We start from the raw sequence: 144,179 nt of genomic DNA, 5'->3' as shown, positions 1-144,179 counted from the left end.
AGCTTGCAACCTATCGGGCTTACACGAAATAATTGGCTTGCTACGCGCCTGAAAGCAGTAAAATTGAAAACCATTGGTGCGTCAAGTTGTTCATATAAGGCTGTAGGCGTTATTCCCGGGTGCCCCGGTTTCCCAACATTTCTTCAAACAACAAAATCAGCCAGGCGTAGAACAATAGAAGGATTAGTATGGGCACACACTTGGTAGGGGGTGTCAGGTTGGACTGCTTAATATGCCTCAAACCGAAATGTGTTCACCAAACTTGATGTATATCTATCAAAGACATGTTAGAAGGTATTACTTTACAAGAAAGCTTAACAACACAGCTTTATGCAAAGTCACGAAAAGGAATTGTCAAATGCATTCATATTTAGGTGAAATGCATCTTTTTTCAAAGAGTTAAATAGTCCTATTTTCGAACATGCCGAAATAAACCAATAACAGTGATTTAGATGTCCAAAAGAAAGGTTGAAGTAAAATTATGGGATATGTTTGATGTGATTGATGTTGAATGATGATACATTGTCATAAATGTAATAAACAACTACTTAACAGTCCACTCCGTTTTGTTATGTTTGAGTCACCATCTCCAAACTGTCACCCCTAAAATAAATGTGAGTGTGTCCCACAGTTCTTAATCCTCTAATCCCTCCGTTTACTTAAGTTTCCAAATGTTGGGAAACAGGGACACTTTTAAAAAATACTGAAAAATACTCCTGGGTAACCGTAAATCCCTTGTTAAATCCTTAATTTAAAGGTCACATGCAACGTAAAACACAACTGCAGATTCTGATACCTTTAATGCTTTCATAAACTAGAACCTCATAAACTATTTGTCTCTGGAATCATCTGTAAGTATGGACTTAAAGAAACAAATCATCAAAAATGCAAATTCAACTTATAAAGTTGAAAAATAACCCGATGAAAAAAAAAGCGCGAAATCGTAGTTCAAACGATTCGCTAATTTTCCCCCAGCGCTTGGGGGAATTCAAGTGGTTTCAACAGCTGGGCTGCGCTCATAGCACGTGCGCAGTGAAATAGGTTCGCGCAGCTTGGAAGCGGGTTGTCCGGTGAATACTCGGTGAAGGCTTTGGTGTGGGCTATTTTTCTAATGTTTTGTTGATGTTTCACAGTCGCGAGCTTTTTATATGTTATGACAGTAAATTAACTGTTTATATAATTTCATTTGTCTATTTCACCACACGTTCTTCTTACCGAGTCACTTTCTCAGTTCGATACTTTAAAAGCAATGTCATAATTTAGCGTTGACAGAATTTCTAACTGTGATATAGATATGTCGTTGTCACAGACAAAACGCAATGCCTGTTTTATTGACACCTATGTGTCTGCCTGCCTGTCTGCTAATGACCATATTCAATACACAACTTCGATCACTGACCACATGCAATTTGAACTTAACACCAATCAGGCTATACACCATAAACAAAACGCATTGATTTATGGCCCGAGTTCGGTCTCTGTCACATTATGTAATTACACAGACAGGCAGGTGTGATACTTGTACACATGACATGTTATGATGTCTGTTGATTGCAAAATCTTATACACAAAAAAATGAGCATGTATTTACAAAATCCAACATCTCTATATATACACACACAATGAGCCGTGAGGGCATCGGCAAATGAATCAGCCGTTACACTTGAGTGCACACCCACCCGCTCTGACTGGGTTCGGTATCCCGGCTGCTTCGTTTGGAGGGAAGTAAACCCAAGTACAAAATATTGCACTTTTGATTTGCGATTGTACGCTTATATGTTTTTTCATAATCAGCAATGTATATTATATGTCATGAATAAGTGATTATTGTGTTTTAATTATGTTTGATTTTTTGGTTGCATGTGACCTTTAAGTTTCCAAATGCTGGGAAACAGGGACTCATTTAAAAAATACTGAAAAATACTCCTGGGTATCCGTTAATCCCATATTAAATCCTACTACATTCAGGGAGCGGGCACATTGAGGTTAAACCGTTGTAAGACATATGTCGCAAGCTCTCGACCAATGAAATGGACATACACGGATCCAACCGACAGCTCAGCTCAAACCGATTTTAACACCTGTGATTACAACTTACACGTCGCCAAGACCAGCGCAATTGCCCTTGTTTGCATGTCTGTGTGCATTAGACCGTAAATGTCTTTTCAAATTTCAATAATTTTATACGTCACTATAGCAGGACGTTAACCTGCATTTAGCCCATTGAAATCATATAACATTACATACCAGTTATCTCCCTTTGCCAACCAACACAAGGAGAACAATTGTGTAAATCTCATTTTGCAAAATTGTTTATGTCTTGAAAATGTCATCTTTAAAACATTGTTTTGGTCTGTCTTATAATTCCACATCGATTTAGGCTTTCCTTTTCTTCTTCTGAAGCGTCTACGATTTATATTAACGCTTCGTCACTTTAATCCATCTTGTCCAGTGACGAGTGAGAATGTCGCCAAATACGAGTTGAATGCGACTTAAAAGTTCAACAAAGTACAGCCGTTTTTATTCATATCGCTACTACAAGTGGTATGCAGCAAGTTGTTTGTCCAAGGAAAATGCACCTTTCAAATAAGTAATATGTTTTCGTGGGGTGGATTGCAAGGGTGCACCTGAAAGTTTATTAAATCATAAGCGGATCTAGGTGAAAATGAACACTCTCACCCCCAACCCCTTTTCAAAAGGCTGTGTCTGTATCTGTCCAGGTTTGTTTTTATTAAAAGTAAATATCTGGTAGACTAGGTTACAAGTGTAGGCATGTATGTAATGGACCACTGAACACAGACGGTGATAGGACAGACAGGGTATTTTCACTCCCCTGCTCGTTGCCGTGCACAGTCCGACAGCTCGGTTGTTTTCATCAGGACGTACTTTGTGTTCAACATTAACTGCTGTGGTAGCCGGTTGCTGTTTATACCGAGGTAACAGATTACCAAGTCAGTTATCATTTACACCATTTATCATCATTGTAAATGGCAGTTTATGTGTTATATTTTAAATCTGCCATCTACATCTAATTATAGAATTGGAGTTATTGCTAAGCTCTTATGATCTAAATTCAGGTCAATGAAACTTGGCTGTAAAATGTGTGCCCGCCCGATCAAAATGGAATCTTTTGACTAGTTCATTGTCATCGTACAAAAGTTAAAACGTCCTTACGTTCTCGAAAATGTGTGAGGTGACGACTGCGTTGCCTAGCGGACGCCATTTTGTTGAGTTAAGAAAATTCTTAGGTAGACTTATGAGTCCTCTAGCTGTGATGACTCCTAACATTTGCTCACCCTGAGAGTACTCTTAAGAGTAAAGAGGCTTTATAACTAGGTCTGAAAATATTACCAAACTTAAGAGAAACTCTCACAAAATTCTCAGTAATTTCTACACTTAGGAGTAACTTTTAATTCTTAGAATTTTTATAAATACGACCCCTGATATGTTGAAACAGGCTGGTAAGTGAACTTTCTTCTCTTTTAATGACGTTTTCAGACTGCTTCTTGGTACGCTGCAGGGGGACAAATGTCCCCGTAATGACATATTCCCCTGTAGTTGTAAGAGTTCCAAAAAAGATGTCGTAGTTTGTGGATGTTTCCCTTTTTTTTAATGAGTGAGTTTGGTTTTACGCCGCTTTTAGCAATATTCCAGCAATATCACGACAGGGGACACCAGAAATGGGCTTCACACATTGTACCCATGTGGGGAATCGACCCCGTGTTTTGGGCGTGACGAGCAAACGCTTGCACCACTATGCTACCACACTTCCCCTTCTTCAATGACCAGTTCGGGATGAAAAAGTTGTTTTGGTTTTTTTCGCCTGTTGAATTCGATCTACTTTCTATTACTCCAAAAACATTTGTCATTTTTTTATCAATGATATGCAGTCGTACATTATCTCATTTATGACATGTCTGTTTTCTGAGATTTGAACCAGAAAGACCTTGGTTCGTTGGTCTGGATCAAAATCACTAACCTTACCGAAAAGAAACTCACTGCCTTCCCAACACAAGATAGATGTATCATTTATGTTTAGATTGCACATTCAGTATAGACAGTACTTTCCATGAAATCTAGTGCACTGTTTTTGTCGATTTTCTTCTTGATCATGAATACAGACATGTTATTCAGTAATAGGCCACTGGCCCAAAATACATTTATAGATATAGATTTTGCATGAAGTTGCATAGAGCATATAATTATTAACATCAGGTCTAAAAAATATACCACGGCTACCAAATTACTCGATACGTTCCATAAGCTGATTAATAAAGGTAATAAACAATTGAGGGCTGAGGATGCAACCCTGTCTAGTACCTATACTACAATCAAAATAACTTGAATGACATGTTCTGACACAAGCCGACAACCTACCATACATTGATACAAGAATGTTATGGAATTTACCACAAACAGCTTTTTTCAGACTTGTCAGAAGAATTTTGTGATTAACTGTATCAAAGGCTTTTGAAAAAATGCATAGTCAGACATTAAAACCTTCCTTTCTTCTTACATGAAAATATCTGTATCATAGCTTGAAGGGAGAAAATATGATCAGTAGTAGAATAATTAGTCCTGAATCCTGCCTGTATGAAGAATACTCTTCTCCTCACACCAAACCTTTAACCTACTATTGAGAATGGAAGTGAATATTTTACAGAGAGAATCAATAAGAGAGATACCTCTATAATTATTGGAGTTACTTTTTACACCAGATTTGTAAAAGGTGCAAATAATGCTTTTACCCCAAGACACAGGAAAAATACCATCTTGAAAGATCTTGTTATGCAAAACTGTTCAATAATTGCTGATAAGAGTCTTAGAAGCTTTAATAAAGTCAATTGCAATACCATCTGTTCCAGGGGACATATTTTTTGTCAGTTTATCAATGTGAAGTAAGACTTCATTTTTTATTGTCACAATTTAATGTTTTTAGCTCTTCGTTCTTGAAAATGTCTGAATTGATATCATAGTCGATGGGCACAATGTGTTACATTATCAGAGTTCTCAGTTAGAAGCCCTGAGTTCTCAGTTAGAAGCCCTGAGTAGTGATTGAACCAGTCTTCACTGCTTATATCATTCGTAGTGTCACATTTTGAGGTTGAACCGGATTGCTTTAATGTTTTCCGAAATTCCTTTGGGTTGTCTCTTGCTGCAGTAAGTTTCTCTTTTTGTGCATCAAAGTATGCTCTTCGTTTGCTATTGAAAGTCTTCTTAAACGATTTACGCAGTGTTTCATGAATCACAATATCCAGGTCACTGTCTCCGTGATCTCTTAATGCTTTATATTTCACATTTTCAATTGTTCAAGTTCTTGGTCTCACCATGAGGGTTGAGGTTTGAAATTGATATCATGGTAACCTGAAAATAACTACTTATTGTGCACTGCAGCTCGTTGATACAGATCAGTGAAAACATTTAATGAATCTTCAATTTTGGTGTCTATACAGTGATGTAATTTGCTGCATAGGCTTCCAAACAATTCTTGGAATTTAGAGATAAATAATGCACAGTGTTCTCCACTCCACACATACTTAGTCCATATCATTGTATTATCTTCTGTTGAATTGCTAGTTGGAGAATTTAATGGTACAGTTGGCTGTACTGCACCAGTGAGTGAGTTTAGTTTTACCTCGCACTCAGCAATATTCCAGCTATATGGCGGCGGTCTGTAAATAATCGAGTCTGGACCAGACAATCCAGTGATCAACAGCATGAGCATCGACCTGCGTAATTGGGAACCGATTACAATGTACTGCACCAATCATTGGGTAGCTGGATATTCAGAGATCAGTACATAGGGAAATGATCAGACACATCATGAATCCTTTTATATAGTACTAGGGTAGGGTCTATATACCTATATGTCTTTCTAACGCTGTTTCTAAGCGTGACACGCCCCTGTGCATGAGCTCGACGACCACCATTTTCATCATGAAAGGTTTCTGTACCAGATATAATGCACACAAAAGATAATCATACAGCGTGACTGTACGTCCAAGTCCCAAAACTGTTTGTGCAACACGGTTGGTTGAACATGTCCACGTCATGATAAGGCATGCTTTTGGTATTACATGACTATAATTATACTGTAAAGACATTATCTCTTATATTTTCCAAAAACATAATAGATATCTGTCAGAATGCACGCTTTCTTTTAATTGTGTAACCGAAACAATATCCACGAGGTCACTTGGTAAAACTCACAAGCGTGAATTTGTAACTGGTGCGTGAACTCATGAGACACCGTCACCACGCCCAAATCAAAACACCTTTTGAAATCCCTAGCTAGGTTCTGAGTGCTCACAACCTCCGAGTATGAGTCACGGGGCGCTTGTCGACATCCTGAGTTATGATAATTACCAAAGTGTTAACCCAAGTAAAACTTAATATGATGTAATCCCTTCTAGTTGTGGAATAAATCGTGTATATCCGTCAGTGAGTCGTCTCAGGACATTCATTGTAAATTACAGGAGCTCCCGATAACAGATCTAGCATACTTTCTTGGGTGACTAGGCACGAACCGAGCAAAACTCTTGGTGCACGTGTTGCTTGTATACTCTTCAAAAACAGTAGGGGAACTTCATTTTTAATTTACGATTGAAAAAATTGGGAGATATATCGGTGTCAATCAATGTTGATATGATAATAATGAATGTATTTAGGGTGCATCACCACTTGCACTTCCTTATGACCATAGTTGTTTGTACATTACAGTAATCGCTCTTGAAAGATGATTGGTATATGGCGTGAAATTAGCATGTGTACGATTTTCATCTCAAACAAAACAAAAATGGAGAGAAACAAACACTAACAACTGTGGGATGAAAGATGATTGTCAAAATTAATGGATTACAGTGATTTTTCGACCTTCTTGAAAACTGTCACAATCAAAAATGACACCCCATGCACGTGTATGGGGCTACTGCGCGTGTATCCCTTGCGTTGTATTTAGGGGTGGTGATAAAGAGAAATGGCGGTGTCTTCATAAGATGTGTGTCTTTGAAAAGTTTGTTAACGCTTACACTTCCTATCCAGATTGAAAGTTCAGATTCCCCTACTTCTTTTAAAGAATATATTATGCCCAAGGGCATTTGATAGGCACATACATACAGTTCAGAGGTTGCCAGGAAGCTTCAGTGCCATAAGAGACCACCATTACTTAATCTCCACGTCCGGTGGTATCACTTTCGAAATGACAAACTTCAAAAAATATTCTTCATGAAGGATATCAGATTACACTGTGCACAAACAATGTCAATAATATTAAGTATGTCCAATATATGTCAAACGTATAGAACTCAAGAGATGTGTTGCATGCCAGACAAACATGCCCAATGCCATTTCGTTTTGACACTGCCATGTTTGGGATATGTATGTAATGGTGTCATTTTCAAACACTACTGCAACAGTTGAGGCATAGTCGATTCTATTTCCAAATATTTTAAGACCAGTTAATTCAAACCTGAAATAACTATGCATTCCTATGAATTTATGAATAAACCTATAAATACCTACACATTCCTATGGAATTATGAATAAAACTTTGATAACTATACATTCCTATGAATTTATGAATAAACCTATAAAAACCTACACATTCCTATGGAATTATGAATAAAACTTTGATAACTACACATTCCTATGAATTTATGAATAAACCTATAAAAACTACACGTTCCTATGAAATTATGAATAGACCTATAATAACTATACATTCCTATGAATTTATGAATAAACCTATAATAACTATACATTCCCATGAATTTATGAATAAACCTATAAAAACTACACATTCCTATGAAATTATGAATAAAGCTATAAAACCTACACATTCTTATAAAATTATGAATAAACCTATAAAAACCTACACATTCTTATGAAATTATGAATAAACCTATAATACGTACACATTTCTATGAAATTATGAATAAACCTATAATACGTAGACATTCCTATGGAATTATGAATAAACCTATAATAACTATACACTCCTATGAATTTATGAATAAACCTATAATACGTACACATTCCTATGAAATTATGAATAAACCTGCAATAAACACAGATTTTATGAAAGTTCTGTTTTGTTTAACTCTAACAACAGCTGGTATGGTTTTCATTGATATACCTTGTGATCCTCAGGTTGGAGGCTTTCTTGTTAATTAGATGATAAATCCCAGTATTTTGTTTCCGTTTGCATAAAACTGCATTTTTAAGTTTCACTTTTAATGAAAGTTGCAAAGTATGTCCTAAGGGGATTCCGATGGTTCTTTAGGACTTTGGGAGAAGATTAGGCCATTCTTGGTCAACGAGTACAGAAAACTCCCTGTGTAGAATACCACCGGTCGCCTGTCGCCGAATTCAGATTACCATCGTATCATACCAGATCTGCTGGGTGAAGAGAGGCAGTTTTGAACAAACTCACTTGCCTAAGGTGAGACCACATGTATCACATGTGCTTCGTTGTGGGGCGGGACTGAGACCCCAGCAACTCTTAGGAGTCAGACCGCCTCCGTGGTGTAGTGGTTAGAGCGTCTGCCCGGAGAGCGGAGGGTCGCGGGTTCGATCCCCGACCGCGTCATACCAAAAAGACGTTAAAATATGGTACTTGTTGGTCCCTGCCTGGCGCTCGGCATTAATGGGTACAACAAGGACTGGTCGGCTCGGAGTCAGTATAATGTGTCTGAGTGGGGTATTCATGCTTCACTGCGGCTTGGTATCTCAGTGAGTTAGCACTATAAAACCAGCTGAAGTCTGGGCTAGTACAAGCAGCCGCACATACACATACACACACATGCACGTCGTCATATGAGCGAAATATTCTCAAGCACGACGTTAAACCCAATTTCACCTCACCTCACCTTAGGAGTCAAGTTGCCTAACACGGTCACCCATCAAAGACTCTCCGCGCCCAACGTTGCTTAACTTCAACTGATTGTGACAGCACCACACATCTCTACTTTAACGTTTCGCGAACACCTGGTGTTCTCACTGACCCATTCATTTAATATTCACCGTTAGTATGGCTTTAGGGGGCTGTGGATAGCCTAGTGGTTAAAGCGTTCGCTCGTCACGCCGAAAATCTGGGTTCGATTCCCCACATGGCTACAATGTGTGAAGCCCATTTCTGGTCTCCCCCTCAGTGATATTGCTGGAATGTTGCTAAAAGCGGCGTTAAACCAAAACTCACTCACTCACTTATTTTAATCAAGGTAAGAGACCATCAGTTTTGTGGGGGATCATTTTGAGGCAGCCTGACAGAAGTGAGTCGATAAACAATTGGGTGTTAGATCGTCGTGTAAGTGTGGCCGACCTGGTATTGGTAGACCAGCAATGACTGGGTCGAAAAATACAAAGTGCATTCCTGGAATGGCGTGTCTACGTCCATCGGAGCAATATCCATTATATCGACGTATTGGTATTAAAGGTTATTTTGGTTTCGCAAAATGTACATTTGCAATTAAGGCTGGAATTGCACTACCGTGATCTAAACAATAAGGTATTCGACAGTTCCCAACTTATAAAGAAGATTAATGTTATTAGGTATGCTTTAGCTGATATTATGTTCTTCCAACACAGTGTTAGAGCACCATTGGCGCGGTGGGTAGCTTAGAAACTAAAACGTTCAGTAATCACGCCAAAGGCCCGGGTTCGATTCCCCACATGGGTACAAGGAAGACCATTTCTGCTGATATTGCTAAAAAGTAAAAGTAAACTCACTCACTTCTAGCACCATTGACGTTGGAATTTGTGTTGAAATGTTCAAAAACTAACGGTGGCATATTACCAAAAGACAATGAGTCATTAGTAGCGACAACCTGTGCTTTGAAAGGAGTGCCTTCAATTATACTATACATGTACATAATAGATTTAAGAAATTCAGCATGTCCTGCGATGGATTTTCTTTTCTGTTTAGATGTATATATTTTATGTTTATTTTAGGAACAGATTAATTGCTTTGGAAAAAAAACAACCCAAGAAATAGTCATGGGCATATAATATGTCTACTGACCAAGAATTGATCATGTCATCGTATCCCAATTGCGTAGATCAGTACTCATGCTTTTGATCACTGGATTGTCTGGTCCAGACTCGATTGTTTTCAGACCGCCGCCACATAGCTGGAATATTGCTGATTGCTGCGTAAAACTAAATTCATTTACTCAATCGCTCACATGACTGCTTATGAATCAACAGATTCTGTTTTTGTCTCGTATCAGTTGTGAATTATCACCAGATTGGGGCTTTACTGTACCCATGTGAGGAATCAAAAACGGGTCTTCGGGGTGACGAGCGAACGCTTTAACCATCATGCTGCACCATCACCTCTCGGAGTTGCCAGATTTCAAAGATAAGGAAGACTTTACACGATTCAAGTTTGCACTTGCTATGGCAGCCATGATCCTTTCATACACATTTCATGGCTATTGTGCCTTCTACCCCCAATGTTACAGCAGATAATCAAGATTGTGTTGTGATCAGATCACGTCGTTTATAATTACCGTACTTGAATAAAATACAACCATTAAAGAGTTTGTTATGCGGGATGTGTCTGTTCACGGGATATAAACTTGACTTTAGGACATGACTTGAATTTTGTTATGTGATTTTGTGCATAAATCTATGAACGAATCAATCAGGGTTGAAATTAAAGTTCTTGGCTTTCTGTTGTGGGTGTTCATGGATGCCAGGGTTTAACGTAACGTCACACAGTTCCATTCGTCCTTTATCCACCCGTATACAGCAAAGCCCCTTCATTCTGGAAACTCCCCTTTCTGGACTATTGAGTGAGTGAGTTAAGATTTAAAGTCACATCGGTAATATTTCAGCCATATCGTGACTTCTGGACTATTGCGTTTTTATGAGTGAGTGAGTGTACTTTTACGCACTCAGCAATACTCCAGCTATATGGCAGCGGTTTGTAAATATTCGAGTCTGGACCAGACAATCCAGTGATCAACAGCATGAGAATCGATCTACGCAATTGGGATACGATGACATGTATCAACCAAGTCAGCGAGCCTGAACCCCCGATCCCGTTAGACGCCTCTTACGACAAGCATGGTTATTACGTTTTAGAACGACATTGATGCGAACGTGTAACCTGCTGCTATAAACAATTTTTACCTGTATTTAATGGTAATGACATCATCTGGTTTAAAGAGGTTTCACTATACTCACTCAAAGCACTTATGTTACAATATATGCCCAGCATACATGTTACAACATAAGCAATAACTGCTTCACGTTTACGGCAAGATATAGTTAACTTATAGTCCACACTGCTTCACGTTTACGGCAAGATATAGTTAACTTATAGTCCACACTGCTTCACGTTAGGGCATGGTATAGTTAACTTATAGTCCACACTGCTTCACGTTTACGGCAAGATACAGTTAACTTATAGTCCACACTGCTTCACGTTTACGGCAAGATATAGTTAACTTATAGTCCACACTGCTTCACGTTTACGGCAAGATTTACCACACTGCTTCACGTTTACGGCAAGATACAGTTAACTTAGTCCACACTGCTTCACGTTAAGGCATGGTATAGTTAACTTATAGTCCACACTGCTTCACGTTTACGGCAAGATACAGTTAACTTATAGTCCACACTGCTTCACGTTTACGGCAAGATATAGTTAACTTATAGTCCACACTGCTTCACGTTTACGGCAAGATATAGTTAACTTATAGTCCACACTGCTTCACGTTAAGGCATGGTATAGTTAACTTATAGTCCACACTGCTTCACGTTTACGGCAAGATATAGTTAACTTATAGTCCACACTGCTTCACGTTTACGGCAAGATATAGTTAACTTATAGTCCACACTGCGAGCAATTAGTTTTTAAAAATCGTAGTAATTTGTTGGTCTTCATGCAGCAAAGTGTACATTCGTGCCAGATGTATCTATATGTATTGAGTGAGTGAGTGAGTGAGTGAGTCTAGTTTTACGCCGCTTTTAGCAATTTTCTAGCAATATCACGGCGGGGGACACCAGAAATGGGCTTCACACATTGTACCCATATGGGAATCGAACCCGGGTCTTGGGCGTGACGGGTGAACGCTTTAACCACTAGGCTACCCCGCCACCCCTGTGTGTATTGCATGTTGGCAGTTTGTGATTGATTGTATGACTTTAAATGATTTCAAATGCACTCAAACCGCTAATCGATGTTCTATCATTTTGCAAGATGCAGTGATGACTATCCTCAAGGCAGCTACACTCTCGGTACTCTTCATCATACAGTTTGAGTCGGTTCCTTGTCAGCAGACTCAGAATGTAAGCAGTTCAAGTAAGTGCCAGATGTTCTTAAATACCATTATCAGTATGCCAGCTTGGGTACCAAGTCCGCATTGTCTGTGAGGTGAGGTGAAATTTGGGTTTAACGTCGCGCTGGAGAATATTTCGCTCATATGACGACGTGCATGCGTATGTGTATGTGCGGCTGCTTGTACTAGCCCAGACTGAAGCTGGTTTTATAGTGCTAGCCCACTGAGATACCATGCCGCAGTGAAGCATGAATACCCCACTCAGACACATTATACTAACTCCGAGCCGACCAGTCCTTGTTGTACCCATTAATGCCGAGCGCCAGGCAGGGACCAACAAGTACCACATTTTAACGTCTTTTGGTATGACGCGGTCGGGGATCGAACCCGCGACCTTCCGCTCTCCGGTCAGACGCTCTAACCACTACACCACTACACCATTGTTTGTAGAGTAGTGACTATAAGGTGGCAGTTAGCGGCTTCTAGCCCAATTCTATATTGTGTTGCTTATTGTTAGTTTGACATCTTACATTCTCTCTAACCTATTGTTCAATATAATATGTGATAATCTAGTTTTACAGGATGTTATGCCGTTTAAATACATTTGTTAATAAGGTATAAATTTCTCTTGTCACGGTGTGGCTTAAATATTGTCGATTCGACATCACTCACTCACTCACTCACTCGTGTAGTAGCCTGTTGTTCTTAGGCTGTTGTTCATCAATGGCCCACGTATATTCGTGTGTGTACTATTGGGAATATTTGGGAATATTTTTATTTCACAGTAAATATCCTATTTTCGACTCTTATGACTAAATGCACGTTTTGATTGTTGAACAGATCATAGCCAGGTTCTGATTCTTGGAGCCGGGATATCAGGCTTGTCGGCGGCGAAGACCCTGGTTGAAAGAAACATCAGTAACTTCCGGATTCTGGAAGGTTCGAATAGAATTGGAGGGAGAATAAAATCCGTCACATTTGGTGGCCAGACTGTAGAGGAGGGAGCGAACTGGGTGATAGGCAGAGAAGGCACCCCTCTGTGGGATGTCGTCCATAAGTACAACGTGTCGGGGAAAAAGTCAAATTGGGACAGTGTTTTAATCAGAAACTCCCGCGGAGAAGATGTCACCGACACAGAAGGGGAGGACGCATGGACCAAGTTAGAATCAGCACAAGTGACCTTGTCCGAGATCTTCAAAAGATTTGAGGACAACAAAACGGTGGACATGTCACTTCGAGCCTGTCTGGACATCGGAAGATGGTCCCCCAAAACGCCCGTGGAAAAGGTTGTAGAGATATTTGACTACGATTTTGAATATGGAGGAACACCTGGAGTGACTTCCTGCAATAGTGTCGGGATAAATGATGAGCCTGTCAAAGATCTGTACTATGTTATGGACGAAAGAGGTTTTGAGTTCATACTTAAGACAATTGCTAAAGATGCATTATTACCCAATGATCAGCGATTACACCTGAATGAAGTCGTCACAGACATCACCTATAACGACACCACTGTGGTAGTGACCACCCAGAACGGCAACATCTTCACGGCAGACGTTGTCATAGTTACTTTCAGTATTGGAGTCCTGAAAAGTGGTTCTGTCACCTTCAACCCTCCACTCCCAGACTGGAAGATCGACAATCTGTACCGAGTCATGTCAGAAAACTATCTTAGCGTGTATCTCAAATTTCCGAACACCTCATCTAGGTTCTGGGACGACACTGAATACATCCTGTACGCTGATGACAGACGGGGCGTCTTTCCAGTCTGGCAGAACCTAGAGGCTGAAGGACTGTTTCCCAATGGAACCAATATTCTCCAGATGGTGACACAAGGGGAAGATGCGGACAGAGTGTCGGATATGAATGATACAGAAATCACAGCTGAGGTGATGGCCATCCTTCGGCGTGTCTACACCAACGTTGTCGACCCGGAAGATGTATTCATCACCAACTGGAAGACTAACCCGTTATACAGGGGATCCTTCTGCAACATGGAGGCACCGGCTCTCAACTCTGTGATCTTTGAAGCTATACGAGCTCCTGTGGGCAACGTCTTCTTTGCTGGGGAAGCTTTTGACCCGAAATTCGCCTGTTATACAACCGGGGCTGCGAGGAGTGGAATCTACACTGCTGATAAGGTGGTTACGCATCTTGCTGATGAGGGGGTTACGCATCTTGCTGATGATGGTGTTACGCATCCCTCTTCTTGTCCATCTGGAATGAAACGGGCTAATGCCAAATCAATCATTGGTTTACTCTTACTGTTTGTAATAACAAGCATATAGTCGGTATATCGAGAAGTGCATCTGGGCGCAGTCCAATTCCTTTAAAATATGCAAGTTAATGTCTTGTGTTCTGGCAAGATATGAGAAATGTCGGCTGCATGCAATATATGTTTGTAACTTGTGCTGCTTTACAGGGGACATTAACAGGAATTTAAACAAATTGGACAAAGGTGTGAGGATTTTCTCATTTGAAAGCATTGTTAAAGGTTCACCTGTATGTATATGTAAAAACGTTTTAGGTGTTAAATATCCCAAACGTGATGATTTATGGTGAATGTGGCCGTTTACAACTCTATTTAGAAGCACAGATAAAAGCTATCAAATACTGGGTAAAGCTCTTGGATATGCCTGCATCAAGATTCCCAAAGAAATGCTATAATATGATGTGTTTGTTTGACACTAACGAAAAATGAAATTGGATAACGAACGTTTACTTAATCCTCGTGGTTTTAGTTATATTTTTGTCACAAAAGATTATTTGCCCAAGATCGTTGTATAATGCCATATCACAAAGGAGATAAAAGATATGTACATTCAGTCATGGCTGACTGACTGAGGTTAGTTTTACGCCGCCTTTAGCAATATTCCAGCAACATCACGGCGGGGGACACCTGAAATGGGCTTCACACATTGTACCCATGTGGGGATTCGAACCCGGGTCTTCAGTGTCACGAGCGGACGCTTTAACCACTAGGCTACCCCACCGCCCATTCAGTCATGGCATTCATCTTTAGTAGTCGCCCAAATCCACCTTTTACATTACTTATATAAATCTACCGCCACGATATCAATTTCAGAAAATGTTTCGTTTCATTATTCAGATTTACATGTTGTTCACGTGATCTTATGATCGAGAAGGGTAGAAATCATAATATTCAAAGAGAAATAGGATCGTGTAAATTTGGTACAATAAATGTAATTGAGAATGAGTTCCGCATTTTGCTGGTATGTCCTTACTACATAGATTTAAGGACACAATATCTACCACAATAATACCATACATATCCTTATACCTGTAATTTGATTTGTTAATGAACACTATTGACACAAATAATATTCTCAAACTTGGTATGTATATCCACCCTATATAGAATACATATGGTAAAAAGAAAACACCATGTACAAACATTGTGATTGTATTAGTGTTGGGAATTGGTTAAAATCTCATAATTGATGATTGATTCATTACAATCGATCAATCATCGAAAAGAATTGGTTAGCGTCATTTATGAAATTTGTTAATGTACACAAAAATTAGGGAAAAAACATGTAGTTCTTTTGGGTTTTTGGGGGGCAAAATTTCACATCTTTAAAGGATGACTAGTATGTTAGGAACATAAATTTCTTAGAGTCTTTAAGATAACTTCAATCATGACTTGGAACGAGCTTGTAGTGCTTATGGAATGTAACAGACAAAACCAACCTAGTGAAAAATACTGTTAATGAAAACGTGTTCCAGAATTGTTTGTGTTCGATTATGAGAAAACAGGATCGATTGCTTGGTCGTTTAGTCAGTGCGACCAATCTTCGATTATTTCAATTAATCGGACCACCACTAGATTGTATGCCATTACTGTTATCTGACTTTGTACCATAGGACTGGAACTGGAATACGTGAGTGAGTGAGTATGGTTTTACACCGCTTTTAGCAATATTCCAACAATATCACGGCCTGGGACACCAGAAATGGGCTTCACACATTGTACCATGGTTGGGAATTGTACTCGGTCTTCAGCATGACAACCACAAGACTACCCCACTGCACAGGATAGACGGGAAGCAGTTTCCATGGTTACATCCACTGTATTCCTATCCATGGTGCTATACACATGGGGGTAAAACCTTCCTTTAATAACACCTGGTGGTCCTCACAAACAATGAGTGAGTGAGTGAGTTTGGTTTTACACAGCTTTTCAGCTGGTCCAATATTCCAGCAATATCACGGTGGGGGACACCAGAAATGGGCTTCACAATAACACCTGGTAGTACCCATGTGGGGAATCGAACCAATGGCCTTCGACATAAAGTGGGCAAACGCTTTAAATCGAACCTTGGCCACATGCAACCAAAACATCAAACAAAAAATAAAACACAATTATCACACATTCATGACATATAATATACATTGCTGATTATGAAAAAAACCAAAAAAACAAGATTATAAGCAATCGCAAATCAAAAGTGCAATATTTTGTACTTGGGTTTACTTCCCTCGAAAAAAAGCAGCCGGGATACCGAACCCAGTCAGAGCGGGTGGGTGTGCACTCAAGTGTAACGAAGGCTTTCACTGGCTGGTTCATTTGCCGATGCCCTCACGGCTCATTGTGTGTGTGTATCACTGTATATAGAGATGTTGGGTTTTGAAAATACACACTCATTTTTGTGTATAACATGTGTCATTACATAATGTGTCATGAGACCATACCTGAGTCTGTGTCATTACATAATGTGACAGAGACCGAATATAACTCAATGCGTTTATTGTATATATCGTATATCACAGTTAGAAATTCTGTCAATGCTAAATAATGACATTGCTTTTTAGCTTTGACAACGTATCGATACTGAGAAATGTGAATCGGTATTGAACTGAGAAAGTGACTCGGTAAGAACGTGTGGTGAAATAGACAAATGAAATTATATAAACAGTTAAATCGGTATTCTACTGTCATAACATATAAAAAGCTCGCGCCTGTGAAATATCAACAAAACATTAGAAAAATAGCTCACATCAATGCCTTCACCGAGTATTCACCGCCAGCGAAGGTTTTCCGTCTTGAAATGTCGAACGCCTCACTGGTTGACACATAGCTGAGTAGATCTAGATCCTAACAAGATTCTTTTATGTAATGAGTAGATTATTTACTATTTGTTTTGATTAGACTACTACTGCTCACGACCTTATAATCCGGACATCCCGCTTCCAAGCTGCGCGAACCTAATTCACTGCGCATGCGCTATGAGCGCAGCACAGCTGTTGAAACCACTTTTCACCCCAAGCGCTGGGGTGAAGTAAGTAAATCGTTTGAACTCCGATTTCGCGGGGGGTTTTCATCGGGTTATTTTTCAACTTTGTAAGTTGAATTTGCATTTTTGATGATTTGTATCTGTAAGTCCATACCGAAAGGTATCAGAATCTGCAAAGTTGTGTTTTACGTTGCATGTGACAGGCTACCCCACCGCCCTGGCCCACAACAAGCTAAATGGAAGTTAAAATACACAACATGCAGAACACAAATACCAACATTGATATTTATTTGGACATCATGATATTACTGTACAGGAAAAACAATTAGTACATCATCAATGTGCAGAGGTTAGGTTCACAAAGCTCTCACACAGGACAAGTAACATCTAACAAAGAGCATCATGAACAATACATCATGTACAATAAACAGGAGCCACTACAAATCACCCATATAGTACACCAATTTCAAACAAACCTTTTTAGACCTCAGTAATTAGTTCCTATAAATTAAATTTGTTATTCGTATGAATTAAAAATCTTTTGATACAAGACTGAGTTCTCGTGGTCAGTATATGTTTTTAATGTTATTAATGCCATTTGTTTTAAAATTTGTATTATTTAAAGGGAACAGTTTTACATTTTTTACAGTTTTACATTTTCACAGACCTTGACAATTAGGATAGGACAATCAGGTGACAAGCCTTACAAATGACACTTAATCTAAAACAAATATTTCCTTTCAAGTTAAACACATACCAGATTGCGTTATCAATATCAGGTACGGTACATCCTTACCTTGATGTCCCTGCTAGGCAATGATCAAATGATATAATTAATAAACTACATCATACTTTTCCGAAATGGGATTTGTTATATGATAATTACCAAGGCTGTGCAATATAACCGGTTTACAGGTAATTACCGGTTCAGACATGAAAACGATACGTATTGCGATACGCTGATCAAAAACCGGTATTTTGACTTGCATTCAGAAACCCTGGTAACACTCGGAAATCTTTGGATATTTCCTTTTTTCATTTGTGCCAAATATTATTCACATTTTTATTTTTAATCATGATTAAAAGTTGTTATTAAAGCTTAATCAAGCATAGTGATTTTGCTGTGTATTTGCTCTATAAATCAAGCATTACCTCGATTATAAGTAGTTTTTTGTTTAAAAATACTTCATGCAATATATTGCAATACATATCGCAATACATGCTTTCGCATCGCAATATATCGCAATATGAAAATTCTCTGCAATACCCACCCCTAATAATTACACCATAAGAAATCAACTATTTGATTACAATCAATCACTGGAATATCCCAACCGAAATTCACTTCTAACTGAGCAACATACATGAAAGCAACTGATTAATGATTATATGTTATGTACACCACTGCACTGTGTATAGGGAGGGAGTTGTGTTGGAGGAAACCTACAGAGATCACATAACTGTTTTATACCACGTAGCCTTTCATTGGTATCAACAGCCTAATCACATTGGCAACTGGAAATAATTCAATAAACTAAATCATTGAAACAAATATACAATTTGTAATCATATTCATGTATACTATTACTAAAACAAGATATTGGTGTATCACTAAAGCAAAAGAAACAGAAAGAAGCTAATACAATATTTTTCCAAATATACTATTGTTTTACCAATGGTTTTGTTTTTATGTTTGGTATATTTCTTCCTTGCTATGCTCGGTATTTATGTGAGTGAGTGAGTTTGGTTTTACGCCGCTTTTAGCAATATTCCAGCAATATCACGGCAGGGGACACCAGAAATGAGCTTCACACATTGTGCCCATGTGGGGAATCGAACCCGGGTCTTCAGCATGACGAGTGAACGCTTTAACCATCAGGCTACCCCACAACCCCTCGGTATTTATGAATAATAGTAGTACTGAACAGATATGTATGTATTTTCTGGGTATCTTATTCAAACAGCCTGTATACAACCCTTGTTACCTAGTAGTGATCTTATTACTTTACATGTCTATTCATGAGGTTAGTAAAGATACAAAGCCATTGGGGCTGCAACAATTTACTCTGGTAACATCATAATATTTTGTGCCAGAACATCAGCAGAATATGATCAAGTTATGTAACGATGCAAAAGAACACACATGTAAATGAAACGTAAGCCTGTGTGAGGTCGATTCAGTTTGGTTTTACGCTGGTTAGACCAGTATTCCAGTTATATCAGAATGTGTCAGTTTAATATGGGATTAAAGCTTGCAAAATTAAGAAACATAATTGAGGCAAATTGTGATTCGAACCCATTATTATAGGTTCTTGGACAGCAAAGGGAAGCAACTCCGCTGGGCTAATTACCATGGTATGAGAAAAAAGAGCCCTACAAACTAAAAACATATTTCCTAAAAGTATGTGCAAGAATTATCAAGCTACCATCAGCTCTACTCAAGCTTAATAAACATGTTTAAGTTGGGTCAAGCATGGCTTGATAGCATAACATAACACAAGTCTTGAGTTTCAATTTGTAGTAATTCTGTGTAAGCAAGTTTGGTTGGCGCTGTATATAGTATTTCAGCTACAATGACAGCTTGATGAGAAAAAAGCCAAAATTAATGTCTTGGACATTTACCACTTAAGTATTCAACCAATGATCCTATGCATTTCATTGTGTATTTATGTGTGCGTTTAGCTTTACACGCTTACCTGGGTATCACGCCACTGGGTATCCACGCCAATGGCCACTGGGTATCACCACCAGGTATCCCCACCACCGCCACTGGGTATCACCAAGTACCACTGGGTATCACGCCACTGGGTATCACGCCACTGGGTATCACGCCACTGGGTATCGCCACTGGGTATCACGCCACCGGGTATCACGCCACTGGGTATCACGCCATTCGCGCCACTGGGTGTCCGCGCCACTGGGTATCACGCCACTGGGTATCACGCCACTGGGTATCCACGCCACCGTGTATCACGCCACTGGGTATCACGCCATACCGTGTATCGTCCGCCACTAAGGTATCGCCACTTATCAAAGCCGCTTTAAGGTATAACCGCTTTAAGCAATATTAGACCAATAACGGTGAGTGACACCAGATATGGGCTTTCGCACATTGAACCCATGTGGGGGGAATCGAACCTGGGTCTTTAGCATGGCGAATGAAAGCTTTAACCACTAGGCTCCCCACCACCACTGGGTATCCATACCACTGGGTGTCGCCACTGGGTATCGCGCCACCACCGGGTATCGCCACTGGGTATCACGCCACTGGGTATCACGCCACTGGGTATCCACTGGGTATCACACTGGGTATCCGCCACTGGGTATCACGCCACTGGGTATCCGCCACTGGGTATCCGCCACTGGGTATCACCACTGGGTATCCGCCACCGGGTATCCACTGGGTATCACTGGGTATCCAGCCACTGGGTATCCGCGCTGGGTATCACTGGGTATCAACGCTACGGGTATCGCCACTGGGTATCATACCACTGGGTATCATCATGCGCCACTGGGTATCATGCCACCCGGTATCATGCCACTGGGTATCCACCGCCACTGGGTATCACGCCACTGGGTATCACGCCACTGGGTATCACGCCACTGGGTATCACGCCACTGGGTATCACGCCACTGGGTATCACGCCACTGGGTATCACGCCACTGGGTATCACGCCACCGGGTATCACGCCACTGGGTATCACGCCACCGGGTATCACGCCACTGCCACGCCACTGGGTATCACGCCACCGGGTATCACACGCCACTGGGTATCACGCACCGGGTATCACGCCACTGGGTATCACGCCACCGGGTATCACGCCACCGTGTATTGTACGAGTCCTCTGTATGGTATAATGACCTTCATCATCAATCCTCTCAGTCACAAAGTATATTGTTGCAGCACTTTAAAAGTGTGTTAATCAGGTGATCATTTTATGATATATACAGGCCAATGGATGTTTTCAATGCTTTTGATTAAACTCTAATACTCATTAACTAAGTAGACAAGGAAAGCAGGAAATATGCATACATGTATTTACAATCTAGAGACATCTAGATAACATCACATCATCTTGAAATCGTTCACAAAGAGTCAAGCTTTCCGATGACACCAGAAGGAAATCCATCATGAAACAAATAGCAAAGAAATGAAAAAAGAAACAGGACCTGTTGAACATTTGGACAAATAGTATTCCCATATGGAATATCCTCTAAGAAGAGCAAATTACTTTCGAAGTATGAAGTCTTTAAGCTGAAAATTATATTAAAACAAGATGTCTCCTTTTGAGTTTAACTTTCTGGATTAAGATAAACAATGCTTCTTATTAATATAGAGTTTATATTAATCATATTTGTTGTCTTTCCAATCCTTTTTTGTGCAGGGAAAAAAATATTAACATACTGCTGCACATACCCATATGACTGACAAATACTGAAAAGAACAGAGTATTTATATGTCTTGTACTTCATAAGCCTTTCCACAAACCCTTAAGTTCTTCCAGACAGTGCTACAAACAGACTTACAATCAAAAGTACACATCCAGTACTCGATATGAATTTCCACCAAAATCTGAAATACGTGACTCAAAAAGGTTTTTAGGGCCACCTGATTCTCTCATATTACCAGAGTTAATCTGTCATTGGCATGATAGAAAAAGACATCACCATAGTAATAATTATGTAAGAAATGGTGACCCTTAACTACTTCTAGGTAGTATAGAAATATCAGAGAACTACAGGAAATGTGTGACTCTTCCATTCCTTATCGACAAGGATGCCATAACAGTTGACAGCAATGCTGGGAAGCCTTACAGCAAACGAGCTCTGTGATGAGCATGAAGGCGTGAGGGCTTGTGACAAAACAACAGATATCATTGTGATTTCTTGTGTCGTGTGACAGGAATTCCATTATGACATATTTCAGTCACATGATACTTTGGGTATTCAGCTATTTAGAATAGATCAAAGGCTATCTTTAAATCCTGCCTCAGCATATCTGATATTGATGCTCAACGTTTGGTGGTTTCATTCATTTACATACATTCTCAAGTTACCATGGGAACATGTCATGAGTTCCGGTTAGCATTTTACTGCTCCTTAAGGCAAAGGATTTATTAAGGGTGATGTAAAAATACCATAAACAAATCAGTAAATGACAATCAACAAATTCCATTCACAGTATGACTCAAAATAGAAATATGCAAATATATGCATGTTCGGTGTTCAAAATTATACAGGGTTCTGGAGTGCTTGACGTTTGCTCATACAGACTGTGAAGGGACTTCCAAATTGTTTGTCTTTAATAGGCAATGACAACAACACACAACTTACATGTTTGAGTTTAAACAATGCTTGCTCATGCAAAAATTTCAACATTGAAAAGTTCTTCTTTACCTATCAATCATACACCGATAAAGCGTAACGATAAGGAGACATGGAGATTATGTCCCCTGAGGCTGAAGATATCATCTGCATGGAAAAAAGAACAGGGATTTCAGATAACTGTAACCCTTGAAAGACTGATAGCACAATTTGTGTTTTCTAACTTACGTGAACTATTCGGGACATTGATTGGTCCCGAAGGCGAACCTCATGTTATGGTCATACAGAATGTTTAAAGTATGTTACGTGTCTCAAGTTAGTCGGAATTCATTGACAACAGTGAGTTGATGGTTGCATCCTTGTTGCCGCGGTTCGCCTCAAACACCGATTTCACCACCTCTTCTTCCATATTTGGGAACATGTCCTTGACCTGTTGGAGGTCCTGTTCCGTGTACAAAGGTCCTTGTGGTTGTTGCGGCTGCTGCTGCTGCTGCACCATCTGCTGTGGGTACACCATCCCCGGCTGCACGCCCGGTTGCATCCCAGGGGCAACTCCGACAACTGTAGGAAAGAAAGAGTTCTGTAGCTCATGAAACGTAATGTGCCTGGGTTCTGATCCACAAAGCGTTCGTAACGTTACGACCTGACGTATCTCTGTAGTTTATCATAGTCTTACGAATGTTGTAGCGCTAAGACTGTTTTGTGGATTGAGACCCTGGTTTGCTGCACATACAGCACTAAGTGCAAACTCAAGTACAAAACCATATTACATTATCTTATGTCACCTTGTTTTGTGTATAGGTGTCCATGTTCTCTATATTGTTGTCAAGAATTCTAAAACTTACAGGCAAAACACAGTTCACCCAACACAATTCTGGGTTCAGCCCCTAGTCCAAAGAAGACTTTACTTCTTCTGGTCTAGTGAGACCAGCCAACACTAAAGTACTGTCAGAAATAGAAAAAAACTGTTTTTAGGCTGTTACTCTGTATCCCTAAAATTTACACAATTGCAAATAGCATATGTCGAAATAACCCACTTCGGCCTAACTGGGCGTTCAACGGGATGCGTAATACGATATCCACAAAAGCATGTTTACTTGTAAAATCGGGCAAAACTTAGAAAAAATACGAATAGCTGCTGAAAACAATAGATCAGACTACAGATGGCAATTAGGTCGCTCAGCCAGGTATGACGACGGACCGTTCACCTGGCATGAAATGCACGTGCTGCCTACAGGCACAAGAGGTCATCTCAAAGATATTTTGTGCTTTGTCATGTGTGTTGACTATGTCTCATCTATTGATTAACATCTTACGTGTCTTTCTTTCATATAGTTTATGTTGAGATATGTAAAAGAGTATGATACCGAAAACCATAGAAGCGCGATCATTAGTATATAGGTGGCATGACCACCGAAGATCGACAGGACTGGATATTATTGGTAAATTGTTATGGCGTGCGGTGTACCTCCCCAGTATAATTGCCCTAAAGGATTATCTTATCTTAGCTGATATCTCCTCTATCCCCAAGCCCGACCCCAGGTTTTGCTTTTGAGACGGCCCCTCCTATTGGTTTCTTTTTATAGTGACAGTGAGACTGCATGGTAGCTACATCCTTAATAGTTTCGACATAAAAGTTATTATTTTTTACGTCAGCTATCGTTTATAATGAATCTACGTCTAATTTCAAATTGGGCATTTAAAAAGTATCCTTTGTAATACAATATCGTCGGACACTAATTTGCATAAAGCCATGGTCTGTTCCAAATAAGTCTTTTTGGACTTAAAAAAACCCGCATTGCTAATTTCTGCACTAATGTCCCCTCAGTAAAGTCCTTTTTCTCAGTTTCCTATCTCTCTACAACCGAGACTGTAGTCAGGCCGAACTTAGTTTAACAGATATTTCACACTTTCACATATCAACTACATAAATTGTAGAGATAAATGAGAAAATACAGTTTTTCTATTTCCGACAGTACTATAGTTCATATGCTAAGACTGAGAGTAATATAGGAATACAAGAGTACATATCCCGGGTCTCGTTCCACAAAGCGATCTTAGCATACAACTTAAGTCAGGTTAAAGTACAGGAGTTAAGCGGCCTTCACACGGCAAACTAAAGTTTGACAACACAAGTTGTCAACCTCGAGTATGAGAGTGTGAACATTCCAACAACTCTCCACCAACACCAATTTCAGAGTTATCAACTGTTGTCGAGAAATAGGATCGGTCTCTATTCTCACCAACTTTTCCATCCAACTTTCGGTGTTGTCAAACTCGAGTTTGACGTGTGAAGTGTTGTCAAACTCTTGTTGTTTTTCAGAAACAACCAATCGCAGTGAAAGAAATTGTCACGTGATGTGACGATGCGTTCAAATGACACGAAAGTTTGACATGTGTTTGATGTGTGAAAACGCGAGTTTGACAACTTTAAAAATCTTAACAACATGTGTTGTCAAACTTTAGTTTGCTCTGTGAAGGCCGCTTTACAGTCACTTCAATGCTGAGATCACTTGGTGGAATCTGCCCTGACCAGTTCACACCATTTCAATCTAGTGGCAACTTCATCGTGTGTTTAGCTGCAGAAGATATAGGGAATACATAACACACCCCATCATCATACAAAGATTGTCCTCACTTTCCACAATCACATTGCAAAGAATTAACTAGAAAGTGTTTTACTCGTAAAAACAGATGTCTCCCCCTTCCTCCAATTCAACGTTGAGACCTCAAACATATCATTTCATTCCTTCAATTTCAAAGTCTCTAAGCATGAAAATACATATTATTGATAGTATGTTATGTTTGTAAAGTCTTCATTTAATATTTTTATATTCAATTGAACTTAATTGCTTATCAACAAATCAACAACTCCACAGTTACATTTTACAAAACATTCAGAATTCTAAATGCTTCTATTTCGAAATGCATGAATGAATCTGTTGTTTTATAGTCTTCAAAATGACCAAGTCCAAATTTGTTGCCATCAAAACAAAAAAAAAAAAAAAATTGAAAGAAAAGTTCAAACTCACAAAAAAGGCACATCTACATCATATGGAGAGGCAGTATACCAAATTTGGTGAAGATGGGTCAATTAGTTTCAAATTAGTTTTATGCTCTAGAAACGAACTTTACCCTTCAAAGAGTGGTCCAAATTGTTGCCATGAAAACAGAAAATGGGAAAATAAAATCAAACCCCAAAAGGCACATCTAATGATATGGAGGGCCAAATTTGGTGAAGATTGTTCAAAGTAGTTTTAGAGTTATGTTCAAAGTACACAGCCGCCAATGCCAAAGCTGGCGGAACTTAAGTAGAGTTGTACATTATTAGTAACTGTGCCTCCACGAAATACAGAATGTACAAGGGTCGCACAGTTCCCTACACCCTTTGAAAACAATGTGTGACGAATTTATTAGCCTTAAGATCTCTTTATTTAGCTTATCTTTAAAAGCCTACATTTCCAATCTTCGGCAGAATGAGATGCAAAACATTTCGCCATGATTTTTCCTGAACGGTAATAAAGGGAAATAACTCAGGATGCCTTAGTTTAAGATAAAAACTGGAAAGTGTTTTTACTCGTAAAAACAGATGTCTCCCCCTTTCCCCAATTCAACGTTGAGACCTCGAACAATTGATTTGATTCCTTCAATTTCAAAATCTCTACCTTCAAAAAGACCAAGTCCAAATTTGTTGCCATCGAAAGCGGAAAAAAATAAAATTGAAAGAAATGTTCAAACCCCCAACGGCACATCTACATGATACGGAGGGGCAGTATAGCAAATTTGGTGAAGATGGGTCAAGTTGTTTCTGAATTTTGCTCCGGAAACAAACTTTACCCTTCAAAAAGACAATGTCCAAATTGTTGCTATGAAAATAGAAAAAAATATAATTGAAAAGAACCTCAAACCCCAAAAAGGCACATCTATATGATATGGAGAAGCAGTACGGTATACCAAATTTGGTAAATATTGTCCAAGTAGTTATAGAGTTATGTTCCGGAAACAATGGGAACACTGACGCCAACACTGACACCAACACCAACGCTGACGCCAACGGAAACTCAACCAAAAACAATATGTCTCCCGACCCTTCGGGGGGAGACATAATGATTGAATTTAAGGTTTGTTAAGTGGTAAGTGAAGTACAGAAACATTATTTTTTTATATTTTTGTTGACACAAATAAATAAGAAATTATAGCAGTTCGTACGGTTCGTACGCCCTGGCAAATCTGCCTACATGGTTTCATATGCTTTGGCTATTGACCAATCAGAATTCGCAAAAAATATTCTTAAGGGTAATAAAGTCCCGTACACCCTTTCAAAACAGTGTGATGAATTTATTACCCTTAAGATCTCTTTATTTAGCTTATCTTAAAAAACCAACCTCCGGCAGAATGACACACAAAACGTTTCGCCATGATTTTTCCTGAAAAGGGAGATGACTCATGATGGCTTAGTTTATGATAAAATTATCAAATTTTAGGTTTTTGTTAAACGACAAGTGAAATACAGAATCATTTTTTTTAATATGTTCTTTTACACAAACAAATGAGAAATTATGGCAACAATTTTATTACTCTGTTTATATTCATAATTGTATACACCAACTCGAAAATGTCAAAGCAATCAGCTGTTAGGCAGCCACATTGCAACTAAGGTCAAGGTCATTTGAACAATCAATCTAGTGTGTCATGTGACAGATTTGACGGGACTGAATTGCAAATCCGCCTTCCTGGTTTCGAATGCTTTGGCTATTGACCAATCAGAATTCGACAAATTTATCTTGAGGGTAGTTAACTGTCATACTTGATGCTATTGACTACTCTACATGTAGATGACTACTCTATGCGGTACTGTTACTGTGGTACTCACCAACCGGCTGCACTGCTGGATAGTACATAGGCATCATGGCGGGGACTGGCTGGAACGCTGGTGTCGTGTACGTGAAGGATGATGCTGGCATGTCCGCTGCAGCCTGGATGACAAACAGTCTCAGAGTGAATGAGCTTTGAGTTGAAAGGTGAGTGGGAAGGTGAGTTAGTGAGTGGGTTTAAGTGAGTGGGTTTGAGTGAGTGAGTGAAGCGAGCGAGCAGGAATGGTTCGTTGCCGCTTTCAGCAATATTCCAGCTGTATGGTGGCAGTCTGTAAATAATCAAGTGTGGCCAGACAATCTAGTGATCAACAGCATGAGCATTGATCTGCGCAGATTGGATATGATGACAAGTGTCAGCAAAGTCAGCGAGCTTGACCATCCGATCCTGTTAGTCAGCTCTTACGACAAGAAAGGGTTGCTGAAGACTCATTCTAACTCGGATCTTCATGTGTATGCTTTGAATAGTATTCCAGTAAGTATGTTTAGGTACCTAATATGGAGCTTAAGTATGTTGCTGCATTCATAAATGCAAAGAGGTTTCGCACTTTTTTTAAATACATTTAAGCCTCCATAAACACAAAAAACTACCAAAGTCTATACTTACATAACTGACACAATTTCTATGTTCACAGACACATCTTGAAATTTTATTGTCAAGTCCATGAACCATGTTGAAGTTACTTACTGTGAAGCTCATCACAAGGTTGACCATTCCCTCCTTCTCATCTCCTTGGCGACCACTCAGAGGATACCAATCATCTGAAGTATCACCATTCAGGGCTGACGCTGGGATAGTGACGTGGGCCCATGCAATCCGGTCATCCACTGTGAAGGACCTCTGTTGAAAAACACAAACCATGCATTCTTTGGGGTTTTTTGGTTTGATTTTTTTTGGTTGTATAACTCCGCACTCAGCAATATTCCAGCTATATGACCGCCGTCTGTAAATAATCGAATTTGGACCAGACAATCCAGTGATCAACAGCATCAAGCATCAATCTACACAATTGGGATATGATGATATGTGTCAACCAAGTCAGTGAGTCTGACCACCCGATCCCGTTAGTCGCCTCTTACGAAAAGCATGGGTTGCTGAAGACCAATTCTAACCCGGATCTTCATGGGGCGGTTTTTGGCCACAGTTTAACATATTGTCTTGGAGGATATAAAAGCCAAAAGGAATATTCAAAATAAGAACATTGTTTGTCAAAGATGAAATCCTGAAAATCATTAGGTGTAAAATAATAAGCTTTGAATTTTTCACTTTGAAGGAAGGGCACATATTAACACAATAAAGTAGTGAAATTCTATAATTGTGCCGATTAACTTTGAACACATTGAAGCATTACTACATGTGCCAAATGAAATAGGATCAGGATTGACTCTAGTTTTACTTAGCAACATCACGAGAAATGGGCCAGTACCCATGTGGGAGATGATCCATCCCCAAGTCAGCATCCCTAAGAGAAGTGTCAGGATAAATTCCCAAACTGGATCTTCAAGATTTGAAGATCATGTTTGTAGACTTACATATAATGTGATAGCTTGTAAATATGCCATTTTAACTGAAATCATTCTTAACATTCATGTTCAAAGAGCAACTACAAAATTGTCTTACCTCATCAAAGATTTCGATGTACATGGAATCCACCCCGTTTGGGAGATACCTAAACACAGAGCAACAGAGTCATCACTGAGGACCTGAATCCTTGTACAACCAAGGAAAGATAACTCTAAGCTGATCATGAGGCCAGGAGGCACATGAGGATTGAGTCAAACATGCAGGTTTGTGATCAGATGTTGAAGTGTCCACAGGTCAACAATGATGGAATCTAACATCTCTACATACAGTAAAACCCTCATTAACCTGGACAGTTACACTCCAAGTCTAATTGTCCACATTAACAAATCTTGAAATTAAACAAGGAGATACCATTAAATGTAGCATAACGTCCAATGACAGCAGTCATCTGAATAAGTACTGTCTGATTTGTCAGTTTCCAATCTAAGTAGGTTTCTATGGGATGTATTTTATAGATCGAAATGGTATAAAATATTATATCAAACTGCAAACAAATGGGTGTCACTGACCAGTGGACTTCTTAACAACTGTACCAGTGTTCACTTCAACATACAATGTAGTAAACAATCAACATTACAACAAGGTTGCGGTAAGGTATACCAAATACCTGTCATGATGCACTCATAAATGTAAGTGCTACGTTACCATGGCTACATAGGCTCTTAGAGACAAACTAGTGGTTGATGCTTGTAGCAACATTCCATGCCATTGGATACGATGACATTCCTATCCAGGTAAACTTAAACACTGCTTCTGGTCAATATTCACCCTTAAAGTATTTTTTATTGACAACGCATTGTATCCATCCAATAGCGTCATCTCATTGGCTGAGGGTAATTAGGCCATAAACATACCCATCATCAACCAGAGGCGATTGTGGGTTGAAACCTTTGATTGACCAATCAAAACGCAGTTTCTCCAAACTTATGGTAGAATGGGAAGATATACATCTGAGAGAAATGAAACATTAAATTCATGGTAACAATAACTGTCTCCTGCCACTGTAAACACAAATTGAAAATAAAATCAAACCCCAAAAGGCACATCTACATGATATGGAGAGGCAGTATACCAAATTTGGTGAAGATTGTTCAAGTAGTTTTAGAGTTATGTTCCGGAAACAATGGAACGGCCGACACAGACGCCAATGCCAAAGCTGACGGAAACTTGACACAAAGTAGAGTTGTACATTATTAGTAACTGTGCCTCACGAAATACAGAATGTACAAGGGTCGCACAGTCCCTTACACCCTTTGAAAACAATGTGTGACGAATTTATTACCCTTAAGATCTCTTTATTTAGCTTATCCTTAAAAGCCTACATTTTCAATCTTCGGCAGAATGAGATGCAAAACATTTCGCCATGATTTTTCCTGAACGGTAATAAAGGGAAATAACTCAGGATGCCTTAGTTTAAGATAAAAACTGGAAAGTGTTTTTACTGTAGTAAAACAGATGTCTCCCCCTTCCCCAATTCAACGTTGAGACCTCGAACAATTGATTTGATTCCTTCAATTTCAAAATCTCTACCTTCAAAAAGACCAAGTCCAAATTTGTTGCCATCGAAACGGAAAAAAATAAAATTGAAAGAAATGTTCAAACCCCCAACGGCACATCTACATGATACGGAGGGGCAGTATAGCAAATTTGGTGAAGATGGGTCAAGTAGTTTCTGAATTTTGCTCCGGAAACAAACTTTACCCTTCAAAAAGACAATGTCCAAATTGTTGCTATGAAAATAGAAAAAAATATAATTGAAAAGAACCTCAAACCCCAAAAAGGCACATCTATATGATATGGAGAAGCAGTACCGGTATACCAAATTTGGTAAATATTGTCCAAGTAGTTATAGAGTTATGTTCCGGAAATAATGGGAACGCTGACGCCAACACTGACACCTACACCAACACTGACGCCAACGGAAACTCAACCAAAAACAATATGTCTCCCGACCCTTCGGGGGGAGACATAATGATTGAATTTAAGGTTTGTTAAGTGGTAAGTGAAGTACAGAAACATTATTTTTTTAAATTTTTGTTGACACAAATAAATAAGAAATTATAGCGGTTCGTACGGTTCGCACGCCCTGGCAAATCTGCCTACATGGTTTCATATGCTTTGGCTATTGATGAATCAGAATTCACCAAAACATTTCTTACGGGTAATAAAGTCCCGTACACCCTTTCAAAACAGTGTGACGAATATATACCCTAAGATCTCTTTATTTAGCTTATCTTAAAAAACCAACCTCCGGCAGAATGACACACAAAACGTTTCGCCATGATTTTTCCTGAAAAGGGAGATGACTCATGATGGCTTAGTTTATGATAAAATTATCAAATTTTAGGTTTTGTTAAACGACAAGTGAAATACAGAATCATTTTTTTAATATGTTCTTTTACACAAACAAATGAGAAATTATGGCAACAATTTTATTACTCTGTTTATATTCATAATTGTATACGCCAACTCGAAAATGTCAAAGCAATCAGCTGTTAGGCAGCCACATTGCAACTAAGGTCAAGGTCATTTGAACAATCAATCTAGTGTGTCACGTGACAGATTTGACGGGACTGAATTGCAAATCTGGTTTCGTTTTCTTTGGCTATTGACCAATCAGAATTCGACAAATTTATCTTGAGGGTAGTTAACTGTCATACTTGATGCTATTGACTACTCTACATGTAGATGACTACTCTATGCGGTACTGTTATTGTGGTACTCACCAACCGGCTGCACTGCTGGATAGTACATAGGCATCATGGCGGGGACTGGCTGGAACGCTGGTGTCGTGTACGTGAAGGATGATGCTGGCATGTCCGCTGCAGCCTGGATGACAAACAGTCTCAGAGTGAATGAGCTTTGAGTTGAAAGGTGAGTGGGAAGGTGAGTTAGTGAGTGGGTTTAAGTGAGTGGGTTTGAGTGAGTGAGTGAGTGAGCGAGCGAGCAGGAATGGTTCGTTGCCGCTTTCAGCAATATTCCAGCTGTATGGTGGCAGTCTGTAAATAATCAAGTGTGGCCAGACAATCTAGTGATCAACAGCATGAGCATTGTTCTGCGCAGATGGGATATGATGACAAGTGTCAGCAAAGTCAGCGAGCTTGACCATCCGATCCTGTTAGTCAGCTCTTACGACAAGAAAGGGTTACTGAAGACTCATTCTAACTCGGATCTTCATGTGTATGCTTTGAATAGTATTCCAGTAAGTATGTTTAGGTACCTAATATGGAGCTTAAGTATGTTGCTGCATTCATAAATGCAAAGAGGTTTCGCACTTTTTTTAAATACATTTAAGCCTCCATAAACACAAAAAAACTACCAAAGTCTATACTTACATAACTGACACAATTTCTATGTTCACAGACACATCTTGAAATTTTATTGTCAAGTCCATGAACCATGTTGAAGTTACTTACTGTGAAGCTCATCACAAGGTTGACCATTCCCTCCTTCTCATCTCCTTGGCGACCACTCAGAGGATACCAATCATCTGAAGTATCACCATTCAGGGCTGACGCTGGGATAGTGACGTGGGCCCATGCAATCCGGTCATCCACTGTGAAGGACCTCTGTTGAAAAACACAAACCATGCATTCTTTGGGGTTTTTTGGTTTGATTTTTTTTGGTTGTATAACTCCGCACTCAGCAATATTCCAGCTATATGACCGCCGTCTGTAAATAATCGAATTTGGACCAGACAATCCAGTGATCAACAGCATCAAGCATCAATCTACACAATTGGGATATGATGATATGTGTCAACCAAGTCAGTGAGTCTGACCACCCGATCCCGTTAGTCGCCTCTTACGAAAAGCATGGGTTGCTGAAGACCAATTCTAACCCGGATCTTCATGGGGCGGGTTTTTTGGCCACAGTTTAACATATTGTCTTGGAGGATATAAAAGCCAAAAAGGAATACTCAAAATAAGAACATTGTTTGTCAAAGATGAAATCCTGAAAATCATTCGTGTAAAATAATAAGCTTTGAATTTTTTTACTTTGAGGGAAGGGCACATATTAACACAATAAAGTAGTGAAATTCTATAATTGTGCCGATTAACTTTGAACACATTGAAGCATTACTACATGTGCCAAATGAAATAGGATCAGGATTGATCTAGACTTACACAGAGGCCAGTATCCATCCCTTAGCTACCCCAAGTCAGCAGAAAGTGTCAGGATAAATTCCCAAACTGGATCTTCAAGATTTGAAGATCATGTTTGTAGACTTACATATAATGTGATAGCTTGTAAATATGCCATTTTAACTGAAATCATTCTTAACATTCATGTTCAAAGAGCAACTACAAAATTGTCTTACCTCATCAAAGATTTCGATGTACATGGAATCCACCCCGTTTGGGAGATACCTAAACACAGAGCAACAGAGTCATCACTGAGGACCTGAATCCTTGTACAACCAAGGAAAGATAACTCTAAGCTGATCATGAGGCCAGGAGGCACATGAGGATTGAGTCAAACATGCAGGTTTGTGATCAGATGTTGAAGTGTCCACAGGTCAACAATGATAGAATCTAACATCTCTACATACAGTAAAACCTCATTAACCTGGACAGTTACACTCCAAGTCTAATTGTCCACATTAACAAATCTTGAAATTAAACAAGGAGATACCATTAAACGTAGCATAACGTCAATGACAGCAGTCATCTGAATAAGTACTGTCTGATTTGTCAGTTTCCAATCTAAGTAGGTTTCGTGGGATGTATTTTATAGATCGAAATGGTATAAAATATTATATCAAACTGCAAACAAATGGGTGTCACTGACCAGTGGACTTCTTAACAACTGTACCAGTGTTCACTTCAACATACAATGTAGTAAACAATCAACATTACAACAAGGTTGCGGTAAGGTATACCAAATACCTGTCATGATGCACTCATAAATGTAAGTGCTACGTTACCATGGCTACATAGGCTCTTAGAGACAAACTAGTGGTTGATGCTTGTAGCAACATTCCATGCCATTGGATACGATGACATTCCTATCCAGGTAAACTTAAACACTGCTTCTGGTCAATATTCACCCTTAAAGTATTTTTTATTGACAACGCATTGTATCCATCCAATAGCGTCATCTCATTGGCTGAGGGTAATTAGGCCATAAACATACCCATCATCAACCAGAGGCGATTGTGGGTTGAAACCTTTGATTGACCAATCAAAACGCAGTATTTTCCAAATTTATGGCAGAATGGGAAGATATACATCTGAGAGAAAGGAAACATTAAATTCATGTTAACAATAACTGTCTCTGCCACTGTAAACACAAAACAAGCTCCTTACGTCTGCACAGTCTTGTTCCATCTTGGATTCTTGGCGCCATTACAAGCTGTGGGTGTCTCAAACACAGTGTGCCCCAGTCTGATTCTGCAGTAGGGGTCCATCTTGGTCAGACCATAGTTCTTAGCCAACTTGGCCTGAAGGTCAAACAAACCATGTAGTAAGAGTGGAATCAGGAACTGAATATTTTACCAACAAATTTGCTCTGCTGATGCATGTCTTTGTGGATATATTATGATGTTATGGAACGTCCACAACAAAAGACTTAATATTACCAGTGTATAAGACATAGCCCATCCCACCGTCCTTGATGGTCTATTTTTGTGAAGGATGGTCTATTAAATAAGTAAAGCTGTCCTTAGGTCGGGGGAAATATTTGAAAAAGTATTTACTTAACTTGGTTTTAACTTCGTATTATCTATATTTTCATCGTATTATCTATGTTTTATTTTAGGACTGGCTTTGTTTGTTCAGGACTGGTCACTCTTTTGGACAGCCAGTCCTTGGACAGGCCATATTTCAAAACTATTTTATACACTGATAATACGCAGTGTGTATATTCTTTGAGAGGCTCACAACTTATCAGTCAACAGTCATCGTCTGTCCGAGCCACACCTACCTGGACAACAGTGATGCTAAGTCTGCCAGCAATGTTGGTGGGCATCATCCCCACCCCGGCTTGCTGCTGGGCCTGTAGGATCTGGGCTATCCTCTCATCTTCCATCATCTGCGTGGGTTGCCCCGAGATACGCAGGAAGTCATTGGGGAGCTCCCCCACCATCACCTGCAGCAGATGAACCAAAGTGATTCAAATATTTAAAAACATAATATCTATGCTGGCAGCTCCAGATGAGGTGTGCAAGAGAAAGCACACATTCAACCCTGCCAATCCCAATTTTCAGACACCTTTCATGTCAATCTGTGTCCGTCGCAAGAAGTACTTTTGCTTATTTTGAGGCTGGTAGTGTGCATCCTTGACCCTTTCCCATGTCACCCTCTATGTTTACTTGAATACATCAGTGATACTTATCTATCTGGGGATTTTCATCCCAAAAGCAACCTCTTTTTGAACCTCAATATATATCAATATCACATTTGGTGGCACAACACAAGAGAATCAAATTCATCTGGTAAACTAAAGATTAGGAATCTTATTTTGGGACAAACACTCTTTGAGCAGTTTGATTGGCATTTAGAAGTTGGTGACTAATGAGAAAGTAAGAAAGTTTACGGATAACAACTTCCTTTATTATATATGATGCGACGTTTAATCCATACCGTTGTCAAGCAAAAACTCTTGCTTGACAACGGTATAAGAATCCATACTGAAACGTCGCATCATATATAATAAAGAAGTTGTTATCCATAAACTTTCTTACTTTCTCACTCTTTGAGCAATAGGCTGTGAATTCTGTCTCAGACCACGAAATAATATGACGATAAGGAACTTGAGACAAAGAGTAGCGTATCAATTATTCAAACACAACAATGATACAAGTGAAATATTGTCAAGTATGACATTACAATTTAGGAAGAAAAGAGACATAAACACCATCAGGAGGTTTAATGGGATAACCATAAATAAGACATGAAGTAAACAGACAAATAATGCTTTCAGAGGTAGAGGTAAGCTGGGTAAATTATGCAAATATTTATGTGAAAACTCAATTCCTATTAAGTACAAGTATGCTTGTATTTTCGGAAATACTCAATAAATGTGATCTTACATGCGTACACACAAAAATGTCAAATCTTAGCTTGCGTACCAGTGGATAGAAAAAATAACTGAGGTATACTCAGAGGTTCTATTTCAGGACATGAACTTGGCAACTTGCAGCATTTCTTATTGTTTCTCATATTACACATCAAATATAAATAACATACAATAACATTTAAACCTTACTATATTTGTAAAATTAATGGAAAATGGCAAAGTACCCAAATGAGTTTGAGCGAGGTGAGTACAATTTATTGGTTACTCAAAGGACTGACTGAGTTTGGTTTTACGCCGCTTTTAGCAACATCACGGCGGGGGACACAGAAATGGGCTGCACACATTTTGACCCATGTGGGGATTCGAACCCGGGTCTTCAGCGTGACGAGCCAACGCTTTAACCATTAGGCTACCCCACCGCCCCGGTTACTGAAAGGAAATTTAGGATACCCAATTGAGATGAACACAAGTGAGTACATAACTCAATGACCCCAAAAGTTATCTGTAGAAATGTGCTTTGTTGTTGTATTCAAACTAACATTTTATCGACTTTGTTTCTTCTGTAAGGGTTAGTATAAACAAGAGTCATCAGAAGATGACATATCCCCCCGGCCCCCACATCTTTGAAAGAACAAATCATCTGACAGTTACTTAAAGTCCAGCTTGATTTTAGACTAAGTGCAAATCGTTTCCATGGAAATAATGAAAAAAATAAATGACAAAAATCTGCAAATAGCAAAAGGCACCACTTTGGGATCTGCCTCACATATCTGTCAAGTTTTGCTGAAAGATATTAAGAAGTTTTCGCGTTGTGCTCCGGAAACAAAACCCATCCCTTCCTTTTTGAGACTAAGTTTGAATCATTTCCATGGAAACCGAGAAAATAATAAATCACAAATATCTGCAAATAGCAAAAGGCATCACTTCAATATCTGCCTCACATATCTGCCAAGTTTTGTTGAAAGATATAGAGAGGTTTTTGAGTTGTGCTCCGGAAACGAAGCCCACCCCTCACTTTTGGGATTAAGTCCGAATCGTTTCCATGGAAACCGGGAAAAATAAAAATGCCAAAAATCTGCAAATAGCAAAAGGCACAACTTTAGGATCTGTTTGATATATCTATCAAGTTTTGTTGAAAAATATTATACAGTTTTTGAGTTGTGCTCCGGAAACGAAAGCAATCCTTACTTTTTGAGACTAAGTCCAAAATGTTTCCATGGAAACCAAGAAAAATAAAAATGCCCAAAATCGGCAAATAGCAAAAGGCACCACTTAAGGTTCTGTTTCATACATCTACCAAGTTTTGTTGAAAAATATTGAACGGTTCTTGAGTTATGCTCCGGAAACGAAGCCCACCCCTCACTTTTGGGACTAAGTCCGAATCGTTTCCATGGAAACCGGAAAAATAAAAATGCCAAAATCTGCAAATAGCAAAAGGCACCACTTAAGGTTCTGTTTGATATATCTACCAAGTCTTGTTGAAAAATATTGAACGGTTCTTGAGTTATGCTCTGGAAACGAAGCCCACCCCTCACTTTTGGGACTAAGTCCGAATCGTTTCCATGGAAACCGGGAAAAATAAAAATGCCAAAAATCTGCAAATAGCAAAAGGCACAACTTTAGGATCTGTTTGATATATCTACCAAGTTTGGTTGAAAAATATTGAATGGTTCTTGAGTTATGCTCCGGAAACGAAAGCAATCCTTACTTTTTTAGACTAAGTTCAAAATGTTTCCATGGAAACCGGGAAAAATAAAAATGCCAAAAATCTGTGAAATGCAAAAGGCACCACTTAAGGTTCTGTTTCATACATCTACCAAGTTTTGTTGAAAAATATTGAACGGTTCTTGAGTTATGCTCCGGAAACGAAGCCCACCCTTCTTTAAGACTAAGTCCAAAACGTTTCCATGGAAACCGAGAAAAATAAAAATGACAATTATCTGTAAATAGCAAAAGGCACCACCTTAGGTTATGTTTGACATATCTACCAATTTTGGTTAAAAAATATCGAACGGTCTTTGAGTTATGGTCCGGAAACAAAATGATTGCGGACGGGCGGACGGACGGACGAGGAGGCGACGACCATATCCCACCGCATTATATGCCGGTGGGATAAAAACCAACCATTTTGTTTAACCATCAATGAAGGTTCTGCAAAGCACCACAGCTGGCTGAAAATTTGTCATGCTGCAAACTGTTGCCAAAATACAGATGCAGGGTTGTAATGTTCAACAATACATCGAAACATGGCAACACTCATGACTTCCAAAGGGCATGTCATCAATGTGTGATGTCCCTTCAGACAACCATGTTCAGTTGGTGCATACAGAATTGACACATGACAACATGATCAATCACATCAACAGCTCTGTTTGTTGGACAACTATGTAATGTTTGGTATGACAAAAAGTATTAATCAGACATTCTAACAAATAGAGTGCCGTTATTTTCAGCAAATAAACTAACATAATATCCACACCACTTTATATGTAGCAGACTTAATTTCTGACTCTTTTTCAGCGCACATTTTTACTGTAACTCCCATGGACGTATAGTCCAGGTGTGATGTCACACAGACATTGTAAATACTCAGACAATTGTTTTATAATTTTTGTCTTTTATAGGTGTGTGAGATATTTTACAGTTTTTCATTTGATTAGCAAGATAACTACGAACATTTCTTCAGCATTCTGAAAGCCAATAATACGATGATACAAACACTGTAATGCAAAAACACTGGCATCAAGGTATACAAGCGTGTCGGGTAAATCCGCGTGTCCGGTAATTCTGCGCAGCTGCAATAGCGTACTTCCGTATCGAAGGTAAATTCGTCTGCTACCACATTTACGCTTGAAATCGGGACATTTCTACAACGGACTGGCTATTAATCACTAAAGGTAAGTAAATAACAGTAATTGAAAGATAAAATGACAGTTTTATGAAAATTTGTTTTCTTCAGACTTATAAACCTTTTTCTTCATTATTCATAATTGGATTTAATATGAAACACTCTTCCTTACATTGATGAAGTGACTTTTGAAAATAATCTGGCTCTAATACGCTTCCATACTTCGGATCTCCAGCTGGATGTTATGCGCATCAATTGCTGCGCAGAATTACCGGACAGCAAACAATGTCGTCAGAACGCCAGTAAGGTCAACGGTATGGCATAATGCAACGTTAGAATCTTATAGTCGTCAATACTTTTAGATAAGTATGATGCATACCAGAATGTTTAGTCACGTAAACCACTAAAAATAAGAGACGTTAGTTGCCGTGTTGCGATCGATGTGCTTAGGTGCGCGGAATTAGCGGACGGCATTGTATACTGTCAATAACGAGGTCTCACACTGTCCAGGATACAAACACATGTAATGACAATTATTAACAAATAACCAATGACTATTACAATTTTAAGCTTTGTTTAACAGTGTTACTGAGTAGTAGTGAGTAATGACATTTGCCTAAATCATAGACTAGTTAAACAGTTCATCCATAAAACTGCAGCATTGCAAAGAGAAAATATACTTTGATAATGGAGATTAGATCACAAATCATGAACATGATAAAGCGAGTGTCATTTTAGATAATGTACGACGATGTATTGCGCCACTGCGCACTGTCAACATATTTTACTGTATTATCAAGTTAGTTGTAACATTCAGAAAACCATCAATGCAATAAAATAGTATACAAGTTGAAAAGTTGGGTAAACAAATTAGATAAAATTAAAACATCACGAGGCAACACGGAAATAGAACGTTTTCGTTCATAGTATCGCATGAAACGCAAATCAGGTGTTGTAGTTCGGTTTACCAATGCATTCAAAAAGAAAAGAAGTTAAAATAATTATTGTTTAACAAATGTTAACTTCATAATAAGCACCTGATTTCGTCGATTTGTTGAAGCCGACATCTTGTTTTGCGAATGATGATACACTGTCATGTGAGGAGGGAGGTAACTCTGTTATTGATTATTCATTGCGTACCACCAATATTTGTCTCCGACGGTACCTGTTTGTCTACAAATTACCCCTACGCCATTTTACGATCGTTTATATTTGAAAAACAGGCGGATAGTTGTTTGGTGTTATTACTTGTTTTTCATTCGTTTTAGATACAGCAGCAGATCATAAATGTTTCAATTATTATTTTTTCCAATGATTAAAGAAAAAAGAGACAATACACTGAAGGGGTGTTTTGGTTAACGAGACGCAAAACTGTTATCAAATACATGGCTTAGTATCAATTCTTTCGCCTTCCAACCTCCTTTAATTCATTCACGAAACTATATGTTTAATTAAGCATTTATTTGCGTCAGTGACTCCGATGAAAACTATCTTAAACTTGTTTAGTCATATACGCACAGTACAAAGCAGAGTAGGCCTATAATATCTATATCAAATATGTCTTTTATCTTTTCAGTAAGGACGCTGACTATATCGACCTTCTGTATGAAATGAACATACGTAAAAGTAATAGAGATGTGTTTGTTTTCTTCATTTACTTTTCATAAATATGAACCAGAACCAAATAAAATCGGATTGATCTAAATGTGACGTTATTAGTTTATGATCATGTGGAACAGACATGATATATTAATTCATGTGACCCGTAAAGATCCAAGTTAGAATTGAACGTCAGTAACCCATGTTTGTCGTAAGATGCGATTAACGGGATTGGGTGGTCAGACTCATTGCCCTGGTTGACACGTCATCGTATCCCAATTGCGTAGATCGATGCTCATGCTGCGTAGATCGATGCTCATGCTGTTGATCACTGGATTGGCTGGCCCAGACTCGAGTATTTACAGACCCCCGCCATATAGCCGGAATATTGCTGAGTGTGACGTTTAAAACAAACAAACCAACGAAATTAATGTATGTTCTTGATATTGAAGTGTTCTTGGCTGTTCCGGAATGACCGTGCGATGACCCGGTAAGGTCAACGGCCTGGGATATCTTGCTATCTCTGGTCGAAGTTCATCAGTTCGGCTTGGTCCCATGAATAAAGTGAACATATCTCACCTGTGTTGTACTTTCATGATTTCATCCATTCGATAAAACAATCCGAATTGTACCTGCTCGACGCCTTGCCAGTCCTGTCAATGTGAGGCTGACATGACAGTGTGTCTGTACCGTCCGTGGTCTCATGTCAGACAAAGTGCTATTACAGAGATGTAACATGTAATGTTGATTTATGGTTGTGCAGTGTGCAGACTTGGTCTCGTCGCTATATGGCTGAAACAACGCAGATGCGACGTAAAAATACCACTCAACTATTGGTGTGCCTTACATTGGCAGATCAAAGTGTGTGTGTGTGCGCGCGTGTGGTGTTTATTGCAGGGTGTTCGCCCCCTCCCCTTTTTGAAAATGACTAAAGACCAAGTTGAACTGAATGTTTTGCATTGGCGGAGCCGGGGGTTGGTCTCTCTCTCTCTCTCTCTCTCTCTCTCTCTCTCTTTCTCTCTCTCTCTCTCTCTCTCTCTCTCTCTCTCTCTCTCTCTCTCTCTCTCACTCACTCACTCACACACACACACACACACACACACACACACACACACACACACACACACACACACACACACACACACACACACACACACACACACACACACACACACACACACACTTTGATAATTCCTGGATCCGCCTGTGCCTTAACTAACGATCACATAAGATGACGATTTGGAGATTTTATGTGCGCTTTTTGACATTGTGCGTCGCAGACGGGAAATGACAGCCAAGGAATGAGTGAGGGTTTACGCCACTTTTAGGATTATTCCAGCAATATCACGTCTCTAGACACCAGAAATGGGCTTCACACATTGTACCCACATGACAGCCAGGAAGTAGAGAGCGTACATATGTACATGTGAGAACAACAAAGTGATAAGATAACAATGGAGGAAATATAGCTGCGAGCAGCGATGTAGGGCTCCTTGGATTTACTTCTTTGGAGCCTTTTGCATCTCTCACATATCTCATGAATGTAGTAATGGTATTAGTTAATATGAATCATATCACTGCTAGTCGAATGCTCTTCGACTGGAAGTACTGGGAGGTCATTAAGTTTCGATAAACTCATCACAAAACCTATTTTCGTACATTAAATAATATCACTTAGGTATCATGAATATCAAAACAGAAGAACCCTTTGTTCAAACAGTCAGAGAAACAAAAAAATTTTGTGGCCTCAACTATATAATTTGAAAGGTTCACTGTGACTGACATTATGTGAATCTAAATGTACGTCACATGTAGCTGACAAGTCGTGATGACTCGATTATTTACAGACCGCGGACATACAGCTTGAATATTGCTGAGTGTGGCGTAAAACTAAACTCACTCACACTCACGCTCACGCAAGTGAACTTGTGATTACACAGCAGTTAAGGCACTTCAGTAGTTTTGCATCAGTATCCATTACACTGTTACACTCGATCTGTTGCAACTGAATTCGTTAATCGAGAGCAGGTATATATACTGGAAATACACCTAAACTCGATACAGGTCACCTATGAAGTTTTAAAATCCATGCAAACAGCACCGAATTGTTAGCAAAAGCGTATTACTCTTCGGGCATTGCAAAGTCGGCGCCTGGTCGTTGTTGAACGATTTTACTAGCGCTTACTTCAGCTAGACCAGAGTTTCCCCCCTTAGACCACAGCTACAACTTTTACCCTGACCCGGAACGCTCAATCATTGACAATCTTTAAATACTGCCTAAAGACATAACCCTTACAAAAGATTGAATTACAATGAAGGAATAGCACCTGTACTGCAGTGTATTTTAATTTTGTGTAGCGCTAGCTCTCGTCATTGTCAATTGAAATTTACATCGTCTCCAATATCTGCACGTGGACTACGCTTTGCAGTGGTAGTCTCTTTATAGGAGATATCGTCCTTGCGCCTTCCTTCAGACTGTCGCATGCTTTGCACGGGTAATCTGCCGTGCCGTAAATGTCGATGACACTTATGACACATTCGGCAATGTATCCCTGAGCCGTCGGTGATATAAAGAAGTCCCTATTTCGTTAAATCTGCCCAAACTTTGGGTTTTTGAATGTAAGCATTATTTATGATGACTGGTACGTTGTTGGAAGACTTTTTGCGTGACGTTTCGCGTGTTCTGCCTGGAGTTGAGGGTCAGTTTGTTTGGCACTCTTTTGCTTTCATTTGGGGCACGTCTCAAACAGTTTTTTTCCCTTTTAGCTTCCATACGTTTTATCCACATGGATAATGTTGAACAGATGTTTTTGATCAGTAAATTTTATGGCGCTCTTCAAAGTTTGAAAGCCGTAGCGCTTGCAGGGTCTTTTGACATAGGACCAAGAACAGAAAATGTTCAACAACCAAAGGCAACTTCAGAACAAGCGTTTAAAGTGTTGTATGTGGTAAGTTTCGTTTGGCACAAAATAGCAAAGTAGCCCGTGAAAGTTTTTGAAGACAACTTTTGCCCAAAAGTAGCGTCCAATATGGCGGCCATCATATAAACATAGGCACATTTGACGATGCTACTGTGTAGAAACATGCATAGAAACAAAGTATGCAACGTTTGAAAGCCGTAGCCCTTGTAGTTTTAGTGCAGCACATTTTGGGAGGTATGCAGTCAGGATTTTGCTGAAAAACATCAACAAAAACTTCAATCCCAAATAGCGTCCAAACGGTGCATTTTAGCGACTTGAGCCGTCCAGGCGAAATTGTAGGCATTTTGATTGCGCATCTGCTCAAGAACTTTGGCACACATTGGAACATTAGTTTTGGAGATATTTGAATTTGAAATTGAAATTTTTGAATTAATTTTGAATTATCTGCCCTTTGCTATTGGGCCTACAGCCTAGAGATTTTAAAGCGCGATATCTACACCTCGGTGGGCATCTGGGTGATTTTTGTCAAGGCATTCTGTCCAGCGGTGCTCTCTGTAGCTCTGTTACAAAATACGGCGGAAGAATAAATAATAATAATAATAATAATAAAAACACGAACGACTACAATAGGTCTCCTGCCTAAAGGCAAAGGAGCCCTAAATAGACATAAGGAGATTCCAATCAGCCATGAACTGTGACCGGGGCACATATCTGCGTAGCGAAGTGGAGTTACTGAGTTAATCATCAGTGCCAGTATCTATCGAGCTCACTACCTAATCATTTTTACCATGGCGTAATAATACTCATAATATCAATCCATGGTGTGTCTGGACCAGACTGAATATTTCACAGGCAGCCGTTATACAGCTTTATATACTTCCATGTACTGTTTTATCAGTGCATAATCGACACAAAATCTTATGTTATCTATTTAATCAGTAACCCAGCAACAGGTAATACAACAAACACTAAAAGATGCAGGTCCAGAGACACAATCAGCCACTTCATACATCACCAAATCATATTGAGTTGGGTCCTCTATCCACCAGTGTGTAAATGTAGGGGACACTCTGGTAGCTTGGAATCCCATTAATCACTCTTAGTCAATCTGTGAGTAACCTGTATGTATATTCGAGTGATCCAGTGCTTCAAGTTGTAGTCGGCAGTGTCAGTCAGGTTAGTTAGTGAGTGCGTTTTGTTTTACGCTACTCTTAGCAATATTCCAGCAATATCACTGTGGGGACATCAGAAACGGGCCTCACACATTGTACCTCTGTGGGGAATCAAACCCATGAAGAGCCAGCGCATTAACCACTAACCGCTTTAAACAACCCCTTGGGTTAGTGGGATCCGGTAGTAACTTGGAATCCCCTTATAGTAAAGTGTATCCAGGTGTATCCTAGAGAGACCAAGAGTTTCACGTTTTTGTCATCAGTGTGTTCCAGTAAATGGAAATTGTGAAAACTCATAGCTTTTGTCATTTTTACTTGTTTAAGACATACTTCGCAAATATTCCAAGTATATGACAGTTGTCTGTTAATATTTGTTTCTGAACCAGACAATCCAGTGACTGACATCATGAGCACTGATCGTCACAAATGGGATATGATAACATGCATCAACCATGCCAGGAGTAGAGGATACTCAAGTTAGTTAGTCGGATCTTAAGCACCCTATTCACCAATATTCCAGTCAGTTTGGTAAATATGCTTTTAAATTATTCCAATATGGACGAGACAATCTAGTGATTGATAAAACAAGCTAAACCTTACACATTGTTTGATAACATGGGAAAAATAACCACAATCTTTGTTATTTTGAATGGACAAAACTGTCATTTTATGACTACATAGAAATGATTGTATGAAAACCGAAAATACTGAATTTTTGCCTTGCATTATGGTATAGGGAACCGAAGGCAAAATACAGCGGTTCTACTAATACCGCAGTATAACATTTCACCCCTAATGATTACCAGTTGGATCATTAGCTTAACTATAGCTCCGTTATTTTTAAATGAAACCCAGGCCTTTCCAAGCACAGGCAACCATTCTGACTACTGGGCTACTCCACAAGGGCAAAAGAGACACAAGAATCAGGAGCAATGATAAATAAGAAGTTTTATTAAATAAAACGCTGAATAAATAATGCAATGAGAAGCAAACAATGCTTAATCGTTCTACAGATACACATTAGCAAATGTGAAAACAATACATTATGCTGTCAGTAAACCAGTGTAAAATATATGTCAACTTACACAGGTGTACAATCATCCAGTGCATCTTGGACATGCAAGGAAATGTCACTTCAAAAATAGCATTGTGTATACACAAATAATCATAACATTTGAGAAAAAGTGACACTTGTGGAGGTTTAAGGCCGATTGAAATCTGCATAAGATAACACAATTTGGACAAAACTGTATTCCATGTTTAATGGCAACCTCATCATTTCTACCACTCCCATAATAAATAAGAAAAGAAAACTGTAATCTTAAAAGTGCTATTATTTCATACTGCTTTAGTGGGCATACTCGTGAACTACAGTTAAAGAAATATTTAACAAAATTAAAATTTTAGCAGTATTCCAGCAATATCACCGCGGGGGACCCCAGTAATGGGCTTCACACATTGTACCCATGTGGGGAATCGAACCCAGGTCTTTGGCATGACAAGCCAACGCTTTAACAACTAGGCTGCCCCACCGCCCCAAATGTAATGGAGATGTATGGTGGTGACGAAAGTAGTAGGATCCACAATCTTTCATGAATTCAACCACTGAAGGCATTTAGTACCTTAGATAAATAAAATCTGGAAGAATATTAAATATTTGTTTGTCAAAAACAAAGAACGCACTGTACTGTTCACTTTGCCAGTGTGCAACTACTGTATATTGTAGCCACAATGTTGCAACTGTTTTAACAAGAACATTTCCAAACAGGCTGAAATAAACAAAATCTGAAAACATCATCACAATTGTCAAGGACATCATACCAGTAAAAATATATTAACTTTGGATTCAAGCTTAAATGCAGATGATGAAATTTCATGCTCCTCAGGAAGATTCTCATAGCATACCAGTTGATTCCTTACTAATAAATATTAAATAAGCACCTTTTATGAAACATAATTGTAGATATACATAAATTATTAACAAAGTTGGTTTGGGAAATGCAATATTTGCTTAAACAAGTAGAGCACTATATCACAGGACTCTGGTTTGATTCTGTCATGATAATGCTCATCTGGTATATATCACCAACAACTTTATTGTAAGTGTAATTTTACTTTTTTTTTTTAATTTCTACCCACTCAACCTACGAAAAAGGTTAGTGATGCATTTGTGTAAATATATCAAATACATAAATTGCAATCAACCTCACCAAAAAAAGCTACAGCCACTGTTGGGCTACTGTTTCCTGATTGGCTGTATTGAGTGAGTGAGTTAGTTTTCATGCCGCTTTTAGCAATATTCCAGCAATATCACGTCGGGGGACACCAGAAATGGGCTCCACACATTGTACCCATGTGGGCAATCAAACCCGGGTCTTCAGCGTGACGAGCAAATGCTACCCCACCGCCCTGATTGGCTGTAAATTGACTGGACAGGACTGTGTTGCTTCACTTCCCCGAAGAATGCTGCTAATTTTGTATAATGTTTATGACTAAATAATCACTCTGTGAATAAATGACTTCAAACATATATTGCTTTTAAGGAATTATAAACATAAAATGTGGTTTGGACTCCTTGTATCCACAAAATGCAATTTTCAAATATACTATGAACTAAATTCAGTAATGTACAGCATCAGACATTTCATAATGACCCAACACCAAACATCACAGATTTACTCATTGCACTAAACTACAATCTCCATGACTAGAAATTGGCCTAAGATCTTTAAATGATGTCCCTGTATATATAATCTCACTTGACAAAATATTGTTGTTACCACAGTAACAAAATAAACATATTATTAACAAGGCTCTGTATTTAACATATCGCAGTAACATCCATGTGAGGGTATCAAGTATATGCAATCAAGTCAAGCAAATCATAAGGCTACCTGACTACTCCAATAACAGTCTCAAAAATAGTTTTGTTTTAATCTCAAAAAGCTAGCTTGACCTGACATTATATAAGGCTGGATTCAAAGCCATAAGAGACTGACTGGATCACACATGCTCACAACCATTATACTTATATACCTAGGCATAATCTTCATCTAAAGAAGGGAAGTATGGATGCCAACTTTTTATTATGAGGAACACAACATTACAGAATATACCCATACTCCTTCATAAAAATTGATTGAAATGTGAACCTTATATTTGGTGTTCCTTCTAAAAAGGAAATTAACACCCATAAATTCTCTCCTTTATGTTATCACCTCCAAATGCTACTCAAAAGCATGATTACGATGTCTAAATAGGTATACACTGTATATCCAGTTATTTATCGATAAATAAGCAATTTATACAGGCACATTACACTTGTTAAACTAAAACTCTTCAACAAAACATTCACAAGACAAAAGATGGGAGTCCAGGAGAAGGTAGAGTTTAGTTGATATATCGTGGCAAAACAGTCCATCTCAGCCTATGGCTTATCTGTCTCAAGGCCTCATGTTTGGTTTAGTTGGTATCTGAGACTGACAAAAAAAAGACTCTGAAATTGGCCAAAAAAGAAATAATACTTTTGAAATGTTTTTTGGGGGGTACGGTGGTTTACCATGTTTTCAGTGAAGTGAAATGTAAAAAACCCAGAACATACTAGATTTTATTGCAAGGTTTAAGAAACAGTGTATAAGATTTAACAAATGGAATAATATGTAAAAATATCTTTCTTTTAAGAAAAAGACAAATAATCAATTTGCATTGCAAATTACAACTAGATTTTCATGGAATAGTTTACTGCTAAATGCAATCATTCCTAATGACAGCCATGAACAGGTTTATTCAGTCACAGCAAAGGAGTTGTAGACACTTTGGCTGAACTGTGACAATATTGTACCTAATATTCCATATCACACACTATATATAATGCAGGGTCACATTCGACTAGGCCATTGTTAGTGCTAATATGATTGCAAGTATCTTACTGCAACATAGACTTACGACAGTCATAGTGGTACGATTGCTGTGAGGTAAAAGATGACTGCCTCAGCAGCCAAATACATCCTCACAAAGAACTGCTTGATATGTGAAGCTTGTTTGTAATGCATCCTTTAACCATATGATGCCATTTACCATTACAACTACAAAGGCACTATTTTTCACTAGATGAAAGGTGTGGCTTACACCCCTCTAAATCAATGGACACTTCAACATGTTCAAGAAGGAACGAACTTGGTGAGAAAGGCATGGGGGTGGCACTATTGCAGGTATGGCCGACAAGATACATGGCATATATAATTATGAGGTAGCATTCTACTCTACACATAAATGTGTATTGCTAGGCTACTTAGTACTTTACAGGGATCAATGCCAATGTGCCTCGGTAGACAACAACCAGAGTTTGTAGGGGGTCTTCAATATACTGGATAGAGCTGGCTAAAAAGGTCGAAAATCAGATAAATTATATGACGGGTAGATTTCCGCCCTTCTGATTGGCCCACTTGGTCACATGACAGCTTTGATGCTAAGCGATGTCAACCTCGTCACGTCGCGTGAGGTTGATATAACAATCCAAGCACCTCCCGTGGCTAAAAATAGATTTGGGCTATTCCAGCTGTGAACTCCGCACTGCGTGCGTTACGCTAGATAAGGAAGCGATAGGCATTGCTTTGTCCCTGTGACTGTGTTGGTTTATGTCCCATCTGTATCAAAATGGCAGACGACCCGACACCACGAAGATTCATGACTGTGTCAGTATTCAGTACTTTTGTCATATAATAAAACAATTATTGACTTCAGTTCGGTTGATCCAATGATTTATCAACCTTGGACATGTGATACTCACCTCGGCTACGCCTCAGTGACTATCACATGTCCAAGGTCGATAAATCATTGGATCAACATCACTAGAAGTCAATAATTGTATAATATCACTTATCAGAAAAATTATTTATGATTACCGACATAAAAATTGTGCATTCGATAATATTGTACATAAACCTTTGTGAAATATAGTTTTAATTTACTCATGCAACGCATTAAGTTAGGTTTTTAATCACGGACTGCTTCAGGACACTGTTTTGTTTGTCATCCATGCATAAACATATCACCTCTCACCAGTGGAGTGTAATGTTGAATTCTTAAAGATATTTTGCTTGAACTTACATCTGCCATATTTCTTGCTATTTAGTAAGCGATTATCAATCCTGTTTGCCTATATTGATAGCCAACCCTAACATAATAACCCTTATTTCACATGAGTTAAAAATATTAATGTTGAAACTTCCAGTTAGACAAATGTATGAAATAAGTCTCTAAAACAACATAAATACCAACCATAAGTTCCCATCCTGTTTACTTATTCAAACCTTTTGCTGTTTCTACGTTAAACTTCCCTAGGCACAATGGCAATGGTACAATAGAACCCTGTATGTTACCATCGTTACACAGGTTGCAATGCATACATCGTATATATCATGGATTAATGATATCCCTCAACCTTATGTGTCTACGTGAACTTTGTTGTACATTCATAAACATTAATAAATAATTTAGCTTGAAGCATAAATCAGAAATGATGTAATATCTTTGACATTGTTTTCAGGCTTCTTTTTATATAAATGGAAAGTGCTCAATCTAATCAAACTTTTTCTTGGGGACATGCATGTTTGAATATATTAACCAAGTTTCAGCATTAATAACAAATCTGTGTAAATATAATTCTCTGTGTAAAAGTGTAAAACTTTTCAAAACATATGTAAATTGGTAAAATTGTTTCCAGAATGATCAACTTCGAGCGAATGAACACTGTGAAGTACCTGACACAGAATACACCCATGCAAATATGTCATCAGTGTTTCAAACCTTTTGTACATAACATCCAAAATTTGTGATTTTCATTTTGTAGATACTTGTCACTTAGTATCACCGTCCAACAAGTGTGGTCCCATATCTTGTATTTTCACGAAGAGCTTCCCATCAAGGGTTCCATCAATTAGGTACGGAGAATCATCCTGCATCAGTTTGTCCAAGTCGATGATGTTTTCCATGGCGAGGGTCGATGATTCCTTCCCAAACAGATGGCTCATGTTGAAGGTGTAGGCAATGTACCTTACAGAATTCTTTCGGCCATAAAGCACCAGTGTGACATCAGTCTTTAAAGTAGTTTGGTCAGAAAACTTTCGACACAGTTTGAACGTTGTGGCATCGCTCTGACGATTCATGTACGTGCCATATAAGGTGATGGTATTGTAGAAACCACGAGGGAAAAAGTAGGCAGTGAATTCGGTGCAAGAACCTTGGGATTGACTGGAGGGCATGTAGTGGGTTGGGACGTGACATTCAACTGTGACGCGGCTGTTTATCTTGCTGATGCCTGGGTAATTCTCAAGCAAAAATGGAAAACATAGGTGGTATTCCTTACTGTAATAGTTCCTGAACTGCTCTCGATTTTCACAAACATCTCCACAATCCATCATCAGAGAATGGTGACGATAGGCTTGATTTAGCTTCTCTGCAAAATGTTCTGTGTACTTCGAACACAAAGGTGACGATTCAATTGTTAATAGATTTTTAGGCAAGATCATGTTAAATCTCAAAAGGGGCAAGATGTCTTTAAGATTCTCTGCAAGTGAATCACGGTTTTCTTCACAGGTCAGCCATTTCTCGACTTTGTTCCACAAATGGATCTCACTCAGTACCACAAGATCCGAGCTGCTAAGGAACTCAACAAGCTCAGTCTTAGTCATTTCATGCCAGTCGGGGGCATCAAGAATAACATCAAAATTGGACAGGATGAATTTCTGACAGATCTCTTTCAGTTTTTCCTGTCCCGTCATTTTGGCATACTGGTACCATGTTAGTGTTCGGTTTGTGTCGGGAGACTCAACAATGTGTCGCATCATATATTCGATACAGGACTCGCGCAGGGTAGTGATGCTGTATTTGTCTGCCAGTAAAAGGATGGGTAGAACTGTATCCGTCGACACCTGGACTGAGCCACTGTAGAGATATCTGAAAAAGACCCAGATCAATGAAAACAGAACAGTAAGAATAAAAATAAATTAAATGAAAATCATTTTCCAAAATATGAAACAGTGGGAGAGAGACGGTAAGAGAGGATGTCACTTACTTTGAACAAAAAATTTAGGCGTGGGGTGTGGGGTGTGTTGTCATTCACTTTGTACATGCTTCTCCATAAAAAGCATCATTAGCCATAAATTATTAACGGACCCTAAATGTGGTGTCAACATTTTAGGAATAAGTGTTTGAAGTTTCAGCTTTGTTGGTCCAGTCAGTAGATGGTACAAGGATTTACAACATGCAAAACACAAAAGATGCAGAATGGAAATAGATAAGATTAACATGGAAAACCACCCTCTTGCCTGTGAGTATCCTGCCTTACCTAATACAGTAATATTCTGGTAAGATCAGTTGTTTGGTAATAAACATATAAACCACTAATTTGGAATGAGCCATAGACTAGGACAGGAGACTGAACTAATGATGCCTAGACTGTATTGCTAACATGTGAACATATACTGGACAGAGAACTAGAACCTACTTGAGGAATATCCCGAACACTGGAGCACACTCGGGGTCTTCTGTCAGGTCTATCTCTGGCTCCTGAGATTCCACCCAACGCCTCTGGTTCAACATGGCTCTGAAAGTACAAGCAAACATTTAATCTGATGTTTGGATCTGAACAGAAACTGCAACACAAAAGCAACCTTCAGAAATGACTGAATTACACAGGTGTTCGAACTGAAAGGAACACTTTGTTATATACAGCAGAGTTAAATAAGTCTATTTTATGGCCTCCACAAGAGAAATCAGCAATTACCCCGAAAATATAATCTTTAGGGCTCTTGCTTTCACTGTAAACAGACACCATCTTTGGGGTTTGTAATAAAAAACAACCTGGCATCAAAGTACACGTCACTGACTGGGCCCAAGCATCATATAAGGAACTTTTCATATGGTGCTAAGACTTGGGGATATATGGCGCTTAGACCCTGTTAGTGACAATTTGTACCTTGATGCCAGTTTTTTTTGCATTACAATCCCCTGTGATGGTGTCTGTTTATACTGACTGTCTGAGTATGGTTTTACTCCGCTTTTAGCAATATTCCAGCAATATCACGGCGGGGGACACCAGAAATGGGCTTCACACGTTGTACCCATGTGGGGAATCGAACCCGGGCCTTCGGCGTGACGAGCGAACGCTTTAACCACTAGACTACCCCACGGCCCCCTATTTATACTGAGTGAGTGAGTGAGTTTAGTTTTACGCGGCACTCAGCAATATTCCAGCTATATGGCGGCGGTCTGTAAATAATCGAGTCTGGACCAGACAATCCAGTGATCAACAGCATGAGCATCGATCTGCGCAATTGGGAACCGATGACATGTGTCAACCAAGTCAACTGAAACTGACCACCCGATCCCGTTAGTCGCCTCTTACGACAAGATAGTCGCCTTTTTATGGCAAGCACATGGGTTGCTGAAGACCTATTCTACCCCGGATCTTCACGGGTCTATTTATACTGAAAGCAAGAGTATTAAACGATAATTTTTGTTGGTAACCACTCTTTTTCATAGTATTGTTGACCCCGAAGCAGGTATAGGAAGGGGTTTACGTCCTTTTCTGAACTGTAATATCAACTATTGTAGATGCGAAAAGGAGGATGAAACCAATTTGCTTCAAGAAGGTGCACTATGATCACTAGATGACTGATCTTAACACTGTGTTTTGACACGACCACTGATAAACACTATGGAAGAAAACTTTGCTCCACTTGGCATTCATTTTCTATCCTGAAACTTATTTATCAGAAATAATAATTTCTAAAGTGCAACAACAAGCCCTTCAGACATTGACGATCCACAATATATCAGAATACACCAAATATCTGCGACACTCACTCAAAGACATCACTGGCTGTGATGAGGATGAACCTGTGAGAGTAGTATCTGTCCCTGCCCACCCGTAGCACCAGATCGCTGAGGTTGCTGCTGTTGTAGAGAGCGCTGAACCGGGACACAAACGCTGCCTCATCTTTGATGGTCTCCAATGTCAGATTTTGTTTCTTATTCAGCCCCTCATCCTTGGTCTCTGGATGGTGACGTTTGGCAGGACGACTCTCCATTTTTCGGTATTTACTAAACGGAGGCCAGAATAGGTTGCCTGTAATAGTAACAGGAAGAAATGAGGTGAGGTGAGGTGAGGTGAGGTGAGGTGAGGTGAGGTGAAATTGGGTTTAACGTCGTGCTTGAGAATATTTCGCTCATATGACGACGTGCATGCATGTGTATGTGTATGTGCGGCTGCTTGTACTAGTCCAGACTGAAGCTGGTTTTATAGTGCTAGCCCACTGAGATACCATGCCGCAGTGAAGCATGAATACCCCCCTCAGACACATGATACTGACTCCGAGTCGACCAGTCCTTGTTGTCTCATTAATGCCGAACGCCAGGCAGGGACCAACAAGTACCATATTTTAATGTCTTTTGGTATGACGTGGTCGGGGATCGAACCCGCGACCTTCTGCTCTCCGGGCGGACGCTCTAACCACTACACCACGGAGGCGGTCCCAGGAAGAAATGAAGATACATGGACGGCATGGATAAACTAACAATAAACTAACAATAGGAAGGTAATATTTACTATTTCTCATTTAGAAAATGTAATGGTTGCTTTAAAAACACAGAAAATCTATCTTAGTGTAACACAAAAAGTAAAATTCAGTGTCTATACCTAAACTGGATAGGTGAAATGGGGTTTAACATCGTACTTATGAATGTTTTGCTCATATGATAACGTGCATGCGTGTGTATGTGTGGCTGCTTGTACTAGCCCAGACTTAAGCTGGTTTTATAGTGCTAGCCCACTGAGATACAATGCGGCAGTGAAGCATGAATACCCCACTCAGACACATTATACTGACTCCGAGCCGACCAGTCCTTGTTGTACCCATTAATGACGAGCGCCAGGCAGGGACAAACAAGTACCATATTTAAACGTCTTTTCGTATGACGCGGTCGGGGATCTTTTGGGACTTTCCGCAATCCGGGCGGACGCTCTAACCCCAATACCACGGAGGCGGTCAGTCAATGTATTGAACATCATAGAAACCAGTTCACTTACTTATTTCATACATCACCTCTCCAACCTTGATCAGAAAGAATATTCCACCATAAGATGCATAACACATGATCATCCTCAGTGCTACACTCGATAATCATCGGTTCACAATCAAACCACAACGCTGACAGATCTAATATAGAAACTGCCAATAATATTTATAGCTGCTTATTGAAACAGTTTCATTACTTTCAAATTAAACTTGCAACTGAAGCCATTAGTTCCAGCTGACCACTACTCAATGTAGGATAGCCTGAGCTATCAGTGATTGAAGCTCAATTCCACACAAAGATAGGATATTACATGCAGGATATGAACTGGTATATTTGATACACTGAGCTAGGAGAGAAATAATCTAGACAAAATACTTCAATGAGCCAAACTCCCCGAACATGGTTATTTTGATTAGTGATTAACATAAGCAAGATTAGTTTTGTCTCCCAGTCGCTAAACCACATTGTTTCAATTCCAACGAGCTCACATTGTAAAGCTTAAATCATCTATAAAGCAATTCTACATTTCCAACAAGCTAAATGGCTCCTTTCCTTTGTAGCAGCTTGATGTTATCAAATCATGTATTTACAGAGACTAAGCATTATGTTACTATGTTAGGAAACAAATTCAGTTTGCAAATGAAAAACTCTCTGTTTTGTACAGATTGTAATATGATCTGTTATCAACATATTACATTTTTAATCAAAACAAGCAGGTGTGTGTTATTGCAAATGGTTTGAGAACTTGGTAAAATTAAATTAAATCTTTGCAAATAACTTTGCTTTTGAATGAATATGATGCTATACAGGGTAAAGAAGAGTATGAGGTTAGGTGAAATGTGGTTTATACAGACTCTGAGCCGACCAGTCCTTGTTGTACCCATTATTGCCAAGCCCCAGGCAGGGACCAACAAGTACCATATTTTAATGTCTTTTGGTATGACGTGGCCTGGACCTTCAGCTCTCCAGGCAGACCCTCTGACAACTAAACCATGGAGGTGGTCTGAAGAGTATGAGCAACTCAGAGATACATAATCTAGTGGAGATAAATAATTATGGGGTGGCTAAAATTTTATAGCACTAATAACATGTGATTCTTTAACTGTGCAGCCTTGGCTACCACTTTTTAAAGGTAACAAGAAGACAAAGTCATCAATATCCCCCGCAATGGCAAAATACTCTTCATGATTATGTCTACGAGTTATGATTATGTCAAATATTTAGGTGTGTATATAGAAAAGTGGAAATAGAGTATTGAAACGTTTTTAAAGTTCTGCTCCAGATAATAGCACTATCACCAATTTCAGTCAAAGTGAAACTTGTTGCCATGGAAACACCAAAATATTTTATTCAGAATTCCAAAACTACCAAAAGGCACAAGTACACCACCAGATCTATCTATGTGCCAAGTTTGGTGAAGAAACATTGAACGGTTTTAGAGTTCTGCTCCGGAAAAGAGCACTACCACTAATTTCAGTCTAAGTCAAACTTGTTGCCATGGAAAACGCCAAAAATATTTTATTCAGAATTCCAAAACTACCAAAAGGCACCAGTACACCACCAGATCTATCTATGTGCCAAGTTTGGTGAAGAAATAGTGAACGGTTTTAGAGTTATGCTCGGAAAAGGGCACTACCACTAATTTCAGTCTAAGTCAAAATTGTTGCCAAGGAAACGCCAAAAATATTTTATTCAGAATTCCAAAACTACCAAAAGGCACCAGTACACCACCAGATCTATCTATGTGCCAAGTTTGGTAAAGAAATAGTGAACGGTTTTAGAGTTATGCTCCGGAAAAGACAAATGTGCGAGGACAGAGTCCATTTTAATACCCCCAAAAAGCGTTGTGGGGGATAAAAAATATCTATTGTTATCACAGTTTTTATACTTAAGACGTTCCTTGGTCCTGGAGATTTGCTGTGTGTGTCTGTCTGTCTGAATGTTTGTCTGTATGTTTGTGTGTATGTCAGCTTGAACTTGCCTGAACAAATGACGTTGTACGCCAACTGAAATAACCAATTCCAAGCTGACAAATCCTTCTAACAGGGAAACACAAATGAACATTTTATAATGTATTTTGGTATAAGGTGGCCAAGAACAGCATCCCTGCTCTGCTCTCCACGCAGATGCTATATCCACTTATCCATGGACACATTCATGACAGAACTGTGGTCAAAAACATTAAACAGCAACATTCCAGCTATTGGGCAGCAGTCTGTAAAAATTCAGTCTGGATAACATAATCCAATGATCAACATCATGAGGAATGATCTAAGCAATTGGGATACCATGACATGTGTCAACCAGACCAACTGACTGACAAGCCGATCAGCTGATCGCGTCATCGCCTCTTTACGACGCATCTTGCTTACGACCAAGCATTGGTTGCTGATCTTCAGTAAACTAATCCATTATTGCATTTATGACAAGCATGGACTGCTCTGGGCCTTATGAAAGTGGGATGTCACCTGAGCTTTCTTGTCACATTGCATAATCAACATGCAAACAATACAAACTGAAACAATACTGACCAGACCATTGTGAAAATAGATCCATTAAGTTAGGGAACACAGTAAAATCCTCATTTACAAATATCGGCAACATTGTCAATGTGTCTCACAGTCCACCCTCTTAACCTAGACTTGACTGCTTCATGTGATTAAATGATCTGTAACTTGTCATATCTAACTGACTACCTGTGTTTGTCGTCCAATCAACTATTCCTGTACACTATCACGGTTGACAACTGGATCTTTCCAACTAGTTTTAATTGCCTTAACTTTCTCAGTTGGTGGTTAAGTGACAGCAGATCTCACTGTTAATAAAATAGGTGCATTATTAGAATACAAGAGCAGCTGTTTGTGTTTATAGTGTGCTGAAGGGTATGAGCTTCAGATGTTGCATGTGACTGACTTTCTGACAACCTGAGGTTTTGATGTCCACATGTTCCTATTCTATCAGCTCCAATTGCTCATTTCACATGCTCTCTACAATTCTACTTTCTCTCTTCAAGTCATTCTACTTGTTTTCTACTATTCCATTTTAGATAAACTTTATGGATAAAAACTTCTCCATTTTGTGTGTGTGACATTTCGATATACACTTCGCCTGCACTTCATGTCACATTCCTGCTTGACATTGGTACAAGAATCTGTATTGAAATGTCGCATTGTAAATTGTATTTTGTACTACCCAACTTCTATAATTCCACTCAAAGAAGCTCTACAATTCCACTTGTATGAAAGGTATGTGGGTCCTAGTCATAACCCTAATGTTAAAAGTCAAACCTTTTTGGCGTCCGTAGAATCAAATTGACAAAAAGCAATCCCCCTGCAAACGGTTGTGATGAAAAAAAACCATGGTTTTTCATATAACAAATAAATAATGAAACATTATTTCATGTTTCCAAACCATAACTTCAAGTCTCAGATTCAAATTAGATCAAATCATGACTTGTGACAAAGTAAACGGTTACAGCCCTTGTGACAGATAAGTGAAAATGAAAACAGCATGATAAACAGTGTTTGAAATCTGGAATGGTCCTTACCAGAGTGAACTGAAACGTTAAAATGCTTGGGATGTCATCTAAAAACTACAATAGGAGAATTCAACCTTCACAAGAGTCAAACACCTCATACATACTAATGATGCAAAGTAGGCCATCTCTGTGCACATCACATGGACTGTACACCTCTGTAGTCCTTATCAACAAATGTAACAGTTGAATATTATAATAATCATTTATAACTAGCACCCTTGTGTAGCAGGGTGTTGAGTCATCAAACAGATGACATCCTTATCTTGTCAGCTAGCTTGAATCCATTATCCTTTGGACAATCATCAGTCAATGTCTTAAGTAATGAAAAGTGTGAAACCCAACTTTATGCATAATTATTTGTGAACAGCTTTGGCATTTGTGTTTATCATGTTCATAGGTCTCGAATAATTAGCTCCTTCAATACAGGTGATAATACTGCTGTGTTCATAATTCAATAGATTACATGTGGCTTGACCTTAGGACAACCTATTGACAATATTGAACTTTGGAACAGCTGTTTCAGTACAACAGGATGACAGGTGAACATAGAGGCATAGAAATTAGATCAAAGTGAGTGTGTATGGTTTTACATCGCTTCCAGCAGTACGGGGGACGTACGAGTTCTGCCTGTAATCCCCGCTTGAAATGTATATTCTATTTATTATGATTATATCTAGGGGTTAGGGTTTGGGTTTAGCGTGTATATTTAGCATTATTTTAGGTTTAGGGTTAAGGTTAGGGTAGACTTTCTATAAAAACCATTTATTCTTAGGCAGAGAATGATTAAAAAACGGGGATTGCGAGCGGAAATCAGAAATGGGCTTCACGCAAACCGGTAGTACCCATATTAGATTTGGCCTTAGATTTGAAGATTTGCGGCCAGTTAGATGTAATGTGCAAACATTTACAAAAGCCAAGTGTGGTTAACAAGTGTGACACTGTATACATGTTATTTGTGATGAAGGGTGCCAGTTACCGATCATTTAGATACATATAAAAGATTGTCTGCTGAAGATTCTCACCCATTTTGACAACACTGTGACGTCTTTCTGTCTCTCTTCATCATTACTGGCGTGTGTGGTCGCGTTTCGTCAGTTGGTGTTTGTCAGTCTCGTTCCAGAATTCACAATTCGCAACATTGAATGAGGTAGACTAGCTGAATACTAACGCACACTACACCAGAAAGACAATCATGCTGGGAATCTGGCGGCTTATATGTACCTTTGAAATAATGAGTCACTTTTGTTCTCGCTCCGGGACACTCTGACCTGGGACTCGTTGGCCGGAGTCACTTCGCCATACTCAACAGTTGTCACATTTGCATATGATGTTTCCAAATGAATTAACTATCGTAATATATTGCGGGTGCAAAAACGTGGGTCAATGATGTACCTGTATTTTACTCAACTTCCTCAACAAACGTAAACTTCCGTTTAGCCGCTCTGATGGGAAATATTCATCAACATACTTATGGCGTCCGTTGTCTTAAGGCCAAGGGAGACAACTCTGAAATAGAACGTTTTTACGAGCTCAAGTAACTTTCTACGAGTTCGAATACCACAGAATTGTTTACTTTTGAAAATATCACTTACTTTCACTTTTTAGTAAAAAAAATAATTCCTTAAATATCTCTAAGTAATCTCACTGTGAAGCCAAAAGTTGCAAAATGTTAAATTTGTGTTTGTATAAATTTTTATCTATCCACCACAATTCATGAACTGAGAAAACAAATGATTGCTCTCCAGGCCCTGTTATATTACACTTAATGTCTACATCTAAGTCACAGACTTGGACTTACAACAGTGATAAGGCTATGATCAATTCATGAAACATGGCCCGGATCAGGTTGTTTCAATAAAGCATTCCAAACTTAATGACTTCCATTTAGTAAAAAAATCCAGGTGGCACACATTTTCCCATTAATTACAACTGAATATGAAATTATTTTTTTATTTTAAAATTATTTTTTTTTATTCATTTCAGATAGGTACACAAAGACAGGGAGTACACAACTCCATGTTAGGGCTGGTTACATTTTGGCAACAAAGAGTTACAAATTTTCAAAGTAAGAAAATATAATGTCTTTCAGTGGCATTTAGAAGTTGTACATTGATGTCCAAGATATTTTTTTATGGATTAAACTTCTTTTTTAATTTCTCTCACAACGTTTCGAGACCATTCCAGGTCCCTTCATCAGGTGAACTGGCAGTTAGGACTATGACGTCGTCACTATGACGTCATTACTGAGTTATGACGTCACAATGCAAGTGACATCACAGTACACTAGGGAGAGTACTGTATAAGTGAGTTAGTTACATAATGATGAAATTCATGCTAAATAATAGAGTTGAAAGTTGAATTGTCAATACACAACAACTGCTAATTACACAAAGGTTACTTGATAGCAGGCTTTCCAAAAAGAATAGTAGACTCGTTTTTTCTTGTATCTAAAGTTCATCTAAAGTTCATCAAAAGTTAATCAAGAGGTCCCACGCACTTGGCAGGTATACACCTTGATCACGATTAATTGCTGGTTTATGTCTCCTTATCTCGACAGCTTCCTGTAGTTTTCTCCGACGCCAGTCATTGTTATTTCTCGAAATCACCCTAATATCTTTCCACATGATTACATGACTTGGGTTATTTGCCTTGTGCTCCGATATAGCTGACTTATCATTTTGTTTGCATACTGATGACTTGTGTTCAGCAACCCGGGTGTTAATGGGCCTGAGAGTCTCGCCAATATATTGATCGCCACAGCTGCATGGTATTTTGTATACACATCCTCTAGGGTTGGGGCTTCCATTGCAAGATCCTCTACCATTTGCCCGGAGGAGTGTCTTAATTGCTGTACCGCTAGAGAAAGTTATATCAAAGCAAAACTTGAGCGTGAGCATAAGAAGACCCTTAAGGAGCTTCACGAAAACAGAGAGATAAACGATATTGTCTTTAATAAGCTCAATCCTATCAACTCTCAAGCTCCATATGGTAGAGCAACCATAAAAATACACAAGAACCCACCAAAAGCCAGGGTACTTGTCTGTTCACGAGGATCCGTCTTTTACAGCACTGCGCAGCACCTCTCACGCATCCTGGCACCCTTAGGTAAAGATGGGAAGGCATTCATCAGCGATTCATCGGCCTTTATAAGCAAGTTGAAAGAAGATCAACTTTCCGGTACCATGGTCAGCTATGATGTAGTTGACCTATTCACTAACATCCCTTTGCCAGAAGCCCTGGAAATTCTCCGGAACAAGCTCCAGACTCGAATCAAAGAACTTGACACCAGTCTCACGATAAATAGCATCATTAACCTCGCTACAACCTGTTTTGATTTCTCTTATTTCACATTTAATGACAAGATATATAGACAGATACGTGGCCTGCCTATGGGCTCACCATTGTCACCGCTTATCACTGAAATATATATGACCTCCTTTGAAGAATCTGCTCTCTCCACAGCACCCTTTCAACCTTTGTGCTGGTATCGCAAAGTAGATGATACGTTCACAACCATAGACAAGCAAGATGACCCAGCACAGCTACTGCAGCACCTCAACAACCAGCATCCGAGGATAAAGTTTACAATGGAGACTGAGCAGAACCGGCAACTTCCTTTCCTAGATGTTGCCCTCCAATCTACAGACAAAGGTCTCGTCACTTCTGTGTACAGGAAGCCAACTCACACGGATCAGTATATCAATTACAACTCCTGTCACCACCCACAGATCAAACAAGCAATTATTGCTACTCTCACTAGAAGAGCCAAGTCGATCTGTCACCCAGATAATTTAAACAGTGAAATTGATTACCTCAAGAGAACCTTTACCGTCCTCAATGGCTACCCAGCCCGTCTTGTCTCAGGACTATCACCAAAACGCTTGAAGTATCAGAACCGCGCCTCAAGCCTGAACCATCCCCGATCAGGATCACAATACCCTACGTGGGACCAGTCAGCCATCAAATAGCCCGACTAATCAAGAGCAAAGCGGGCTTTGATATAACTTTCTCTAGCGGTACAGCAATTAAGACACTCCTCCGGGCAAATGGTAGAGGATCTTGCAATGGAAGCCCCAACCCTAGAGGATGTGTATACCAAATACCATGCAGCTGTGGCGATCAATATATTGGCGAGACTCTCAGGCCCATTAACACCCGGGTTGCTGAACACAAGTCATCAGTATGCAAACAAAATGATAAGTCAGCTATATCGGAGCACAAGGCAAATAACCCAAGTCATGTAATCATGTGGAATGATATTAGGGTGATTTCGAGAAATAACAATGACTGGCGTCGGAGAAAACTACAGGAAGCTGTCGAGATAAGGAGACATAAACCAGCAATTAATCGTGATCAAGGTGTATACCTGCCAAGTGTGGGACCTCTTGATTAACTTTTGATGAACTTTAGATGAACTTTAGATACAAGAAAAACGAGTCTACTATTCTTTTGGAAAGCCTGCTATCAAGTAACCTTTGTGTAATTAGCAGTTGTTGTGTATTGACAATTCAACTTTCAACTCTATTATTTAGCATGAATTTCATCATTATGTAACTAACTCACTTATACAGTACTCTCCCTAGTGTACTGTGATGTCACTTGCATTGTGACGTCATAACTCAGTAATGACGTCATAGTGACGACGTCATAGTCCTAACTGCCAGTTCACCTGATGAAGGGACCTGGAATGGTCTCAAAGCGTTGTGAAAAATTAAAAAGTTTAATGAGAGAAATTAAAAAGAAGTTTAATCCATAAACAAATATCTTAGTTATACATCAGCAACAAAGATTGTTTCAGATACTTCAAGTTTGTTACTCCTACTAAATACATACAAAATACACACAATATAAGCCTCCAAAAGTTAATAATATTGATTGGGACGGTGTGGTAGCCTTGTGGTTGCTCATCATGCCAAACAACCTTGTTCAAGGGGTGGTAGTGCAGCCTAGTGGTTAAAGCGTACGGTCATCATGCCGAAGACCCAGGTTCGATTCCCCATTTCTGGTGACTCCTGCCATGATATTGCTGGAATATTGCTAAAGGTGGTGTAAAACTAAACTCATCCACTCACTCCTTGTTCGAATCCACACATGGGCACAATGTGGGAGGCCTATTTCTTGTTTCTAGAAGCAGTGTAAACCTTATTCAGTCACTCACTTACATATTAATGAAATGTTCCATGTACTTTTTCTGAAAGGAAAAAGGACTACAGAATTGCCAAATCAGGCACCCTGCAAGAAGTTTCGCGAAGTTTGTACCACTGCAATTTTTTAAAAGACTCCCTGGAAGGTTGATTGTTGGTTTAATGTTTAACGCCGCACTCAGTAATATTCTAGCTATATGGCAGCGGTCTGTAAATAATCAAGTCTTGACCAGACAATCCAGTGATCAACAGCATGAGCATCGTTCTACACAATTGGGATATGCTGACATTTGTAAACCAAGTCAGCCAGACAGACCAACCAATCCTGTCCCCAGAAGGAGAGAAAATGTACATGGTACTACTTCATATCCCTGAAAGTATATTCAACTTAGCTATGGTCTTTGTATATTTTCTTATTTCCTAATCTTAAACTGGTCATATATCTTAGCAAAGATATGGTGCTGACATACCAAGCATGATGATCCATGGGAATGTGAGATTCAAACCCACAATCTGCAGATCCTGGCACATCTTGGGGTTGCAACTCTACACAGAACGTTACCACCCCATCAAACAAACAACTTCAATATTTACAAAAGATACATTTATTTACACAAATATTACACATCAAATCTCTCATAACAAATATTGGGCCCATGTTCGTCAAACTCCTGCTTGGTGACCACCATCTTGCTGAAATCGGGATCCTTGGCCAACAAACATCCCCCTTCCCATGCATGTGATGTTGGGCTGAAACAACACAACACAGAGCACTGATAAACACAACACAGAGCACTGATAAACACAACACAGAGTTATCATAAACACAACACAGAGTGATCATACAGAGTTATCATAAACACAACACAGAGTGATCATACAGAGTTATCATAAACACAACACAGAGTGATCATACAGAATGATCATAAAAACAACACAGAGTGATCATAAACACAACACAGAGTGATCATAAACAGAGTGATCATAAACAACACAGAGTGATCATAAACACAACACAGAGTGATCATAAACACAACACAGAATGATCATACAGAGTGATCATAAACAACACAGAGTTATCATAAACACAATACAGTTATCATAAACACAACACAGAGTTATCATAAACACAACACAGAGTGATCATACAGAATGATCATAAAAACAACACAGAGTGATCATACCGAGTGATCATAAACACAACACAGAGTGATCATAAACAGAGTGATCATAAACAACACAGAGTGATCATAAACACAACACAGAGTGATCATAAACACAACACAGAGTGATCATAAACACAACACAGAATGATCATACAGAGTGATCATAAACAACACAGAGTGATCATAAACACAACACAGAGTGATCATAAACACATTGATAAACACACTAATGTGGGGGAGCTGGAAACCATCTTCACCCAATGCCAGTAGTAACTGCTCGTATTACTCTCCTACCCACAGTTCCTTGTTGTGAATATGGTGCCTCTGCTGATTTGTCAGATATTTTAGCAAACAGTCGATCACAAGTATTATCTAAACTAAGCATGCACATGACCATGAATCTAACATATTTGACTGAGTTATGCACCAGAACATGGACCAGTTTGACATGATATGCCTAACATTTTATAGGAGTCATTAGGACTGAACTCAGTCTAAGTAAACTTTGGCTCAGTATTATTCGTTACACTGCTATACTGAGTTTAACAAACCCTAGTAGAAGGTCGTGTCAGCTAACCTTTGAGCGACCTATGACCGACCGAATGGATTTAACCAATCAGAGAACAGCTACTGTTTAGGGTTTGGCGGGACTTACAAAATTCCCTGGTCACTGACACTGAACTCTCAACAAACGAAAATCCGCTTAAAACACAGATAACCGACCTGCAGTATATACGCTTAGTGCTTTCTGATGACATGCTTACCATTAACAAATATTTCCGCAAGCTGACATCCTTGAATATTGACAAAAATGCTATTTTCAGCGACTGTTTACTCACTGTTGTGGCTCGCTCCATGTGCATCACTAGGAAATGATCGTACGGAAAATAGCATTTGGAATCGTTCGTGTACAAACCTTTTCAAGGTAAAAGTTTAAAAGGTATAGGCAAATGCCAACTTTCGCGATTTGGTAAGCTGTGTCCTGATTGGTCATTATAAGGTTAGCTTCTACTAGGGTTTGTTAGACTCAGTATAAGCAGTGTAACGAATAATACTGAGCCTAAGTTTACTTAGCCTGGGACTGAACTTAAGGCTTGATTCAGATATATTTTGATATGCACCAGAGCAGTTCACCTAAGTATCTGACTTGTTTAACATGATATGCGTAATATTGTGAGAATATAATCCTTACTTCTTTGGCATTGAGACTGTTACATCATAATCACCTGGGGCCAACTTCCGCACATCGCTGTACCTGAAATTACAAAGCAAATATATCTGTCCACATATTTTTCTGTGTTTCCCATCTCATCCTCCCTGAATTTTCATTCATGAAAGAATAGCTCTCAATTTTCCCTTCTACTGTTAAAGATTATAACGAGGTCTCTCTTCCATTTTTGCTATTTCTCGCTCTCTTGATGGTTGATGCTGGACGTGAGAAACAAATACAAAATATGGTAGGCCTTCTAACATATAACTCATAAATCAGGTTTGCAATTTTGATAAAATCTGTAGCCCCAGTCATGGTTCTAAACTTATCAAGTAGCCATGCTGTCTTTTATTGAGGGTTTACGCAGATATAACATTGTATTTTTAACTTCCTTTACTGCGGTTCAGTTGCATCTGGAATGAACCATTTTATACCCACACTGACTGTTGCTTGGCATGCATTGAATATGCATAAAGTTAATCACTGGATGTTCAGACATGCATTTTGGGTTGCTTTCCCCACCACCTTCAATTTTTCATTGTACACTGTTATTATAAATTTTAACACTAAATTTTCCGTATGTCAAAAAAGCGTCCAATGTAGTTGTGCTGATGAACAAATAATTGTGGGGGTGCTGAATAAAATCTATATCCAATACAAGTAGTAATTGTACTTATTACTCCATGAGTACTTACATCCGCTTATCAAATCCTCGTAGGTGACAATTCCCTCCAGTCAAGAGGATGTTCCCCCAGTAGGTGTGGTTTCATCTCTGAAATACACAAACTATGTGTCAACGACTCAACATCATACAATTATCATCTGATCGACACATTATGGGTGAAATAACAAAATGTGAATCTATTCTATGATGCGGAAAAAGAATGTTAAAGGAACCTTTAAACAATTAGGGTTTTCTTATGATCGATTTACCATTCACAGGGTTCCTACAGGAGGTGAACTTCTGACTAGTAAAGACTAAATGATTGCACCACAGTTTCTAAACAGCACACTTCCCTCCCCAACCCCTCCCTAAATAAAACTTGCAGCTCGTGTCCACAGAGTGAGTGAGTTTAGTTTTAGTTAACAATATTCCAGCTATATCACGACGGGAGACAACAGAAATGGGCTTCACACATTGTACCCATGTGGGGAATGGAACCCAGGTCCTCGGTCGTGTCCACAGAGAACACGGAAACATGATATGTGGTTTTATACCACATTACGTTACTGTGATCATGAAGAAATTGCTGGGAAACCAACATTTATTAGTTTACTATATCCATTCAACTGAGGGCAGATGTTTTATACTAACACACCAAGGACAATAAGTACAGTACATGCAGTAACAATTGGACTAAAACCAAGAAGTACATTATACCAAGGGAGGCAACTCTGCTCAGACATCATTCACTCAAGTATAGACCGTTTGGCTCAAAAGCTGCAAAAACCTCACAGAGTGGGTATGATGTTTTGATTATGATCAGCGTTTCATTGAGTTTGTTATGTTTATTAGTTTTCGAGTTAGATTGCAATTCATTGGTCTGCTTTTGAGCCAAACGGACTGTAGTTCACTGTTTAGTTAAAGCCAGATACTGCACCTTACATATGACAAAATGCTTCACAAGTATTTGATAGTTTTAATTAGTTTCAACTTAGATCACAGCAGAAAGAAGTTAAAAGTTTATTACATTTGTTTATTAACCATTCACTCTGTATAATCTTATGAGTCTCTGTAAAACTGTGGAGATCAAATTTAAGACTTTACCTTCTTGTATTGGTTCTAGTGAGTTGATAATAGCTTCTGGGATTCCCATCTCTTGTATTCCTACATCAGATGGATGGAAAAGTAGTTCCGCTACAGCAAATCGTTCATTATTCATACGTATCAACTGAAACAGAAACATTCAAGCACCATTACAATATAGTCCAAAACTGACTGACTGACTGAGTTTGGTTTTACGCTGCTTTTAGCAATATTCCAGCAACATCACGGTGGGGGACACCAGAAATGGGCTTCACACATTGTACCCATGTGGGGATTCGAACCTGGGTCTTCGAGTTGACGAGCGACGCTTTAACCACTAGGCTACCCCACCGCCCCTATAGTCCAAAACATTTTCAAGGCCTCGTTTATCCATTGAGATCTGATTAGATGCCTGAAGTATGAAGGAAATTATACCATATTCAGCTACCCAAGCTGCAAATAAATCAACAATAAAAGACAACCACTGTGGCCTTAAAATGATTACAATTATGCGTAAATAGGTTTTAATTACGAACATTATGACTTTATATGTATATATACTTCTCATCACTTGGTTGAAGTCACTTTCAGCTTTATAACGCTGTAAAAATCTACATCAAAACTCTGTTCTATGCAATAAACAAGAAGTTGTTATAGATACAGTTGTAATCTTCGTTACTGACTCACCAAACAGTTATACAGATTTTGAGAATACTTGTACCTGTTCATTGTCCTTTGCTTTGCCTGTCGTGTCTTCTTGAGGGCGGACATAGCCACGCTTGATGTGTGTGTAGTCTGGTAACACATAATCCCGGGCAATTGTGTTCTCCTTGCCACGCTTCCTGCAACATACAGGGGCCATGTGTACAACCAATACACCAGATCTGTTACCATGGTTACAGCCAAATCTTACCAAAGTCAGCAGAGAAATTCGCACGAATGAAGGAGGGTCCATATTTACATGCCAGGGGCATATAGCTGCTTATATTGATGGCTGCAGCATTAAACAACTACAAACAAAACAGCAAATCTATGGTGATTTTGGAAAACAACAATCCAATTTCAAATGATATTTCTTACCTGGCCACATTCATGTCGGCGTAGAAGTCAGTGGCGACATAGCAGACATCTTCCTTTACTTGGTTGATGACATACGTTTCGTCCATTACCATCAGCTGCCTACAGACCATAAGCATGTGTTAGGATATGTGCTAGACATTGCACAACAAGTGTAGAAGTGAGCACAGCTCACATATCCCCGCTTCCCACTTTGGGACATGGAAATGACTGATATTGATATATATAATGTGACAAGGATCAGCAGCTCACAAGACTTTCTCCTTGACTCTACTAAACTTTATATTCATGTTAGATAATAGTTTTGCCATGTACTGATTACAGTAATAATTTATGGAAACATTATTTTTGTGTGTTTTCCATGGAAACCTGACATCCAACTGAACTTGACTGTCTCATGTTGCACACAATGAAGTGGATGTTGGTGAAGAATGTTACTGACTCTCATGCTGCACACATTTAAAATTTAAAATAGCAAACGGCACATCAATGGGTAATGATTAACATGTGTGTGAAGTTTGGTGAACCTAGCATGTAAACTTTAAGAGATATGTTCCGGACAAAGTTTCAGGATGGACGGACGGACAGAATGAACGCTATATACCCCCGTTACTTCGTAGCAGGGGTATAATAAACAACAGTTCTCATACCCTTAGGCCAAACATCAGTGCATTAGCATGTAAAAGAAAGACAAAAGGAGGAATAAGGTAGAGGTTTTAAAGGTTTCTGTGAATGAGTAAGTATGGTTTTACACCACTGTTAGCAATATTCCAGCTGGGGGACACAAGAAAGGGGGACTTTGTGCATCGTACCCATATGGCAAATCGAAATGGGTCTTTGTAGTAATGAGCAACTGGCCAACCCCACTGCCCCGATGTGAATGGGGACACAGCACCAGGACTCAAGTCCTAAAATTACTTGTTTGAGGTCCCCTGCACTCTCTAGCAAGGTATGTCAAGGCAAACCCCTACATGGAAACTCAAAGAGACTGACTGCTTGTTCTACATGGAAAGGTGCAATACCATGTTTATGACAATAACAAGCATGACAGTTGGGCACTGTAAGTCAATCATAAGAATGCTGTTATCTTCCTGACATCTCTTGATAATATTACGTTTTCAACACCAACAGCAATATCATGATTATAATACACCCTTTATAACCTCATCAAGCAGTATTACTTAATGAGTGAGTGAGTGAGTTCAGTTTTACGCCACACTCAGCAATATCCCAGCTATATGGCGGTGGTCTGTAAATAATCGAGTCTGGACCAGACAATCCAGTGCCCAACAGCATGAGCATCAATCTGCTAAAAGCAGCTAAAACCAAACTCACTCACTCACTATTCCTAATAACATAGTCACATGATTTTTAACATGGATCATCAAGATATGAACAAAATCCTAAAACATAAATGCCTACCTGTAGGATATTATTTCTTTTAAATGGTTTGTTAACAATTTCCCTCCAACATTTACTCTGAAACAAAAAACAACCAAAATTGTGATGAATATATCAAGAAAATCATAATACAGTAATTATGATATGTACAAAATTAAATGTACCAGTCGACAACAGACAATGATTACTTTATTAAGAAAGATATATCCAAGTCTTACATGAGACATCAACATTATCTACAACACCATATTGTACTGTGTTGTCAACAAGGTCTCATATATGACCCTATCATAACATCAGCTCAAAATACCCCCTCTGTTGTTTTATTTGAATGTATTCCCCAATTCTTCAGTGGAGGTGGTTTTCCACTTGTGCACAATACTTAAAATATTTACTGTTTCTTATTATATCATATTATATTACACATGTTAATATGGACAAATCCAAGTATTGCAATGCTGATAATACCGTAACAATATACTGTAAAAGCATGTAACCATGGTTACCAGAAGGTGGCCCTAGTGTCAAACTGCCAGTAACTGCAATATGAATAAATACTTCATTGCTTACCTCCTGATGGCTTCTTTGATTTTCTTGCCCTTAAAGTAGGGCACAATGTGTGTGTAGGAGTAGCCGGTGTCAACTACCAATGTACAAAGATTCTTCTCCGACTCCTCCTTGTGACTCTTGTACTGACTCAGACATGACGCTGTGAATAGGAACAACAGCTGTACAAAAGGTTCAACAACATAGTAGTGGTGGTCCGATTAATTGACATAATCGAAGATTGGTCGCAGTGACTAAACGACCAAGCAATCGAACATGTTTTCTCATAATCGAACGCAACCAATCTTGAACACTTGTTTGCATCAACAATATTTTCACAAGGTTGCTTTTGTCTGTGTCATTAAATTTATATTTCATAAGCACAACAAGCTCGTTCCAAATCATGAATGAATTTATCTTAAAGAATCCAGGAAATCTGTGTTCCTAACATACTAATAATCCTTTAAATATGCAAAATTTGCAAATGGATTTTGTTTAATTTGCAAAAAATACCAAATTACAACATGTTTTTTCTTTATTTTTTACAAAGACAACAGGAACATTTGATAAATGACGCTAACCAATTATTTTCTATGATTGATCGGTTGTAATGGACCAATCATCAATTATGAGATTTTAACCAATTCCCAACACTACAACATAGACTACAAAGTATGTCTTCTTGTATGCTGTAAACAGAAATAGTCTACAATGAGACAGACCAAAGATGTTTATGTAGTTGGTAAAACCCATGAGTAAGTGAGTGAGTTTGGTTTTATTATGCTTTTAGCAATATTCCAGCAATATCATGACGGGGACACCAGAAATGGGCTTCCTGAATCGAACCCGGGTCTTCGGCGTGACGAGCGAATGCATTTAACAACATTGCTACCAGTGTTCACCTTTAACCTGGAAAAGCTGCAGGCTCTAGGCACCTAGAACCCTAAAAAGGTGTGGGTCCTGATCAGAATGTGTAGGCCCTGTATTTTAATATGGAAATAATACTCTTAGTTATTGGGGATGAAAAAGCTGTTGGCCATAAGGACCTCCATAAGAAAACAAAAGCTGTGGGTCCGAGTGGTCTTCAGTAGGCTTCGGGCCTAAGGACCGACGTTAATTTCGAACACTGAAGGCTACCCCACTGCCCCCCATGAGCGAGGGTATGGTGCATCAAGGATGATCAAGATGAATGGAAAGTGCAGCCCCAAAGGCAGTTACGAGCAGAATATCAACAGCTAAGGGACACAACTCTGCAGAGCCAGTTGGGACACTACACAAAATGATAACACTGGGAATGTCATGTATTGCATGTTCAATCCCATCTACAAATTTACAAACATTATGTTCACCAGTAACACATCTACAGTAATATATATGTTTTTAACCATTGCATCTGTAAAGGGCATTGAACTGGTATTCTTCAAAGAAGACTTCATTCATTGCTTCTTGAGCTGAGGCAAAGTTGAAACATGGCTCCGTGACAATGGCTGTGCATTCATTTGAATTAACCTGCAAAACAATTAATGAGAACGACAATGTTTAACAAATCCCCAAATCATATATTAGTCACTATATGTCCTAATTTATTAAATTATTTAGGCCAGACCAATTTTTTTTCTTGTTTTACGGATCCGCATGTCGTATTTTTTCAAGAATAAGAACAAATTAAATTAATTAATTTTCCCCGCTCAAAAAATAAAATCCTAATGTTTTTATTGACCAAAATTGTACACTTACAAGAAATTTTTTTAGATTGTTTTTTGCCCCATATATACTTCATAAATTGCCAATAGTAAAATACTTAAACTTTAAGTATTTAGAAGGAATATTACTTTGACTGGTGATTTTATTTTCACTTTTCCCCTCCTGCCTTTAGGTGTTTTGAGGACAAAAATCTGTAAAACGGGAAATAAAATTGGTCTGGCCTTATGGCAACTTGCAATAAAAAGTCAATAAATATACAATATAAAAAGATAAAGATGCCACCAGCAAAAAACAAACAGTTTTGATCAATTGATACTGCCTAAGTATAAGTCGCATGTGCTAAAACTTTCGAAAATTGTTATATTCTACAGCATTACCATGGTTACTCATGAGATCCAGGTAAAACATACATCTATGGGGTGCGGCCGTGTCCCCAATAGAAAACTAATTTAGCTTTACATTTCATATAAATAGTTTATTGAACTGTATGAGAGTCTTAGATTGGCTCCCTTTCAGTGGCATTGACTGAATGTGAATCAAAGTATCCCAAAGTGTTTCCTCCAAATATGGTAATGATATATAGAATGTTCCAGCAAAAGTTGATAAATGAAAATGTCCTAGTGCTATTTGTGTACAGCAAAAACACTGGAGTTGGAGTTGTCTCCCTTGTGATTTAAAAGAGAATGTCAGGATATCTGATTCCAATGTACCTGGAAGACATCTTTTCCTAATATGTAGTCCCAAACTTGCCTCTCGATGTCCCAATTGGTCAGGAAGCCCTGGAGGAGGAATCAAGTGCAAGTAACAACTCTCAGAGGGAATATGATCTCTACAGACTTGTTTTACAGCAACAACAGTGAGGTAGCCTTGTGTCGAAAGTGTTGGCTCGTCACACTTGCTACATTATAGTTATACCCTCATCAGGCTGGTTTATTAATAATCTAGGTTGGAGGCCGTGGTGCACAAAGCGTTTGACCTGTTGTAACGCTATAGTTTATCATAGTTTATCAAAATTCTGGTGAAGGAACGTATTTAGCACACTTATAGTCCGTTTGGATTCAAATGAGAACGACAAATGATTAAATAACTCGAAATTGGGAAAAGTGCAGAAAACATAAGTAAGACACATGGTCCTGAAACCTCTGTACCCAACAGGATCTGAATTCAGAAATCTGACGTTTTGTTATTGCTCACGAAAAAAGTTGTTTAGTAAGAAACCATCATGTAGTATTGTGCTATTTTCACGCTTCACACTGGGGGATGACAAATGGCTGATGGAACAGTGCCTGACTAGCTGGGGTCATCTCACCTGGCTGTGCTGAGTTGCACATGAACGTGTGCGTGTGTGTTATCTGACCAACTCTCGGTTCCATACTGGGAACAAGGCTCGGCTTCGCCTCACCTTATTCCCGGTATCGCACCTCCAGAAGAACTTTTCCCTTGGCAGATCAGGGTTGAAAACCCAATGCCTCTACCTCAATGTTTTTATTGAAAACATCTTCAATAAATAAATACAAAACCATTCACTTTTTTATTTTATTATAATATCTGCACATTGCAGTTAATAATATTACAACTAGAATAAGAATGTTATCACAGCGAACTACTTGCTTGGCAGTTATTATTTCACCCATAACCATGCTTGACATGGGTATGTTAATATAGCAACCACTGAATTTCTGAGACCTGTGATGTAATTTGATTGAACTCATTTCAGGTTGGATGTCATGTCAACATGAGCAGTAGAAGGTGAAAAAAGTAAGACATGGCAAAAAGTACAAAGAAATGTCCTCACCTTCTGAAATGGCAGCATGTAGTACAACCCTGACAGGTCTTTGCATTCATCTATCTGATCACCAATAAAAATTCTTGTCCTCACATTTTTTGCTTTAGTTACACAATTTGGAATTATCCTGAAATGAAAATGAAGTAAGTAAATTGAGTGACCACTCATATTTGATCACTACACATTAATACATTATGACAGAACTCCAAAATTTAAATGCACAAACTCAAAAATGAGGTAGGGGTGGGGTGATGAAAATGAACATCTACACCACCACCACCCCATCAGCACACACACACACACATCCCCCAGCCATAAATTATGAACGGTCCCTCAGTACGAGTCCCGCAAAAAGGTTTGGATACAAATCTCAGTAGTGATTAGCACTGATTACTGGCTGCGTTCAGTTCCCAAAGAAATCTGTCATACATCGTCATCAAGACAGACTTTAAATAGCCTTGTACATGTGCTATCCTGGAATTTAACCGTGATCGTTGAACACAATATAAGCTATCTAACATTTCTCCCAGACTATGCTCTCACTCTATACATTAAATATGTCCTTACCTCGGTTCTTTGTCGGTAGCATAGCCAACTTTTGCAGTTCCCGCGCCGTTGTCCAACACCAGCACAGCCATTTTGGGAAAATATTCCTGCTTGTGGTTGTCGTAAACAAATAGAAATAAGTTGAAAACGCGTATCTAAACCCTGCGAAACAAACAAAATAACATAATCTATATTGTGAAAGGTAAGATAAGGCTTCAATATGTGTTTTGCATGAAACAAATTCTGTTGCCATTCTTAACGACAAATAAACACACGTGTGTGTTCTATTTTTAGAAAATGTGACGTCACGTCCTAGCTGCAGGTTGTTGCCAAGCTGGTGTGTACAAAGTGCCCGCACATGTGTAAGTAGAGTAGCACGGCTTACTCTATTGAATGATTGACATAATGGGACTACCGCAAGTTTGACAAGTCTTGTAACTGTTTAAAATGAACAAAGTGGAGAAGATGCGCAACTCATTTCCAAAGATTGGAGTGCTTGAGGGCCAAGGGGGTCGGGAGATGGGAGGGGCTGTGACTTGGAGGGGGCACGGGGGTGTTCACCCCACCCCAAGCAGTGTTGAGTTTGACAGACAGCTGGATAAGGTAGCGATATGGCTTGAACACTGGGACCACGATGAGGTAAGAAATATGCAACATATATATAAGTACATGTATGGATATTTATTGTGTATTTTGATGAACATTTTTTTTCTCTTATAACTTCAAAAAATATTTTTGTTGTTGCTGACTATATGCCAGAATATAAACATGTCAATATGGTTTAAAATTTACTAACTGTATTCTATTTGGAATTGTTTTATTTTTATAGTGCATTTATAAAATTTTAACAGCCTAGTTTATTCATATATATCTGTATATGTACTTGAAGCAACAGTGAAATATACTTTGAGAATAATTATAAAAGTGAAACATACTTTTGGAATCAATTGCATTGAATTTGTTCATACAAATGTATATATCTTTTTTATTATTAATATTTACATATATGACACATGTCTTATATATTTTATAGGCAAAAAGAAAAGTGTTACGATTTTGTTTTCAAACAGTATATTATATTTTGGAAAAGATATTTGGGTTTGACGTTTAAGCCCAGCATTAATTAATTGAAAAAAGTCCAAACTTAGATAATGATTCTTTGTATTCAAACTCAGTAAATAAATTTAGTTTACATTGCCTTCAGTAACTTTTAGATATCAGTTGGTGACAAGGATTCACCAGTCTTATTTCATACAAACAAGTTGTCACACCTCCACCTTTACCATAGTTTAGGATACTGTGTACAATTCAACAGGTATTGTAACAGATACAGTCAAAAATAGGTGCTAATGATGCTAACTATGAAGTCAAATAATGATATTATATTGTAACCTAAATTGTTGAATTGCCAACACAGTGTATGATATCTGCACATGTATTTTCAAAAGTGTTTTCCACTAATGGCCATATTTACTGCCATTCTTCTACTATCTCTTTTCACCACTACAATTACATTGCATGAATACAGCTATTTTCCTGTTATCCACATATAATCTTAACGTATAAGTCGAGAAGCTAGACTGTCTGCAATTTAAACCCAACCCATAATGTACACCACGAAGTGCCAGGTTATTGGCTTATTGATGCATGTAAAAGGTCCTGATTTCTATATGGCTTTCTGAGATACTGAAACCAGGACCCTTACACAATAGAACTGTCAAATCACAAATAGATTATCAAAAGCTATTTGCTCACATCATAAATATCTGATTTGACAAGTTAATCCCTCTAGTCTAGTTGTTTTCAACTAAAGTATGCAATGTGTTTGTGTCACAACTTCACCACATCATGGATAAATGGTAATTAAACTGTGCTTGCTTAGAGACATCTCGATCATGAAATACTGTTATAGAATTTGTTTTGCAATAGGAAATATTGCTTTTAAAACAGGGTAATGAAATGGTCTGGTGTATTGTGCTTATGGAAATTGATTTATCTTTGATGTGTGTGTCTGGTCCTGAATGTGTATAGCATGGAGAAGAAGAATGTGTCTTTAGTGGGAGGGAGATATATGTATTTATATGTTGTGAGGAATATAATCTGGTTTATGGTTGTATATAAACTGCCTTCTGTTTATGAAATAAGTTTTACCAAATCACAAGTGATGATAAATAGAAGGTATGGATACCCTTTTTAATACATATTTATGTGTCAAAGTTGTGTACCTAATAGTTCATGTTATTTTCACACAGAATACTGTATTACTGATGTCATGCTGTCATGGGGAATACTGTATTACTGATGTCATGTTGTTGTGGGGAATACTGTATTACTGATGTAATGCTGTTGTGGGGAATACTGTATTACTGATGTCATGGGGAATACTGTATTACTGATGTCATGTTGTCATGGAGAATACTGTATTACTGATGTCATGTTGTTGTGGGGAATACTGTATTACTGATGTCATGCTGTTGTGGGGAATACTGTATTACTGATGTCATGGGGAATACTGTATTACTGATGTCATGCTGTTGTGGGGAATACTGTATTACTGATGTCATGTTGTCATGGGGAATACTGTATTACTGATGTCATGGGGAATACTGTATTACTGATGTCATGCTGTTGTGGGGAATACTGTATTACTGATGTCATGCTGTTGTGGGGAATACTGTATTACTGATGTCATGTTGTCATGGGGAATACTGTATTACTGATGTCATGGGGAATACTGTATTACTGATGTCATGTTGTCATGGGGAATACTGTATTACTGATGTCATGGGGAATACTGTATTACTGATGTCATGTTGTCATGGGGAATACTGTATTACTGATGTCATGGGGAATACTGTATTACTGATGTCATGTTGTCATGGGGAATACTGTATTACTGATGTCATGCTGTTGTGGGGAATACTGTATTACTAATGTCATGTTGTCATGGAGAATACTGTATTACTGATGTCATGTTGTGGGGAATACTGTATTGCTGATGTCATGTCGTGGGGAATACTGTATTACTGATGTCATGTTGTGGGGAATACTGTATTACTGATGTCATGCTGTGGGGAATACTGTATTACTGATGTCATGTTGTGGGGAATACTGTATTACTGATGTCATGGTCATGGGAATACTGTATTACTGATGTCATGCTTGTCATTGCTGATGGGGAAATACTGTATTACTGATGTCATGTTGTGGGGAATACTGTATTACTGATGTCATGTTGTGGGGAATACTGTATTACTGATGTCATGTTGTGGGGAATACTGTATTACTGATGTCATGGGGAATACTGTATTACTGATGTCATGTTGTCATGGGGAATACTGTATTGCTGATGTCATGCTGTCATGGAGAATACTGTATTACTGATGTCATGTTGTGGGGAATACTGTATTGCTGATGTCATGTCGTGGGGAATACTGTATTACTGATGTCATGTTTTTTGTGGGGAATACTATATTACTGATGTCATACTGTTGTGGGGAATACTGTATTACTGATGTCATGTTGTCATGGGGAATACTGTATTACTGATGTCATGCCGTCATGGGGAATACTGTGTTAATGATATACTGTTGTGAAGAGTACTATGTTACTGATGTCATGTTGTCATGGGGAATACTGTATTACTGATGTCATGCTGTCATGGAGAATACTGTATTACTGATGTCATGTTGTGGGGAATACTGTATTGCTGATGTCATGTCTTGGGGAATACTGTATTACTGATGTCATGTTTTTAGTGGGGAATACTGTATTACTGATGTCATGCTGTCATGGAGAATACTGTATTACTGATGTCATGTCGTGGGGAATACTGTATTACTGATGTCATGCTGTCATGGGGAATACTGTGTTAATGATGTCATGCTGTCATGGGGAATACTGTGTTAATGATGTCATACTGTTGTGTAGAGAACTATGTTACTGATGTCATGCTGTTGTGGGGAATACTGTGTTACTGACGTCATGCTGTCATGTGGAATACTGTGTTACTGATGTCATCCCGTCTAACAGAATACCACATTACTGATGTCATCCCGTCTAACAGAATACCACATTACTGATGTCATATATTCACACAGAATATTCCATCACTGATGTCATGGTTCCACAGAGAAGTCTGTGTTGTCCTGCTAGTGCTGCTCTTAATGGCAGACATTGCAGACCTAATAGTGACTTTAGGTTGATTATTTCTTGGTGCAGTGAATATGTCTTATTGATCCTTGCTTTGACAAAGCCGACTACTGAATTATTTGTTGCGAGTTGATAATGATTAACTGTGAGACATTTGTCAGTTAATGTGTATCAGACGCTGGTGGCATATTGGCATGCACATGGCACAATCAATGGTTAACAATGTTTAATGTTCTTTATAGTTTCCTTCAGCTAACTGTGGGCGGTTGGGTAGCTTAGTGGTTAAAGCCGTCGGTCGTCACGCCGAAGACGTGGGTTCGATTCCTCACATGGGTACAATGTGTGAAGCTCATTGGTGTCCCCCGCCATGATATTGCTGGAATATTGCTAAAAGTGGCGTAAAGCCATACTCATTCACTCACTCACCCACTTTAGCTAACTGTCGTATTAGAGGTACGAAATGTTCGTTGTTTAATGCCGCACTCAGCAACGTTGCAGTTATATGGTGGCGGTCTGTAAATACTTGATGACTCTGGACCAGACAATCAAAGTCAAAGACAATCAAGTGATCAACATCATGAGAATAGATCTTAGCAATTCGGATATGGTGACATGTGACAATCAAATCAGCAAGTCTGACCTCAGTGATCCTGATAGCCTCCTCTTACAACAAGCATGGGCTGCTGAAGACCAATTAAACTAGAAACCAAAATCAAATTGTCAACAGCTTAGTAAATCAGTTTCTGCCACTGGCCCTCTGTCCATTTTGGGAATGTATTAAATCCAATGGTCATGTAGTCTGGGTGTACGAGATTGGGGATTGGGTCACTGGGAAAGGGATTGGTTTCAGGACTTGTCTTTGTTTTGTGGATATCCCAATATCCTACCATGGGAGCAGTGGGGTAGCCTTATGGTTAAAGTTTTCACTCATGCAGAAGACCCAGGTTCAATTCCCCACACAGGGTACAATATGTGAAGCCCATTTCTGGCCTCCCCTTCACTGATATTAATGGAATATTGCTTCAAGTAGTGTAACACCTTCAACATCTAAGCCGTAGGAATTCTTTTGGAATTTGGCATGTCATGTTATAGGTCAAGGTCACAAGTTATGAAATGCTTACAAAACTTTCGTAGTACTACTATAATACGAGGAGTTAGCTCACCTGGTAGTCTGTCAAACTGACCCTGAAACAAATATGTTCAAGAAAATCCATGCAAGTCTAGAATATGTGGCAAGTCTAGATTATGGCAGTTTCATGACCATGAAAGTCTCTTATGCTCCTTTTTATCACCCCAGCATATAATGTGGGGGGTATAGTCTCTTTGCTCCTTTTTATCACCCCAGCATATAATGCCTCGTCCATCTGTCCGTCCGTAATCATTTTGTTTCCAGAGCATAACTAAAAAACACGGTCAATATTGTTAAAACTAAATTGGTAGATAAATCAAACAGATCCCAAAGTGGTGCCTTTTGCTATTTGCAGAATTTTGACATTTTTATTGTTTTCAATTTCCATGGAAACACTTTGGACTTAGTCTAAAAAAGATCAAGTTGGACATTTATTCTGTCAAATTTGTGGGCTCCAGGGGGATTTGTCATCTTCTGATGACTCTTGTCATAAAACTTTATGAAGTTAATTTAGAACAATTTCTCTGTAAAAATATGTTCATTTCAAAGAGAAGATGTAATTCTGGCTCAAAGGTCTAGGGGCGGTGGGGTAGCCTAGTGGTTAAAGCGTCCGCTCGTCACGCCGAAGACTCGAATTCGATTCCCCACATGGGTACAATGTGTGAAACCCATTTCTGGTGTCCCCCGCCGTGATATTGCTGGAATATTGCTAAAAGCAGCGTAAAACCAAACTCACTCACACACTCAAAGGTGTGGGGCTCATTTCAAGTCTAGCTTTAGACATAATTATGTCCTTTTTCTGAAATACGGACTTGGCTTTCTGCAATATTAGGCATGTCACTAACTGCCAGACTGACAATGTGACATAGTCAATACATGATCAAATGTGAAATAGAAACCAACAAAGTATACTTTGATGAAACTGATGAATAGACCAATGGTATTGCACCTAAGACAATGAAGTTTATAACCAGGAAAATATTTGCATTTTATATTTTACCCTTAATTTTTGGTTTTGGTTTTCCATTTTTATTGCATGGTAGGAAGTGGACTTTAATATCTTTTGAAACTATTTCATTCTATATTTTTAAACTATTGTGGAAATGATCTTCAGACATATTTTGGTGCCATTTCATCAAATCAAATTCCACATAAAAGTGTTTTTCACAATATTGAGTCTGTGGTTTAGTAAATGGTCTAAAAGCAACAGGGGTTTAGGCACACCTTTTCAACCTGAACTTTTGATCTTTTCCCAAAGCACTGTTCATCATACCATACAATGACGGCTGTTATTAATACCTGGATTTACGTTACATTCATTGTTAAATAGTTGTGTTGACAACAGTACGAAGCAGAAAGATCTGCCCTCCCCAAACACATAATTATTGTATGTATATTTTCCCGACTCAACAATGGATATTGTCAAAGTGATAGTTCCAAGGTTAATGCAAAATCAGGTCCAAGTCGTCTAACAAGCAATGTATATAAAGCTGAGTAGATTTATTACACTCGAATAAATCCGAATGAAAGGTTGACCTCACTTGGATAAAGGATTTCTTCCCCTCTTTATGATCAGGTATTGTGAATGGGGTTTGATAGTGGGGATCTACTTTGGGAGTTAATCAAGCGGGGAATACCAACACCTGATTTGAATGGAATACAGTTTCGTATGACATGCTTGTCTGTATGCTGTGGATGTCATTGATATGTATTACATACCCCTGTATGCCTACAACAACAAGGTTCAACTTCATTATACTTTAAATATTTTGATTCAATTTGGAATATTAAAACTTTGACATAGTACAGTTTATCCTTTGTGTTTATCAATGTGTATGGTTCAAGGATGTGAGACTTAACGGAAATTTCTTGAATATCAGACAAACTTGATGAAGGCTGGTATATTTTCGTCTCTTTTTTTAAGAAGGATTAAACAATATTTTCTTGTTTAAATTATTTTGGTGAATATACAAATAATAATTTTAAAATGTACAGTTTGATATTATGATAAATTCTTGAGTAATAATTCAATAAAAACAGTCATAATCACAGTTCATTTGTATAAGAAAAAGATTTTTGCAAATCTCGTAATTTTTCAGTCCTTGTAATATTTAATTGATGTCAACTCAGACTATTTTCATGTTGCCTTCTGCATCTGCATGAATGAAAGAAGGAAAGTTTATGTCACAAAAGATAAACCGTTCAATAATTCCATTTCATGAACTTACTAATCAAAATATTTTTATGTGTTTCTGATTCTGACATCACAAGCAAAGAATGCTTTTTTGTCAAAATAAATAAGAATAGATAAATGCAAAAAACAAATGCAAATTGTGCAGCTTATTTTATGAAATCTTAAATTTTAGATCACATGGTAATAATCTTTAAAACAAATTGTGATAGATTGAGTTGCTTTGGAAATAATTCTTAAATATATATGGATAAAGATAGATCAAGCGGCCGTACTATTATGAGCTTGTAAGGTTAACAGTATATATTTGTTAATTCAGCACAAATTTTCACTGCAGCAGGGAAAACTGAGACAGGAAAATATTTTTGTTGTTTCGTGTTCGAAAGACAATACAGATGGGAAGGAGATGAGAAACACAGAAAAACATATGGACAGCCTTAGAGGAATTCGAGTACAGTATAAATTTCTAATTGTCTGTCCACAGCCAGGAAGCTCTTAAGAGAGATAAGATTATAGCTATAAGGCCATTAAACTGTTGATGACATGTAGTGTGTACTTGAGATTTCCTGAATGACTACAGAAGCCCTTGGGCAAGATAAGTCACCTACAGTGGAGAGGGGACATATCCGGGCAACCCTGGGCACTGCATGCTCTTCTTGTATATCGGAAAATGGACGTCAGATTGCTACTGCATAAATCAAGCTGACATATTTATCGCTGATTGTGTATCAGCTGTTTTGGATGAGGATTTATGGCTTGTATGAACAGCAGTTGTTTACAAACTAAGTTTAGGTTGAGATATGTCGGTAGTTGTTGTCATGTATAATAGTTCAAATGTTTTATCCAGAGATGTGGATGTTTTATGTATTTTTTAAAGAAAGTATTAAATCTGTTTCATGCAGATGATACAGTGTTTGAAGCCCATTTCGGGTGTCAGCCCTGATATTGTGATATTGCTGGAATATTACTAAAAGCGGTGTAAAACCAAACTCACTCACTCACTCACTCTCACTTGCTCACTCACTCAGGGCCATAGAAAAATAAATATGACTGGGCAAGTCTAGATTGCCTCTGTTGAAATTGCGACTTGTTTTTCCTTTGAATTTTTTCTGGGACTTAATGTGAGTGTACGTTTGTTCTCTTAAGCATATTTCACCAACAGAGTGACATGTTTCTTATCCTATGGCTACAGTTGTAGTGATAATGTTGTTTGCAAGTTTTGGTACTTGGCAATGTTAGTGGAGGCAGTGTGACTTTGGCTATACAAGCACTTCAGGGCTCTCTGTAAGTAGAGTTCTATTTGAGGAGGTATAAGTTATTCTGTACTTTGTACTTACATATATAGATAACAGCTGGATTTGTTCAAATACACCGCTATTTTGGGAGTAGTTTTGATAGAGGTGGTTTCAAGCTGAACATGGTCATAAGCTCACTGAAGTCCAAACTTAAATATGAGACTTAAAATGGTTATATATGAATTACCATAAAAGTCTTCTCTATTTTGAGAGTATGCTGGCTATAGATCAGAATGTCAGTCATACCAATAGAAGTTAAAAGGTGGTACTTGTTGTTCCCCAGCCTTGTGCTTGATAGTGAGTGAGTGAGTTTAGTTTTATGCCAGACTCAGCACTATTCCAGCTATATGGTGGCAGTCTGTAAGTAATGGAGTGTGGACCAGACAATCCAGTGATCAACAGCATGAGCATCGATCTATGCAATTGGGATACAATGACCTGTGTCAACAAAGTGTGCTTGATATTAAGGGAATATAATAAGGACCTGCTGGCATGGAGACACTATGTTGTGTCGGCATCATGGTTAAACCATCGCTGGTTTCTCTTTGGACCAGCACTATAAACACGGACAGAGAGACACACATGCAGATACAGAACTGACAGACTGACTGAGTTTAGTTTCACGCTGCTTTTAGCAATATTCCAGCAATATCACGGCGGGGGACACCAGAAATGGGCTTCACACATTGTGCCCATGTGGGGAATCGAACCCGGGTCTTCGGCGTGATGAGCCAACGCTTTAACCACTAGGCTACCCCACCGCCCCTGCAGATACTGACATACATACAGACAGACACACATGCAGATACAGACAGACACAAAACAATTCAAAGAAGAAAGGAAAAACAAAGACAGTTAAAATGTAAACTAGGGTTGACTTGGGATCAATAAAAATAGCATGATGAAAGGTATAAAAAGTGAAAGTTGAGAAAAAAAAATCTTTATGCGTGCCCCTCCTATCTGAACTTTACAAAGTACACCCAGAGACACCATATACAAAAATTGCCAACTGGTTGTTTGGCATAATACCAGTATGATTACATTAGAAGGTGTCTTGAAAAATGTAAAATATCAATGCCTCACTTTTTTAACACTTTAAATGAAAAGAAAGTAAAAATTAAAAGGACATATTTGTCTACATAACATTATTAAAAGATATCTAACAGACATGAATTTGAAGTAGGCAATTTTATTTTTTAGTCAAAATTTGTTCACTTTGCAGTTTTATACACTGTCTGCTTTTTTTCGTACAGCAGTTTCAAGGTAAAACAGAGCAGAAGTTTTCAATCCTTAAAATTAGTTGGTGTTTTATTACTACAGTATAAGGCAGGGCGAGAAAGTGCTTTATCTCGTCTAACAATACCCTTCAGGACTCTTCTCTTTACTTATTTATGGATGTATGAGTATAACCTGAGAGCATTAAGGTGTTGAGTTGATCCTGGGATTAGTCAGTGAAAGGCACCAGTCTCAGGGTGACGGCAGTTTATTCCAAATTGCCGTCACATCTATTATTGCCTTAATACCTCATTTCCAGGGAGTTTCAGCACTTTTTTGGTGTGGCTCTGCGGCGTGTTGGTAGCTCAATGAAATATGTGCCAGTAAATCGTCTTTTCATTGGCTAATAAATACATTTTCTATTCATCTTGTGAAAAATCAATGTGGTGGATTACTGTAAATCTAGTAATCGATAGAAGGGATTAAGTCATTTCATACAAGGTGCATTTCTGTAGGACTCAAAACGGTGGCAGTAAGATGATCAATATGTGATTTATAATAAACAATTTTCATAAGGCCACAATAGAATATTTATTAGGTTTTCTTAGAATTTGTTTCAGGCTGGAGACGTTTTGTTTTGATACATATTTTCTTAATTCAATTATACAAACCATCTGTGAATATTAAGCATACCAACTGCTGACATGTGGTTCACATCAAGGATTATGTTTTGTAGGACTATTGCTGCAATTTTTCTGTCTTTTTTATTTATTTTGACCTGTAAGGGTTAAAATGACCAACACCATAATGAGAAAGAATTCTTAGTCTTTTGTTTGCCTGTATATGTGGTGTATTTCATCAAGAAAGAGATGTAGTGATGTTCTTTTTCAGTAAGTTCATGAGGACAGGGGCTGTTGGGGTAGCCTAGTGGATAAAGCGTTCGCTCGTCATGCCGGAGACTCGTGTTTGATTCCCCACATGGAACAATGTGTGAATAGAAGCCCATTTCTGGTGTCACCCAGCGTGATATTCCTAGAAAATGTGATATTCCTGTAAAACTAAACTCACTCACTCACTCATGAGGACAATCAGTGATGTGAGTTGAGTTTTTTTGCAGTACGTTGATCAGAGATGAAAATCAAATATTATATTTTTATGTCCTAAAGCATGTTTTTCTGTTGTCACATGTACATTCCTGTGTGTGCTGGTGTAGCGAGGCAGAGATCAGTGATGGTGATAGATTAGTATTGATTAGGACTGTATCACTCTACCAGTGCCATATACCTCACAACATGCCTTTAATGAGGCAATTTGACTGATCATCTCAGTAAACTTGGAAAAAAAAGTGTGACGAAAGTAATTTTTTGTACCAGGCCAATATTAATTTTATTCCACAGGACTCTCTTGGTGTCTAGAAATACAAAATGATTAGGGCTGTCAGGGTTGGTATGTCCAGAAAGGACTGACTGACTGACTGAGTTTGGTTTTACGCTTTTAGCAATATTCCAGCAACATCACGTCGGGGGACACCAGAAATGGGCTTCACACATTGTACCCATATGGGGATTCGAACCCGGGTCTTCGGCGTGACGAGCCAACGCTTTAACCACTAGGCTACCCCACTGCCCCTCTCCAGAAAGGAATGATATATTCAAGTACTGAACAAAATAGACACATCTTTAATCAAAGCAAACATTTTAATACAGGTATATGTCTATTTCAGGTCAGGCTTGGTGACAGTATAAGCTTAAATCTTTGAAGGGCATTTAGAAGTTGAATGCATTAGAAAAGCAAGATTTATGGATGTCAACTTCTTTATTGTGAATAACACGATATTTCAGAGTGTATGCTTGCTCCTTCAACAGGTGATGCGCCGAAACATTGTGTATTCACAATAAAGAAGTTGATGCCCATAAATCTTGCTTTACTTCTAATATAAGCTTATACCATAGTAATACAGGCTTATACCATAGTAATACAGGCTTATAACAGGCTTATGATTTAAAAAGTAATGTGACATATGATAAAATGTATTGTTGATTTTAGACTGTATTTGTTATGCAATGTTCTCTAAGATAAATACCAAACACTGTCCTAATGTATTGATTCACTTTTAATCCCATTTTTGGTTTGCACAATTGCAAACAGTTGATTGCAACACTCAAAATGATATCATCCTAATTTGACTATAAAAGCCATTGAATGTATGACTTAACGACTTGTGAATTCTTAAAGGTCACATACAACCAAAAAATCAAACATAATTAAAACACAATTATCACTTATTCATGACATATAATATACATTGCTGGTTATGAAAAAAACATATAAACAAAATTATAAGCGTACAATCGCACATCAAAAGTGCAATATTGTGTACTTGGGTTTCCTTCCCAAGAAACGAAGCAGCCGGGATACCGAACCCAGTCAGAGCGGGTGGGTGTGCACTCAAGTGTAACGGCTGATTCATTTGCCGATTCCCTCACGGCTCATTGTGTGTGTATATATAGAGATGTTGGGTTTTGTAAATACATGCTCATTTTTGTTGTTGTGTATAACATTTTGCAATCAACAGACATCATAACATGTCATGTGTTCAAGTATCACACCTGCCTGTCTGTGTAATTACATAATGTGACAGAGACCGAACTCGGGCCATAAATCAATGCGTTTTGTTTTTGTGTATAGCCTGATTGGTGTTAAGTTCAAATTGCATGTGGTCAGTGATCGCAGTTGTGTATTGAATATTGTCATTAGCAGACAGGCAGGGAGACACACAGGTGTCAATAAAACAAGACATTGAGTTTTGTCTGTGACAGCGACATATCTATATCACAGTTAGAAATTCTGTCAACGCTAATAATGACATTGCTTTTAAGTATCGAACTGAGAAAGTGACTCGGTAAGAAGAACGTGTGGTGAAATAGACAAATGAAATTATATAAACAGTTTATTTACTGTCATAACATATAAAAAGCTCGTGCCTGTGAGATATCAACAAAACATTATGAAAATAGCTCACACCAAAGCCTTCACCGAGTATTCACCGGACAGCCCGCTTCCAAGCTGCGCGAACCTATTTCACTGCGCACGTGCTATGAGCGCAGTCCAGCTGTTGAAACCAGTTTTCCCCCGAAAAGTCGGGGGAAAATTAGTGAAATGTTTGAACTCCGATTTTGCGCGGGTTTTTTCATCGCGTTATTTTTCAACTTTATAAGTTGAATTTGCATTTTTGATGATTTGTTTCGGTAAGTCCATACCGAAAGGTATCAGAATCTGCAAAGTTGTGTTTTACGTTGCATGTGACCTTTAATGAAATATAACAATAGGAATGCAAATATATGACACTCTCATGCTAAGTTCTAATGTCAGTGTAACAATAGGCCATCAAATTGATGACCCCTTGCTTGATTACTAAATGACAATGAACTGAACAAGTGACAAGAGTCTGTAAAGAACACCTCCCACACCTGGTCTTTACATGTCTTTACAATATCCTGATATTGAATATCTGTGTAATAACAATCGCAGAACCACTATTTCTGTGTTCATATACACAGTTCTACAGAACAGCATTTATTAAAGTGACACAATGACATTGTTTCATAATCTACTGGTCCTCATTAATTATTGATAAAAACCATGAACTAAAATATCAAGAGTTACGACTGTTTGTTATTTTCGTCTCAGCAGTGGTATGCAGTGGTTTCCCCTGAGTATGTGTGAAGGCAAATACCTGCTGCTCCTTGAATACAATTCGGTTAATGAGCTTACTTGTTGTATAAGTTGTCCTGTTACCTGTACAGGTAGGGCTCTGGCACAGGTACAAGCAGCTTTGTTGACACTGTTTGTTGCTAATTGCTGTTCTACACCTGTGAATGTATAGTGCTTATATAACAATAGTACCTGTTATCTAACATACTAATCCCAGACCAATTTTATTTCTTGTTTTACGGTTCTGCCGGTCGTATTTTTTCAAGAATAAGAAAAAAAATACAAATAATTTTCTCCGCTCAAAAAATATAATCCTATTGTTTCTATTGGCCAAAAATGTAAACTTACAAAAAAATTAATTTTTTGATTGTTTTTTGCCCCATATACACTTTATAAATTGCCAAAAGTAAAACACTTTTAGTATTTAAAAGTAATATAACTTTGACTGGTGATTTCCCTTTAGGTTTTCTGAGGACAAAACTCTGTAAAACAAGAAATAAAATTGGTCTAGCCTAAACAGGAAAAATCAAATTCTTGTCCAAACCAATTATTGAACACCTGGTGCTGTAGAAACAATATTTATTTTTGCTTGATGTGTTAAAGGATATTTGAGTAGCCATTACATATATGGTGTATAGTGATAACTCAAATACTTATGCCAAAGTTTCACACAGATTACATTTTGTAATAATTAGTCAAATCTTTTCAGTTTACAAAATTAACTAATCTTAACAAGGACTGACTTCAGTGTCCATGGGTTGCCGAGGACCAAATGTACGAGGATTATGGTAGTTATGTTGCTATGGTTACAACTGGTTGTCATAAAAGTTTCCTAGAGAAATTTCTTTTCTGCTGACAATACCATTATTTATCTATTGGGAACACTTTAGGTGGAATATATACCTATTTGCTGTCACAAGGACTTGGACGTCTCTGGTCAAAATTTTAAATGAATACAAAAATAAAATACTAAGCATAAATTACACAATTTAATTAAAATTGAATTTTAACTCCAATAAATCTAGGTGATCATATAACCAGAGCTGTTGTAGTACCTATACTTCAAAATAAACTTTACTGTAGCTCTAAGATCGCAGATCACAGCGTGGAATGAGCCAGTGGTTGCCATATGTAAAAAATTTATGGACTTGTATGTATTACATATCAGGTGTCCGACACCTTGCCACTTGTCTAATACAGAGTCACACTCAAGGGATCTATCAATATTTGACTTCCTGACGAACTAGTCACTCCAAGTTGAGAGTACCCACAATGAGCTCGCTATCAAAGAGAAGCTTGTGTGCATAGTCAATAAAATATAACTCCAGCTTGTACAAATAACTCAGTAGTTAATAAATCTTGACACCTTTCATCGAGAAATATATGTACGTAGTAACCTGAGTTTTGAGTTGAGGAATAAAATTCAAAATTATACAGTGAATCACATCAAAACAATCCATCACCGGCAGTGGAATCCATCACAGGCAGTGAATCTTGAATGGAATCAAGGCATGTATTATTGGAAAGCCATAATCGGTGAAAGTGTGGCTGGTTCTGCATCATGGGTGACTTGTGACAAGAGAGTTCTGTAATATAGAATTGAGCAAGTTCTTTATGTGATGGTGATCGAGTCGATTTGCATGGCTCTTTGACTAGTGGACTATTGTAACAATCAACCCGAGTCTCTTTGTTCTGGTTGTCAATATCAGCTGATTGCTGTTGTTGGTAGTTGTATGTTGTGTACAAAACAAACATACCTTTGATCTCACAAACAATGGTATGAAATAAATGGTAGTCTCAACAATGATTACATATTTTGGGTGCTTATTTTTGTACCTGTTAATGAATATATTGCTAATATTTTTTAAATTTTGGTTGCAGTGACTGATATGGTTGCAAGTTGTGACTGTAATAGTTGAAAATTGATCAGCTACTCAGCTGTTTTGGTTATAAATAGCATTTTGTAATTCAGTGTATATGATGACATGTAATATTCAATATATCATAGACCCATTTGAACCTTATTATTTAGATTTGTCAGTTTGTGCAAATCCTTGCAGTAATATTGCAGCCTTTGTATGTTTATGGCTATGGTGTACCGTTCATGTCATTGCAGCGATGTTGTCTGCTGGAGTCTCTGCTGCGGAAGAGCAACTACACGCCAGTTCCAGTTCCTGTACACGGTAATGCAGCCGACGCTGCATCGCGACTTCATGTACACCGCCCGTAGCCACTTCCCCGACATCGACTTCCAGCCAGTCAGCACTCACACCAGCAGGGAGCTGAAGGTGGAGGAAAACAACCCTTCGGTTTATACTACTCATTTAGTTAATTTCTGTCACGTAATCCTAGTTTAAGTATATCTTTGGCACCAGTAAAATACTTCATTGCATTATCAGACAAAGTCTGGAAGAAACAGAGCAATAAACATTCACCTTCCAATGTTTCTGAAATGATTTTCAAAATGTATTAAATATCCATATCCAGTTCTGTCATTAGTGTTTCCATTCGACACTGCATGTTCATGTCCATTTTGGACATTTCCAGCTAACTCCCATATTACCTTACCTTCAGCCCAACCAAGCCTCTCTAAGGCGTAACATCCAGCCATCCTGTCATCCTTCTCTCAACCCTCACATCAACCCAGACTTCACTTTCCTTCACATTATTTACTTGTTTGTGTCATTTCAGGAAAAAGTGACAAGGTTGCGACAGAATAATTATTTCCGAGTGAAGTCAGCGTATCTTCAGCTTGATGACGATGTGAAGGCCAAGTTCAAGGACACAGACTGCATTAAGTTGCCCCATCTTGCCACCCATCAGTACAGGTTAGGCAATAATCAATCTTCATAGGAAAATAATTTTACAGTCTAAATTCTAATTTCGACCCTAGCTGAGCTTGGCTGGAACCTGTGTCCTGCTTGTAGCTCCACCAGTGGCTATTGCAGGTTATATCCCTTCTAGATGACCAATCGGATTCCTCCTCTCAGATCACTTGTAGTTGCTTCAAACAAAATGTCAGTGCTTAGACATAACAATCTGATGATGATGAAGATCCCTCTTGCAATAAAACAGGTTTTGCATCAAGTTACTTGAACACATTGATTTATAAACAGTAAATATCTGTTGATGCCCAGTTGAAGGTACAGTGACTACTTTGCAAATCCTGTTTTTGAGTGACATCTGCACTGCAGTGCCTATGTTGTTTACAAACAACATGTTGAGTGGACCTATAATAAATAGGCTCCTTAGGCAAAGTAAAATATAGTTCAGAAATTCCAGCCTAATTTAGCAGTTATTACTTCCTTGCCTTTAGAAGATAGAACATTGCATTCTGTAATTATATCATTCCTCTCTCTGTCCTGTCCACTCAAACACAAAGAGTGAGTGAGTTGGGTTTTACGCTGCTTATAGCAATATTCCAGCAATATCACGGTGGGGGACACCATAAATGGGCTTCACACATTGTGCCCATGTGGGGATTCGAACCCAGGTCGTCAGCATGACGAGCCGACACTTTAACCATTAGGCTACCCCACCGCCCAAACACAAAGAGCAGAGTAACAGCAATACTACTATGAGAATATCTATTGGAAATAATGACAGCAAACTGTTTAAAAGAACATGCTTACAGCGAACTGATGGATATAATGAGGGGTTAGGGTGTTTGGGCCTGGCCACTGGCTTTATATGATAAATATAAATATGGTCCAAATGCATATAACAAACTATGGTTATATTGCACTAACCTTAGTGGTTACTTGAGTTCATTATAATTTGTTATACAGTGGAAACCTGATAAGTAAAATTTCAAGGGACTCGCCAAAATTGTTTACTTATCAGGTATTTTACTTATCCAAACTTATAAAAACATGCAAATGACAACCATATGCATGTATATGTATGCATATGTAACAATGAACCACTTATCAGGGCTGGCCTCCAGTTGTCAGTGTATTGTCAACTGTGTGCTGCCAGCAAGCTGTAAGTAGGATGTTTGTTTAGCTGGTGACTGTGCCCCTCATGTCGGATTATGTGGTGATCACTAATTTAGTTATCCAGTCTCTTTTGTTAAGTAATTTACTTCCAGGGACCGTGAGAAGACATTTAGTTAAGCGGTATTGTTTACTTTTCTGAGTTTAGTTAACCGGACTCTAATAGTGATAATTAATGAAGAAATTTGCTGGGACCAAAGGAAAGTGTTTACTTATCAGGTCTGTTTAGTTAAGCGGTCTTTACTTAGGCGGTTTCCACTGTATTTCAAATTTATTCATGTAGTATCATACATGTGTCAAGTTTTAGAATTAGAATAACTGGATTTTTATCATATCATAATTGACCATAATTTTATAAAATATACTTCCTATCTACTTTTTAGCATTCCATGGCTACCACTGCTTGATTGGACTGTATTCATGTGGTCCAATATGTTTTCAGCACAAAGGATCAGTGTATTGTCCTGAATATATCTACCTATCCCATCAAATATCGGATTCCCCATAAATATTTATTGGAAATCATTACACTGAAATTGCCTTAAGTTATAAGATCTTTTAGACAAATGGTTATATTAACATGTGAATTTACTTAGAAATCTGAAGACGTTTCACTCAGGCATTGTTGTTTTGTTTACTTTACCTTGTATTATTCATGGCTGATGGGTAATGCTTAATGAATATTCATAAAGCTGTATGCATGCTAATGTCAGTTTGGTGTTACCCAAGCTGAAGACTGTTCTGGTGTAGTGGAGCATGGTTTACAGGGCTGAGTGAAACTGTGGAATGCTGAACATTACGATCATAGCGCTGCAAGAATAGGCATACACAGACCTAAAAAGCTTCTTTTAATCTTTTTATTAAATTATATTATGTTTTTTCTTGTTATAAAGTATTTTAAGAATAAACATTTCAAGATATGCATTATAAATATTTTATTTTATATATTCAAGAGAACAAGTCTTAATGAAGAAATTATCACTAAATGCGGAACAATTATTGAAAGAATTTAATGATTGTTATTGTGTGAATCTTCATCGAAGACAAATAAACTTTGTATCTCAGAAGGTAATTTGTTTATTGAAAAATGACAGATAATATTAGAAAATGTATTTTTTCTCTATTTCTCTATTTAAGAAATACAGTTCGCTCTACCACCAATACTGTATAGTGTAATAAAACACACTTTCGCCCTGAACTATTATAGCTAAAGTACAAGGACGCTTGTGTCCGAGTGCTTTAATGTTATAATAGTTCAGGGCGAAAGTGTGCTTTATTACACTATACATGGTGGTAGAGCGAACTGTATTTCTTTTCTAAGATGCCAAATTTAGTACTTTCTAAGGATACTTACGATTAATTTAAGGCAGAAAACAAACAATGGTGTGGGTGACCTAAATTAAGAATCCTCGCACAGGGCTAATTGGCGAGCTGTTCTATTGATGTGTCTGCCCCCTTACGTTAAGACGAATGTTACTAGAAAAAAACAATGATAACAGTTTGATGACGGTTTACGTTCGGATTAAATATCTTCTCTGAATTATTTTAATTACCCAGTACATCTGTCATTAACGTAAACCATATGGGGCAATATGAACGTCGCATTTCTACTACCAACGTAAGTTTAGATCAGTACATCCAGATGAAGCTGAGTAGTCAAGCGACATTCCACGATTGCATTGTGGGAATGTAAACATTGCGAACGTTACCGTGTCACTGAAAACTTGTGAGTCGAATTGACACATTTTAACCGTCATAAAACATAAACGTAATGTTTCCACCAGTGATGTTAGCTGCGTGAAGCAACTGCAAACCAAGAAAGGGGATGCAATGGAGCAGTTTACTGTAGGAGGCCGTACGAGGCGATGACAACTGACATGCAAACGGTTCGATTAGAATGGTGCACTAGAATGGTGCAGTGACAAGATAATGTCATTCAGTTGTTACGTCATCAAAAAACTATACCTTTATTGTCTGATAATGTTGTGTTTTTTCGATTGTTCTAACCGCTAGGCATCTTATAATGTGAGTTATTAATTTACTCATGAATATATATTATTATTGTTGTTAAGGAAATATTTTAAGAACTTCTCAGAGCATTGCTTACCAGGAAAAGAAAAGATACAGTCAGATTGCATTTTCTCATCATACAACCACGAAAAACATTAACATGACATATTCGAAAAGACGATTACACATGTTCATCTATTAGGCAATTTTCAAATTATGAATCAAGACCTTTGTCAAAATATTTGTTGAGGTATAGTCTGGAATGGAAATTGTCAGTTTGAAAGAAAAATGACTGGCTAATATTCTTGTCAGTCGCTGACAGTCATTCTGATGGGAAGGAATGTCCTCAGATCTTGGTTTAGAGATGGTGACAACTAAGATTTGATTTTAATGAGAGTTGAAAAACATTGCTGAATGACATCTGAGAATCCACAATACTCAATACCAGCCACAAAACATATATTCTCCTACGTGTTTTAGATCTGAACCCGTGAATAAGTCAGCCCCGAGTCTTCTCAAGTTGACGTCCAAGTCAGTGTTGGCCAAGTTGCCGCAGGGACACCAGGCTGCGGTGGTGAAGTGGGGCAGCACCAGCAGCATCAGCACCGACACGCAGCAGCCTCCGCAACATGTCGACACACTCCTCAGGTAGGGGGCTCACAGGGGAGGATCACCGACAAATGTTTCTCTCTATGAACAAGAATGTGTGACAAATATCCTTTATGGGCATTGAAAGGCAGCTTCCCAGTTCCCATTGTTTAATTACAATGATTCCTTCTCATATATTCAGACACACACTTGTTTTTCCCTATTTTCTAATTTTTCTGGAGTGATTCTTAAGTAAAACATTGTCATTGGGTGGCCTAGTGGTAAAAGCTTTTGCTTGTCAGACTGAGGACCCCGTTTGAGTCGGTCTGAACTTTACTGAAAAAGTGCAATGACAAATATAACATACATTTTTTTCCCGTTGTTGTGTCATGTTAACGAACGGAAAGCCTGATTACATAAAAATGAAAATATAAAAGAAAAAGGCACGGGCATGTTATGACATGTCAGGAAAAAAAATCGCTACAGTTTTTGCATCTTTCGTTATAAAATAAATTTATTTAAGTTGTAGTTGTATTATTTCAATTTTATTAAAAAAATAAACTTCATATTTATCAACATGATATAGGTAATGTCTGTGAATGTCTACATCTCTACAATCCAAGATGGCGGTCAAATGTGAATAACGAACAACGGGTATAGCGAACTAAATTTCTTGGTCCCTTGGAGTTCGTTTTATCTGTGTTTTACTGTATTACATTTTACCACTTTCTTAACAGTATTGTGTGTACATGTCAGGTTTGTGGAGATGCCGGTGAGGCGCCACATGCAGGACGAGACCTCGCCTCGTGTTGGCAACAATGTCAGATCCTCCCTGACCTCAGACTCCACCAACACTGGCAACTCCAGCACCGACTCACAGCTTCTTTCCACCGCAGTTGCTGGACCCAGGAAGAAGAGGAAGGTGAGCTACAGAGACTGTTGTGTGTGGGAAGTGACCATCACGTGTCTGTGGAGAGTCTTGGGAACTGTGTAGGCAGACCAGTATAGCGCCTCTTAACTTGTGTTATACTGCAGATGGCACAGTAGACAAGGCATACCTCCTAGGGTTTGCTGGTCATGGTTAAAGCTAAGATTTGTATTGATTATCAGTCCCTCCTGGATTCCGCGATTCCGCGGTTGCACAATGAATCGTAGAAATTAACTTTTGATGCAGAAAAACGTCTGGTCTGTGGAAACCACATTTTCATGCAGAATACCTGCAGAATTTGCCATTTTTCTGCCACAGAATTTACTTATTTTGAAAGTTGAATCAAGATTGACTATCAACCGAAACGAAAAGTAGGGGTAAATGTCAAAAGTATGATTGGTTACACAAAAACGAACTGAGACATTTGTTATAATGATATTTTCAAAATATTCATGAATAAAGATGATTTATTCATAAGGTAATATTTTCTTCAGCACACCTTACAATAATATTTATTGAATTTGACACTGCAATTATGTTCACAAAATCAATCTATTTGAAGACTGTAATTGCATTATTTTGTGTTTTTAACTGCCGAATATTTTGCAGAATTTTGCAAAATGGGATGAAAATTTACTTAAATTTGCTGCGGAATTCTTAAAAATTCGTCGTGGAATCCAGGAGGGACTGGATTGTGTTCCAGACCAGATGACCTTAATAGGTGGTACTTGTTGTCACTCTGCCTGGTGCTCAGCACAAAGTTCTCGGTGTCAGAAAGATATGATCGATTGGGGTATCTATGTTAAAATGTGGCATGGTATCTCAGTGGATCAGCACTTTAACACCGTCCACAGTCATCTCACAAGCAGCTACACACACACATATGCATTTCTATTTGATCTGGGGCAGTGGGGTTGACTAGTGGGTAAAGTGTTCGCTCGTAACACCGAAGACCCAGGTTTGATTCCCCACATGGGTACAATGTGTGAAGCCCATTTCTGGTAATCCCCCACCATGATATTGCTGGAATATTACTGAAAGCAGCTAAAACACATACCCACTCACTCTTTCACATTTAATAACTGTGTCATTCCCGAGACAGCTGTGTAGAATATCTATGGTTACTGTCATTAATGGCAAGTGAGGTTTTAAATTTATGTTTCAATTATTGTAAATATTCTTGGTGTATGGTTCTGTTATGACTCATATAGTGATTTTTATTTCTGATTGTATATAAGAAACAGAATTAAGATAGATGCACAGTGTGTGAAGCCCATTTCCGGTGTCCCCTGCTGTGATATTGTTGGAATAATGGGCCAAAAACTAAACTCACTCACTCACTCTATTTGATCTTCTTTTCATTCTTCATATCTCTATACCTATTTTACTGTAACATATGTAAGTAAGGTCTTAGATTTCCCCTTAAATTATTCTTATGCTGAAATCAAGGAATATACCCTTTTGTCTCTTGTAGCTGAAACTTTCATATGTGAAGGACAAATCAAGAACCATTAAACATGAACCTAAGACAGTAAGTATGCACGAACCCTTAAGGCTTTGTCGACTGACGCACAGGACAGTTTATAGTTGGTATTCAGACCAATTCCTTATGCACCACACCTTCCCACCCACTGTAGTATCTGATTACATGAAGCTGGTTGCTGTGTGGCATGTGGTGTTTGATGTATTAAATTTGTAGCTACAGAGTAGTGCAAAAAGTATTCAGCAAAATGGCCGCTGCGGTATCGGGTCAGTTTTCAGTACGTTGTGATCTGCGTCGCAATGGTAGTTTTCAAATAAAATATCACAAAAAAGGTAAGTATACTTACTTATTATTGTGTAAGTTGTCCTTTGAGATGAATTACTTTCATCACACGTCTTGGGATAGAGTTTTACAGGGACTGAATATATTCAGGTGGGATAGTCTCCCAAATTCGCTGAATTTCCATGAACAGTTCAACATTCATTGTGATCAAATGAACTCGAGACTGAACCTTTCTTTTGATATATAACCAAACATTTTCGATCACATTAATATCAGGTGATTGAGCTGGCCAGCTCATGCATCTGATTTGATTATTTTCTTTGTAGTCATTGATGACCTGCTCAAGATGCACTGGGGCATTGTCATCTTGGAATAAATACCCATCGTTTGGGAAATATCTTGCAATAACCGGCCATAAATTATTTTCTAGGATGTCTTGGTACTTGTTGGCATATATATGACCATCTACAGCCGTTAATGTCCCCATGCTATTCCAGCAAATACAACCCCATATCATAACCTGATATTTTCTGTCGGTTTTTGGACACACTCAATCAGGTCACCATCCCTCGCCAGTCTGCCTCCACATGTATACATGTTTATCCTGTCCAATAACAATTTGACTTTCATCAGAAAATATTATTTTGTTCCACTGTTCACTCACTGTCCACCTTCTCTTTTCACGACAACATGCAATTCGCTTTTTATGATTGATCCCTCAAACCACAACTTTCTTCTTTGAAACCCTAAGCCATGTGAATGTAGTTGATACTCAATTGTTCATTTGCTGATAGGATTTATAAACTTGCCTGTTTTCATTGAATTTTGAAGATATTTCACCCAGAGTGTCCCGTCTATTAAGTTTCACAAGTCTCTCTAACACACGGTAATCACGATCACTCACGATTTTTGCCCTTCTACTTCGAGGTTTGTTCTCCATCGAACCCTTTGTTAAAAACTTCTTAATCACATCGTTTATCATACTACGTGGTTTCTCTAATATTCTACTGATTTAACTGATAGAATTGCCGACCTGATGCAACCTTACAGCTGTATTCTTAACACCGGGCGACAAGTCAGCACTTTTTCGACCCATGTCGTCTGCATCAGATAAACCGGAAGTATTCATAGCAGACGTTAACATAACTCACGTGACTAGCACGTGACATACTAATATATTTTATATGCGTGTTTGCATACGGATGCGTAAGCTGGAAGCGGAGATACAGTCATCCAAATATCAGCGTAGATTTGTCATAAAGACTGAATTTGTCAATTTGCCGAATACCTTTTGCACTACTCTGTATATGTAGCTACATTTCATAAAATTGGTTGACATGTTGTTGTATGTGATTTTCTGATGTTTGCATGAGATGTTCAGTAGATGTTTGAAATAATCAACCATGATTTAGAATGCCCTGTGTTTATCGTAATCAGGTTACATGATAAGAAAACACATTTGGACCTGCACTTGCCCAGTCTTGTAAATGAGCCTCTGATTTATTGTGCCAAGTGGGTCGATGGGATTAGAGCATCCTCTGGTCATGCCGAAGACCCAGGTTCAATTCCCCACATGTATATAGGTACAATTTGTGAAGCTCATTGCTGGTGTTCCCCGCCGTGATATTGCTGGAATATTGCTAAAAGTGGAGTAAAACCATACTCATATTGTGCCAAGTCGTTACAACATGACCTATAATGGGATGTCCTCGCTTAGTCTCTGAATATATATAATTTTGAAAGTAACAAATAATCCCATTTAAATTGAAAAGGAGCCCCAGTGAGATGGGATATTCAGAACCTAAACAATCTAGACTTGCTTCATCTAGGGCTTTAGTATTGCAGGGAGGGCGAGGCAGTAGGGAAAATAATGTGGTTGAGAGACTACAGTCTCTCCTATGTAAGCCTGACGTGTATGTTTGTTGCAGAGAGTCTCCCTACCACCCTGTCAGTTGTCTCCGGACGCCCAGCAGTTGATGTACTGGTACACAGATGTATGGAACAGTAAGTACACCTTTCAATGTCACGCTGTTGATATATTTTAGGAAATAGAGTTGCATATTCTGAGGACATTATAAAAATTGAAACTAAAAACACACTCTGGAAAAGGAAAATGTCTATTATTGCACTGAATACAAGAATAGATTTTGTCTAAAAAGGCATTGTGAGTACAAAATGTAAAACTACTTTCCTTTTCAGATACTAGGAAAAATGAATTCTTCCACAAACTGTTGTTGAAATTGGACCCAAGACAGCATTACTTCATTTCAAACTTCCTCACTGTAAGTACAGAATATATTTTGTTATCTCAGAATCATCAAGCACCTGCTTATCAAAGATATTCTGCTATATCAGCAACTTTTCAAACCTCTGATTTAAGAGCACATGGCTCAAAAGCGGACCGATGAATTGCAATCTAACTCGAAAACTAATCACCATAAAATACTCAATGAAACACTGATCATAATTAAAACCTGAGACCAACTCTGTGAGGTTTTTGCAGAATTTATGTCCTAAAAATAAAAACAGTTTAACAAACTATCACCTGGCTGTCCCTTTCTCTGGACGCCTCCCTCGTAACAGTGAACTGTGTCAAATTTTTAAAGATAGTTTGTTAAACAACTTTTTTAATTTTAGAACATAAATTCTGCAAACAAATCACAGAGTTGGTCTGATGTTTTAATTATGATCAGCGTTTCATTGAGTATTTTATGTTTATTAGTTTTTGAGTTAGATTGCATTTCATCGGTCCGCTTTTGAGCCAAACGGACTATAGTCATTGTGGATGTTAATGTCAACTTTTCCTTCATCACATAATTTGAGCAGTCCTTTTTGTTTGTTTTTTAAATATAATTAATACTGTCATCACTTCAAACCATCATACAAATAAACTGTAAAAGAAATGATAATTTCAAATGGGTTGGAAACTTAAAATAAGGTTTTTAATGAAATCAATATATCGCTGGTACTATTTTTTGATATATTTTGGAAATATTTGGACAATTCCCCCTCCCTCAGATCAAGCAGCACCGTGACTTCCTGGCCCTGCTGCCAGAACACCTGGCCTTGAAGATCCTCAGTTACCTGTCCCCTGCAGAACTCCTGCAAGCCTCCAGGGTAAGTGGCGGCAGGATTTCACGAAGTCTGTTGCTGGTCAGTTGTCATTGTTGGTACCTCACAGGTTATAGTCACTTCATTTATGCATCACCTGTAAATACAGACACTTGAATCATGAACCATTGAATCATGACTGGTTGCACTGGTAGGGAAATCATCAGGTGCTCAGATCGATTACAGTGCTCAGTCAGCAGTATTTCTCATGCAGTTGTGACCATCTACTCTGCACACCAATCAGCCAATTTCAAAATACAAAGAATTTGTTACAAAGAATTTGCTAATATTTGAAAGTGGTTACCATTCTTTGCCTGTTGATTCTTTGGGTAGCCATTAAGCATTCGCTCGTCATTGCCGAAGACCCGGGTTCAATTTCCCATGTGGGTACAATGTGTGAAGCCCATTTCTTGTGGAATACTGATAAAAATGGCGTAGAACTAAACTCACTAACTCCTTAAGGGAGAATTTGCAGGGGCCATATTCTTGGCCATTTAGCTACTGGAATGTTAGGGGAGATATTGAGAAACTTCAGAAACTTCATGACTAGATTGGATATGGCGCTCACACACTGGGGAATATGACTGAGGAAAATGTGAGACTTTGAACCAATAAATAGCAGATCCTGATCCTGGTGAAGGAAGGACCATCAATATCTTGGTCAACCTTGCCATGACCTTTTTCTGAGAAACTATTCGAGTTGCATACATCTTACCCTATTCACCCAGTTAATTGCCTGTAGATTCATCCAAATATATCTGAATTAGGTTAACAAGACATGGCACTGTCTCGCCAACAATAATGAGCTCTGGAGGTCAAAGTGCAATGAGGTCAAGATGGAGGTCAGGGTCAACAGTGCACCAATATGGAAGAAACTGTTTCGCGACAACATGTATCTTCGTCTGAACTGGAACAATGGTGTCTGCCGAAAAGTAGATCTCCAAGGACACACAGAGAGGTAAGATCCTCTTCCTCATCCTCCACATCATCATCATCATCATCTTCATCTTCATCTTCATCATCATCATCATCATCATCATCATCATCATCATCATCATCATCATCATTTAAAAACAATTATTGTCCTATATCTGTTCATGTAAAGGAGTGATCTCGCCCAAACTGTGCATTTTTAATTCTTTTGTTTGGTCATGTAATTGCAGAGGAGAGAATAACTATTTTCCTTATGTTATCAGCCATGTTTGTAAAAATGTGATGTGATATTTTTTCCTTACACCTTTCATATCTGTTAGGCTCAAAACAAAATCCATTTTTTAAATTACTTTTGAAAATATTTGTTAGTGTATGCCATAAACAAATGTATGGTATCATGCAGTTACTCAGTGCTCTTTCTATCAATCACTGGTCTGTCCGGTCCCAACTCAATAACAAATCCCGGTAATATAGCTGGAATACTGCTGACTATGGCAAAAAACAACATTCACTCTTTCAAACAATACGTCAGTGAGTTTTACCTTTCATATTGCCATCTCCAAATCATTTCGGTAATCAAAAGAAGTCTCTGCTGAAGGTGAAATCCAATGTCTGATTCCAATCATATAAAATCATTACATGTTCAAAGCAGTGTTTTGTCAAACTCATTTACTCCCAGTGATTGAATTTCTGCTCGTGGCGGTTGGGTAGCCTAGTGGTTAAAGTGTTCGCTCGTCACACCAAAGACCCGGGTTTGATTCCCCACATGGGTACAATATGTGAAGCATATTTCTGGTGTCCCCTGCCGTGATATTGCCGGAATATTGCTGAAAGCAGCATAAAACCAAACTCACTCACTCACTCACTGAATTTCTGTTCACACAGTCAGCCATGGTTTCATCTGGTCACGACTCAGTAGGCTAACCAACAGGCTGCAGTGATGTAATGATACTGGCTGGTGTAGAACCATATTCACTCACTAACTCATTACTTTCAGTGTGCTATCGGTGACCTTTGATGAGACACTCCTTGCTAGTGGGAGCATGGACCAGACGATCAAGTTGTGGGACATCAAGTCGGGGGAGTTGTTACAGACGCTGAAGGGACACACTCGCGGAGTCTGGTGCCTCAACTTCTACACCAAGCACCTACTCATCAGCGGCTCGTACGTTACGACTCAACAATAAGGGTGGGTTGGTGTCAAGGGGCTGATAATAATCCTTAGCTCACCTAGCTGTGAGCTTCAATAGGTTCAATAAGTGAATTAGGAGATAAACATCATGTGTTGGCCAATTTCCGGGTGTTATTGAGTATTTGAAGCACGGGAATTCATTTGGAACCGACGGCGTCAGCCGGAGTTTTCAAATGAAATATTCCCGTGCTTCAAATACTCAATAAAACCCGGAAATTGGCCAACACATGATGTTTATCGACATTGTAAACACAAAAGAAAACCAAAAGGTCTACACACGTTTTTGTGTCTGCACTCATTGACACCGAGTACGGGTACAGCAGTGAAATGTCATCAGCCGGCCGTTTTGGCTGTCTCCCATTGTAGCATCTGGAACTGTTCATTTGTGACGTCATTCGGACTTTACGTCACAATATGATTTTAATGACGTCATCACAGCTGACGACGTAACAATACAATGGTGTGAGTGATGTTTGTATGTATTAATACGCAGCGAATTTCCGGGAATCGAATACCATTTGATCATGTTTTTCAACCAATCAGATCAAAGAACACAGCGACTTTTGGTTTACAATTCAGAATGTACCATTGTAGTCTTTGGTTCAATATTCAAAAGTGTCTTAAATGTAAAGTCTATTTGAATTCATATGAGACCGATGAATTGCTCACTCACACAAAATGTAAAAAATCTTCTACACAGCCAGGTGTGCGAGTTGCACGTGTGAAATTGAAATTTCACTACACGTGCTTGTTGATTACCTGGCTGTTCTACCAGCATGTGGCCCCACTCTTAAAAAGAAGCAAAAAGTGACAACAAAATACTGGTAAATAAAATCTTAATGAATAAATAAAATACTGCTGTATTATTTCTTTCCGAGTCGTTTCATGGTAATCTGTTTTGTATCAAACCATCTGTCACTACGATTGGTCGAAATAGAACATGTGACCAATTTCCATGGCGGCCACAACACACATTGCTGTTTTCGCTAATTCGGCGATTGGATTTGGCTCATTATTTAATTATGTTTCGGGAAATCCATTACAGCGACAGTTAAGTATGATTCTTTATGCTACTATCAGTCGTCTGATGTGACTGTTCAAAATTTGGTTTTGTTGCCATTATTAGATTTAGTGTTAGTCAGCAATTCATTAGTCTCAAATGAAATCAAACAGACTGTAGAATGAGCTGAAAATGTGTCAAGGGAGATAACTCTTTAATATGTAAATGTAAACTTCAAGATTTGAGGTTGTATCATAGTATGACTGAATAAAGTATACTGAAATTATAAATTGTTGAACTGAAATAGTTAATTGTATGTCTTTCATTTTAAGATCTGGAATTTGAGAAGTGGCGGCACCACTCGGACATTGCTGGGCCATGAGGGTCCTGTGTGGGCGATGGTGAGGAGGGGAAGCAAGTTGGTGACAACTTCACAAGATAAGACGGTGAGAATGACAACACTAGTCTAAAGCTTGACCGATTTCTAGATTTTGCATTTCAAAAATAAATGATGCAAAGTCATAATTGTCCTTTGGAAACCAGAAAAACTTGTAAAAGTTATAGTGTGTATCTGATGAAATGGCAAACTGAAATGCCAATTTCACGATGCCAGATGAGATGTTGGCAATTTTTTAAGTGACCGTAAACTGAACATTTTTTAGGGATAAACATGGAACTATGTAGGTAGATTTGAAACAACGTGATCTTGACAGGCAAAGTCAGAATTTGTTTGTTCTATTCAAAACGATGGATTTCAATATTTGTTATATTTTCAAAGGTATACTGTAATGTAAATTTAACCCTTTCACTTTTTGGGCCCTGCTATCAGAGGAATATGAGTCACCTTGACTAAGCATTGACATCACTTATAACTATATTTACACTTAGAAATTTATGCTGACATATGATGGTGACTTGAGGTCGAATATCAGCTGCTTTGCAGGTAAAAACAATTATCAATTTGTTATAGATATGTGAACATATTTAAAAAAATTATTTTTATTTGTGTCAAAATGACAATTTTCATTGTGCCAATTGTTACTTGCATCCAGGCAAAAGTTTGGGATATTGGCCGTTGCCTCCTGTTGCACACGCTCAGTGGCCATCACGCTGCTGTGTTCGCTGTCGATATGACGGAAGACGGAGACATAATAGTCACAGGCTCAGCAGACAGGGTAAGCATATTTCATACATACTCTCCCTAAAAAGAAACGCATACCCGGTAGGTGTATGTTCATGAATTTAATCTGCTAACTTTAAAGGGAGATAAGACATTTAATTCTGGATCAGCATTGATAACCACTTTTTCTCCACGACATTTTCATGCAAGTTGACACTTCTGAATGTAAACGTGCATTTAGGTATCCAAAGATGTGTTTTTTTGCACTGTGCATTTGTACCATGTACAAAAACGAGCATTATAAAGGCAAAATTATAACAATCAAACACTAATTTTAAAAAATATTTCTTATATTGATATTACCTATGCAGTATTTTTTTTGGGGGGGAGATTATAATTATAGCAAAATCAAGGTTGATGTGATAAATATTGAACCAAACTAATCCCCATTCAAATATTCCCCCTGTTCCACTCTCTCCTATCTAATGTGCCCCTCTAATGAATAATCCCCTTTTGTACACTCCCCCATCAAATACACCCCTCTTTGAACATATGCCTTTTGAAAACTTTCCTTATAGAATACTCCTTATTGACTTCTCCCCTATCAAATACTCTATGACCGCCTCCGTGGTGTAGTGGTTAGAGCGTCCGCCCGGAGAGCGGAAGGTCGCGGGTTCGATCCCCGACCGCGTCAAACCAAAAGACGTTAAAATATGGTACTTGTTGGTCCCTGTCTGGCGCTCGGCATTAATGGGTACAACAAGGACTGGTCGGCTCGGAGTCAGTATAATGTGTCTGAGTGGGGTATTCATGCTTCACTGCGGCATGGTATCTCAGTGGGCTAGCACTATAAATCCAGCTTAAGTCTGGGCTAGTACAAGCAGCCGCACATACACATACACACGCATGCATGTCGATCATATGAGCGAAATATTCTCAAGCACGACGTTAAACCCAATTTCACCTCACCTCATCAAATACTCTACCTATTGAATGATGCCCCTAGTGAACACTCCCTCCAAAAATACTCACCATTTTGAATGCTCAGTAGCATCTGAAAATTGAAATACTATGACTGGAATCTTTGCACACCATCATGAAGGTGTTATACCTGTGTTGTACAGAGCGTCCGACTGTGGGACTGTGAGTCCAGCAAGTGTAAGAAGGTGATATGGATTAGTCAGACTACCTCCATCATGTCCGTCAGCTTCAGCAACGGATACCTGGCCTGCTCCTATGGGGAGACAATCTGTCTGTACAGGGTCAAGGACACGAAACTCATCAGGACCTTCCAGGAACATCGCAAAAGGTCCGATATTTTGTCATTTGTTTGATGTACATGCTTTTTATCCGATTTTGGGGACAAAAACAACGGAACATTTCATGCAACAGTTTAAGCTTTTCCCAATTTTACTTAATGTGGATTGGTCAGCTGAAGCAATATGATATCATAGTGCTTCATTGTTGAGAAAACAATGATATGACATCATCCATTGTTCGTGATGTCACAATCTGATGACATTACATCACCATGACAACAGGCTGTCTGGAGTCAAGTTACCTGCAGAGTGGAAATTTCATACGCATTTTCTTTGTTTTCTCTCTTAAAATATCAATGAGTAATATGTAAAGTAAACTTTGCAAAACTTTAAATTGTAGAATATTTGTTATTTAGGAGTGAATGAGTAATTTCAAATGTATTGAGAGTATCACAGTTTATTCACGAGGGACAGATTATCCCTAAATTGTTACAGCTCTTTGGCCTCTGTGTGAAGTTGACATAACTCTGGTAACTGTATAATGAACTACTGACTGACTGAGTTTAGTTTTACGCCGCTTTTAGCAATATTCCAGCAATATCACGGCGGGGGACTCCAGAAATGGGCTTAAGACATTGTACCCATGTGGGGAATCAAACCGAGGTCTTCGGCGTGACGAGCCAACGCTTTAACCACTAGGCTACCCCACCGCCCGATATAATGAACTAACTGAAATGGGTTGGCAATGAATGATTTGTAATACAAATGTATTTTCAGAGTGGAAAGTGTCGAGTTGAGGATAGCTGAGTCGGAAACATTTGAGGGGATGATCGTCAGCGCTGGGAAAGATGGCCTCCTTAAATACTGGGATGTCAACAAGTAAGTCTAGCGGTGTTGCTGTGATGGGGAAAACCATTTGTTTGACTCAATGAATGAACATAATGTCAGTTCTGATCTAAAACTTCTGACACTTTATTGAAATGTTGAACTCATGAAATAAAAGAAGTTGTTATCCATAAAGTTTGTCAATATTCAACATAAAGCATCCATATTTATAGCTTTCATTATGCAATAGGACCAAACATTTGATCTTGAAACCATCCACATTCATGGTGTAAGCTTCGTGTAAACGTTTTGTTGGCACACTATGTTACACTATGAGAAAATGTCATCTACAGGTAATTTTTCCCAAGCCAGAGAACATTTTGGTTAATGTGTGAAGATAACTATTCAAAAGAACTTTTAAAAGAACACCCCCAAAATTTCAGCTTCTTTGAGCAGTTTATTTGTCACAAAAGTGTGATTTGAACGATTTATGTTTTCCAGAGAGGAGAGCATTCAGACCTTTGCTGGCCACTCAGAGCAGGTTAACTGTATACGTTTTGATGAACTGAGAATTGCCAGTGCTTCCTATGACCACAAGATCCGAATCTGGGACTTCAATGTATGAAAAGGGAGACTTCAATGCATGAAACTTCAGGCTTCAATATATGAAACTTCAGACTTCAATGTAGGAAACTTCAGACTTCAATGTATGAAACTTCAGACTTCAATGTATGAAACTTCAGACATGAATGCATGAAACTTCAGGCCCCAGTGTATGCAGCACAAGACTTCAATGTATGAAACTCAAGACTTCAATATATGAAAAATTGAGACTTCAATGCATGAAACTTCAGACCTCAATATACGGTCACTGCAAACAGCTTGAGATTTCAGTTTATGAAACTGGTGACTTCAATGTGTAGAACTTGAAACTTCATTCAAGGGATCTTGAGACTTTAATGCATGAAACTTTGTTCAAGGATTGACACAAACCTGCTTACAGAATGGCTACTTTCTGTCTTTCGTATCCGACACTGAAAGAAGGGCATGTACAGTATGTCAATGGTTCTCGTTGGTTTTAAATCATGTTCAAAATAATTTCAGTCAGGCGTCTTTGTTCATGCCTGATTCAATTCTCCAACCAAAAGATTAGAACTACACACAGCAAAACCAACAACATAAGCGTGCTCAGAGTAAACTGGCTTTTAATAGGTCAGGGTTTTTTTTCAGATGAGTCCTAAAATGTTAATTTGCAGGTTGATTAGATTAGAAGTCAGTCTTTATCAATGCCAAGATTACGAAATGAATATATATTTGTCATGTGAAATTAATCACTCTCCAAGCCAGAGCTCCTTGCAGCAAGCCGAGTACTTCTGTCACTTCGTCACATCTTACACGGTCCAGTCATGTGTTCTCACCTGTTTCACTTTGAACAAGTCTACTCATTTAGGTAAACTTACATCATGAAATGTTGAAACTTTCATTGAGAATATCTGAAAATGTGTAAAACTATTTCCAGTGGCATATTCGTCCTCTCTGCACTGTGACCATCAGAAGGTTGGTGTCTGTCTACCTGGCAATATCAATGTTAGCACAGAAATCAGACCAGACATTTTCCCACTGTCGTGGAGCATGGCCACTTAAAAGAAATTTCAAGCAAGTTATTAATTTGTCATTCTGACAATCAATTGATTCCAGCCTTATAATTAATCATCCAGTATCTTGAGAGTTTGAGCTAATGCAAGTGAAAGATATCTCAAACAGTATTTGTTTTGTCCCGGTGACAAATATGTAGTAGGTTTTGGTCAGTACCTAACAAATATTTTGTAGTCATAGCCAATGCAGATAGGCCTAGAATGCTCAGAAATTGTGAATAAAATGCGTAAGTAATGTATTTTCATGAGAAATCACAGTTATTATCCATATTTGGTTATTAACTTGGTTTGTGCTAAGCGACTGTAAACGAGGTGAGGTGAAATTGGGTTTAACGTCGCGCTGGAGAATATTTCGCTCATATGACGACGTGTATGCGTATGTATGTGTATGTGCGGCTGCTTGTACTAGCCCAGACTGAAGCTCGTTTTATAGTGCTAGCCCACTGAGATACCAAGCCGCAGTGAAGCATGAATACCCCACTCAGACACATTATACTGACTCCGAGCCGACCAGTCCTTGTTGTACCCATTAATGCCGAGCGCCAGGCAGGAACCAACAAGTACCATATTGTAACGTCTTTTGGTATGACGCGGTCGGGGATCGAACCCGCGACCTTGTAAACGAAGAGTGATGTGTCAGCAAGTCTGTGTATTTGTAAAGTTTTCCTAGTCTTAAAAATCAACATGAATCATATAAAAGAATATTGTTTGTGGAACCACAGTCTTAATACAATTGGGGCAGTGGGGGAGCCTAGTGGTTAAAGTGCTCTCTCGTCACGCGGAAAACCGGGTTCGATTCCACATGGGTACAATGTGTGAAGCCCATTTCTGGTGTCCCCTGTCGTGATATTGCTGGAATATTGCTAAAAGTGGTGTACAATTAAACTCACTCACTCACTTAATACAATTAAATCTTTTACTCTGTCTCCCTGAAAATCTGGAGAAAATCCACCTGAAACTGATTTAATTAAAATTTTAATTGAGCATTCTATTCAGCTGATTAAGTAAGTCAGGTGATCATTCTAATAAAACAATGAAGTTAGGTCAGTAGATGTTTCATATCATCTTATGGAGGCTTTAGATTCCTTGGTTTGAGTGATTGGAGCAGTTCGACCAGAATATATTTCTGTGTCTCAAAGTATGAATGTAAATGGGTAGTTCTAAATGGAAACTAATAATGGCTGGACAATTTACACCAATGTCATTCCTGACTGCATCAATGTTGTTGAGGGAACATGCACATGTTTGTTCAGAACACCAAACATTTTATAGCCAGTAGATGAATGGCATGAAATGAATAAATACAAGTTATTTATTTATTATGTTTGCTATGCTCATCAGTTAATGTTTGGAGGTATTAGAAATGACATTGTTAGAACTTTCCAGAAATATCTCAGGTATCTTTGCTGCTTTATTTATCAAATATTATTATGACTTTTTTGAGTTTGTGATCTGTGTTATGCATGCATACATGTGTACTTATGTGTGTGTATGTGTGTGTGTGTGTATGCCTGTGTGTCCTAAAGGATGCCTCCATGTAGATGGAATATTGCTGAATGGGCCATTGCAAACCCAGCAAAATTAAACTCAATGCTGCAAAGTTTTGTGTTGAAACTATTGCATTATATTCTTTTGTGTTTTCTAATTTACACAGTGTTCAGATTTTGTTTTCACATTGGTGTGAATACATATATCTCCAGGTATATTACCCAGTATTTACTACATGTTGTAAATCCAGTGTTTCTCCATGGTGCCAAATACTAATATTTTGGCTAAAAATGCCTATATTTGTGATCAGTATTAGATAATACATCAGATTTATAATACCCATGTGTGTATACAGAGAGTATTTTGTGTATTTTAAGACTGATGTTTAGGAACTTGTCTATTTTATATTTAGTAATATATGAATCATTTATGAAATGTGTTAATGCACACACATGATGGTACATAAATTTCTTAGGGTCTTTACAATTATAAATAGAGTCTGCTGTACTGAAACCATGTTGAGAATCTCACAGGGTCAATTTCAGTTGTATATATCTCACATCATTGCAGTTGTACCTTCCAATACAAGGAGACGTCAGATTTATAATACCCAGTGAGAATTGTGTGTATTTTAAGCAGCAATTGCCTACATGATGGTACCTTCAGCTCTATGTAAAGCAAGCAGTAGTAGAGGCCTCCATGGCTCTATGTAAAGCAAGCAGTAGAAATATGTATTGTACACCGTGCCGATTTTTGAGGACCAAAAAGCAGTCTGTAGAAGGGGTCCTCTTATCCATGGGTTAAACCAAACCTTTTTCCAGGGTATAAATCCATGTATCAATCCAAACAAACAACAGAAGACAACATGTATTGTACATGTGATTCTTATGGATGTTTAGTTTTCCTTAAACCAAGTGGAGCAGAAATCCAAGTACAATCCAAACAGAAAGTCAAGGATTATGTATAAGGAATATATGTATAATCCCCAAAGAAATGCTAGAAAGTCAAGGATAAGATATGATGGAAGTATATGTACAATTGAAACAAAGTCTGGAAGATTAAGGATTATGAATTGTGAATGTTTGTACAATAAAAATGAGTCTAGAACATGAAGGATATGGGATTATAGACATATGTATAATCCCAACAGAAAGGATAGGATGTTAAGGATTATGGATTATAGATGTATTTGTAATTCCAGCAGAAGGGATAGGTCAAGGATTATGCATTATAGATACAAGTACTTTTATAGATATATGTCCAATTCCGGAAGGTCAAGGACTAAGGCAGAAGGTCTAGGTCAAGGACAATGGATTGAAGATATTATGTACAATCCAAAATGAAACCCTTGAAGGTTGAGGATTATGGATTATAGACATCTACATTTATTGTAACAGAAAGTCTGTAGGGTCAAGGATTATGGATAGCTTACATATTTACCATCACAACAGAAGTAACCTGTATGGAACAGGTTTGAGGAAAATATGGTTCAACTGGAAATTGTGAAGTGTGTCAAACTGTCCCTATCACACTTATGTAGAATCAGGGGTGGAAATAACCCATTGCCCGACGCCCGAGTCAAGTGTTTTTTTCTGTCGGCAAGCAAATTTGTATATCACACTGTACCGGTGTCCAGTTGATATTCCAATGTTAATTATGTTGTTTATTTAAAAATCAACAAGAAAACGGCCGGTATAGTGGAAAAATTATCAGGGCAAGTGATTTTACATGTGCCACTGTACTGGAGTACACTAGCAATTTTAAGTTATTTCCACCTCTGAGAATGTCACACAACTCTGTTCATCTAGTCATCAACCAATCAAAATGTCTTTTAACCGTAGGATCTTCACACTACCTACAATCATGTCATGAAATATGTCAGATTCTCTGACTCAGATTGTTGTAATAACTCTGTAGTCGGACTGAACAGTGAAGACATTGATTTATTAACCAATCAGGGATGACATCATCTGTTTTGTGCGTCATTGCAGCATGAAGACATGTGACCTTGTGATTGTACATGTCTGTTTAATAGAAACCTATCATGGCCCTGTGGTTCATATAAACTTGGAACAATTAAATATTAATCTTTTACAGATGCTGAATGCATTTACATAATGCTATAAGGAACAAACCGTTTGATATCCGGTCGGTATGGTGTATATGTGTAGTGTATGGGGTGAAAGTGGATGCTGGAATAGATGGATAAAAAGATTGTGAAATTGGTGATGGAAAGAAATTCATTCACCTTCTGAGAATATTAAATGTTTTGTCTCTTAGGTATTGTCAATTGTAATGGATGGTAAATCTCACTACCGATTGAGATTTATGAATTTAGAAATTCTGACAGTGGTAATCAGGACTGTGATGATTGACTGAAGTTGTGTGTCATTTTCACCTTTGGAGTTTGTGTACAACATTGAATAATAATCATGATAATATTATCTATTTATTGTGTACGGCAGTGTTCTGTGTGTTTGTTTGATTTTGGATAACCAACTTGAAGCTTCACTGTGATATGTATATATACACCTAGAATACTATTTATTATTGTACAGAAATGTGTTTGTATACTTTTGTAAATAATTGTGGAGTTGAATAATTATACAGAATAAATTTCAAACATTGTACCCCAGTCATTGTGTTATTAATCAGGTGGGTTGTCATGGATATACGCTAAGCAATTGTGGAAGTGACCAGATGCAGTTGCAAAAATACAGGCAGTCTTCAGAGTTTTGACTCATGCTTAGATTTCCACTGCTGACACTATGACACTATGTTAGTGTTCATATCTTAGTCCAGCCGTTATTGGGTACATTGTTTTAACAGCATTGGTTGGATGTTCCCCAGGGAGCTGAGAATTGTCCACACATACTGAACAATGTAAAGGACAGTTATCACAATTACATTTAGACCACCGACACACATTTCCAAATCAATTCCTGATATTAAGAATGACATATGGAGTTATACAATACATTTTTGATTACACTTCTTATTTTCGTAAAATGATAGACAAGAATCATTAACATAGTATACTTTTGATTACACTTTCTTTGTAAAGTACAGATTCTAGTACTTTTGTTGGGTTGAGTCCCATGCAGGATTCAAACCCACACCCTCAGAGTCAGGCACCTAATCGCCAGCAAACAAAGTCAGACCCCTAGACCGCTCAGCCACCGCGGCTTACACAAAAATTGAAGTCGGACAACTGGTAGTCTAGACTGCGGACTTTGTGAACCCCTCTGATAAGTGTTAATTGGTACGGCTCCCACGTCCGAAAGCAATGAAATACACAATGCCATTTAGAAAGTGGAAATGCTGTGGAAGGCACTGACTTTGTGTGCTGGCGAAATAATGGGACTCAACCCAACAAAAGTACTAGAATCTGTAGTTACATCTGACCACATTCTAAATGGCATTGTGTATTTCAAAGCAATCATTAGAATAAGAGTGGGTATTTAATTCCAACTAGGAAAATGTTGAAAGTATATTTGTAAAGTAGGAAACAAATGGCAGTCACACAGTAAAGGAAAGATAACTCTAATTTGACAAAAATCTATAATGCAGAAAAGTGAGAATGGGGCATTTGAAACAGGAAAAAAAGTTACGATTGCAAGTGAGTGATTGCTGCACTCAGCAATATTCCAGGTATATGGCGGCGGTCTGTAAATAATCGAGTCTGGACCAGATAATTCAGTGATCAACAGCATGAGCATCAATCTACGCAATTGGGATGTGATGACATGTGTCAACCAAGCAAGTCTGACCACCCGATCCTGTTAGACGCCTCTTAAGACAGGCATGGGTTACTGAAGACCAATTCTAACTTGGATCATCATGGGTCCTATGATTTGTAAGGTTTACAATGAACTGCAAGACAATTAGAAACATTTCTTCTCTTTTTTGCCTTTTCAGAAACCACATACGAAGTTATTGACAGAAAAACATAAGTTAAGACAGTTAATCTTGAAGTGTAGTTTATTTCATAATAAATGTCGGACAACTCACTCAAATGGAAATATATACAAACAGGTCAACTAATCACAGTCAAGGGCGGTGAACAATGCTACTGAAACTAGTTCAGTCAAACTGGCTCGGACCGAACAATACACAGACACACCAGCAAAATTGTACATTTTTACTAAATATATGATATGTCAAAAATCCAAATAATCTGATAAGCATTGTTTGGGGAACATATTAGTATATATGATTCATGCAGAATGTAACGTCATGTAAAAAGGAATAAATTACATATTCATATATAGCATGTCATTCCCCTTATAGACATTTATTTAAATGCATGGCGAGCATACCCAAAGGCGCTTACCAAAAAGTCAACTAAAATCTTACGGGTATATCTGTTATAAACCATCATAAAACTGGAAGTTCTTATTCTGATATTCCATATAACGGTTTTTCTTTAAGAGTAAATCATAAAGCCAAATAATAAAAATAATTTAATATTACTGAAATTCATCACATTTACAAAAAGAATACAAATGTCTTTAGAGCGTAACATAATGTCAGGCCCATGTATATATTTGTTTCTACTATTTTTCTTGATCAGAATGCAAAAAATCAGGACAAATGAAAACAAATGACTATTTGATTTGAAGTGATAATACACATAAATAGATGTTAAAACTAAATTTATTTTCAGTTTAATGATTGTTTGACCATAACAAAATTTCGAGCAGGTTCAGCCATAGAACTAGGCCTATTTACCAGTTTCTCGATAACACTACTTCTCAAGTCAAAGATTGTAATCAGTGTATAAGAATATATTTGATTGGAATACAATTTAATTTACAATTATACAAGTTTATTTTAATATATTTCTGATAGCTTCAAATAACTTAGGCAGCACATGAATAAATAGAAAACCGTTTTAAATATAGGAATAAAAATCACCCTGTCACATAATACTGCATTGATACGTCCAGTCCACTGAATGCTCCAAATGGATGCTCTATAACTGGTATTTCATTGTTCCCAAATTACCCACTTCTCAAAAGAAAATTAAAAAATTAATTTTTAAAGGATTTTTTGTACATTAATCGGGGTTCAGAGAAACAATGTGCATTGTTTTTGTTGCCATGACAGTCATTTGTGCTCTGGCTGGATACTGTTCAAGTCCAATAGTCAACAACCATCTGGTTGGATGACTTCGTTCAAACAGTCTTCCTACAGATTTGTCTTGTTCTGTCTTCATAATAATAAAAAGACTATATTTGGTGAAAGTAAAAATTCTCAATGGATTAATTAAAAATGCAGTGTGAAATTCATAAATATGGCAAAACGATACCAATAATCACTAGGAAGGTCTCCAGATTCTACTATTATCTGATTAAGACCATATCATGAGCATGTGCTTGTGAATCACTATAAAATAGTGAAAGTACCAGGTATTCTTGAAAAAATCATATCCTTCCTCAATGGAGGCATCTATCACAAACACATGCACAGGCAGGTCAACTGTTCACCTGAGAAATAACACCACAGGGACGTATGGTTAAAAATGAAATGCTTTTTCTTACATTTTTGTAAATGCTTTTCACAACTAGTCCTAAGGAAATTTGACCCTGACAATAATATCACACTTTGTTTCTTGTTTTAGCTTTTTGTTTTGGATCTGCCAATATCTGGGGCTTGGCAGACAAGTTAATGTTTTAATTACAACCCACCTTTCCAATTATATATGTATAATCACCATTTGAACACAGTACTCATAGTTCATAGTTGTTGTAAACACAACTAAATTATGCTACATAATACTTTGACTCAGCATTGACACTACAAACCATTCCTTTATAAAATGAGATGATATCGAGCATAAAAGTCAACAGAGTATTAACAAATATAGAATAAAATAAAAACTCTAATGACTATTAACATCTATCTTAATTCTTGTTCTTATATACAATCAGAAATAAAATTAATATGAGTCATAACAGAACCATACACCTTGAAGAATATTTACAATAATTGAAACATAAATTAAAAACCTCATTTGCCATTAATTACAGTAGCCATAGATATATCTACACAGCTGTCTCAGGAATGCCACAGTTATTAAATGTGAAAGAGTGAGTGGGTATGTGTTTTAGCTGCTTTCAGTAATATTCCAGCAATATCATGGTGGGGATTACCAGAAATTGGCTTCACACATTGTACCCATGTGGGGAATCGAATCCAGGTGTTCAGCATGACGTGAATGCTTTAACCACTAGTCTACCCCATCCCCCACTTATGATGTGAATGAGTGGTATAGTTTTATGCCACTTTTAGCAATGTCCTGGCAATATCTAGGTGGACTGACTGAGTTTGGTTTTACGCCGCTTTTAGCAATATTCCAGCAACATCACGGCGGGGGACACCAGAAATGGGATTCACACTTTGTACCAAAAGTTATGGAGGTCAACTTGTGACACAACGTCTTCATCAGGTGAAATGAAGTGAAAGAATATTCTCCAAAAGCGTTGTGTCGGTTGTATTACAAATGTTGACATCCATAAATTACCATCGTTTTATCTAAAATTATTAGCAAACCTGCATCTAGTTTTCTGCTCTGTATTAAAGCTGTACAAACAGGACACAGCACAATGTTTGTAAAAGGGCATGATCGTGCGTAAATATATTGTTTCATGATTAACAGTGATTTCACCTGCACTTAAACATTGCAACAGTGTAAATAGAGATGTTATCCTTTCAACCTATGTCATGTCATTACCATTCCAGCTTCAACTGGGATAAATCAAAGAATTCAACCTATGTCATTACTGTACCAGCTTCAACTGGGATAAATCAAAGAATTCAACCTATGTCATTACCATTCCAGCTTCAACTGGGATAAATCAAAGAATTCAACCTATGTCATTACCATTCCAGCTTCAACTGGGATAAATCAAAGAATTCAACCTATGTCATTACCATTCCAGCTTCAACTGGGATAAATCAAAGAATTCAACCTATGTCATTACCATTCCAGCTTCAACTGGGATAAATCAAAGAATTCAACCTATGTCATTACTGTACCAGCTTCATCAAAGAATTCAACCTATGTCATTACCATTCCAGCTTCAACTGGGATAAATCAAAGAATTCAACCTATGTCATTACCGTACCAGCTTCAATTGGGATAATCAAAGAATTCAACCTATGTCATTAGCATACCGGCTTCAACATTGATAATCAAAGAATTCAACCTATGTCATTAGCATACCGGCTTCAACATTGATAATCAAAGAATTCAACCTATGTCATTACTGTACCAGCTTCAACATTGATAATCAAAGAATTCAACCTATGTCATTACCATACCAGCTTCAACATTGATAATCAAAGAATTCAACAATCTAAGGCCAGCAGTATCAGAAGCTGAACATCAAACTGATCCAGCTACCACTCTAATTAATAATTCATTCACCCTACACATGTTCCTTTGTAGAAAAATACTGTTGATTTTAGTTACACAATGATCTGCAATTCGTTACAATTGAGAGACAATTTAGAGAAATTCAAACTGTGTACATCCAATTTGGCTACATTGTAAACTTTGAATTTCTTTTGAAAAAAAACACGAACACAGCAAAATATTTATGTATAGGTTAGAATAAGAGCATATATATGTATGTATATGTAACTGATTAAGTTCCTTCAAGGTAAAGACATTGGAAGGAGATGGGCTATGTTATTTAAATAGAAAAAAACCCTCTTATCACAAAACTTGTCTCCCAGAATGTTGTTTCCATTGCATTTAATTGCATTTTTTAAAATAATATTCCTTATATGCTATTTGTGTCAGATATATAATGAACATTACAAAAATCACCTAAAAATGTAGGAATGCAATTTTGTAGGAAAATACAAATCCTTGAACTTGTGGCTTCAGCATTTTAATATTTTGAAACCTAATGAAACATATATACTGCAGATGAATTATTGTTCTCATTATCTGAAGAAACATTAATAAATACATATATGTATCAAAATGTACTGTGACCATGGCAACCATTTTTTTAATTCAATAAAACTCTTTGATGAAGTTACATAAAAAGTAAAATATTCATATAAAAATACAAAATGATAGATTATTTTAATGATAGAAATGACAGATTTGTTAAGGCTGACAGAGAGTAAGAGCAGATGTCCACACATTAGGTAGATGGCCACATAGCCACATGGATATTCCAATCACACTGGGGCCGATACCTTGAACAGTTTTTCTTCAAAAACATTGAAAATATAATCCTTCCTGAACCACCAATCTGACTTTTTAAAGTACTTGGATGAAAATCATAAGTCAAACTAAACCGATGATGGCGAGAATATAAAGGTCAAGGTCAGAAAATTAGGGTTAAGGTCAGACAATTAAGGTCAAGGTCAGATATGATAACTTGAATAGAACCATTTGAAAGAAGATCCTCTTTTTGTATTTAACTTATGTAAATGATGAGAAGTCGTATGTCATATACAGGTTATATATCAATGAAAAAGCTGACATATTTTGTTGCAGGTATACAGTTAATTTGACAACTCTCTCTATCAAACAACATTATTTACACAACATTAGCACCTTCTATGGGATACAACCATCATACAACATAACTACTGGTAATACAACTCTCCTCAAGTCAATCGGAACATTTCATCCTCGTAAAATCTGGCTTATGATTTTGCAGAAATTAATTCTCTCACGTTTTAGATCAAATGAACAGATCAATCACAACCTCTGCATTACGGTAAGTAAATGGACTGGATTCAAACTGTATTACAAAAGTGAAATTTGTCCATCATATCACACAATCCCTCATGCAAGGAGAAAAATAAATACAATTTTGATAACAACCTTCACTTACGAACAAAAAAACAACAACCCAAAACATGCCTTTTCCACATTTTTTGCTATTATTCTTTCTGGGGATGTTTACACTAACCTGGTTATTCAGTAGGTCAGTGAGTGAGTAGGATTTACTTCACGTTGAACAGTATTATACTTGAGTTTTAGCATATATTAGCGTGTTGGAACGCTACATAGTTTGTGTGGAAAAAGCAAAGTGATGCAGGTGTGTAACTTGTACGCTAAAACGAAATCCATGATCATGGGTTTGGTGTCAACAAACCGTGAAAGATTATCAGGTGGAATGTGGGATTCGAACCCACAATTGCAGGTTTCTGTCACCCTATGCAATGAAACTCTGTCAATGAAATAGCTAACAACGTTATTTGTTCTTGTAGTAAATCATGACAAAACCATATTGAAAGGTGAAAACGTAAAGACGACTGTTCCGACAAACACCAATCGCCGTGTTGTGGCGTAATCCCCTACTTCTGTTACAACATGCTCTGTGAATAAACATACAGATTCTCAGTCCTTCAGGAAAATGTCATGCAAAACACCCTGAAACAATACTGTGTCATCATGAATATAGATGGGGTAAACATATACAACTTGTAACATCATATTCAGGCCAATAGCTGTCTCACAGGTACAAGTTCAGGAGACATAGTGTGTTGGCACATTGTTCACTCTACAATGGTTAATGTCAGGATGCTTCTCAGGATCAGTAAAACACTCCAATGTGAGACTTACAGCTTGTTTCCTTAAAAGTGAGTTCTCATAGTGCAACTTGCAGTAATAAGTGAGTTTAGTTTTACGCCGCTTTTAGCAATATTCCAGCAATATCATGGCGGGGGACACCAGAAATGAGCTTCACACATTGTACCCATGTAGGAAATAGAACCCGGGATTTCGGCGTGCAAGCAAACACTTTAACCACTGGGCTACCCCACCGCCCCACAACTTGTAGTAACAACATGTTGCATATGACTTGTAGTAACAATAAAGATCATAACAACTTTGCCTTTTGTGTAGTTTTTAAGTCACAACAACTCGTATCTCAAGAGATTCTCGCACATGACTCGACAAAATGGATTCATCAAGAGAAGAACAGATACTAACATTAATGTGAATGTGTATTAGTCAATAAAACAGAAGAATGCCCAAATCAGTGTGAGTTCACAAGTGGATTGTTCAGTTTTTCTCTGTAAGACCAAATTTCTTCAGTTGTGTCTCCGACATGATGTCAAGACAAACAAAGGGACATCACTCTGAGGTGGACACAGAGTTTAGCGATTTTGAGTGGTTGAGAGCTTGAGACTTGTAGTAGGAATTAGGACAAGTCATACGTCTTACAACTCAGCTGCACTCAGTTGTATGCGAATTAATATTGTTACGGTTTGTGTACTACAAATTGTTACTGCAAGACTCACACCATGAAAATGCACCTTAAGGAAAACAATAAGCATTGTAAATCCAGAAGCAAACATCATCATAACAGAAACGTGATGACCACTAAGAACTAACAGTTCCACCATAAGAAACTTTTCAGCTTCATGCACATCCTGTCATATTTCGTTAAGGTAAAAATGTCACCACCTCAATCATCAGAAACCCTGTAGCTTATTTATCCACTAAACACACTATATTCATATGGTAACCTAATTATTCTTCAATGATAATGCTACACCTGTGGAAAGGAGAGGGGCCCATTTCACAAAGCCCATACTTTAACCTAGAATTACGACAGTTGTAGCGTTAAGATCGATTTGTGTAACGGGGCCCGGATTGTAACACGTCGCCCCCTCACATATGAGATCATCATCATCTTATTACAAAACAGTTTTTCTTACTAACACATTTGGCAGTTCATCACATTTGCTTCTTCTATTGTCATGAATAATAATGATAATATAAATAATAATGACAATCAGACACGTTCCGGAATCGACTCCCTGGACCTATTTGGAAAATCCCTTTTGCTTGCGAGATAATACAAAAGGCTGCTTGTGATTTCGACTTGATATGTACATAAGACAGAATCCCTGCATAACTCAGTATGACTGACTGACTGACTGAGTTTGGTTTTACGCCGCTTTTAGCAATATTCCAGCAACATCAAGGCGGGGGACACCAGAAATGGGCTTCACACATTGTACCCATGTGGGGATTCGAACCCAGGTCTTCGGCGTGACGAGCCAACGCTTTAACCACTAGGCTACCCCACCGCCCAACTCAGTATGATGTTACAGCAGATTATGTATTAAATGCACACAGGACAGATGCTCATGAAATTCAAATTTCGGTAATAACTGAAATGTCAAATACGCACGTGAAGATAAAAACAAATAACACACCATGATCTTGGATGGGGTCATCTCCGATATACTGAAAATACATCTAATATTTCGAGAAGGATTACTTCACTGTTTCCATGCGAGACTTTCCTAACAAAATATCTTGGCAATTTGGCGTCATGAGGACAAAGACATTTTGTCTACTAATATATAACACATTTAGTGAAACACTGGCAATCTGGACAGTGCTATTCTCAGTAAATCCGTCAGTTAACCTAATTTCAATTTAAACATTCACAAATTGTCCCTTAAATAATCCTGAAATGTTCATAAAAATTATTCTGAATTCAGAGTTTCTTGGCCAGTAGTGTCCAGACTAACAGGGTTTCACATTATTGAGAAATCGCATCTTCAAACTTTGACACACATGGATTTAAAATCGCAGGCCTCCTTTCTATCTAAAATAAAAGGCAGGTCCCTTTGGATGTTACATTAAATGATAACAGTGTATTTTAAATGACGATCATTTACAGTGGTAGTTTCTACCAATAATTAAACCAATAGAGTCCGTGACATTGAGAAACATGAACCCATGTAGAATTTACAGGGTCAAGGTTTTAGGGCTCATAACCCAGGGCCCTTCCTGGCATGGAATCTTGAAGCTTTGATTATCAAAATTCCAACACTTTAACAAAGGACTATGAAAGTTGTACAGCTAAGGACCTCTTGTGGAATAAAGACCAGTTCACTAATACCAGAGGAGATATATTACTTTCTTTGGATCATGGTACTTCATCTGGCTTGCTACACTTTTGGAGATCCCTTTCAAGCTTAAGGAAATGTGTCTTTGAGTAACTGATGAACTTGTCTGGAACAAATAATTTATTCTCTCGGAGACGTTGATGTTTGCGTGATGTGCTGTTCCTTCGAGGATCAGGCTGGCTGATACCAAGGACATACAATAGTTTCTTTGGATCATGGTAGATCATCTGGCTTGCTCCACTTTTGGAGATCCTCATTCCAGCTGAAGGAAACGTGTCTTTGAGTAACTGATGAACTTGTCTGGAACAAATAATTTGTTTTCTTGTAGATGTTTGAGTGACGAGCTGTTCCTTTGGTTGTTTATCTTGGAGACAGGTCCTGCTGTTTGCGGATGAGGGAACCGATGATGTTGGCATAGTGCATGCCGAACACGGACCTGTTGTGGGAGACGAGACGCAGGAAGCGACCCAGCATCTGGCTGAGTTCTGTCTGGAAGGCAGAGTAGCCTGCCGGAACCTTCAGCGGCTCCGTGTGGCGGGAAGTGATGGAGCCTTTGATGAATGAACAGATCCTTTTGTCTGCAATGTAATAATATAACCTATTTTGGACACCATACTCAACTGTCAAAGAAATAAACTGATAAACATGATACGGTATTTATGATCTTGGATAATGTGAGAATTGTGTCTCTTATGCAGCAATAATTTCAATGTTATGATTTTCCTCCAGAATTTTAGGAGATTCAGATTATTCTGACAACCTAGTGGTCAACTGACAATTACAAGTGAAAATGATAAGTCGGATTAGCAGAAATATCTAGGGACAGGGACCAATTTTGAACAGAAAAGGGGATCCATTTTCTTTGTACAAGGTCAATGACCTGAGCTCTGTTGATCTGAAGCATTTAACTTCGTGCTGTATCCATTGTCAAGCAGAAAACTGGGAAATTGAAAAGTCAGTTCTAACAGGTGCATGTAGGACCAAATAGGATTTTCTGATTAACTATGTCACATTCTTTAAAACAATATAACCTGGAATATTATTTCACTCGTTACTGGTGGCTTGTATTTTCTGTTTCTTTCTCTGAGTAATGATTGCCAGAAGTTAGCAATACTGATTTTCTATAGGCTAGTAATCTAAGCTTGTAATCTATCTTCTGCACTTGTCTGATCAAAGATGCAGCATCCTATTTATTGTATGAGATTTCCATCACTGTCATTGTTAACATCTAATTTAATAAGACATAATATCTAACACAATCTCTTTGCCCAAAATGCCTGTGTTCAGTAAATATTTGAGTGACAAGTTTCGTCCAACTTACGCATGACTGTAGTGACAGCATGATCTTCAGCAGCAACATCTGAGATCTGCCCAATGAGAAACTTCTCTTTCTCCCCATCCAGCTGAGAGAAGCCGTGCTTCACAAGGCACTCGTTTACATCTTTCTTCACCTGGTCGGCCACATTCACAATTACTTTCTTGAAATCTCTGAAAATTGGAAAACAATCCCTTTCTTGAAATCTTTGTAAAATGGAAAAAATCACATTCTTGATATAACTGTAAAATGGAAAACAATCATCTTCTTCCAATCTCTATGTAAAATGAAAAACAATCACCTTGATATCTTGTTAAAAGTTCTACATTCTTCAAATCTACATGAAACTGACATGAAAACGTTGAACTCTTTGTACAATTGAAACACGTCATGAGTGTTTAGGCATTGATGAATGACAGGAATATCCCGAATTAACTCACTCTCTTGCTGGTCTTGTGTGGCAAAGAATTAAAATATTTGTACAAGAATTACGCACCAACATACAAGTAATACTGGACATTGGGTAAGAAAATCTGCATACAGACTTAAGACTGCGTCATGGTGGAGGCAAATAACAAATATCAGATTTCCACAGCCTGGCTAATGTGAAAGTTTGACTTACTTCTCTGCTGCAATGACAGTGAGTATATTGGACTTGAGTGTAGTCTTGAGGTCCTGTATCCCTGCTATGGGTGCTCCTACAGTACTGTATGTTACCAGCAACACGGACGCCATCAGGGTCAGCTGGCGTGTCTTGTCACGTAGCTCCAGGAAACGGCCCTGGTCCATCAGTAGAATCTGCACAGATAATACAGAGGTCACTACAACACAGGTCACTACAATACCAAAGGTCCTATCAGTAGAGTCTGCAACTACAACACGGAGTCATCACTGATCACTACAACACAGGTCACTACATCAGAGTCACTACAAGGTCACATCACTGGTCACTACAATACCAAGGTCACTACATCACTGAGGTCACTACAATACCAAGGTCACTACATCACTGAGGTCACTACAACACCAAGGTCACAACATCACTGAGGTCACTACAATACCAAGGTCACTACATCACTGAGGTCATTACAATACCAAGGTCACTACATCACTGAGGTCATTACAATACCAAGGTCACTACATCACTGAGGTCACTACAATACCAAGGCCACTACATCATATGGTCACTACCACACTGAGATCACTACAACACTGAGATCCCTACAACACTGAGATCCCTACAATACAGAGATCACTACAATACCAAGGCCACTACATCACTGATCACTACCACACTGAGATCACTACAACACTGAGATCCCTACAACACTGAGATCCCTACAATACAGAGATCACTACAATACTGAGGTTGATAAAACACTATGTACTCTACAATACTGCTATCCTGAGTCCGCTACTACAGTAAGAAAATGACAACACTTTGTACACTACATCACTGAGGTTTCCTACACCACCAAAGTACACTACAACACGACTACTTCTTACTTCTCTAAAAACAATAATACTGAAACAATGGAAACTACACCCAACTAACACGATCAGTGCTCATCCATACCTCTGGGAACATCTGGTCATCATTCCACTGTAGAAGTTCCATGTATGCCTCATTCATGATAGATGCTGGTGTGACCTTTGACCCTACAGTGGCTCCCTCTCCGGAAGATTCTTCCTCAGCCAGAAGTTGTTCAAAGCTTCGCTTCAGCCACACTTTAGTGAACTGCAAGCCATCTGTTCCATGTTCTGACAAAACACATGCATTTTCCCATCAAAAAGTATGTCAAACTCATCACAATGATACAGAAGTTACTGCATTGATATGGACTATTTGTTGTCAAGGCAACCAACCTCTGGGCTGGTAGGGGCTAGCCTTGATGAAAACATTGTTGTTTGATTTTAAAGCCTCAGTTAGCAATATTCCACCTATGTCATGGTAACCTGTAAATATTTAAGCTTTGGTTAGATAAACAGGTGCTTGATACTATCATCCTTGATAATTTCCAGGGTATACGCTCCGATAAATCTCCACTAGTACCCTTGGTGCATCTACAGCTCGGCCCGATAATTTTATCACCTCCCTTTGCTGGCTCAGCCTTCTATACAGTAGCCAATCAGATAAGAAATTACAGCTGAGCTTGCCAGTGTCAACAAAGATGGTGGCTGCAGCCGCTAAGGTTTGGTCGTGGTGCAATGTTTCAGTGATTACTTCTTTATGGGAGTTAACTGTCGTATGTTGAAGCGAGAACACACCCTCTCAAAGTTAATTGTTTCCTCCGCCATTACTGTTTACCAAAAAAGCAGAAGTGAGTTATGATAGAAGCCTTGTAATTGGTATGCTCAACTTCCCAACATGGACACCTGATTTGATAAAAAGCCAGCAAAGGGAGGTAATAAAATTATAGGGCCGAGCCGTAGACGAATCCAGGGTACTAGTGGAGATTTATCGGAATGTATACGCTCGAGATTATCGAGGATGGATACTATGAGCAAACATGCTGTTGCATTTAATGAGACACACTAAACCAAGACACAGAGTCTGACCACCCAAACCATTTGCAACAAGCACAAATCACTGCTGATTCCTCACTTGACCAGGATGGTGGGGTAGCCTAGTGGTTAAAGCATTCGCTCATCACGGTGAAGACCCGGGTTCGATTCCCCACATGGGTACAATGTGTGAGCCCATTTCTGGTGTCCCCTGCCATGATATTGCTGGAATATTGCTAAAAGTGGCGCAAAACCAAACTCACTCACTCACTCCTAACTTGACCTAAGCATAGGAGTGCAAACTGTAGACTGGGAAAGACAGCTTTACTTGAACTAGATATTTATTTGAATCACATTAAGCCCAGAGGACAGACTGCCTTGAGAACACACAGATTATCAACTATCTCAATATCACCAAACTGAGTGAGGATTAACTGCTGAACTACAGGCAACCCCCATACAGCATCTTCCTAACCATCCCCTACACAGCCTACATCCGGTGTCCTATGAACTAACCCCCACACTCCCAACCATCCTAACAAAACTCCACACAGCATACCATCCTGAGTCTTGAGGAACTCCTGGAACTTGTTGCGCTCGTACTCCACACTCTGCTGCTGAAGGTAGGGCCTCATCTGCTGGATCGTGAAGTTGGCCATGTCCATCTTCATCAGGTCTAAAACCTCAAATATCTCCCTGGAAACCACAGGACCAACCATGTGTGACTTCTTTGATTTTTTTTTATTTAACAACAGGAGGTTATTTCCTTTGCGTCTGCTAAAACTACACTGACTACAGTAGAGGCATAATGATAACAATGCTGAGGATAAAGTTGGTGGTGTGATAGGATACTATGCTATGCTGCGTTGTACTATTTCTGATGCTATGTGTGGCAGTGTTCACGAATAGCGTCTGACCCTCTGACAAATCTGGCAGATTCGAAAAAGGTCTGATAGAAGTCTACAACCCGCCGGCCCAAGTGTCTGACTGTATATTTCACAATGACTTTGACCGAAGTTGTTATATGTGACATGTGACACTTGTTTGCTGTTTGTAAATCTTATACCCGGTACTTGTTAATAATTTAATGCCAATTATAACAAATGTTAAATCTGAAATGTGTGTTTAATTTTATTCTATGTGTCCTCTGAATTTTCAATGGGTCAGACCGACATCTGAAACTTACAGGACCCAATGTCCTGTTACTTTGAAACACCATCCGTGAACACTGGTGTGGGTTAAGTTAAGTATTTTGATTTAAAATTTTATGATTTAATACTTTTGTTAGTTGCTATTATTTCTTTTTGCTGCGAATCACAACCCTATATCATTTGTTTATGAAGCATCAGAGATAGAAGATAGGATGTTGTAGGGACATAATGGCTAAATGGCTCTGTGAATATGATGCCATTATCATCTAGCTGGGAAATACTAGAGAATGTTTGGAAGCTGGTTGTTGAACAGTTTCTGTTATTAATGAGCTGAATAGCTTGTAATATATTGTATGTATTGTGATACAGGAAGCGTTTTTATGTGGGCCTTTTATCTGGATGCAATACTGTATGCCTCTTCATTGCAACAAGTAAAATATCGTTTAAATATAAATATATAATGTGTTCACTAATGAACGCATTATCCAAACTTACCAACTTTCTTATCTTTTCTTGTCTCTGATTCTTCCATTTTGTGCTACACGTAATTGTCAAAACATAATCGTCAATAATTTTAGGAACAAGTATTTTAGGTAATAATTTAAGAACTCATACCTGGCCTTTTTCACTGTATGTTAATGAAATGTTTGTAAATCAAAACATCATAACATATGTCTTACTTGAAGAGTGGCACAATTTCCTTCTGCTCCTTGAGCTTGGCGATCTGGTCATCCCTGAGGGGGGCACACAGCCGGCCCATGATGCCAATTACATATTCGGCATAGTAGTGGATGTCAAATGCTTCGTTCTCCATCTTTTGCTCTATGAGCTCAAGGTCAAGTACTTCATTTACTTGGGCTCGTGATCGGACATGCTGGGGTAGCAACAGTGACAACAAGACCTGTAACCATAAGCCAGTATACAGTCAGCTCTCGTTAATCCGACACTCATTAATCCGACAATCACGTTAATCCGACAAAAAATTAGGGAACCATTTAAAACAGTGATAATTACTCTCGTTAATCCGACATTCTCGCATTCCGACTCCGACACACCAATCTAGCAACTGATTATTGTAAATACATTGTAAAAACATTCGTTAATCCGACAATCAACACAGCCGGTCGGATGATCCGACCGTATACAAACAATCACACATGAGTGGTAATTAGCGTGTGCCTTACTGGCTGCTTGACACCGGCATCAGTGAACATCACACTTGTTAATTAGGAACACAGGATAATTAATTGAGACGATTTAATCAAGAAATAACAGTAGAGCGAGCTGTATAAAATGTTTACAACCGACATGAGTTTTCATCACAAGATGTTTGTCACGAGTACACCAGCTGCTAAGCGACCCCTTGTAGAAGTTACGCCATTGATCAAGAAAGAAATCTCCTTTTGATCATGACATTTAGTAAACATTGATATTTTCACACAAATACATTAATCCGACATTTTCGTTAATCCGACATATTTCTCTGCAACCACAAGTGTCGGATTAACGAGAGTTGACTGTATGTGGAAATATAACCTAGCCAGAATACATACAGGGCATGAATAACATGTTAAATCTATTATCACAAACCAAAATAAGAAGAGCGAAAGGTTAACGTTTCAAATCTGTTAAAATAAGCCCCAACATGTACAGTTTATAGATAACATGTTAACCAGCGTATGAAATAAGCCAAAACCCCAGCCAGACATCAGGGCTGGTAACTTCAGCCCAAAATGGATTTAACCAGACCAGACACCAAGATATGGTAAATTCACTCAGATTTTACCACACCATCGGGCTGGCTAGCGGTAAATTTAGGCCGTCTGTCAGAAATCTAGCCTGTCTCGGGCGGTCGGACGATCTGACGGGCCTTATTTCATACACTGTGTTAACATGTCCAAGAATACATACAGTGCAAAGACAACCTGGTGAATGTCTTAATGGGTGAGTGAGTATGTTTTTAGCAATATTCCAGCAATGTCACGACAGGGGCACCAGAAATGGGCTTCACAACATTGTACCCACGTGGGTAATGGAACCTGGGTCTTTGACGTGAGGAGCAAACACTTTAACCACTAGGCTACCCCAATGCCTCCTTAAATCTCTTAACACAAGCCAGAATATATGCAGTGGAAAGATAAATCCCGAAATGACACCCAGTTAGATCTTTAACACTAGGCAGAATACATACAGTCATAAGACAACCTGTTAAATCTTTTACCATATGCCACCATACAAGCAGCGTGAAAGACAAACAGTGAAAAAACAAACCTGGTCAACCTCTTAACACATGCCAGAATACATGCAGTGTAGATATAACCTGTTACACCAGTCAAGACATGCCAGATCCTATGTTGTAGGGTAAGTCTACATATTTGTACCCAACAAGCTCCTGTGTTTTCCTGTACTTGATCTACATAACACCTAGGATCAGGTTTACTTACCTCCTTTATTTCTTCAATGAGAACCAGCGACCTTTTGAATTCTGGAGGGTCCTGACTAATTTCCTCACGCAGCAAGTCCCAAAATGCCTTGTGTACCACTTCCTGTACTTGTGAATGAACACTGAAAAAGAGTCAGAAGATGGCTTTAAACATATTTTATTGTCCAAATGACAACGGGATTAGGCACAAGTGCACCACTTATGATCACCTTCTCCCTAAATACAATTAAACATATTATTACATAATACAATGTACAATGTACAGTGGAAACTAGACATTGGGGAAAACATATGCAGTGTTGGGATATATATACAGTGTTTTACAGGATATATACAGTGTACTGGAAAGTGAAAAAGTGAAAAAAATGCATGCCATACATTTGCAAATATTATACAGTATATACAGTCAGAAGATGGATCAACTATTGGGAAAAGAAATACATGCACTGCCACTGAAGCATATTTGATATGGATCATTTGCATTGCCTCTATAGTATTGACTTGATATTTAACTTGATCTTTTTAATCTAAGAACTGACATCCATAATATATTAATTTATGGAACATGAACATAACACGGTGAGTGTAGTGTATGAAAGTAGCACGGCTTTACATTTATACTTCCATAAATACAAAAATATATTGAGGTAAATTCTTATTAATACATTTGTCAAGAAAACAATTACACAACACTTATAGTTAGAATACAACAAAAGCCCTGACCACTATATGCTCCAAAAAGTCATAATGTAGCTTCATAGTGGACTGACTGACTGAGTTTGGTTTTACGCCGCTTTTAGCAATATTCCAGCAACATCACGGCGGGGGACACCAGAAATGGGCTTCACACATTGTGCCCATGTGGGGATTCGAACCCGGGTCTTCGACGTGACGAGCCAACGCTTTAACCATTAGGCTACCCCACCGCCCGTTTCATAGTGGAACTTGCCATGACCAGGTCCCCTTGTAAGATAGTAAATGTTTTTACTGACTCTGTTTTTGACTTGTTCATATTATTGGGAAAATATTATTTGTACAAATGCAAGCTCAATTCTGTTTTACCAAATATTGCTCAGTTCAGAAGTGAGTTGAGATTGAGATATAGTATTGAAAAATGTATTTTTTCTTTAACAAAAGCTGTAACGCCGAATTTTCCTCGAAATGGCTTTTATATCATGGCTTATTCAAAGACGACTGAATTAATTATATTATTAATATGTTTGATAATTAAAAATAATCTTGTACTTGTGTGAATGGTGAGTGAATGGATTGTCTTGTTTCGTAAAAAATTCCACCTGTATCCCATGACTGCTTACTTTTGACTGTAACAGGGATTCAGAAATAAAATTTAAATTACAAAAAAAAAAAAGAGAGGGCAAGTTACACACAGCCATACCTGTCTTTCTGTGGCTTGCGAGTGTCCAGTTTGAAGTCGCCATCAACCACAATCTCATGGGCAAGTGTCATGTTTCGCACACCATTGGCTGCCTCCATCAGCTGCTCAAACGACACAAACTTCGGGGGAGAAGCTACAGGAAATCAAGATCATGACATTAATATTTTCCTATAAGTCTTTTTACCACACAACTACATATTTGTTTCTATTGTGACACTGAAGTTACTGACAAGAGAGTAACAAACCGACAGTTTAGTCACTATGTCTGAGTCCAGCACAAATATTTTCTATCTAGTAAACTCAGCTGATAGTAGTCTATATACTAACACTGAAATCTACTGAAAATATTGTCACGGGACAAGTGTGGGGTAGTAAACGCAAAGGTTTTGGCACTGTCTCAAGAAAATGAACAGCTACTATGGTGTTGACTGGCATTATGGTGAGGCCATCAATAAGTCTGATTTTGGTGTTTATTATTCATTTTTTTATTTTATTATTGGATATTTATATAGCACACATATCCATTTATATAGCACTATCCACGCACTAGTGCATGCTCAAGCTCAAATAAATAAAAATAAAAAATAATGACTGGCATTATGGTGAAATAAATAAAATTTTATAAAAATAGCAAAAATAATGACTGGCATTATGGTGAGGACATCAATAAGTCTCGTTGTTGGTGTTTATTATTCATTTTTTTATTTTATTATTGGATATTTATATTGCACACATATCCACGCACTAGTGCATGCTCAAGGCGCTGAAATAAATAAAAGATAAAAAATAATGACTGGCATTATGGTGAGGACATCAATAAGTCTGATTTTGGTGTGAGTTGTTCATTCCTATGGCTGACTGTTGAGTATAAGCTACATGAAGACATGACACTTGTAATGGATAAAAACTTCTTATATAATGTCATGACACTTCAGAGGTACCCCTTGCTCATTCATCAGTTGAATGCATAAGAGTATAGAGTAAGTATGTATATGCATTATGATATGTTTACACAACACAAGCAGGGATGATCTTCTAAATGCCTTTACAGACTTTCATATAAGCTACCCAGTTCACATAGATGTTTGGCTAACATATGCTCTAGGGCAGGGGTGGAAATAACCCATTGCCCGACGCCCGAGTCCAGTGTTTTTTTCTGTCGGGCAAGCAAATTTGTATATCACACTGTACCAGTGTCCAGTTGATATTCCAATGTTAATTATGTTGTTTATGTAAACAATCAACAAGAAAACGGCTGGTATAGTGGAAAAAATATCAGGCAAGTGATTTTACATGTGCCACTTTACCGGAGTAGACTAGCAATTCTAAAGTTATTTCCACCCCTGTAGGGGCATCATGCATTCACATTTGTCAGGCTGAATGAACAGTAGTGAGTGAGTGAGTGAGTATGGTTTTACACTGCTTTTACTAGTTTTAGCAATATTCCAGCAATATAACGGCGGGAGACACCAGAAATGGGCTTCACACATTGTACCCATGTGGGGAATCGAACTGGGTCTTCAGCGTGATGAGCCAACACTTTAACCACTAGGCCACCCCATCACCCTAATGAACAATAATAAAATAAATTTGAATTACATATATGTTCGTTTTCGTCCTTACCAAGAATTCTTGTGTTCTTAGCTGTCCTATAGAGAGGTGAGGTGAGGTGAAATTGGGTTTAATGTCGTACTTGAAAATATTTCGCTCATATGACGACGTGCATGCTTGTGTATGGGTATGTGCGGCTCCTTGTACTGGCCAAGACTGAAGCTGGTTTTATAGTGCTAGCCCACTGAGATACCATGCCGCAGTGAAGCATGAATACCCCACTCAGACACATTATACTGACTCCGAGCCGACCAGTCCTTGTTTTACCCATTAATGCCGAGCACCAGGCAGGGACCAACAAGTACTATATTTTAACGTCTTTTGGTATGACGTGGTCGGGGATCGAACCCGCGACCTTCCGCTCTCCGGGCGGACGCTCTAACCACTACACCACGGAGGCGGTCTGTCCTATAGAGAAGTGATGGAGTATGGTGTTAGCAATATTCCAGCAGTACCACAGCAGGACACCAGAATTTGGCTTCACTGATTGTAGCTATGTGGGGTTTGATGAGACAATGCTTTAACCACTAGGCTACCCCACTGTCTCCTCCATATAGGAAATAAATGACACCTCACCTGCTGCCATGAAACCCGGAACACCAGTTGGGTGGGGACTTGGAGTCTGTGTTCGTCGTTTCTTGCTATCTATCTCACTGTTTGAACTGTTCAGGCCGTTTTCATCCCCATCAGAATTCACCTCGGCGTCGATTGAGTTGTTCAAAGTTTCAGGGCTGTTTTCTCCTTTTTCTGCCATGGCAGATGATTTTAGGATTCTGAAATTCAGAGTTTTCAGTTAGTATGGATTATTGGATACGTAAATCACAGCTAAATACTACAATTAAATAATACATATAGCTTCAGGCCCAAGCTTCTTAATTTCACTGTCCTTCTGATTTTCTTGGTCAGTATCATTCTCTTCCCACAGAGTTTACTCCTGTCATATCTTCCTACGTAACCTCTGTTCTAATACGGCCCTTTCATGGTGTGAGCGTTCAAGACTCGTGATTGGAGGCATTCAGATTTAGTTGTGCAATCAGCGACGTTGTTTCAAAAGTGATCATTCGCAAGGCCTCGGTAATTTCCGTATGCTTCGAGAAAACTAAACCTCTTCCCCTGCACGATGCGCAAACGTTTCTTCTAGACAGAACTCAATCATGTTATGGCGGATCAGTGGCGTCTCCATCGCCCTCGTTGACCACGGACAAGCTAGCCATTAAACGTCTTGTGTGTAACATCAACACAAGTCCCCGGCAGATTGGGGATATTTGTGGCCCCACAGTTGCTTGTGTTAGTCAAGTTGAATCTAAGTCGATGTAACACGTGTTCTGATTGGATAGAAAGAAGGGAGATAATTCGTGTTGCGATCTTTTGCCGCTAGGGGATTTTACGAGAACCGGGAAATATGGCCGTATTAGAACAGAGGTTACGTAGGAAGATATGACAAGTAACCTCTGTGGGAAGAGAATGGGTCAGTATGAGATGATTAAGGAGAGGGAAGGAATTTCTGAAAGATTTCCACATGTTGAGGTTTGCACAGCTAGTTCTTAAAACAAAACTTCTTGAAATATAAGCTACAACATAACTACATGTATAAAACAACATGTTTTCAATTTTTCTTAAGTTCCACCTGACTTTCCTTTGAGCAAATAATCAGTATGTGAAATTGGTCATTAGATGGAAAGACTCAGGATCAATACTATGAAACTTGTGAGTCAGAATCAAGTATTTTCCAATTCATAGTAGAAAATGGTTTACACTATTAACATGAAAACATCTGCCACATCACTTAACATGTTAAGTCAGTAGTCATGGTAATAGAACATATTATTTCTTTAAATTATATTATGTCCTTACTACACTTTGATGTGGTTAGTATTTCTATATCATGTTTATTACACAAGTTCACAATGCTATGTGAGCTTAGTAATTATTTGAAATCTCTGGATTTTTTACGGTCACTAGAAAAATCCAAAGTAGCAACTCAGGAAGATTTTGTTTACTGATACTTGTCATTTGATCTTGTTTTTAAAAATCCAAATAAATTAAAAATCAAAATTCAGTTTAAAACTTACATATAGGATCTACAAGCCTTGCCACACACTCACTGTATAACATTTATACATATATACGCAGTTGACAATTCCATAAAAACACTGAGCACGCTGTGTTGGGTGACCTTTTTGGGTATTTGCCAAAAAACAGGACAAGTCAAACAGCGATGTTTGTTAAATCTTCCATTAATTGTTTGGGCTCTGTAATTTCCTTTTTTATCTGCCCTTCTGCACCCTGTACTGTTTGTCATAGCCAGAACACCATCAAAGTAATTAGATAGAATTGTTGGAACATGACGAGCTCAAGCTTAGCTGGCAGACAATCAGATAATGGCCATTGTGTAAATAATCCTATAGATAGTTCCTACCTCATTTAGTGACACATTTCCCTGTCTCAAAGTGTATACATTACCCTGCTTTCATCCTGACATAGAATACATACAGAATATATCTAAAGATATTTGTCATATTTAAAATATTTTTTTATAAATTGGTCCAAAGGTCCTTGATAATCATCCTACAGAATTTAAATTTAGAGAACCCCAAAGCTTAAACATTATAATTAGATCTATCTGTGAATGATCCCTCATCTTTCAAACACTCAGACTGGCCGACAAATGTTTTATGGAAATAACTGTTTTATTTTTTCACCAATACGGTCTATTTTGAATAATTGATTTAATACATTTTCTCTCATCTTCATTGATTGAATAAATATCCTTACAAAACAAAAACTGACTTTAGACTTTAAATGGTTATCCAAAGTTGGGATAAGACTTGAGTCTCACTATCAACTTGTCCTAATAAGTAGAGAAATTAAAATTTATGTTGAACAGTTTTGATGGGGCTGTGCCTATCAGGGCCAAACATGTTAAATACTCTCATTTTCCACACAAAAGGGTTTTAATAAGAATTCGTACCAAACATCAGCAGAATTATTTATTAAACATTATCAATAATAATTTCATCAATAGCTATGCCCTAAGGTGTACATTACATCATAAATATTGAATAAAATTGCAATATTTCAATACCACATAACATATGGACACTTGTTCCACACCTGGTGGTGTTTATAATAGACATTGATTATTTGGTTAACTTAAGGTCAGCAGAAAAATTGATCAACAATCAACAACTCTGTACACGATAATAAGCCAACACTTCCATGTTGGCATACATGTAGGAAATACTGATTCAAGAGCTACTGCTAGATACGAATTTTAGCCGAAAAAATGCTAAAGAATTTACACCCTTCTCCAATGCCCCCCCACACATCAAAGTCAAATGTACAGGCGATCTATAAATATCCTAGTATTCGTATGTACAGCATATTGGGCACAACCCATCCTCCTTCTCGCCTTGAATAACAGTAACGCATCTGTTGTTTTTAACTCACCCTCATCAATGTCATCGGCAAGAAAATAAACAAAAGCCCGTAAATACAGAACCAGAACTTTGAACCGTGAAATGTTATTATACTCAAACCAAGCACGAAATTCACGAGGGCCTGGCCTACAATCAGCTGATAACATAATTCGTCTGCATCATTTTGCATCCGTGACCTAGAAACCAAGGAGGAATTTTCTCCAGTATAAGGGCATACATGAATTAGCACCACCTACCACTCAGGAGCACGTCTTTCTGACTGTCGGGGCGTTTGTGTGAGACCAAGGAGTGACGAATATTCGCCTAATCCTTTCGAATATTGTAGAAATATCTGGAACCCCTGGACAATGAGAGCTGGGGTACGCGAAGCTTGTTTACGGACGTGACGTCACGAGAGGCACTATGGGATGACGCTAGTCGCTATAAATAGTTATTCACTGTTTACAAACAAAGAGCACGTGTTTATGTTCAAGCTCTGCTATAGTTTGAAGCATTTCTACTTTCACTGATTTTAGTGTGTATTTCGAAAATTTGATGAATTATTTTTAATTTCCAGAGTACAAGTATTGGTGATTGCTGTCAGAAATGTGTGAAGCATGCGCAAGGCTGTGTACGCTTTTTCGAGGATATAGACCTTCACTTTCTGTGTGTGTTCATTGGACCATGAACGTTCATAGTGTGAGGTCAAAACAAAATGAACATGAAAGTCACGGACTATAACGTATAATCATTCTGAGCCTATTGTACACCACAACAGAAACTGAACTCTGTGAGACCAAACTGGTAAGTATGCATGAATATTCTGCACACGCAGTAGTGCTACAAGAAATATATGAGAGAGAAATAGTGAGTGAGAGAGAGATAGAAATAGTGAGACAGAGATAGTGAGAGAGAGATAGAGATAGTGAGAGAGATAGAAATAGTGAGTTAGAGATAGATAGAGATAGTGAGAGAGAGATAGAGATGAGTGAGAGAGAGAGAGAGAGATAGAGATAGCGAGAGAGATAGAGATAGTGAGAGAGAGATAGTGAGAGAGATATTGAGTGAGAGAGATGGTGGTAGAGAGATATTGTGAGAGAGATATTGATAGAGAGATAGTGAGAGAGAGGGAGATAGAGATAGTGCGAGAGAGATAGACAGATAGAGATAGTGAGAGCGAGAGATAGAGAGAGGGAGATAGAGAGAGATAGTGAGTGAGATAGAGATAGTGAGAGAAAGATATAGTGAGTGAGATAGTAGTGCTACAGAGAGATAGAGATAGAGAGAGAGAAAGAGATAGTGAGTGAGGAGAGAGATAGATAGTAGTGAGAGAGAGATGAGTGAGTAGAGAGATAGAGAGATAGAGATAGTGAGATAGTGAGATGATAGGAGAGAGAAAAAGAGATAGTGAGATAGAGATGGTGGAGGAGATAGTGAGAGATAGAGATCGTGAGAAAGAGAGATAGTGAGAAAGAGACAGATAGTTAGTGAGAGAGATAGTGTGAGAGAGAGATAGAGATAGTGAGAGAGATAGTGAAACAGATAGAGATAGAGAGATAGAGGGAGAGATAGGGAGATAAAGATAGAGAGAGATAGAGAGAGAGATAGAGATAGAGAGATAGATAGAGAGAGATAGAGATAGTGAGAGAGATAGTGAGAGTGAGAGAGATAGAGAGAGAGGAGAGAGATAGAGATAGAGAGAGATAGAGATAGAGAGAGAGAGAGATAGAGATAGAGAGATAGTGAGAGAGATAGTGAGACAGATAGAGATAGAGGGAGAGATAGGGAGATAAAGATAGAGAGAGAGATAGTGAGAGAGAGATAGAGAGATAAAGATAGTGAGTGAGAGAGAGATAGTGAGAGAGATAGAGATAGTGAGATAGTGAGAGAGAGGGAGATAGCGATAGAGAGAGATAGAGATAGTGAGAGAGAGTTAGAGATAGAGATAGTGAGAGATAGTGAGAGAGAGTTAGAGATAGAGAGAGATAGTGAGAGAGAGAGAGAGAGAGAGAGAGAGAGAGAGAGAGAGAGAGAGAGAGAGAGAGAGAGAGAGAGAGAGAGAGAAACGTCGATATATTATTGCAATACTCTTGAACGCCACGTTAAACCCCATGTTACCGATTCGAGGGATCGTGAGTCAGTAGGGGCGGTTCCGATTGTCCAACACAACAACCACGCGTTGAGCTGTATTTATTAATCATATTAAAGAGGATGTAAAACATCATCCAAACAAATCTCACAAGAAACCTAATATATAAACACGCCATGCGTGCAATGATCGCCCAATAACACAACAAGAGGGTACGGCTTTGCATACAAATAAGAAGACATCTTGTCGGATCCTGGGTCTACTTGTTAACACTCGTATCTCTCGTACGCTGGGGGCGGTGGGGTAGCCTAGTCCGTAAAGCGTTCACTCGCCACGCCAAACACTCGCGTTCGATTCCCCATATGCGTACAATTTTGAAGCCCATTTCCGTGCATATAATTGTGAAGCCCATTTATGGTGTCCCCCGCCGTGATATTGCTGGAATATTGTTAAAAGTAACGACTCACTCATTCACTCACTCACTCGTACGCTGTCACAGCTAGGCTTGATTGGTGTGGCACTAAGATTCTTCCAGCCTGGCTCCCGGGGTCTGCTGCGCTTGTCCACCACCGTGATATTGCTGGAAAATTGCTGAAAACGGCGTAAAACCATACTCATTCACTGAGCTCAGTAATGAGGAGATCCACCCCAGACACGCCAGGCATACTGAGGGCAGTGTGCTCAACATCAAAATCTTCGTGGGCTGCCTCTAAACTTTGGATCCCGCTCCATACATCCATGCACACCCATGGGCATTTGGTATATTTTGGGGCAACATAAGTGCATACAAAAGTCGAACTAATTAAAATGACATACAGTATACCATTCTAACGAATTAAACATAAAATATGACAAAATGTTGTTTTTATTTTTTTAAAGCATTTTTTATTGTTTCCAAATATACAAGCATGACATACACATCAGATACAACATTGATATTTATATACATGTGTATTACATATCACATTTCAAAGTAAGAGAAAATCATTTTGGATCAAATATTGGGAATAAAGGAAACCAACAAAATCATTGTTTCTTTTTGATATACATTTTTCAATTATGAATATATCTTTTAAAATCTTTGTACAAATTTTTAATTTCGAATTTTTTTTTTCAATGTGCAAATATAATGTGTCTTTTAGCGGAAACAATTATATGATAATGTTGAGGGTTAGTACTTGGAGTACCAATCTAAACATGAAAATGTGTTAATTGCCATTACTGTATGCTTTGATTAATCAAATTATGAAAAATGTTATCGTGTCATAATGTGACATTATGCGTACAACGCAAGAAAAACCGTTATCAAAGACATCTAACTATAAAGTTACGAATATATATTGTAAATGTGAATGTAAACCAGAAAACAACCAGTGTCATCTTTAAAACATGACCCAAAACGATTCCTTTGGGCTTCAAAAAGTAAAAAGTAAATAAAATAGAAATAAAAATAAAAACCTCTTAAAAACAAGAGCAAAATGTAAACGTCACGCCAATTTTATCAGGGTTTCACTGCGTCTGGGGTGAAACTCCCATCCACGTGGTGTTGAAGAGGGTTGTGAAAACTAGAAGCCATGACGTAATAAAGGTGCTAAAAAAGTTGTGAGAAACAGCCCAACCGACGATAAAGGTTTTACAAATTTACCACTTTGGAAGAACCCAAGATTACGGACATGCCGCACGCAAACAAAGAATACTGATATGGAGTGAGTGAGTGATTGAGTGAGTGAGTGATTGATTGAGTGAGTGAGTGAGTGAGTGAGTGAGTGAGTGAGTGAGTCAGTGAGTGAGTCAGTCAGTCAGTGAGTCAGTGAGTCAGTCAGTGAGTCAGTCAGTGAGTAATATTTTAGTAATATTCCAGCAATATCACGATGGGGGACACCAGAAATGGGCTTTACACATTGTACCCATGTGGGGAATCGAACCCGGGTCTTCGGCGTGACGAGCGGACGCTTAAACGACTAGGCTACCCCACCGCTCCCATGAATAATCTCAGACACCCCATGAATAATCTCTCCACCCGATTCCATTATACGATCTGTGTGAGATATTGGTGACTTGTTCTTACCCGAAGTCCCTATGGAAGCCTAACTCTACTAACCATAGCGATATATACGCCTCCATGATCACTGATATGTCTTTAAATCTAACATTATAAATGTACATGTCGATAATAGATGTGTTTTTAATAGATTTTCTTCATTTATATTATAATAATTACTTCCCGTTTTCTCAACCCACATACAAGAATTTCCAGGAACATAGGTTTTACGAAAGAAAATATGGTATATGTAGATAATAGATGTGGTTTGTTTTGAGATTTTTTCATTTGTATTACAATCATGACCTCACGCTTTCTCAACCCACATAAAAGAATTTGCAGTCAAATATGTTTCACGATAGAAAAAGGTATCCCAAATCATATTTGTGATCCATATTTAGCCACGATAAACCATTGCGCACAGTAGTACACATACAGCAGACACGATGATATCATTCCTCTTGACACCAGCGCCAGAACCAGCTAAATGTTGCATCAGAGACTGTATCTCGCCAGGCTGAAGGGGAGACACGCTGGGGAGCTCTAGTTTGTGTTGGTTTCTCGTAACGGCCAGTAACTGGGTAATGGCAGTTGCAAGGCCAGCGCCAGAGGTGCCCAAACCCAGTAGGCCTGGCAGTAACGATGTCAGAGACTTTCTTGCTGAAACTGACCCTTTTGAAACGGATCTGAATAGGCTGGACAATTTGCTCTGAACCTTTACTTTGTTGGCGCTGTTTCGGAATTTGGATAGAAACAGCTTGCTTGCATCAGTTACTTTCTTGTTTAGTGAAGTTCCTGGAATGTTTTGAAAAAACGAGTCTTGAATGTCTTTATTCCTTTCCTTGATAGAAATCCTTTAGGACTTCGGATGACTCGATGAAAAGGCATTCTGCTGTGGTCATCTGGCCCGATGTGCGGTTGTCTGACGTCATAAGGAGATGAGATGATGACGTCATTAGACTGTGATATAGTATTTGCTCCTGTTCCCGGGGTGGACAGCAAGCAATAGACAGTCAGGAGCAATAGGCAGCGAAGGATCATCATGATTGCTGAAATAATTACGTGTCCAAACAGAAAGTGAAGCCACAAATGCATTGGAACAACACTGTAAACAACACAATTGCAAGGGAGTAATGCCAATGTTTCTTTCAATAATTTGTTATGTAAAAGACAGAATGGAATAAAATAATGCGCATAAAGCACACACAGAGTTTGTTTGTCATGTAACAGAAAATTAACGGAACAGTTGTTAATTGTAATTATGCATCTGTGTGTAAAAACTAATCTGTGGCTGAATAATTTTGTATACAGCTTGAAATTATAGAAACTATCTTGTGATTGTTGTTATATATACAGTATTTTGTACAATTCTGTTTTGCCGTTATGGGGAAGAGAAACATGAAATGAATAGACAATAACAATTAATGAATAAATAAATGAATGGAGTGAGTCAATTAATTAATTAATTAGTTAACCAACCAACCAACCAACCAATCAATCAATCAATCAATCAATCAGTCAATCAATCAACGACCGAACGAACAAAATCTTAGGAAATGCATTCAATAAAGACCTCAAAAGAGCCCTACCTTTGTGACAGACGAAGCTTCGTGTGTGCGAGATTATCTGAAGCGTATCGTGAAGACTGGCCGTCGCTACATCTATGCCCCTACTTAAAGGCAAATTTAGAGTGCGTCATTAAGGAAATATTTCAGTCATAGTAGTTATATTGAGCACTAGTGTAACCATCGCGTGTATTTCCCTGTGAAAAACAAATACAACCAGAAATATCGATGACCACTTTGTGACTTTCATATTGTGAAATATGGGATTATCTTTCGGAACTATCTATCCTGTAAAATAACTTTTTAACATTCGTGATTCATTTCACCACGTATATATTAAAAACGGTTTTACGATCGCCAAAAAAATTAAATGTCCGAAAATAGAAAACATTTAAATACTGGATTTAATATATATATATATCAATATATATATATCAATTTCCTCTGAAGCAATGTAAAAGTAAGGCGCAAAACTCAACTATAAAACTGTGAAATACATCACCAACGAATAATCGTTTTGGTTTGGCTCATCTTCAGTTTCATCAAATATACGTGTATACTTTCTTTTGTCCGCCAGTATAGAAAGTCATGTCACATTGTTCATAGTAATGGCTGCAACCATTAAGTTAAACCTATTCCATATAAGATACCGTAGACAGCAATGTCATTATTACAAAAATATACTATTCCAAAAAAGAAACGCATAACCCAGAAATCTGTTGCGAAAATGTTGTATTTTCAAACATGTATAACTCGTCCACAAATAGACTTTAAGAAATGATTTTTACATCAGTTTAGAAGAAGGTAATGTCTATACAACCAAGTGGATAATTTTAGATAACGGAGACGTTGAGCGCGATGGTGACCACGTAGCATAGTCCCGACGTCGGGTCTCCTGCCTCTCAGTCCAATCTCTCTCAAACTGTTCCGTACAGTTTGACCGGATATTGTCCGAAGTCCAGGTACCTTGGCTGCTGTGCAACCACCCTTGGCAGTACGATCACGCAAATGTAGTACCCGGATGTACCGATCTTGGGCTGCAGTGGTGACTCGAGGTCTGCCTGTACGGGGACGGTCATTTGTTATACCTGTTTGGTTGTAACGAGCTGCAAGCCGTGATATCGTGTAAGACTTACATTCAGACGCCCGGCAACAGAAAATTGGTAATCTCGAACGTGCATTCTTTCAATGGCGATGTTCCGTGTCGCAGCGTCAAGACTTGGCGTAGTGATTTGAGCTTGACACTCCTTCAAAACGGATGCCAATCTCCGAAAGTAATCTGGATTTTTATAGCCAGACAGTCCATGATCTTTGCTGCACAATTTCAACTGGAAGGTGATTTCTGTTGCGTTGTGGCGATGCCTTTTTAATTCTGGTAAGAAATCTCATAAAAAAACAACATTTTCAGGTAAAGTCGAATTTTCACTAATGTGCAATTGTGTAAAATCATGTTATCAACACTTTTGTGTACATATTGTGACGACTGTTTGAACACAATAGGTAATAGATTTTAAAAAATACAAAACGCATATGCGTTTCTTTTTTTGGATAGTATATGCACTGCAAAAGTTTATGATGAAATGCATGAAATATATATATATATATGATTACTGGTTTTGATGACATACTGATGTAGACATGAACTTTTTCGAGGCATAGAAGCACTAGACTAACATCTAGTCTCTGAAATGAGCATACATGTATATGTATTTATCATCCAAAACTGTGTTCCACAGGAGATATCGCTTGTGTGAGATCAAACGATATCTCCTAGGAGATATCGTTTTGACAGTAGATTTTGTACAATGCCCTGACAATGCTATGACGTCATGTACTTGATGACGTCACAATGCTATGACATCGCTGCACTACAAGTCTAATGGCAGTACCATGTTCAGAGATGTACATTTTTCATTGAAAATTAACAAAGAGTGATTTTGGATGATAAATAGAATCTCACCCTCGTGTCTTCTGATATCAAATATATCAACACTCGTTGATAAAGTAAAAATATCCTCGGCAAGCCTCGGATATTTGTAACTTTATCAACTTGTGTTGATATAATTGATATCAGAAGACACTTGGGTGAGATTCTCTATATATTTTACAGAAATGACGGTTCATAAATAATATTTATTAAAAGTAATGAAAAGAAGCCCAGAGACTTTTCAGAACTGAAACTATGGAAATCTAGCCTTGCCACATATTCTAGACTTGCATGGGCTTTCTTGCTTATATTTGTTTCAGGGTCTGTACTACAGATTAATCGGGCTCATGATAACGAAGATATTATTATTTTTTATAAATAATAATATCTTCGTTATCATGAGCCCGATTAATCTGTGGGTGG

The 144,179-nt window shown here is 38.3% G+C and overlaps 7 protein-coding genes and 1 long non-coding RNA gene across 10 annotated transcripts; 2 read left to right on the top strand and 6 right to left on the bottom strand.

The window, feature by feature from the left end:
• The first annotated feature begins 2,749 nt into the window (after positions 1 to 2,749).
• On the top strand, positions 2,750 to 15,183 carry LOC124259118 (polyamine oxidase 7-like). Of its 2 annotated transcripts, none has more exons than XM_046693211.1 (3): positions 2,750 to 2,936; positions 12,206 to 12,307; positions 13,125 to 15,183. In XM_046693211.1, exons 2-3 carry the CDS (start codon positions 12,214 to 12,216, stop codon positions 14,570 to 14,572), a joined length of 1,542 nt encoding a protein of 513 aa, XP_046549167.1. In that variant the 5' UTR covers positions 2,750 to 2,936; positions 12,206 to 12,213; the 3' UTR covers positions 14,573 to 15,183. The 2 variants fall into 2 exon arrangements, with proteins under 2 accessions (XP_046549167.1, XP_046549168.1); XM_046693212.1 differs by lacking the exon at positions 2,750 to 2,936 and adding an exon at positions 11,149 to 11,171.
• A 6,249-nt stretch (positions 15,184 to 21,432) lies between these two features.
• On the bottom strand, positions 21,433 to 40,303 carry LOC124259085 (toll-interacting protein B-like). Its single transcript, XM_046693173.1, has 7 exons — positions 40,226 to 40,303; positions 35,246 to 35,410; positions 34,630 to 34,763; positions 33,642 to 33,690; positions 32,737 to 32,889; positions 27,738 to 27,840; positions 21,433 to 23,425 (listed from the first exon to the last, which is right to left on the bottom strand). The coding sequence occupies exons 1-7, from the start codon at positions 40,283 to 40,285 to the stop codon at positions 23,181 to 23,183; spliced, it is 909 nt and encodes a 302-aa protein (XP_046549129.1). The 5' UTR covers positions 40,286 to 40,303; the 3' UTR covers positions 21,433 to 23,180.
• Positions 40,304 to 47,204: 6,901 nt separating this feature from the next.
• LOC124259089 (BTB/POZ domain-containing protein 17-like) lies at positions 47,205 to 59,984 on the bottom strand. Of its 2 annotated transcripts, none has more exons than XM_046693176.1 (4): positions 59,521 to 59,984; positions 53,749 to 54,010; positions 52,388 to 52,486; positions 47,205 to 51,837 (listed from the first exon to the last, which is right to left on the bottom strand). In XM_046693176.1, exons 1-4 carry the CDS (start codon positions 59,522 to 59,524, stop codon positions 50,739 to 50,741), a joined length of 1,464 nt encoding a protein of 487 aa, XP_046549132.1. In that variant the 5' UTR covers positions 59,525 to 59,984; the 3' UTR covers positions 47,205 to 50,738. The 2 variants fall into 2 exon arrangements, with proteins under 2 accessions (XP_046549132.1, XP_046549133.1); XM_046693177.1 differs by having other exon boundaries at positions 59,891 to 59,984.
• A 4,247-nt stretch (positions 59,985 to 64,231) lies between these two features.
• Positions 64,232 to 74,977, bottom strand: LOC124259082 (actin-related protein 6-like). The gene is given in 13 exon segments (XM_046693172.1): positions 64,232 to 64,392; positions 66,001 to 66,063; positions 66,714 to 66,769; positions 66,771 to 66,790; positions 67,787 to 67,910; positions 68,487 to 68,607; positions 68,846 to 68,944; positions 70,265 to 70,321; positions 70,814 to 70,952; positions 72,175 to 72,298; positions 73,204 to 73,272; positions 74,289 to 74,406; positions 74,847 to 74,977. Coding segments are annotated over 13 exon segments (1,191 nt in total). The 5' UTR covers positions 74,918 to 74,977; the 3' UTR covers positions 64,232 to 64,262.
• Positions 74,978 to 75,272: 295 nt separating this feature from the next.
• Positions 75,273 to 108,046, top strand: LOC124259124 (F-box/WD repeat-containing protein 7-like). The gene is given in 17 exon segments (XM_046693218.1): positions 75,273 to 75,464; positions 90,638 to 90,682; positions 90,684 to 90,809; positions 91,213 to 91,349; positions 95,007 to 95,174; positions 95,871 to 96,036; positions 97,517 to 97,573; positions 99,736 to 99,811; positions 100,007 to 100,089; positions 100,826 to 100,924; positions 101,686 to 101,876; positions 102,849 to 103,030; positions 104,371 to 104,489; positions 105,096 to 105,218; positions 106,288 to 106,472; positions 107,200 to 107,301; positions 107,749 to 108,046. Coding segments are annotated over 17 exon segments (2,175 nt in total). The 3' UTR covers positions 107,873 to 108,046.
• A 6,307-nt stretch (positions 108,047 to 114,353) lies between these two features.
• LOC124259083 lies at positions 114,354 to 117,199 on the bottom strand. The gene is made up of 2 exons (XR_006893752.1): positions 116,757 to 117,199; positions 114,354 to 116,710 (listed from the first exon to the last, which is right to left on the bottom strand). It is a non-coding gene; the product is annotated as an uncharacterized LOC124259083 (long non-coding RNA).
• Positions 117,200 to 121,469: 4,270 nt separating this feature from the next.
• On the bottom strand, positions 121,470 to 124,398 carry LOC124259081 (T-complex protein 11-like protein 1). Its single transcript, XM_046693171.1, has 3 exons — positions 124,232 to 124,398; positions 123,616 to 123,782; positions 121,470 to 122,872 (listed from the first exon to the last, which is right to left on the bottom strand). Exons 1-3 carry the CDS (start codon positions 124,396 to 124,398, stop codon positions 122,655 to 122,657), a joined length of 552 nt encoding a protein of 183 aa, XP_046549127.1. The 3' UTR covers positions 121,470 to 122,654.
• A 47-nt stretch (positions 124,399 to 124,445) lies between these two features.
• LOC124259123 (T-complex protein 11-like protein 1) lies at positions 124,446 to 136,534 on the bottom strand. The gene is made up of 8 exons (XM_046693217.1): positions 136,392 to 136,534; positions 133,292 to 133,488; positions 131,105 to 131,237; positions 129,710 to 129,830; positions 127,946 to 128,166; positions 126,674 to 126,810; positions 125,186 to 125,370; positions 124,446 to 124,475 (listed from the first exon to the last, which is right to left on the bottom strand). Exons 2-8 carry the CDS (start codon positions 133,467 to 133,469, stop codon positions 124,446 to 124,448), a joined length of 1,005 nt encoding a protein of 334 aa, XP_046549173.1. The 5' UTR covers positions 133,470 to 133,488; positions 136,392 to 136,534.
• Between the last annotated feature and the right edge of the window lie 7,645 nt (positions 136,535 to 144,179).

The sequence above is a fragment of the Haliotis rubra genome, unplaced genomic scaffold (genome assembly GCF_003918875.1).
Source record: "Haliotis rubra isolate DU_JTF1 unplaced genomic scaffold, ASM391887v1 Scf71, whole genome shotgun sequence".
Classification (NCBI taxonomy): Eukaryota; Metazoa; Mollusca; class Gastropoda; order Lepetellida; family Haliotidae; genus Haliotis; species Haliotis rubra.
This window is presented reverse-complemented; position numbering and strand designations above follow the sequence as displayed.

What these genes read in the sequence shown, in the direction of transcription:
- LOC124259118 (XM_046693211.1), top strand. Translation starts at nt 12,214, where the DNA reads ATGACTATCCTCAAGGCAGCTACACTCTCGGTACTCTTCATCATACAG. An exon ending in TCAGAATGTAAGCAGTTCAA is followed by an intron (nt 12,308 to 13,124) that starts GTAAGTGCCAGA and finishes ATTGTTGAACAG; the next exon opens with ATCATAGCCAGGTTCTGATT.
- LOC124259085 (XM_046693173.1), bottom strand. Translation starts at nt 40,285, where the DNA reads ATGACAGTGTATCATCATTCGCAAAACAAGATGTCGGCTTCAACAAAT. An exon ending in TTAGCATCACTGTTGTCCAG is followed by an intron (nt 34,764 to 35,245) that starts GTAGGTGTGGCT and finishes TTTGACCTTCAG; the next exon opens with GCCAAGTTGGCTAAGAACTA. An exon ending in TGGAACAAGACTGTGCAGAC is followed by an intron (nt 33,691 to 34,629) that starts GTAAGGAGCTTG and finishes CTCTGTGTTTAG; the next exon opens with GTATCTCCCAAACGGGGTGG.
- LOC124259089 (XM_046693176.1), bottom strand. An exon ending in ACAGCCAGTGATGTCTTTGA is followed by an intron (nt 52,487 to 53,748) that starts GTGAGTGTCGCA and finishes TTGTACTTTCAG; the next exon opens with AGCCATGTTGAACCAGAGGC. An exon ending in GTGTTCGGGATATTCCTCAA is followed by an intron (nt 51,838 to 52,387) that starts GTAGGTTCTAGT and finishes GGTCTTTTTCAG; the next exon opens with ATATCTCTACAGTGGCTCAG.
- LOC124259081 (XM_046693171.1), bottom strand. Translation starts at nt 124,398, where the DNA reads ATGGACCAGGGCCGTTTCCTGGAGCTACGTGACAAGACACGCCAGCTG. An exon ending in ACTGTCATTGCAGCAGAGAA is followed by an intron (nt 123,783 to 124,231) that starts GTAAGTCAAACT and finishes TCCAATTTTCAG; the next exon opens with AGATTTCAAGAAAGTAATTG. An exon ending in TGCTGTCACTACAGTCATGC is followed by an intron (nt 122,873 to 123,615) that starts GTAAGTTGGACG and finishes ATTACATTGCAG; the next exon opens with ACAAAAGGATCTGTTCATTC.
- LOC124259123 (XM_046693217.1), bottom strand. Translation starts at nt 133,469, where the DNA reads ATGGCAGAAAAAGGAGAAAACAGCCCTGAAACTTTGAACAACTCAATC. An exon ending in TCATTGAAGAAATAAAGGAG is followed by an intron (nt 128,167 to 129,709) that starts GTAAGTAAACCT and finishes TTATGGTTACAG; the next exon opens with GTCTTGTTGTCACTGTTGCT. An exon ending in GAAATTGTGCCACTCTTCAA is followed by an intron (nt 126,811 to 127,945) that starts GTAAGACATATG and finishes TGTGGTTTCCAG; the next exon opens with GGAGATATTTGAGGTTTTAG.